We start from the raw sequence: 137,481 nt of genomic DNA on the forward strand, positions 1-137,481 counted from the left end.
CAAGGGATGCCATGAAGCCAGGTAAAGGGTCTTAGACATCATGCGAACACCACGGGGGCAAGGTTGATCACATTTTCCCATCTTTTCGCTTAATATTTCTGCATTCGAGTCATTGTTAGGAAATTTTTACCTACTCCTAGTTTATAAAGGATTTCTCTGAGCACTTGTATAGTTTAATCTTTCACATTTAAATTCCTGATCTGTTTGGAATGTATCCTGGTATATATTGTGAGACATGGATTCAATTTTATCTTTTGCTTTATGGCTATCTAGTTATTTCAGTACCATTTATTAGTAACTCCATCTTTGGGGGGACATGTCAGAAAGACAAAGAAGTCAGCTTGAAGGGGCACCCCAACTCACAGACAATTTGATCAAAATAAATATAGTAGTGGATTATAACCTACTGAATAAAATAAGGATCCATGAGTCCATCCTGCTGTAAATAATAAGCAAAATACATTGAAGATCTGATGAGGAATAAGATATTTACATAGTCTCAAAGTACCTCTCCACAAAATAGTTATTAACTACAAACGAAAAAAGTAACTTTATAGGAGAAGCCTGGAAGATACCACCTTAACCAAGATATCAAAATTAACATCACTAGTAACGGGACCAATTGAAATTGCACCTGATAGGATGCAATTAGGAGAACACAGACTTCTGTGAGATCCCTACCAAAGATGCATAAAATGAATCTAATCACAAGGAAACAACAGACAAACCCATGCTGAGGGACATTCTACAAACTTCCTTGACTAGGGTCTTCTAAAATGTCAAGATCATGAAAGTAGAGGCAAGACTGAGAACTGTTCCAAATTAAAGGAGTCCAAAGAGACAGCACAACTAAATGCAACATATGATTCCGGACTGGGTCATTTTGCTAGAAAGGACATTATTGGGACAATTGGCAAAATTTGAATGGAGTCTGAGGATTAGATCACAGTTGTGAGACAACATTAATTTTCTCATTTGGGGGGCTGTATTGTGGTTTTGTAGGAGAATGACATTGTTCCTAAGAAAGACACACTAAAGTATTTGGGGGTCGTGGTGATGGGACATCGTGCCCACAATTTATTCTCAAATGCTTCAAGGAATAAAAGGTTCTTTGTACGTACTTGTAACTTTTCTGTAAGTTTGAGACTGTGTAAAACAACATAGTTACAGAGAAAAAACCACCTCCACTTTTTCCTGATTTGAGATTCACCTTTTATCACATGGTAAATTTCCATATGCAACTGAATCAATTTATGCAATTCCATTCCATTGAGCTGTGGATTATATAGTTCATGAATTAATGCCACTCTGTTTTAATCATAGAACCTTTTCTACTGTTAGAAAACAAAATTCAACTGAGTAAATTTAAAGATCTAATCGGCTTTATTCAATGGTTCATGAATTGGGCCAATATTATAAAATATTGGCTGTATTCCCTGTGCTGTACGATATATCACTGTAGATGAGAGATTTTAATAAAGTAGTAGGCTATAGAATAAATATATAAAAATGAAAGTCCTCCATTAAAGAAAACAATATTATATTCAAATATATAATGAAACAAAAGACCTCATTCACAATAGAAAAAAAATACCTAGGCATAAAATTAACAAGACACATCCAAAACCTATATGAGTAAAATTACAAAACAGTTTGGAAATACACAGAATTCTACTTGATTGAGTAGAAAAATATATCATGTGCTTGCATAAAAGGAGTCAACATCATAAAAATGCTCGCTCTTCCCAAGTTAATTTTATAAATTTAACAGATTCCAGTAAATCTGTCAGCCCCCTTTAGGGGTTGCCTCAGCTGTTGAAAGCCGCGTCACCATCCCCAGGCAGCCCACTACCAATGGAGGATGAGGCAGGAGTACAAAGGCCTGGCCCCTGCTCCAAGGGGGAACAAGTATGCAGGGCCATTCCAGTCCCAGAATTCCCTGCACAGTTGGCTGAACCTTCCACTGGGACTGAATTACAGGTCAACTTCTCTAACTTCCTGCTTCCTTCCTTTCCCATCTGCAGTCCCGGATCCTGAGAGCACTCCCTAATAAATCTCCTGTTCACTAACCTCTGTTAAAGTGATAAACGCCCTGATGCCTTGATAGCTTATGTGAGCAAACTGATACCTAACTCATTTCAGGCAGTTGTATCCAAGAAATGGAAATTCAAGAACAACCAATCACAAACAGCCAGCTAGGCTTTTCCAGATAGGCAGCTGCTTAAGCTCTAGCCAATCAAATAATTCCCTTGTTTTGCTTCCTTCTCTGATGTGTAAAAGCCTTGCCCCTAGCTCCTGCCATCCAAGTGCCCCCCAATCACTTTCAGTTTGGCGCTACTCCATTCGAATAGATTTTTGCTCAAATAAACTCCTGAAAATTTTAATGTGCCTCAGTTTATCTTTGAACACCTCTATTTCAGAGTCTGTTTCCTGAGTAATCTAGCCTGTGACCGAGGCTGTTGGATTTGGCTTGATCTGTGAGGACAGAATCCTCAATTCTTCATGCTTTGGGCACAAAGCTGGTGAAGAAAATTATCTCAAACTCATTATGATACCACTTAGGTTCCTGAGGAACGGTAAATTCCTGCAGTGTCTCTAGGTTGCCCCCTCTCATAGAATATTTTTCTTCCCTTGTAGATGTGGGTGTCTGACTTAGAAAACATGATGATGCTATATATCTTCTGAAGAGCCCCCCACCAGCCTCGGCTGTTGGTCCACAATCCTGGCTGCACTGCCACAGACAAATGGATCTCCATGTGTACTGCCAAACACCATATTCGTTATGTAATATATCTACTTGAGATATATTATTTTATGTGAATAGTTATAATATATAATTAATTAATATGGCCTACATTAATGTATGTATATGTAATATATAGTTCTATGATTATATTCAGTCTATTACTATATATTTCAGGGGTATGCTCAGGTTTTCTACCTTCTGTATTACATTTCAGGTTTTTGTAGTAGACTGCCCAATTCCCGCTTCACTTATTTTTACAGTTGTTCATAGTTGAAGCCCCTAATGGTCACGACGTCCACAGTGAAGAATACTTTTTTCCTTCTTTAACACCTTGATTTCAATCATTTTGTATAAAGTGAATGTCTATTACTTAGAAGAGTTCAAGTAGCTCCAGCTCCAGCTACTAGCATCATTTTGTAATGTGTAACCCTCTCCACCAGGAATATGTCTTGCTGTGATAGCCGTCTATGAGGGGAGATTATTCAACACAGGACTACACAAAGATAACCAAAGGATTGATTCTGCATCCGTGACCTCACACTATGAAATGAGAATCATATAAATAAGAATAATTAATTTATTCAACAACGAATAGTTAGTATATGGTGGGGCTCTAATACTCATTTCTAATTTCTTCTTCCCCAAAGAATCGGTGAAAACCCTTAACACGGTGTTCTTGGGAAATGTTCTGAGCTTCTCTTCTTCCTGAGCTGAATAGTTTGCAGTTTGCTCTTCCCCTGTGTGTCCCCTACAATCCTTGTCATATCATCTGATACGTCACCCTTTGTTTAGGAAACTTTATTGTGATTCACAGAAATATTCTTAGTCTCGACATACAGTCGTTGTAAAAAAAAAAAACACTTTGGGTCCAGTTGGTTTAGCACTTATGTTGCAAATAAGATTTGTTTTTCTTCATCAGGCTCTGCAACATGTCTAGGTATGACCTCCGTCTTTCTGAAGCCTTGGAGCTTGGTGTTTTGGCCTGAGGCCATATGTTCTGGGGCCCACCCCTCTGTGTTGTGCCCCTTTGTCCCAGTCCTGTCCTGTTGTGGCAATGCGGTCATAGAGGAAAGAGCCATCCTCTGGTTCCTTGGGCAGGAAGAGTCATTTCTCTTTCCTCTCAACCTTGTGTCTATGAGCCAGCTCAGAACATCCGTCTCACTGCCGGCCTGTTAAGGGCAGTCGTGAAGACCCACCTGTCCTCTGCCTTGTTCTCTGCCAATTCTGCTTTGATCCAGTTCCTGACCAGTCCCCTGTCCCTGGGGCAGGTCTTTCCTTTGGCATCTCAAACCAGCCTGTGGACTTTTGAGTTGAATCTCAAGCTTCTAGCCCAAAGTCCCGTGAAGGGCTTTGACTTTGAATGAAGCTAGGCTCCCCCAACTCTCTGGCTGCTTGAGGATGTGATTCCCCTCTAAGCAAGTCCTTGAGGCCAAAGGTAAGGTCTTGGCCCATCGAAAATCCCCTACTGCCTTTTTATTGTCCCCAAGGAGGGGATTTAGACACTCTCAGATTAGGATCCAAGCTGATGATGGATTTTTCACTGGGCTGAACCAGAGGCCCTATAATATTTAACCATTGTTAAGTTGTTAAAATTCCTATTTAACATTGTTCAAAAGCAGCGATGGCTGAGACCCTTTCATCATTTGATACTTCCATGTATATTTTAAAAAAAAAAGATTAACAGAGAAGTTGGGAAAAAGAAACTGGTAAACTCTAAAGAATCTAATTTTAAAACAAAATTTTCTATTTCCTGTCAGGCTTCCAGTGTTCAAAAAAAAGTGAAATGTACAACTTAGATAATATCTGGTGAACTCTGTTCTGCACAGACTGCCTCTTTATTGAAACCTCCTGTGGCATCATAAGAGACTCACCTAGACATCTGTTAATGAAAAGCTGGACGGCAAGAAAGAAGTAATAAGGACATTTTATCTCTTTGGCAGTCTTCTAATAAAAAAACATGAAAGGAAAGTAAGTTCATTTTAATTGATGAAAGAAACACGGATTTCATCAAGTTGGAAAAGGCAGATAAACACTGCTCGGGGCAAACAGCATTCCTCTGTGCTTCTTGTTTAAAGATGCTGAGCATCGCTCTACTGGATGAATTAGGTTCATGATAATTATCTGTTTTCATATTTGGTTTTCCTAGGATTAGCATCATTTCTGATCGATAAGGGAATATATCCAATGATGAGCACAGTGCCTGACACAGAGCTGGTGTTCAATAAATCATTCTGGAATGGATGAATAAAAGAAAATGCAAGATCTCTTCCTGCAGGAATTTATTATCTACTTGGGAAGAGAAACACACACACACACACACACACACACACACACACACACACACACACACACGATGCTTCCTATCATTTTCTTCATTGTTAATATTTCACTCTTATCTTATTTTTCATTATTAGTTTTGTAGTGTTTGTAATAAGTCCTAAAGGTGGTCAAAAATGTTCTCTGTAGGGCTTCCCTGGTGGCGCAGTGGTTGAGAGTCCGCCTGCAGGGGACACGGGTTCGTGCCCCGGTCCGGGAAGATCCCACATGCCGCGGAGCGGCTGGGCCCGTGAACCATGGCCGCTGAGCCTGCGCGTCCGGAGCCTGTGCTCCGCAACGGGAGAGGCCACAACAGTGAGAGGCTCGCGTACCACAAAAAAAAAAAAAAAAAAAAAGTTCTTTGTATCCTGGACTGTGTCCAATTTTTCCAAGTCTCCAGCCTCAAGCTTTCCTCCCAACTCTGCCTGGAGTGCTCATCTTCCTCGGCAGTTGATTAACTCCTCTTCATCCTTCAAGGCTCAGCATAGTTGATGTTCCATAAATGCTTGTATAATGAACAGACATCTTATCATTAAGATCACCTTGAGATAGGTCAGGGGCTCTGGACCGTGGAGCTGGTTCTGAAACTGATGGGGAGCAGAGGCCTGGAGAAGAGTGGAATGTGTTCAAGGTGTGTGGTCCACAGACAGCAGCACTGACATCACCTGGGGCTTGTTAGAAATGCAGCTTCTCAGGCCCCATCCCAGACCTGGGTGATTTGTACCCACATCCAAGTTTAAGAAACACTGCTTTTAGGGAGGGCTTCCCTGGTGGCGCAGTGGTTGGGAGTCCACCTGCCGATGCAGGGGACACTGGTTTGTGCCCCAGTCCGGGAAGATCCCACATGCTGTGGCCGCTGAGCCTGCGCGTCCAGAGCCTGCGCGTCCGGAGCCTGTGCTCCGCGGCGGGAGAGGCCACAACAGTGAGAGGCCCGCGTACCGCAAAAAAACAAAAAGGAAACACTGCTTTTAGAGGCTTCATTTTGCCGCATGATGCCAGGGGAGAAGATGGACCTTGGCAGTTACCCCACCTAGGAGGCTGAGGACCCTGAACAGGCCTGGACAACTGCCCAGATGTGTCTCTAAAGGCTCCTGTTCCCTCCACAACCAAGGCTTGAGTTCAAGCCATTTTTGGCCTCGTAGAGCACAACGTAACTGATTACTTTTGTCTGGGGAAAATGCTGTTTGCCAGTGAGTTTTCTCCATAAACACCATGGAACTGCAGTTCCTCTCCTGGCCTTGCTGCCCGTTGAATATCGAGAAAGGATAGTCAACCTTCATTGGACTCAAAGTTTTATATGCCCAGGCCTCTGGCTGACTTTGCATTGCTGGAACCAAGCAAAGGACATTCCAAGCAGATCTCACAAGCATCCTTTCCACGCATCCCGTCCCACCCTCCTGGATGTGTGATTCTCTTGCAGGCTAGGTAAGGGGACAGAGCGTCCACAGCTAAGGAGCCCACAACTTCAGGGACCTGTGGATGGAAGTGGATGAGTAAGACTTGACAAGGAGGAGGCCAGCACAGGCTGCCTGCTGGGTGAGGCAGTGGGGATGTGGGCTCAACATTCAAACACAAGAACTGTTTTACACCAAAGCGTGAGAGATGGAAGTTTCCAGAATTCAGCTTAGAGCTGGACCAAGACTTTCTCTGCCACCAGTGACTTCTTAGTCACAGACATGCCCAAACCCTCTTCTAGCCTGAGGGCAGCAAGAGCTCAGAATTCTTTGGCAGCAAGTGGATACATGGACTGGGGTGGGATGAGATAGAGGTGTACTTCAGGCTTCATCAATTCACCAGACCTGGAGCCAGGCCCCCACCAGGCCCACAGCTTCCCTATTCTGAACAGAAGCACTTCACAGTTATTTCTTGAAAAAGCCACACTACACTGCTTCTTTCTGCTTTTGGTTCTCAGAGGTGGCTTTCCGGGTGGTATGAAGAAGTACACCTCTGTATTACTTAGAGCTGCCTCAGCTTAAACATCTGTCATCTCGTTGAATCATCCTACGTTTGGCAAAGCCCAGGCCCATGTCCCAGGGCCATAACTAACTCCCCTTGCTGATTCAGGGAGGCCTCTGAATGCTGCCCTGACCATCCAAGGCCTCACCCTGACACCACCAATTTCCTGGCTTCCTGCCTCGGCAGCTCCCACAAAGGGACACACTGGGTTGCTCAAGGAGCAGCTGGCTGTTTTGATCACTTGCAAACATGAGACTTTTTAAGATAAACTTTAGGTGTTGCATTTGCAATACTAGGGAAGAACCTGCTTGAGTTCACCGTGGGCATAAGGGCAGGGAGAGTGGGGAAAGGAGTGGGTATTCGGAAGCAGGTGAGAGGGGTTGGCAATCCCACTCAAGCATATGCCAAGGTAATGGCAATACTGTGTGGTAGATCAAGGTGGGTCTTGGAATCTTCCTGGCTTTTTAGAAAAGCATTATTTCTGGCTTTTTATCTTGCCTTTGCCCCTCGCTAACTACTTTATCTCACTTACCTCATCTGTAAAATGGGCTGTTGTAAGGTTTAACTGGGAATTACGCATGTAAAATGCTTAGTACGGTGCCTGGTACCAGAAAAGCCCTCATTTACTGTTTGCTATTCCCTCTACTGCTCCTTTCCAGGGAGTCACTGGGGTGCTGGAGGAAGACACCCAATCTGCCATCCTCCCAGCCCCCAAGCTGAACAGCGCACCAGGGATGCTGATGGGAAAATACCGTGCAGCGCAGAAGGCCAAAGGGTGGTGGTTCCGGGCATGGACTCTTGGAGGCCCTAAGTGACCTCTCTGCTCCGGCGTCCGCCCTCCCCAGGTTTGAGCGGCGGAGCTCCGGGCGGGGTCGGGGGCGGTGCGCTCCAACCAGGCCGGCGCGTAGGCGGGCGGGCGGGGCTCCGCGACCCGACGCCCTCGGCCGGCAATATAGCCGCTCGGCTGAGGCGCTGGTGCGCGGGGGCAGCGCAGCGGGCGGGGGCCGCGATCCAGACACCGGAGCAGCTGGCACCGAGGTGGCCCGGAGAGGGACGAGCAACATGAGCAGCAAATGCGACGTGGTCGTGGTGGGGGGCGGCATCTCAGGTCAGTGGCGGCTGCGCGCCCTCCTTCCTCCTCCCGGGCTCCGACAAGTGGCCGCCCAGGGAGGCACGCAGGGCGGCAGTGGGGCGGGGTGCCGCCAGGAGCCCCTAGACCCTCCGTGCGCCCGAGGGGATCTAGAGGGTCCCGAGCGCGCACACGGAATCCTCCCTCGGGGGAAGGATTTGGTGCGCCCCTGGACAGAAGCCGAGGGCTGGAAATGTGTTGAAGGTCTGGGGCTGGACTTTGAACTTTCCCCCGGACAGCTGCCAAGCCTGAGCTAGCTGGAATTTTCAAATCGCGGGGGAAGAAAATGGGCAGGGGACAGAGCCTTACTAGGGGGTGGCATAAAGGTCAGTCACTTTGTTGCAGCCTGACCTGGGCACTCTACATCCTTACTTGGAGCACGCGTGCACCACTGCGTGTTGTTATCCTGGAACCAGGAAAACGACCTTGAACAGCTCCCAGTTCAGAAAGGATTGGACCCTGGGGCAGTCGATTACCAACGACCCTCCTCACCCTGATTCTTTGTGGTTCCACGATTGCCTTGTGTCTGCCTGGGGCTGCAGGGCCTTCTTGTCAAGTGCCTCTTCTCCTCTCATTCCCTCCTCCCCCCACTCAGTGGCGGTGGCCAAGAAGCCCAACAGGGATGGGGACAGAAACTACCCTCTTAGACACGGGGGGAGAAGCAGGGAGAGGGGCCGTGCACACAGCAGGGCCCCCAAAAAAACAGAAGCCAGAAGAGGGATGGGGTCAGTGGGGGAACCCACCCTCTCAGGAGGGTCAGGCGGATCCTATGGGATGGAGTCAGTGGAACTAAGCAATGCATCCAAAACAGCCTGGCTAACAGACCCCTGGCGATGCTTTGGCCGAACCCGCAGGACCTCCTGGTGCTTGAGCCGTAATTAGGACACCTCCGCAACCCGTGAATGTGTTGGCTAAAATGTGCCCTAACCAGATCTCAGGAGCGGGGCTCCACCTTGTTCCCTGTGGGGCGGGCAGGGCAGAGGTGCTCTGACTCCCTTGTGCCAGGTGAAGAAACCAAGGTGTTGGACGTTGGGTGCTGCTCTTCCACTCCAGCCTACCTCACCTTTGAGTCAGATCTCAGGGGTTACCACTTCTGTCTGCCCGGTTCCTCCTGAGCTCACCCATGCCAGGCTCTGTGGCCGGAGCTGCAGGTACACAGGTACATAAGCACAACAGCATGCTGAGGTAGGCTAAGCCTATATAGATGCCATTGTCTTTCAGTATTTTTGACATCTTCTCTCCTAGAAGAACTTGGACTCAAAATCATATCTACCTAGGTGTTTTAGAAAATATCGCTAGGTGCGCCTCCACGCTGCCTTGCACAGCGCCCCATCTTAGGGAAGCTGAAGCCTCTCTTTCTAGGTCCCCAAAGTCCTTTTCTTGCCCAAACTATGTCTAACGGGTTCAGATTCTTCTGTTTTCCCTCTTATTTTGGCCTTTCTGATTCATACTCCAAACCTTCAAGCTCACTCAAATTATTCATGTTAGACTCGTATAGGAAAGATAGATAAGGTTTTAGCTATTTTTTCCAACAGTGATGAATCTCTACTCTGACCCCCAAACTCTCCAAACAAGGGACTGGTGAGTAGATCTGCCTTTTCTCAAGAACCTTACATAGAATAGGCATTGTTCTACATGAGGATAACACCAACTAGTCATAGCTAGGTTACAAGGTTCTTGTGAAAGGTGAGTGAAGCAATGTGTGTGAAAATGGCTTTGCAAAGTCTGACATATGTATGACACAAGGTCTTGCAAGAGTTTTGCTCATTTATTCAAACAGTAGGCATTAGGGCCAGCTGCGGTAGAGGATGCAAAAGTGGGTCACATTGTTCTCGTCCTGGAAGATTTGTCCATTCAGGAAGGGAGGTGAGGTATCCAGGCAAAGACAATACAAGGTAGAAAGCGGCAGGTGTCACAAGAGGGGTCCACTCATTAATTCATTATCCATTCATTCAAGGAACATTTGCTTCCTGTCCCACATCTTATCCCAAAGGGAATGAAAGGTGAATTAGGCAGAGCCATTGCCCCTGGGGTAGTCACACGCTGAGGCAGAAGGCAGAGTCATGAACAAGTAAAACTAATGACCTATGATAGATGCCTTAGTAGCAGGAAGTTCTAGGCAAAGTGCGTGTCCAACTCTGCCTGAGAATATCTGGGCAGACTTCACAGAGGAGGTGACACTTGAAGTCGATCTTAAGGAATGGATAGGAATTCACCAGGAGACTAGATGAAGAAAGTATTTGAAGCTAAAGAGCAGCTTATATAAAATCACAAATATGTGAGATGTTCTCATGCTTAGGAAACATAAGAACTTCAGTGTGGAGTGTTGGGGGGACTTGTGAGAGACCAGGCTACGAAGGTGGGTTGGGAGCCTTGTATGTCATCCCACAAAGATTTAGTTCCTTCTGAGGTCAGTGAACAGCCACTGATGATTTTTCATTCACAGAGTGGCATGTGTCAAGTGACAGGAATATGGTGATGCAAAAAGAAGAGCAGGCTTGGGGGAAAGATGCGACATCTAGAGTTGGAGGTGCTGGGTGAACTCCCAGGGAGAGATGTCTAGCAGCTGGAAGTGCAAGGAACAAGTTGGGCTGACAGAGTTGTGTGACAGAGACATTTTAGTTGAAGCCACTTAAGTCCATGAAATGACCCAAACCAAGAGCAGAAAGAGAAGAGAGGATGCCTGGGACAGAACTGGACAAGGGCGTGCTTCCCTCCTCCACTGGGAGGAAGATATTGCAGTCATTCTTTTTTCTTTTATAATAATAATCTTTTTTAAAAACTAATTTATTTATTTATTTATTTTTGGCTGCGTTGGGTCTTCATTGCTGCGCGCAGGCTTTCCCTAGTTGCAGGGAGCTGGGCTACTCTTTGTTGCAGTGCGCGGGCTTCTCATTGCAGTGGCTTCTCTTGTTGTGGAGCACAGGCTCTAGGCACACGGGCTTCAGTAGTTGTGGCACGCGGCCTCAGTAGTCGTGGCGCACAGGCTTAGTTACTCCGCAACATGTGGGATCTCCTTGGACCAGGGATTGAACCCTTGTCCCCTGCATTGGCAGGTGGATTCTTAACCACTGAGCCACCAGGGAAGCCCTACAGTCATTCTTTATAATTTGATGAGAGAGATAGGAAACTGAGAAACTGAAAAACACTTAGTTAACCTCAGATCTTAGCTCAGATGTCATTTCCCCGGGGCAGCCTTCCCAAATCCCTCTAAATGGGATTAGATGCCTTTGTTTAATTTTCCTCTGCCATCTTGTTCTTTTCCATGAGTTTTTCATTGTTCATATATTAATGTCATTTCTTGTTCAATATCTTTCTCCACTAGGCTGTAAGCCTCTGGAGCCCGGGGAGGTGTTTCTTTTTCTCCCTGAGAACCTCTAACCCCAGCTCCAGAGCTCTGCCTGGCCCAGTTAGCACTCAAAATGAGTTGAATTAATGAACTTTAACTTTACACCAACAAAGCAGCAGTTGATTGGATCTGATATTCACATCCATTCACTACCAATCCTTTTGCATGTCCTGCCAAATCATATTGAGAATGGGAAAAGTGGTAAAATCAGAATTTGGGGATTAGTCGGTGACTGACACAGTGGTTTAAAAGAGTCTGAATTAGGGGCTTCTCTGGTGGCACAGTGGTTGAGAGTCCGCCTGCCGATGCAGGGGACACGGGTTTGTGCCCCGGTCCGGGAAGATCCCACGTGCTGCGGAGGGGCTTGGCCCGTGAGCCATGGCCGCTGAGCCTGCACATCCGGAGCCTGTGCTCCGCAACGGGAGAGGCCACAACGGTGAGAGGCCCGCGTACCGCAAAAAAATAAATAAATAAAAATTAAAAAAAATAAAAGAGTCTGAATTAGACTCTGTTTTTTTAACTTTGTTAATTATTAAACTTGGGACATTCTGGTCATTCTGGTCATTCTCTGATAGTTTGCAAAGCTGTCAGCAAATTTTAATCACTCCCTTTGGGATAAACAGGTGTACTGGGGGTACAGCTGGTTAATATGTAACTTTCTTTTTTAGTGTTTGAAAAATTCCAAGGCAACTATAGAACAGCTTTTTGTTTTTGGAAATGTGTGTGGTATATAAATGCACGCCTCCTGAAATCTCTTTCGCCCGAGGAGCAGCTCATCTCTGGAGACTTGGCAGAGTAAATGGCATTTCCCCCATGGGGCTGGACAGCAGCATGTGGTTTCTGTTCCGAGTCTTGGTTTTAAAGTTTGGTTTGGTAGAACCATGGAAACTATCTTTTGCAATTCTGGAATGGCTCTTGCTCAAGCCTCAAAATAAAAGCTAAAAAGGGAAACTTGAAGCAGAAAGGAGAACTTTTTTTTCCCCCCAGGCTTGAGAGAGGAGATCTGGTCATGTGAGGGTGGCAGGCACTTGGCTAAGAGTCTGGAGGAATCAGAGCCAGCTTTCCAAGTGGTAACCAACACTTGGGAGGTGATCTGCGCGGCCAGGAGGGCCAGCTTGTTGCTGGTTGGCAGGAGTGGCCTGGGCGGGGGCGTCAGAGAGGGCTCACGAAGGATCATGAGTTGAGGGATGCAATAGGCAGACGTGGCCTGTATGTTAGTGGCAAAAGCCCCACCTCACCTTTGATGAAGAAAGATAGAGAACTTCCCTGGACTCCTATGACGCACCTGAATGTTCTAAAAAATAGTAATCGGGTAGAAGTGCTTGGAAATTTGTATATCCTGGTCAAGGACAGGATATAGAGAAGCAGTATGGCAATGTTTAAGCAGCATACATCAGACATCAAACAGACTTGTTATGAATCCCACTTCCTACACTTACCTATTGTGTCACCTTAAAATTTCCCTCACCTCTCTGCTCTTCAGCTGCCTTATCTTTATTTTTTTTAATTTATTTTATTTATTTATTTTTGGCTGCGTTGGGTCTTTGTTGTTGTGGGCGGGCTTTCTCTAGTTGCGGCGAGCAGGGGCTACTCTTCGTTGTGGTGCGTGGGCTTCTCATCTCGGTGGCTTCTCTTGTTTCGGAGCATGGGCTCTAGGTGCACAGGCTTCAGTAGTTGCGGCACACGGGCTCAGTAGTTGTGGCTCGTGGGCTCTAGAGCACAGGCTCAGTAGTTGTGGCACACGGGCTTAGTTGCTCCACGGCATGTGGGATCTTCCCGGACCAGGGCTCGAACCTGTGTCCCCTGCATTGGCAGGCGGATTCTTAACCAGTGCACCATGAGGGAAGCCCCCAGCTGCCTTATCTTTAAAATGAGACTCCTAATGCCTTTATTGGCAGAGAGGTTGTTGCTAGGATTAGAAAGAATGCACATGAAGGACTGTACACAGCGGTCATTATGGTGTCAGCTTGTACCTTTTGAAAAAGACATCTTTTTTAGCTCCTAGGGTTTTTTAATCTGTGGGAGCAGAGGCAGGCACCTCTGTGTAATCACATCTCCCTCTTTACTAACCAGTCATTTTTCTTGCTGTGAGGCATTTATAAGGTGGCAACAGGATGCAAGGTATATACGCGGGCATGGTTCCGGTCTCATCCTGCCCCACCCCCATCCCTTCATTCCCTCTGGTGCGGAGCCTGAAGAGCTCAGGCTTACCTTGGGCTTCAGAGCCACTAAACCCACTGTGTTCCTCTTCAGAAGACATTTTAAAAGCACTAGATCTGTATCTCATCACTACCCCAGCCTGGCTGTTATTCCGATTCTGTCCTGGTCCTCATTTTCAGCCACCCGACTCCTGTCTTAATTATAAGCAATAGTAAATGGGACTATTATTTATGTCTTTAATAATATTAATTATTTAATAATAATAAAAGAGCCAGCATTTTGCGTGTTGTCTATATGCTAAATTGAGTAACAGTGAGGTGATCCTAGTATTAACATCTGCTGAGCACCAAATGAATTCGAAATCTTCGCGTAGAAATGTGTTCTGTGTTTAGAATTTCTGACATGTTTATCTCTTAAATATATATTAAAAATAATTGGAGTTTAAGATTTTTCTTTCAGTTTAGCTGCTGACTTTCGTATATCGTCTGAGTTCGTAAATCACATACAAGCCAAGAAAGTAGGGCTGCGAAGCAGCATCCCTGTGACAAGATAATATTCCGTGAGAGAGAGTGTGTGTGTGTGTGTGTGTGTGTGTGTGTGTGTGTGTGTGTTAGAGTGTGTACATGCACAGCCACTAGCCATCCCCTCAACCCAAGGTTTGACAGTGGGGTCGACTGGCACACTGCCATTTCAGATCCATTAGTGGTTAGTGGCCATGTTGTCAGCCTGATTAACAATAATAGCCAAGGTCTACTGTGTGCTTGCCAGATGCCAAGCCCCATTCCAAGCACTTCACATGCATTTTCTCTTTTAACCCTTTAAACTGCTTTTTGAAGTATTATCCCTACTTTCTAGATGAGAAAACTAAGGCATGGAAAGGTTACCAACTTTGCTTAAGGTGGCACAGCTGGTTAGTGGTGAAATCACAATTAACGCCATGCTCTTAACCTCTATGCTCTACCACGGCTGATTTCTTCTGCTCCCAGAGAAAATGTCACTGCAGGAGCAGTTAGTTCCAGCCTCTTAACCTTTGCCCATCATCAGAGCAGCCATTTCCTCTGTAACAATAACTTAGAATTTGTTTTGATACAATTTGTTCACGCTGGAACAATGGAAAAGACATACACACTGAGTAATACAACTGATATGTATGGCATCAAAGTTTGAAAGTCAGCTGGTTTAACAGCTCATACAGCTTAATATTAAAAAAACAAACAACCCAATCCAAAAATGGGCAGAAGACCTAAATAGACATTTCTCCAGAGAAGACATACAGATGGCCAACAGGCACATGAAAAGATGCTCAATACCGCTGATTATTAGAGAAATGCAAATCAAAACTACAATGAGTAGTTGACCTCACACCAGTTAGAATGTCCATCATTAAAGAGTCTACAGACAGTTAATGCTGGAGAGGGTATGGAGACACTGTTGATAGGAATGTAAATTGGTACAGCCACTATGGAGAACAGTATGGAGGTTCCTTAAAAAACTAAAAACAGAGTTACCATATGATCCAGCAATCCCACTCCTGGGCGTATATCCAGAGAAAACACTAATTCGAAAAGATACATGCACCCCAATGTTCATAGCAGCACTATTTACAATAGCCGAGACATGGAAGCAACCTAAATGTCCATCAACAGATGAATGGATAAAGGTGTGAGATAGATATATATATATATATATATATATATATCTTATTCAGCCATAAAAAAGAATGAAAATGCCATTTGCAGCAACATGGATGGACCTAGAGATTATCATACATACTAAGTGAAGTCAGACAAAGACAAATATCATATGACATCACTTATATGTGGAATCTAAAAAATGATACAAATGAACTTATTTACAAAACAGAAATAGACTCACAGACATAGAAAACAAACTTATGGTTACCAAAGGGGTTAGCGGTGGGGAAGAGAGAAATTAGTAGTTTGGGATTAACATATACACACTACTATATATAAAATAGATAACCAACAAAGACCTGCTGTATAGCACAGGGAACTATATTCAATATCTTATAATAACCTATAATGCAAAAGAATCTGAAAAAGAATATATATATGTGTATATATATACATACATATATATCTGAATCACTTTGCTGTACACCTGAAACTAACATAACATTGTATATTAACTAGACTTCAATTAAAAAATGGTTAAGAGAGGGCTTCCCTGGTGGCACAGTGGTTAAGAATCCGCCTGCCAATGCAGGGGACATAGGTTTGATCCTTGGTCCGGGAATATCCCACATGCTGCGGAGCAACTAAGCCCATGCGCCACAACTACTGAGCTTGCGCTCTGGAGCCTGCGAGCCACAACTACTGAGCCCACGTGCCTAGAGCCCGTGCTCCTCAACAAGAGAAGCCACCACAATAAGAAGCCCGTGCACCGCAGCGAAGAGGAGCCCCCACTCACCACAACTAGAGAAAGCGCGTGTGCAGCAACGAAGACCCAATGCAGACGAAAATAAATAAATAACAAATTAAAAATTTTAAAAATGGTTATGAGAAAAAAGAAAGAAAGAATATACCCAGATATATGGATTATCACTGAAAAAGAAATCTGCTTGTTTTTAAACATCTTTATTGGCGTATAATCGTTTTACAGAGGTGTGTTAGTTTCTGCTGTATAACAAAGTGAATCAGCTATACATATATCCCCATATCTCTTCCCTCTTGCGTCTCCCTCCCACCCTCCCTATCCCACCCCTCTAGGTGGTCACAAAGCAGCGAGCTGATCTCCCTGTGCTATGTGGCTGCTTCCTACTGGCTATCTATTTTACATTTGGTAGTGTATATATGTCCATGCCACTCTCTCACTTTGTCCCAGCTTGCCCTTCCCCTTCCCCGTGTCCTCAAGTCCATTCTCTACATCTGCATCATCATTCCTGTCCTGCCCCTAGGTTCTTCAGAGCCATTTAAAAATCTGCTTTTAAATGCAACTGATAGGGCAAAAAAAAGAGAAAGAAAATCAGCTGTTTTGATGATTTCTGCATTTTTGACAGTAAATACGCAGGTGGCCTCTGACTCAAATTTATCCTATGAACTTGAAGAGATAATTTAGCTTCTAACTTATTTCTCTAATATTTTGGGCCTCAGTAGCCTTTTCATGTTCTATGGACATGGTAAAGTCAGTATAATGTTCCCGTGTCAAGTATTTCTCCAGATATCAGTAATGACAACAAATGTTGCTATCACCAAATTCTAATGTTCATACATTTCTTTATTCCTGTCAAGATTCAAACTATATATGCATATGCACTTGACTGATGGACACTGAAGTAGAACTTCTGCAGTTTAATAATATTTAAAATTAGTGAGTATTGAATTATTACAGGTGACAAGGTCATAGTATAATGGTAGATGTCAAGTCAGCACCTGGGACAAATGAAATGTGTACAATAGCATGTGACTGTATCAGAACTCCCACTAACTTTTGTTTCATCTTTGGATTTGATGGCCATTATACTTATAGTCTTAGCAGTGTTCCATGTGTATGTCTATTACTGGATATCATTTACCATGTTTAATGTAAATTACCTGTTTAAGCATCTGTGAACCCTCACTTGATCATAGGCTGCTCAAAATCAGGGACTTTGTACAATGTATCTCCCTATCTCTGGTGTTTAGCAAAGAACCCAGCTCACCCTAGCCCCCAGAAATTGATAGAATCCCTTGATCAGGATCGTGGGTCTTCTCAGGCTTTGGACCCAGAGAAGGTAAGCCTTACAACAAGAAATCTGTTGAAAGAATGGACCTAACCTTTCATTTCCTGGAGGAAGCAGGATAACACAGAAGTTAAATGCAAGGACTCTGGGAGCCTAAGACTTGGGTTCAAATCCTACCTGTGTCCCTAACTGTATAGCTTGGGTTAGTAACCTACTTCCACAGCCTCCAGATTTTCACTCATTAAGTGGAGTGATGGTCCTGGGGCTAACTTCTGGAATGCTCAATCAATATTAACTCTGCTGTTTTTACAAAAGTCAGCAGGCAGTACTTAACTGAGGGGATCCTGGAAACGTACAAGATCAAATGCACTTGTAAGTCCAAAAAGTGAGCCAAATTGAGAGGCCCTGTTCAGAATGAGTGTTCTTGTCCCCATAACAGAATACTTTGGAAGTTTGCTGAGGTGAAAAATGCAGCATTACCATTTGGCAAAGGCCCCAAATTTGTTGGGCTTAGCGTTTTAGGACTGTTTCTGAATAAAAGTCATTATTTCCCTTGAGAATGGTATAAAATTCTTTCCTGACTTTGACCATCCAAATCCCGTAAATTCCTCGTGAGCTAAAAAAATGTTTGTTCTAGGGAATTCCCTGGTGGTCCAGTGGTTAGGACTCCGTGCTTCCACTTCAGGGGGCACAGGTTCAATCCCTGGTCTGGGATTTCAAGTTCACAAAATGGGTCCATCTTCAGTCTCCTCGGTTAACTCAGTAAACAAAGGCACTACAGAAAACCAAGTTCCTACCCTCAGAAAACTTAAAATGCAATTGGAGACACAAGAGCAGCACATATAGGCAATAAGAAAAGACTAGAAATAATAAATAATTGAGTTCTGGGGCCTTCCCCAGCGGTTCAGTGGTTAAGACTCCGTGCTTCCACTGCAGGGGGGGCGTGTTCGATGCCTGGTCCGAGAACTAAGATTCCACATGCCACGCGGCGTGGTCAAAATGATAATAATAATAATTGAGTTCTGTACTGGGGGACCCAAGAACTAAGTTAGATAGAGGAAATCACTGAAGACCCCAGGAGTTGCAGAAGTTCTCCTTAAAGGAGTGGAATTTGAACAGTTCCTGAAGAACAGTTAAGGTTTGGGGTCGGTAGAGAAGAGAGAGGCTTTAAAGATGGGAGGAATAATATAGAGGCAAGTCTAGACTAGTAGGATGGGGAGATAATGGGTAATAAAGTTAGAAGGAGGAGGGCAGTATCAAGCAAGGAAAAGCAAAGTGAGTTGGTTACGTTTTTCTGTGGTTGGAAAGAAGAAAGCATTGACCATTTTTACTATAAAGATAAGATGGGCAGTTGTGTGCCTGATAGGTGAAAGAGGGCAACCCTAGAGCCAGGGCAGCCAAAAGATGGGTAGTAATTCAGGAATAGGTTGAGGGGTGATCAGCTGTGTATAATGGATTGAGTTATCCTGAAGCTCAAGGAAGGTTGCAGGAGAAAGGGAGGGGAGACAAGAATGGAAAGAAGTATTTCAATGGTACACTCTCCTTTTTTCTATTTTGCTGAGAACATGCCCAGAAAAGAAGTATCACAAAAAATAGTATTTCCCCCCTGAAGTTTTATAATTGAAATGGAAGGACTTGACTGTATTTTTAAATTTCCTTTTTTTAAAAAATAAGATCAAAGAGGTTTTCTTCCTAAGGGTTGTGACCCAGCTTACTAAATGACAAACACACATCTTGAGCAATCTCAAACACAAACTGAATAGTTCATCCTGTTTTGTAACATAAAAGCTGTCATTGAAACTTGTTGTTTTGTGAGAGAGAGGGCAAAATCAGAAAGCAAGTTCAGGTAGTTTTGGCCTTTCAAATGTTAGTTATGTTACCATAGTCTCCTTTTAATGGCATCTTAAATGTCATGTTCTAGTTAATTTCAACTTCATGTCAGAAGTTTACACTCTTGATCTCATGTCATCTCATCCCTTACCTGGGCCATTTTTCACTCTGGACTCATCATCATCATCAACATTTATCAGAATTCCACAACAGTGAAGGTGTCCTTCTAGGTCCTTAGTTTTATTTGCTCTCCTTCCAGCCTAAATAATCCCCCCTTTTCGTTTACCTTGCAGACATTTCCAATGATTCTTTTATAGTGAATTTGGAATCCTGACCTCATCTTTTGGAATTGGAGCTACTTTTTATTCCTGTGATCCCAGTTGTGTTTCTGTCTTAAATTGTTTCTTTATAATTATGTTTAATTCTATCTCCCTTCTTTGGGTTATTTTCCAGTTGAAGCAACACGCTCTTTGGAAAAGTTTTGTTATCCAACACGGCTCCCTTTCAGATAACTTAGGGTAAAGTGAAGAATTAATAATCAAATTAATAACCAAAGTTCCCTCGAAAATTTTTAGGACGAAAGGCCACTGATGTAAATGAAAGATGAAATCACATTCCTTCTTGGTTATTTACAGTTTAAGGAATTTTTTTGGAGACGTGGGAACATTTTTTTAATAAGGTGAATTGCAGAAATAATATATATTTATTGTGAAAATCTGTAAGTTACAGAAAGAGACAGAAAGAAAATGAAAATCATCTATAATTGATTCCCCCCCTACACACAAAACAGCCACTGTTACTATTGTCACCTATATTTTCTTTTTGCAAACCATCTACTGTATTTACTGCACTCGCTGGTAGTTCTTTTTAAATAAATAACATATTATGAATGTTTAACCATGTCTTAAATGCTCTTCTTCTATACGATCTTGATAACTTTATATTATTTCATCTGATTATATTTATTTACCAATCTTCTATTGCTGAACATTTGTGTTGTTTCCAAATTTCTGCTATTTTAAACAAAGCTATTATGAATATCCTTATACCCAAACCTTTGTGCATAACTCTGATTATTTCTTTAGGAAATTCCTAGAAATAAGTGTTGGGAATCCTTTTAAGGCATTTAGTAATGATTACAAAATTGTCACTCCAAGAAAGTTTCATCAGTTTAAGGTGGAATTTTAATAATGGGCTTCTTAGTTACTTCACTAGGAAACCAGTATTTTTCCCTCTCTGACACAGCACAGAGAAAACCATCATTCTTCACCAGCTCAGTGTTGTAATTTAATGAAATTGTATGTGCTAGGTTTTGTAAATGATCTTTAGTCTTGTAAAATTTCAGTGGTGGCAAGTAATTCTTGCTCTCTACGACATGCAGGCAAACCACTTTTGCAATTAATGCTCTATGCCTACCATGATTTACTAGGTCTTTATATATTTTTATAGCGCTTTATAATTTTTTGAATACCATTATCCTGTGCTTCTAGAAGTTTGAGATCATTAATTAGATAATTCTGTTGCGTTTCAGTGCAGAAAAGAAAAAAGGATAGTCCTGTAGCAAACCATTTTCTATGATTATTTTTACCCGTCTAGATAAGACATGAATATAGCCTTGGTCCACAGTCTATTGTAAAAGCCGATCAACCAGCTGTTTCATGTTTTACATTTTAATTTCCTCTCTAGTTTGCATTCAAATCCTATGATAGATTTTGGTTTATTTAGGAGTCCTATAAGATACAGTTGATTGTTTTCAGAATAGCCCTTTTATGCTATGCCAGTTAAAGAGAAACAGCCCTTGTTAAGTACTGATGATAAGCACACGTAAAGGCATACACTCAAATGAGTTATCCTCATTTCATCAAACATGTTTTCTTATTTTGTTGTTTCTGCAGGGGAGAAAAAGAAGTCAGGTTTGCCCATTCGTTGATTGATTCATTCATTCAATAAACCCTTATCAAGTGCCTTATTTACGAAGCATTGGGCTAGGCGTGGGAATATGCAGATGGGTAATCCATGTTTCCATCTTTGAAGGGTACACCAAGCAGAGGGAGGTGCATGCAGCCACATACAGGTGAATTCTCTGAGGGGTGGTGTGTGCTGAGAAAGATAAGTTCATCTGGTTCTGATGACACAGAGGAGAGGAGGATGGCATCTCACCTCAGGGCCTCAGAGGACCCAAAGGAAGACTTGGTGATAGGATTTATTAGAGAGATAATTAGCCAATTCAAATATTCTGCCATAAAATATAGCGTTAAGTGGTTGAAATTTAAATCTACATTCTAATATACGCATGGCATTGAAATTTCAGGTTTGTTCTTCTTGCCGTTGGCCTTAAAATGGCAGTGTAGTGGATGCTGTAGTGGGCTGCCCAAGCCCCCTTTAGGACAGTTATTCCCCCATCTGCTGAGAGTGTTGGCTGCTGCTTTGTTCACAGCTGAGTCCCTCTCTGGAAATTGCCCTTGACTGGGGGGAGCTGACTTCCTGCAACAGATGTGGGGATATAGAGGCCTGGCCCCCTTGCCTTGCCCCTGGCCATCTCAGCTGTGGAGCCCCCTGTAGGATTGACTGAGGCCTATGTTGTGACTGCATTTCAGTTCAACTTCTTCCTCTGTCCAATCCTGCTTCACTTACATTTTTACCCGTGTTGAACCCTGATAAAGCTTCTATATGCAAATCAGGTTCAGAAGCTTCTTGCCACAGACCCTAATTTAGTCAGACAATAATTGAACAGCATTTTTGTTCTGCACATCACAAGATGTTCTAACCACGAAGCTTCAGTCAGTTGGAGGTGGAGGCCATTAAAGGATTTGGCCCTTTCCAGGATGCAAGATGCTAACAGGGCCGGGGAGGGTGGTAAGCCTCATCAGTTCTGGATAATCTCTCTTAGGTGTCCTGAGAGTCCCTGGAACAGGGGTGGATGGTGGAGGCTGACCACTACACTGGCCCATACAAGCTCTGGGGAATTCAGTTCTTCTCTCACCACTCTGTGTGCTGATTTACAGGTGAGATTCATAGGCTCTGATCTGGACTTGCTACAGATGTGGATGTCTTTCTTTATTGGAGAAATTTGTGGCAGTGCAGCCAAGGCATAAATTATGAAGCAGACACCCCTAGTCTGTGAAGACGATTCGGGTCAGGAGCCATCCATCTCTCCCAGGCTACCATTTTGGATCCAGCTCAGATTCTGGGTTATTGGCAAAATGGTGCTGTTGGTGTCAACCTCTGTTCTTCCCCTAATACTACAACCATTTCATGCAGCTTCCTGTAGGATTTCTTATAGGGAATTGTAGATACTGAAAGTGATTCTAGAAATGGATGATGGAATCCCAGAAGGAGAAGAGAGAAAGTGAGGCTGTGAGGGAGCTGTTGGTAGGATTTGAGTGGAAAGGTTCATAGATCGAGGGTCTTGGGTTAAAGGACATTGATGTGAGATGGATTTGAACGAGTGAACTAGAAGGATAGACGATCGTGATTGCAAGGGAGGGTGCTGTAGAGTTTGGACAGGTAACCTTTTGACTGTATTTTTTGGAAATGACCATTAATAGCATTTAAATGAGTTGCAACATTTTGAATCACCATGTCCAGAGATAGTATTCTCTGTGTGATTCACCAAACAATTTAAAGGCCAGAAAAATGAATGCCTTTTAAAAAAAATAGTAATCTGCTCTTGGTTTTACAACTGGGCAGAGGACACAGCTATTCATTAAGTCCAAGTTTAGGGATGACTTAAGTCTAAATTTAGGGAAGGCCCATCTGCTGGATTGAGAAAGGCAGGAATCCTGTGCTTTGGGTTCTGAAGATTCTAAGCAGAGGTCTTTGTTCAAACTGCACGCACATCACTGAAAGGATAACCCCTCAAATGCTGACTTGTGTGTGGGATAGGGAGGGGACCCAAAGCAAGGTGCCCAAGGACTGGCAGCGCAGAGCAACAGGGAGACAAAGAAAGACTTTCCCTACGAGCTTACTTATTTGAAGATGATTGGAAAAGCATGGAAAAAGGCAAGGGCTATATATAATTCAGCATTACATAAAGTCCAATAGGAACAACACATTGTCACGTTCCACGGCAAAACAGAGAGAGGAGAGAGAGAGAGCCGGTCCTTCCCATGCCCCGCCAAACCAAAGATTATAGAGCTAGACTGTTAGTATTATGATGACATTGACACTTTGAGGATTCTGTTCTCTGATGGAAAAAGATGAAGCACATTACTTATGGAAATGTCTGTAAAAGGAAATTGTGGGCTAGTTTTTAATCCTGTGATTCAGCCTCTTCTGTTTACTATCTACTGAGAAATCTTGTCTGGCAGCATGCCAATCTTTCTGTCCATCTGCTGCTAGCCTTTGATTGAGAAAACATTGAGGGCCTTCTACGTGCCAGGTGCTAGGAATGAACAATCAGGAGACAGTTCCAGTTTAACACAGGCGCGCACACACAAGGAATCACGTTAAATTACATTTCTTGTGCCTGTTTATTGTTGATGCATGCACAAAAATGTCCCTTTTCAATGAAAGAAACCTCCGTGTACCTTTCAAGAGATCACCCTTGGACCAAGTTAGAATAGATGCTAAGATAACTTTGGTTTGGGTTTCCAGGTGTTGTGTCCTCTGTTACCTTTTTTAGTCTTACTCATAGATGGTGTGATACTTCTGGGCTTAGGAGGGGTACGGAGAACATCACAAATGCCTTTTCTGTCGTCAGAAATCGGGTTGCATGCGGGAACGGCCACAATCTGAAAGGAAATCACATGGGTCGCCCTAGTCGATAAAAGGCAGAACATCCAAAATACACTGCCTGTGATCTGCTTTTCTCCCCTTGTTCCTTTCTCTCTGATTTCGTGAAGAATATGTCCAGAGGGAAATGAGTTTTCTGTAGATAAATCAGTCTGCTGGTCCACAATATTGCGCTTCCAGTGGACAGGTCTGAGAAATGCGGAAAAGTACAAAGAGGTTGAGCTGACTGCAAGGTAGGCGAGGCAAAGACATTTTATGTGCAAAAGAAAAATCATCTGGGGCTTATGCTTGCTTTATTTCTGGACTTTATTTGTGAACAGAATACTATGAGAAGCTGATGGAAATGAGAGAGCATTTTTTTTCTCCTGTGTTCTTTTAAAAGGTGTATTTCAGTAAACAGATATTTTTTAAATATGGCTTCCTTTCCCATAGATGAATTCCTTTGACAGGAATTTATAGGTTTAAAGATTGCATGAGAGCAAGTTTAAAACCAATCTCTAAAATTCAAAGCATTAGTGAATTGTAAATTTCCGATGAATATATGTGTGTGTTAAGATATTTGAATACTTTTTCATAGAAAAATAGGGGTTTTTAAAAGTATGAGCAATTAGAATTTAAACCACTCTTCAAATCATGCATTCTATATATAAATTCTTGGCATTATTTTTCAATATTTTTTAAATACAATGGATGAAGACCTCAATGACAATGAAAAGTGATGCCTGCATTTTTCAAGTTACAAGTAATTTGTAAAGTGAGAGCTTATTCAATCTTGCCACTAAAACCTTTGCATCTATGTGTGAAGAACACGTGCAAAATATCGTAACAAAAATACAGTATCTGCCTGGTATTTCTAAAGGACCTTGGTTACATATAATTCCGTACATATAAGAAAGGCAATATTAGGGGTTTTTTCCCTCCACAAATATATCCTTCCTATAAGGTGGTATGTGCAGTATATTGATTTGTACAATTTTACATGAAGCGGAAAGTCAGAAATAGATGGAGCGTGGAAACACATTGAAAGCTTTTATTTCTCTCACACTGTTACTTGTCTGGTTGAGTATTGTTTCCTCTGTCTGGCATCTGAGCCTTGTGGTACAGCACAGTATAAGGGTGTTTGGGTCCTATAACCTGTTATTTAACTAATACTGTTTTCTAGAAGAGTTTCCACTAAGATTTTTCAGCTTCTCGTGCTATGTGTTAACCAGGCATTTTAAACCATCACTTCTCATCACTCCCATGATCCTACCGTTTCATGCTTCCCTCCTCTTTCTCTAGCTGCTCCTTCAGCCTCCTGTGCCAGCACCTACACGCTTCACCTCCAGTGTTCCCTGTTTTGGGAAACAGAATCACCTTCAGACCAGTTTTCAAGTCAAGACCCTTGACACCGGTAGCAGACATTGGAGGGGTCCCGCCATCTCCCCTCGGCACCCATTCCCATATACAGGGACCTACGGCTACTGAGTGCTGCAAGTCTATGCCTGAGGGCTTTCTCTGGCCACTGGAACCCATAAGGGCTTCCACTCAGGACAGGCCAGCAGTGGGGCGGGGTTAATGCCCCCAGGAACAGCCGTCTTCCTAAGACTGACATGATCAATCAATCCCCTCTTAGTTGGAATCACTAAGGCATGTTCTGCACAGTCTCCCAGAGGTCTCGAGTGGGATCAAGCCCCAGTTGCCCACAATAACAGCCTGCTAGATGCTGTGTCTTTACTGCCTACCTTCCCTCCCTTGTTTCATCTCCCCAGAGTCCTACCGGGGCTTCTTTTAGGTCACCTCCCAAATAAACTAGTGGCATCCAACTCCTTGTTTCAGGGTCTGCTTTTGGATATTAGATACTTTCTTCTTTTCTTATTCCTAAAGTCCTAGTTGCAAAATATAGCTTGGATCGGTCCACCTCACCGTCTCTGTGTCCCTCCAGACCTGGGGTTCCACACGTGGGACCGCTATAGTTCTGAGTCTGCTCGTGTAAGTCCCGTCATTTGGTCCAGCCCTTCTCCAGTCCACTCTTTTTCTTTCTCCTTTTTTTACTGTGAAAAAATATATATGTAACGTAAAATTTACCATTTTAAGTGTACAATTCAGTAGCAGTAAGTACATCTATATTGTTGTGCAGCCGTCACCACCATCCATCTCCAGAATTTTGTCATCAACCTAAATTGAAACTCTGTCCCCATTCCTCTCTCCCCTCAACCCCTGGTAACCTCCATACTACTTCCTGCCTCTATGAATTTGACTACTCGGGAACTTCATATAAGTGGAATCATACACTATCTGTCCTTTTGTGTCTGTCTTCTTTCACTTGGCATAATGTCCTCAAGGTTCATCCATCCAGTCCTTTCTTACACTAAAGGAAGAATAATTTGTTTTTAGTGGGGAAAACACAAATTTGATGTTTCTAAGTTACAAACATGTATTGTCAGAAGTGATGTAAACAAAGTTGTTCAAAGACAAAAGCTAACTACCCATCGGCCTTTATCCCATCCCAACCCTTCTGAGGTGACTTGTGTTGACAGCCTGGCACGTATCCTTCCAGACTTTTCTCCTGGAAGGATCATCTTTCTAAAATTTAAATCTCATGAGGTTACTCGTGTACTTCAGACCCTTCAGCAACCTTCCATTAAACCCAAGATCAAGTCCGAAATGATGACTGTGGCCCAGACACACTGCAGACCTGAGCCCTCCCTACAATGGAAGCCCAATCTCCCATGACTTCTTCTGTTCACTGTGTAGCCACACTGGCCCACCTTCAACTTCTCAAATAATCTACCATGTTCTCTATGGTCTCTGGCCTTTGCACTTGCTCTTCATGTGGATCTCTTCCTAGCTCTCCTACTGTTACTGAAAGTGGGGTCTGGCTGCTCACCTCTCGAAAGCCAATAAAGAGGTAAGGTTGGTGGAAAGGAAAGTTTGCTTTATGTCGGAGGCCGGCAAGCAGGGGTGGGAGGGAAGGGCAGAGTCCTGTCCAAAGGCCGACTCCCCCACCACTGACAATCAGGGGGCAAGAACTTTTATAAGCCGAGGGAGGGGGCCACATGCAAACATGCAGAAAACAGCACAGTCAGCTCTGACAGTCATCTTGAAATTGGTCATGCGGTGGTCTGACCAGTGTGGTCTTGATTGTTTTAAGTACAGTTAGTCTTTAGTTCCAAGGTCGGTTTGTTCATATATCTTTGAGGCCAGCTCTCAGAATTGTGGCTGCTTGTGTCATGGCTCCAGTCTGGTCATCATGTGGTTGACTTCTTCCACCTGTTGGGGGTTTGGTATCTATAAGACAGCTCAAAAAATATGGCTCTGAATATTATCTATAGCCCTTGAGGAGGAACTTAAAGGTCCTTGACTATTTTTAATGACTAAACTATTATTAGTTAGTCTTGTTGGGCTGTTTTCCTTTGTTTCTGCATTTTCTTACTTCTCTGATTACACTTATTCTTTGGCTAAAGTTTTTCCACAGACAAAAGGCAGGTCGAGGACATGGGGGTCATGGACCATGGGGTCCTGCTCCGTTTTCCTCCTTCCTACCTACGACTTTGGTGACTCTTGATCATCTTTCAGAGTTTATTTTAAAACTTACTTTTTAGGGGGAGGGTCTCCTTATCTGATAGCTTTTCCCGCAAACTACACTGCACCCCCAGTTCTTCCTTCCTGTGGCACCTTGTTTTATACCTTTCCTGCCCTCCCTGGGATAAACTCCAGGAGTGCAGACGCTCTGTCTTTTTCACCACCTAGCACAGTGCTTGCACCTAGTAAGTTCACAGTAAATATTGATTGGCTAATTAAGCCTTTCTTTGAGAACCAAATTTAGAACTTTGGGTTTTAAATTTCATTTGGACCCCTCTGTGTTATCCCTCTTTTCTGAGTTACTTTAATGTAGTTATTATGATGGGTTAGTAACTATTTTTTTCCCAAGTAACAGGGTTCATTTTTTTTCAGTTATACATATATGTGTATCTATTCTTTTTCAAGTTCTTTTCCCATTTAGGTTATTACAGAATATTGAGCAGAGTTCCCTGTGCTAGATAGTAGGTCCTTGTTGGTTCTCTATTTGAAATATAGCAGTCTGTACGTGTCAGTCCCAAACTCCCAATCTATCCCTCACCCCATCCTTCCCCCTGTAACTATAAGTTCGTTCTCTAAGTCTGTGAGTCTGTTTCTGTTTTATAGACAAATTCATTTGTATCATTTTTTTTAGATTCCTCACATAAGCGCTATCATATGATGTTTGTCTTTCTTTGTCTGACTTCACTTAGTATGATAATCTCCAGGTCCACCCATGTTGCTGCAAATGGCATTATTTCATTCTTTTTAATGGGTAAATAGTATTCCATTCTATACATGTACCACATCTTCTTTATCAATTCATCTGTCGATGGACATTTAAGTTGCTTCCATGTCTTGGCTATTGTAAACAGTGCTGCAATGAACATTGGGGTGCATGTATCCTTTCGAACCATGGTTTTCTCTGTATATGTGCCCAGGAGTGGGATTGCTGGAACATATGGTAGTTCTATTTTTAGTTTCTTAAGGACCCTCCATACTGTTCTCCATAGTGGCTATACCAATTTACATTCCCACCAGCGGTGTAGGAGGGTTCCCTTTACTCACACCCTCTCCAGCATGTATTGTTCGTAGATTTTTTGATGATGGCCATTCTGACTGGTGTGAGGTGATACCTCATTGTAGTTCTGATTTGCATTTCTCTAATAATTAGCGATGTTGAGCATCTTTTCATGTGCCTCTTGGTCATCTGTATATCTTTTGGGGAGAAATGTCTGTTTAGCTCTTCTGATGATTGGTTAGTAACTATTAAACCACCTAGTTGGCTGGCAAAATTATATTTTTAATGAAGGGAATGTCCTCGTTTTCCCTGAGTCTTCTTGTCCCATTTTCAACATCCATGTGCTCAGCACTTATTTGATGACAGCTTTGACTCTAATCTACCATAATATAGGCCACAGTCCCTTATCTGCAATTCCCAAACACCCAGAGCTCTGAAAATTGAAAGTATTTTCAGGAGCTTTCAGTAAGAGCTGACCAGAACTGATGTGTCTGGTTTGCTATTAGTCATATGTTTTACTGCAGACATAATAATGCAGGTGATCTCAGAGTGGTTGTCCCAGTTGTCATTAGGACTATTACATAATATACACCTACGTACTGTTTTGTCACTCTAAAATCTGAAAAATTCGAAGTTCTGAAATGCATTTGGTTCCCAGAGTTTCAGAACAGGCCCATCTTTAAAAATATAAACTAGGGGGCTTCCCTGGTGGTGCAGTGGTTAAGAATCCGCCTGCCAATGCAGGGGACACGGGTTCGAGCCCTGGTCTGGGAAGATCTCACATGCTGCAGAGCAGCTAAGCCCGTGCGCCACAACTACTGAGCCTGGGCTCTAGAGCCCTCATGCCACAACTGCTAAGCCCGTGTGCCACAACTACTGAAGCCCTCCCACGGGCCTAGAGCCCGTGCTCCGCAACAAGAGAAGCCACCGCAATGAAAAGCCTGTGCATAGTAACGAAGAGTAGCCCCCACTCGCCACAACTAGAGAAAGCTCTCATGCAGGAACGAAGACCCAATGCAGCCAAAAATAAATAATAAATTAATTAATTTAAAAATATATATATAAACTAGGAGGATGGTATACTTTGGAAAATATAATACCAAAAATGAAACAGTCATACATTTATTCTGTTCATCATGAGGTTTTAGTTTGTTAGTTGGTGGGTTTTTGCTAAGGAACACAATTAGTTCATCGTTCTCAGAAACGACCTGAGTATTCCCACCAAACTTTTCAGCAAGAATTCAACATGTAGGAGTACCAACAAAGTTTCCAATTTTAAGCTTTCAGTACTTTGGTGGCAGTGCTTCCATGGCGTCTGCTGTTCTGTCCCTCTGAGTAGGGCCATCATGCTAACTGAACCCCAGAGGACAGTAGGGTTCCCTACTCACCAAAACTTGGCTGACTCTGGAACCTTCCATCTGCTAGTCTCTGCCAGCACTAGTTGTCCCTGCTCTGATCCCCTGAAGCCCTTGCTGCTGTTTCCATGGACTGGACACGCTGCAGTCGCCCCATCCACAGCACTGCACTGGGAGGTGCTCCTTCTACACCTGTAGGCTGAGGTCTCAGAATCCTCTGGTTGGAACCCCAGGGAAGACAGTGGCTCCAGAGACCCCTGCTCCAAAGGCCACCACATTTCCCATGCAGCCTGGTATGTAAAGATGGGCTGTAGTTATTATGGCAGTTGAAGGAAACTCGGCATTATTTGTAAAACCGAGTCAACAAGATCTAATTCTAAATCTATTTCTGTTTTTTCTTTTAATAACTTGACCAATTATCATCATTCTAGATCTTTCTAGTGGGGCAAGATATGGCTATTGTTTGAGAAGGGAAGAAAGGGTAGCATGTATCTTGGCTTGGGTTCCCCTAGAAGCTGACCCTAAGACAGAATGTGAGTGCAAGTCATTTATTTGGGAAGTGATCCCAGCAAACCCCAGAGGGGTTTGGAAGCCTAGAGGAGGTAAGGAAGTCAAAAAGGATGAATTTTCAAGCCTGTTTCCACTGTGAGTGACTGGAGCTCAATCCTGCTGGGGACCCCGGGGGAGACAGTGGAGGATACTCCTCATTTATCCCCACTGAGTTGTGAGGCAGAGTCAGTCAGGGGCTTAAGTAGGAACGAATGAGGAGGGGACGCAGGGGGGTGGGGCATGGACAACACCTGTTACAACATCTTTCATCAAAACCTCAACATAACTTTAAAAAGGAATGATAATAATTGTAAACCTTATCGAGTTCTAAAATTTCATCTTCTTAAAGTTTTTAAATGACAGCTTCGTTGATATGTACAATTCACATACCATACAATTCACTCACTTCCAGTGTACAGTGTAATGGTTTTTAATATATTCACAGGGTTGTGTAATCATGACCCCAATGTAACTTTTGAGTTTTTTTGGCCCCACAAAAGGAAACCCTGCACCCATTTGCAGTCATTCTCCATTCCCCATCACCACCACCACCATCACTACCCGCCTACCCTCAGCCCCTGGCAACCACTAATCTACTTTCTATCTCTAGATATTTGCTTGTTCTGAACATTTCATATAGATGGAATCATACCATAAATGACTTTTATGTCTGGCTTCTTTCACTCGGCATAATGTTTTCAAGGCTTATCCACATTGTAGCATGTATAAATACTTCATTCCTTTTTATGGCTGAATAACATTTCATTGTATGGATAGACCACATTTTGTTTATCTCTTCATTAGTTGATGGACATTTGGGTTGTTTCCACTTTGGGGCTATCGTGGATAGTGATAGTGCTGCTATGAACATTCATGTACAAATTTCTGTGTGGACATATGTTTTCATTTCTCTTGGTTAGATACCTAGGAGTGGAATCGCTGGGTCATATGGTAACTCTATGCTTAACCTTTTGAGAATCATCTTCCTAAGATTTTTTAAAATTTATATAATATATATAATTTATAATGTATATAATTTAACATATATATAATATATATAACATATATATATTATATATATAACGTGTTAACTTCTGCTGTACAGCAAAGTGATTCAGTTGTATATTCTTTTTCATATTCTTTTCCATTATGGTTTATCACAGGATATTGAATATATTTCTCTGTGCTGTATATACGGTAGAACCTTGTTGTTTATCCATTCTATGTATAATAGTTTGCCTCTGCTAATCCCAAACTCCCAATCCATCCCTCCCCTACCCCCCTTGGCAACCACAGGTCTGTTCTCTATACCTAAGATTTTAAAATGTCATCTCCAGTGATTTTCTGGATACCACGTAGTGGATGCACCTAGAAAGATGGTATTTTGTGTTGCCTTCTGGGAAGAGAAGTTGACTGTATTAGTCCAGGAAACTGGAAGGAGACAGGAGGGGCTTGACCAGCTAAGCTGCCTGCTTCTCCCGTATGCTTTTCCTAGATGGTTGGGACTGGAAGAGATAGATCCTTGGGGCAAAATGCCCCAACATTCACAGGAAAACCCTGACCAAAGAAAATACTTACTGGTGTATTTAAGTATATGCTTATATATAAAATGTGTATATTTACATGAATATATTTATGTGTATATTTAAGTATTATATTTAACATATAATAAGTATTTTCCTTAGTAGCAATTTTCCTATGAACGTTGGGGCATTTTAGTTGGCCTGTGAGCCTGGAATACAGATCTTGATGCCAAATTCAATCCCTTAATGGGTGAGCGATAATTGCATTGTATTCGTCAGTTTAGAAAGCACAATATAAACAATGTCATTAAGTTCCAAAATTTACAGGGTAATCTAATAAAGATGTATTGGTGGTGTTCAAAGAAAAAGCAATTAAGGGAAACAGCTCCTGAGCCTTGAAAAAATAATGTACATCCTTCGCTCTTTTCCCCACTGTCATCATTAGGTTGTAATTGAAGTAAATTTCATAAAATTTCAAGTAGTTGAGTTTATTTTTATTAGATTTGATATACAGCTTTGGGAAAGCACTTTTGTCAATTTACTTGCATACAATTTTTTTCTGAAATAGGGAAGGTTAGTGACAATACAAAGGCAGATAGACTGATTTACAGAGAAGTTTTGCAATTATGTAACTCTAAGTGCTTAATTTTAGGTCTCTAAAAAGTATAAATTTATAACAAAAAGTCAATCATTTATACAATGAATCCTGGAAATAGCCCAGTAAATGAAACTACTCATCACAACTAATAATTTTTTTTTTACTAATTCTGGATGAATTATTTTCATAAGTTTATTTTCAAGTCTTATCATCCAAAGACAACCACTCTTAACATTTGGGTATATTTTATTTCAACCTTTTTTCATGCATTTGTTTGTTTTCTCTGTGTGTGTGTGTCACACATTTATATTTATAGTCATAGAACAAACACAATTTTATATCTTTTCACCTGATATTAAAACATAAGCATTTTCCACATTATTACAGTCTTTATGAACACAATTTAATATCAAATAAGCTTACCATAGCTTACTTAACTGATACCAGATTATTGGACATTATGTACTATGTGTGTGCACTGTTATTATAAACGACGCTGCACTAAAGATCTTTAGGAATGATATTTTTTCCACATTTGATATTATTTCTTGGAATTGAATCATAAAGTAATAATTTCCGATTTAAAGATATGGATACTTGAAAGTTTTTGACAGATACTGCCAAGTTGCTTCTCTCAAATGTTTTACCAATTACTATTCTAGCCAGCTTTGTTTCATCACATTGTTGACAGCCTTTAATATCATCCTTTTTTTACAATCTTTCTCAGATTGCAAGTGAAAATGGTATTTCTCAGTTTCTCAAATTGAGAGGTGAAAATGGTTGTTTTTAATTACTAGAAAGTTGAACATTTTTCTTGTGTGTATTAGTCAATTACATTTTCTGGGAGGGCTATTTTTATTTCTTTTTTTTCTTCATTTGTGGTTAGAATCTGGGGTGGAATCTATTCTTCTTTTTGAATAAACCAGTATTTACATATATGTTTCTTGGTTACAGTTAAAAACTTTAACCAAGATGTTTAAATGCTCTTTGAGAACGATTATGCCCTTCTAATGCAGGTAGTCTTCTGTGAGCTTCTCGACCCCTTCCAATGTACAGATCTCACACCCAGGTGTCTGGCCAAAAGCCATGGGATGATTCTGATACTGCAATTAAAATGGTTTGGTCCAATAAGTAGACTTCCTTGAACATGTTTTCCTTGTGGTATTATTCTATGCAAAACTTGTATTGTGATTCTGCTACTTTTACAAACCCCCAGGGGAACGTAGCAGTTTCAAACTTCACCTGTGCTAAGATGACTCCCAAATCACTTATGTATTTCCAGCCAAGGTCAACAGATGGGAGAATAGATAACTATTGGCTTTGTAGTTGGGTCAGTCATGAGAGACAGAAGGAACTGGGGAAGTGTGAGATACAGATGGACATAGTAAGACTAAGCTAAGAACGTACATGGAGACCCACACAAGGATATACACAGAGTAGAGGAGCCCCAGAAATAGACTCATTGAATCAAACAGAAATTCAGCTGGACAAGGGGGCACAGAAGAACAGAACATCACAGCATAACTTTCTAGATTGAGAATTTTGTTACTAAAGGCTGTTAAATGTATATTTGCAATTGTGGGTGTAAGTGTTGACATTGGCATTTTCAGTTCCATTTGCTCCTTTGTCTAGGAGGAATTTGTCAAGGATCAGAGGACCCCCAGGTCTGGATTACACCTCCTTTTAACAAGATGGAAGCCACCTCTAATGAGAGGTGGTTTCACCTTTCAACTTGGAATGCAGATTGGTATTACAACTTGGTGCTATGCCCAAAGCTTGCGAGTACAGTGTTTGTTTAAGGTAGTTACACACACACACACACACACACACACACACACACACACACACACACAATTTCAGCTAGAGCATAATATTAAAACACATTTAATGTATAAGAAACTTCTGTAAGTAGCTGGTACAACATAGACCAGGTACCTTTCTGTTCCACAACCTAATGGTGCAGGCTTAAGATTTAAATGCCCCAGAGGAATTCATAATTAACAAAGCCTTTAAAATATCAGATGCTCAAGTGATCTTCGGCTGAGGAAATAGTTTAGTTTTCTGATGGGTGCCCAGACTCTGTTATTGATTAAAGGAAACTCTGTAGCCTTTAGATGTGAGGCAGGCAGGTTGTGGAGCTGACATTGTACTGTTGATATTTGGAGACCTGTATGAATCCTTCTCCAGGTGGAAGACTCCATTTCTATGTTGACACTTTTTTCCTTGCAAATTTTTTGGAATAAGTTTGTAATTAAAAAGATATTTGGAACAGAAAAGTTGGGGTTGAAAATTTTAAAGGGCACTTGTGATCAAATGGTCACACTGACATTAAAATAAGTTTTGTGATACATCAGATTTTGAGTAGATATGCATTCTGATGAACCCACTAGAGTAAGTTCTTTGCAAAATGAGCCCCTGTTCATTCTTTGCAGCTGAACTAGTTGACTTGTCTGAGTTGTTTCATGCCAGCAACAAATATTTATTGAGGCTGTCTACATGTCAGATATTCTCCCAGGTTCTGGGAATAAAGTAGGAAACAAAACAACTAAGACCCTGCCCTCACAGAGCTTATAATCTAGTGAGGAGGATCACACAGTAAATAACCAATAAATCAACCAAATAAATACCTACCTACATACATACATACAAAGTACTACCAGTGGCAAGTAATCCATGAAAAATAAAATAGATGGTGTGATGGAGCAGAGTCAGGGAATACCTCTTCCTTAGAGGTGAGGTATAAGCTGAGATCAGAGATGTTGAACATGTAAGTATCAGGGAAAAAGGGTATTACGGGAGATGGGAACAATTGATGCAAAGCCCCTATGGTGGGAACAACTTTGAAGTGTTCAAGGAAGAGAAGGAAAATCAGCATGGCTGGAGTGGGATGAAATGGGTACTAAGGCAAGATACGTAGGCAAGAGTGAATTCATATGTGGCCCTGTAAGTTAAGTAATGAGGTGGGATTACCTCTTTGCAATGTAAGTCGTTGGAAGATTTGAAACAGGGAAATGTCTTGAATTTGATTTGGCTTTAAAGGATATTCTACCCTATGTAAATTGAAAACAGAGAAGTAAGAGTGGAAGCAGTTGCAGTTGCAAGGCTATTGCAATAGTCCAAAGGAGAGATGCTTTCATCTTAGACCAAGGTAGTAGCAGTATGGGTTCTAAGAAATGGTTGTATTCAGGTAGAGTTGACTTACTGATGTATTGATTGGAGGGTGGAGTGGCCAGGGGGAAAAAAGAACAAGGATAATTCCTGGATTTGGGCCTGAACAACTGGGTGAAGTGTGGTACCATTACTGAGGTGGAAAAGACTGCAGAAGAACTGGTTTGGTGGAGGGGACTCAAGACCTCTGTTTGAGATATGTTAAGTTTGAGATGATTATTAAATAGCTGAAGGCACAATTAAGTAGGCAATTTCTATATCAAGCTTGAAGCTTCAAGTCTATAAGCTTGAGTGAGATCACCCAAGAATGATTAAAAAAAAAAAAGAGAGAGATCCTAGAACTGAGTCTTGGGGCTCTCCAACATTTAAAAGCTGGGAAGAGGAGAAAATCCAGCAAAGGAGTCTGAGAAGAAGCAGAGTTAGAGAGGAAGAAACCCAAGGAAGTGTGGGGCCCAGAAACAAGTGAAGACAGTGGGTCAAGAAGGAGGACGAGGGAGTTCCCCGGTGGCCTAATGGTTAGGATTCTCGGCTTTCACTGCCTTGGCCCAGGTTCGATCCCTGGTTGGGGAACTGAGATCCCACAAGCTGCACGGCGCGGCCAAGAAAAGAGACATTAAGGCAGATCCTACAGACATTGTAAAGAGAGAGAGAGAATAAGAAGGAGGACAAGAGGAGAAGCTGCTAAGAGAACAATTAATCTAAGGACCCAGACTGGACCACTGGGTTTGCAATATGAAAATCACTGACATCCTTGACAAGAGTAGTCTAGGTGGAATGGTAGGGATGAAAGCCTGACTGAAGTGAAGTGGAGAAATAGAGGCAATGGGTGAAGATAACTCTTTGAAGAAGTATTATGAAGAGATGCAGAGGGAAGGGGTTGCAGCTAAAAGGAGATATTGGGGCAGTTAGGTTTTTTGAAGATGAGAGATACCAGAGCAGGTTTGTGTGTCGATGACAGTGATCCAGGAGAGAGGGAGAAATTGATGATGCAGGAAAGAAGGTATATGATCAGAGGATCAAAGCCCTGGGGGGGAATAGGATCCCAAGAGAGTGGCGAGGGTTGACTTCCTTAAAGAAGCCACTTCACTTAAGTCATAAGACGTAGAGAAAGCAACACATGCAGGTACAGGTGAAGGTATATAGCTGGATTTATTATGGAAAGATGATATTTTTATTTTCTCAATAAAAAATGAAGCAGAGTCATCAGTTGAAGAGGGCTGGGGGCAGGGGAGGTGGTGTCATGGAAGTTGAAGAAGAAAAGGCATGAAATAGCCATTTTGGACAGTGGGAAATTACATACTACGGTTCAAAAACATTATTCATTTAATTGCGTGAAGGTATCTGTCAAATATAATAGTCTTAATTTTAGAAAAGAGATATTAAAATATTCTCCCCGAGGATGATTAATCAAAAGCTAACTGCTGGGCTTCCCTGGTGGCGCAGTGGTTGAGAGTCCGCCTGCCGATGCAGGGGACACGGGTTCGTGCCCCGGTCTGGGAAGATCCCACATGCCGCGGAGCGGCTAGGGAGCCTGTGCTCCGCAACGGGAGAGACCACAACAGTGAGAGGCCCGCGTACCGCAAAAAAAAAAAAAAGATAACTGCTTAGATTGCTCCAAGTCCATGATAAAAATGTTATCAACAGAGAAAAAATTGCTTTACCTCTTCTGCTATGGTCAGTGGGCATTTGTCCAATCTATGATACAATTTATCCATTTGCTTTGTTATAGGTTAAAAAGAAGGTGGTTTAAGACCCAGTCATTTTTGGTGTGATGCACAGTTTGAAGAAATAATAAAACCTGGGATGTTATGCCAATATTGTAAGACATGGGTCTATAGATAAATCATATACTGAATCAAAGGTTGATGAGACATGCTATAAAAAGGCTTGAGTTGCCAATAAGTATTTGTGGGGAGGTGGAACTTAAGGAAGCAGAGGCATGATTAATTCCCTGGCAGGCCCAGCCTGCCTATCACTATATGACAACAGCAGGCTCAATATATGCAAGTAATTTTGCACACATAACCTTTGTTTCAACTCTGCCTGCAAGGTACATCCCTGTTTTACAGATTGGAATTAGGAGGAGTTCAGAAGTTATTTGCCCAAGATTCCACAGTGCCTAAGAGGCAAAGTGGGGTCAGAACCTCATTCTTCCAGTTTCAAAGCCAAATACTTCCTAAGATGTTGGATCCGTTCATTGAACAGATATTTGTTGAGTATGTACCATGCAACAGGCAATATTCTAAGAGCCTTATATATTTTGCCTCAATTTCTTTTCACAACTACTTGGTAAGGTAGGGAGTAAATACTTCCACTCTTTTACAGGTCAGGAACTTGAGGTTTAAAGGAGGGGATAAATTTAATCACCTAACCAATGGTAGACCCTGAATATGAGAGATGTCTAATTTTTCAGAAAGATGAATGTTTCCTTTTTGAAGTGATACAAAGCCAATTTCACACAAGGAATTAATTAAGACAATTGGATTGGTAAGGGTTGGGGCCCACTGCTCAGAATGAAATCTAGATATTCTGACTAAAAGCACCTCAATTTGTCTTTGATTTGGGGTAACTGAGTAGATGTCCTAAAGTGAATGAGGAAACTGGATCCCAGCTACAGATACCCCTGAGATAATTTGCCCAGACAGCAACAGACATTCTGTTTTTCTATACATTTTGGCACTAGCGTTCATTTTTGTGTGGCAGGTCCTCTTCTGATATGAACCTAACAACTGAGTCCAGGACCTCTCACTGAGATTTAGAGTGATCCTTTTTTACTCTTTCTGAGAGTATAATTTTCCCTAAAAAGAATTGAACCTAATGAACATACAAGTAACTTCATCTGAGTTCCATTTGAGGCCCTGTCTGCACAAACATTGACAGCTTGTTTTGGCTTTCCGGAAGCCTTTTATCAAACCACAAGGTGGCTTTTGGCCAGACATGGAGAGCTTTCACCCTATCTCCAAACAGTTGGTATGAAATAACAGGAAAAGCCTCTTTCCAAAAATAATTTGAGTGAAAAGTTTAAAATTATAGAGCTCCCAAAATATTCTTGGGGATTTAGATGCAAATTCTGCCTCAGCCTACCTTCTCCAGGCCCACCACGTTCTCCTCATTTCTTTTTTTTTTTTTTTTTGCGGTATGCGGGCCTCTCACTGTTGTGGCCTCTGCCGTTGCGGAGCACAGGCTCCGGACGCGCAGGCCCAGCGGCCACGGCTCACGGGCCCAGCCGCTCTGCGGCATGTGGGATCTTCCCGGACCGGGGCACGAACCCGTGTCCCCTGCATTGGCAGGCGGACTCTCAACCACTGCGCCACCAGGGAAGCCCTGGTCTCCTCATTCTTATTGTAGGTGCTCTAATAAGGGGTAAATTATTCATTGCTATGGTAACTGTGACTCAGGGCTCATACACACCTTGGGGGAGACAGTTGGGTAGGGCAAATTGTCTAGAGCCTGAGCTATATTTGGGGGGATGAGATGGTATTAAGTGAAATTTTCCCAGGAGAACAAAGGCCTGGAAACACTAAACAGTGTGGGATATGGGAAGAACCACAGGGGGAGGGGATTCAATATTGCTAGAGTATAAGGTACAGGGTGGGGAGCAGAAGGATAAAGCTAGAAAAGTTGACAGAGGTGAAGTCACACTGGATCTTTAGGGCATTAAGGGTAAGATGGGACAAGGGATCAGGAAAACTCAAGGATAAATTCCAGGTTTCAGACACAGACTCCCGGGCAAATGACTGGGCCCAAGTTACGAGTCAGAAAAAAACCTGGGAAAATGGATAGGATATGATCATTCATTAGTTTCAGGTTTGTCAGTTATCCCTACATTGTAAATATAATGAAAACGAGGAATTTCCTTACTGGTTTGATGAAGAGCCCTGCTTTGGAACAGGAAGAGCTGCTATCTTTGAAGCCATGCAAGGAGCTGACGAATCAGTAAGAACCCAAGAAAATGGTGACCTCTGCTGAAGCCGTATCCCTATTAATGAGATGAGGTCCAGATAGCTTAGAGCAGAGGTTCTAAACTGGTAGCCCATGGGCCTTCCTGCAGCACTGCATGTCTTGAAAGAAGAAGAAAGAGGGAAACTTCTAGTTTCTTACACTGCTGTTTCACCATTTTTCACTTGGTGGAACTAAGTACACTTCCAGCCTTCCCACGAAGCTCCCTTTCCAAATATGTATATTACAGTCACCCTCTTCCCACCCCTGTGGTGCCTTGCCTGTTAGGCTTCGTTCTTTTCTAGAAGCACGTTAGGCTTGGATATCAACTCCTTGATAACGTGCAGCTTAAGGACAGTAGTGTGGTTGAGAATGTTTGTTTTGTAGGGAGGAAGAGAGGAGGGGTTTTTTTTGAGAGGGGATTCTGTGACCAACCCACCACCAGTTGTAGCCACAATGGCTACAAATTGACCAAATGGACCAGTTGCTTTAGGTAGTATTCCCCAAAATATGTAAGGAGACATTTCTGCCCTTGAGAAAATCACTTCCATCTCCTGTCCCCCAATAAGTTATAGAGACTAAGAAATTATGTAAATAGTATATAGTATCTCCTGATGGAGGTATGCAATACGTCCAGCTGGATAGAAACCAGTTTAACTTTTTGTGTGTGTGTGTTTATTTTTATTTTATTTTACAGCAGCTTGGTAACATATTACTAACACCATTGTTGATACAGAAAATGTCAGCAAACATTTGTACTTAAACAATGCTTCATTCATCTTTTTTTTTTTTTTTTTTTTTTGGCTGTGTTGGGTCTTTGTTGCTGCGCGGGCTTTTTCTAGTTGCGGCGAGCGGGGGCTCCTCTTCGTTGCAGTGCACGGGCTTCTCATTGCAGTGGCTTCTCTTGTTGTGGAGCACAGGCTCTAGGTGCGCGGGCTTCAGTAGTTGTGGTGCACGGGCTTCAGTAGTTGTGGCGCGTGGGCTTCAGTAGTAGTGGTGCATGGGCTCTAGAGTGAGCGCAGGCTCAGTAGTTGTGGCGCACGGACTTAGTTGCTCCACGGCATGTGGGATCTTCCCGGACCAGGGCTCGAACCTGTGTCCCCTGCATTGGCAGGCAGATTCTTAACCACTGTGCCACCAGGGAGGCCCCATTCATCTTTAAGTTGGGCAAACCTTAAGTATTTTGCAATTAAAAGTATGTATAATCTAAGAAAACCCACCTATTATTTCAAGTAATCATCTTCATAATTTTGATTTTATAGCCATTTAAAGAAATTGATATATAATTGACATATTAGCTTTAGGTGTACAACATAAAGATTCAATATTTGTATATACTGTGAAATGATCACCACAATATGTCTAGTTAACATACATCACCACACATAGTTACAAATATTTTTTTTCTTTGGATGAGAATTTTTAAGGCCTACTCTCTTAGCAACTTTCAGATATACAATACAGTCTCATTAACTATAGTCACCATGTTGTACATTACATCCCCATGACTTATTTATTTTATAACTGGAAGTTTGTACCTTTTGACCACCCGATTTAACTTTTTTTTCCAGAATTTTTTATTGTGAGAATTTTCAAGGAATTATACACTCATATACCTACCAACTAGATTGCACAGTTAACATTTTTGCTATATTTTGTTCCGTATTATCCATCTATCCATCCCTCTCTTTATCTGTCAATCCCTCTTTTTTTGATGCATTTCAAAGGAAGCCACAGACATCGGGACCTCCTGCCTCTAATTACCTTAGCACGCCTATCCTTAACCAGCTTTGTTTGCATCTGCATTTTCTTGTCGTACAACAAACACAAAAATCACGTGTTTTTTTTGTTTTTTTTGTTTTGTTTTTATCACAATGCCTTTATTATAACAAAATTCACATGTTTTTTATTAACACCTATTGATGTCACTCAAATTTCATGCTCCGCAGGGCAGACTTTGGGCTAATGCTTTGGAGTTATGAAGACACCACCTATGTAATGAAATTCCAGGTTAATTAAAATTGTTGTCCTGTCTCATGTAGATTAATCACAGAATGGAAAGGGGGTTAATCACTATTTTACAGATGGGGAAAGTGAGGCCCAGAAAGGTGGGGACTCTTGTTCAAGGTCATAAAGCCCATTAGACCTATTTGGCATAGAGCTTTTCTACAGAATGACAATGTTCTGCCTTGTCCTTGAATGAGGCTATGTTTTTCCTTTTACTCTGGTCCTTGCGCACCGCTGACTGCCTTGGTCTTTGGCTCACAAGGGTGTTTCAGCAGCAAAGTAAAACTCCTGGGCCAGGCTCCAAACTAGGCTCCCAAATGACTGCTTTGTAACTTCATTTCTTCCAGTTACTTGTCACATCTCATCCAGATTTCTTTTCCTTGGCAATGTCCACATTTTATTCTGTTCTTCTAGAATTCCAAATTAATCATCTCATTTTTGGTGAAAGGAGATGTTGAAATGAAGAAGTGTTCAAAGTATTCTACAGCAGGCCTGTGACCCTCTTCTGGGCATTTGTAACACCCAGCTCTTTCAGAGACTAAGATCTAGGGAGTGGGTGAGCCAAAGGGGGAATGGATCTCTATTTTATATTCTACCTTAAAGATGTTTGTGATTCTAAAAATCATGTTGATAAAATAAATAAATAAATAAAAATAAAATAAAAATCATGTTGGTAATCCATAGGAGGGCAGAGATATTTCACCCTTAAATCACAGTCAAGGAAACTATCGTGGCATCATATGATTATTTTCGATACTTAAAAAACAATATTCTTAAAGAAGTGTGTGTTTATTTATATATATTCCATTGAATTTCCAAAAGGTGAATTAAACGATTAGTTTTATATAACAATTTTTAAAATGAAGACTATAACACACAAATTTGGGAAAGACAAGTCTGTAATTTCTGGGTTTGCCTCTTTTTTTTTTTTTTTTTTTTTTTTGCTGTACGCGGGCCTCTTACTGTTGTGGCCTCTCCCGTTGTGGAGCACAGGCTCCGGACGCACAGGCTCATCGGCCATGGCTCACGGGCCCAGCCGCTCCGCGGCATGTGGGATCTTCCCGGACCGGGGCACGAACCCACGTCCCCTGCATCGGCAGGCAGACTCTCAACCACTGCGCCACCAGGGAAGCCCTGGGTTTGTCTCCTTTTTTCATGGGAGACCATACTGAGGTCAAGCAGAAACAAATTTTGTCTACCATGATTATAATACACGAAAGAGAACCCACTTCTTTCACACGACAAAAAAAAGACAAGAGCTTGGCTATGAAATGAGGCTCATTATTATTGCTGACATTTTAGGGAAATGCAATAATTTACATGTAAAGCGTGATGAAACAATTTTTATGGTTTTAAATGTATTTTGAAAGGCCTTGGAAGGCAGTCTCATTGTAGTATCTCAGAAGCAGCCGCATCTGGAGAAAGGTTTCTATGGCAACTCATGAAAGCTTGATGTTTTTTTTCTCCTTTTCAAGAGCATAAATCATCACATGGCCTGAGGCTTCAGCAAAGGTCTTCTTTATTTTAGAAGCTATTGCCATTTGTTTTTGTGTTGTATATTTTGACTAAGAGAAAACAGAGCAAAGGGCTTCCAAGAGGGCTTGGAGTCTTTTTCATATCTGGGGACAAGATGTGAATAACATAATTCTAGACTTTGCTTCTCAGTGATCAAAGTGATAGTACATACACATTGATATGTTTGGTTTATATCATGTGTTGTTTCAGTTTTCAGGAAAGTTGTGATCGGTGCGTTCTCAGGAAAGAGGAGTTAGCCTGGACTTGAGGAGGAACTGTTTGGCCAAAGCACCTCTTTTTTTTTTCTTTCATAATTGAGATTTTATTGGTTGTTTTGAGGATCGGTACACAGACATTTCACTTTGTACACAATTCTCAACATACGTACCAAAAACCTAAAAAAATCATGTAGTTGTGATTCTTTTCTGAATAGTTATTCCAGTGACTTTCCAGCTTAAAATTTGGGGGCAGATTTTCCATCACAGGATATCAAGTACCAATATCTTCAAATATTGATATGCTGTTACATCGTTAAGTCCCACTAATTCACAATTTAATATCACATACACTACATACTCAAATTGTCAATCGTTCACAGCACATTAACAGTTACTAGAAGAACTGGACTACCACGACCAAAGATGTTACAGAGTGCACAAAATTCTGCCCAGGAGAGCCAAGACCAAGGGGTCAGTGGTTTGCTTGAGGAAACAATTCTACCAAAAACAACGTGGGAAGAGAAGTAATTTAAAGTGTTTAAGACATTAAATGCACAACTGACTCCAAACTGCCATTTAGTGTGCTTTGTATTATAGGATAGAAAAGCTACCCTCCATCTGTGGAATGTTAAGCTGACACCCAAGACAATCAAAGCCTCCCATATTCAATATCCCACTATTTTCTGGTTGTACCAAAAAATAAACAACCAGCAAATGATTTCACCTCTTAAAAAAAAGCATTTACACTTAAAAAATGGGATGAGGTGGGATTCCTTCCTTTTTAAAAATGTTTCTAGAGCTACTAAAAAGCTTGCATTTACAAAATAGTTGATAAAAATATTCCCCTGGATTGTACAAGAAGGGAAACAGGGACCACTGATAGGACCAGGTGTGTGAATATTAATCAGACTTGGCCTCTTTCTCTCCTGCTTCATCAGAAGCTGGGCTCTCCTCATTTTTAGTTTTTCCATTTTCTGCAGGTCTTCTTTAGTTTCTTGGTTAGCCACTTCAGCCTGTTTTCCCTTGCTCCCCTTTTTCCCTTTTGTTTGCACTTTTTTGTCGGAAGATTTATCCTTTCCTGCCGCCTTTTTTGGCTTCGTTTCCACTTTTGCAGGAGTCGGTTTAGCTGACAACCTCGCCGATCTCCTCTTGGGCTCCTCCTTCGCCGCCCCCTCGGCGGAGCTGACCTTCCTCTTGGGCATCGTGGCGGCGGGGCGGGCGCGAGCCGGGTGCCTGCGGGCCGCGGCGCGCCGAGAGCCTTCGCGAAGCTAGGCTGCTTGGTCGCTGCTGCGACCCGCGGCGGGGGCGGTAGGAGAACCGGATGGAACCGGATTGGGAGCCCGCCCCCTCCTCCCCCCTTGTCCCCCAGCAGCGAGCTCCGTCTCCCTGTCGGCCGGGCCCCCCCCCGCCCATTGGCTACGGGGCCCACTGCGCCGCGGCCCGGGCCCCGAATAGGTGAGGCGGGCCGTCACTCGACCACTGAGCCCCGCCCCCGCTCTGGGCGCCCCTACCCGCCCGCCGTCTGGCAGGGCCCCAGACCCAGGCGAGGGGGCGGGGCCCAAAGCACCTCTTAATGAGTAGTTCAATGGCGGTATCCTAGAGGGCACTGCGACGCTCTAAATGTCTTCAGATCTCCCTGTAAATGTCTTGGTCCCAGGGTTTTGGGCACTGACAGACTCCAGGTGGTTTTTATCAATATAGTCTTTCCAAGAAAGTTACTAAAGAAATATTCTATTTTTAAAACTCGGCATGCTTTGAGAATTTTTTTTAACAACATTGGCCCTTGTATGTTACAGGAAGTAATGTGACTAATGAAGAACACACAGTTCACAAAAACAGAGCCGGATTTTAGACCGAGCTCTGCCATCGCTAGTTGTGTAACGCTGAGCAAGCTCTTGAATCTCTCCCAGACTCCATTTTCTAATCTGAAAAATAGGAATAACAGTGAGAGCCTCAAAGACTTATTGTTAAGAACTCAATGTGTGTGAATATTGGAAACTGTAGTGCTGTACAAATATAAGGTGGTTATTATAATTGGTTAGCTGGCTTTCTTTCCAGCTCTTTTTCTTTGAAGAAGTCAAGGGTATCCCTTTACCATTTCCGGCGTGACGAGAAGAAATCAGTTTCAACGTGTGTCAATATTTTAGCTTCCTATACTATATTAAATATATTATGTTTATATAGACACCATTTCAGCCATTTGTTTATTTCTTGACTAAGTAATTAAATGTCATCTTTGCTGCAGGGTATTAAATGAATACATTCAACAAACATGTAAGTGCCAACTGTGTACTGGCATCGAGGACACAGACTAGATAATTAAATTCTTATCATTCAGGAAATAAGTTTTCTGAGTTTCAAGGCCATGACATAAGCTTCAGGCTGATGCCATGAAAGAGGGGTTGTAATCCAGCCCACACTGCTAGCCAAGCACCGATGTGAGCTGCATTCACCCGAAGAAAGGATGCCTTTTTGAAATTCACCTGCCATGAGTGTGTGCCTTTGTTACGGAGTCCAAGCTCGCTCTGCTCACCGCTCAACTGGCCAATAAATCGGGAGACAAGGTGTTGAGGCAAAGGAATAGCGACTTTATTCAGAAAGCCAGCAAACCAAGAAGATGGCAGACTAGTGTCACAAAAGAACCATCTTATGGGGTCTGGATGCCAGTTTCTCTTATAGAACAAAGAGGGGGAGGAGGTGAGGAAGTAAGGTTAAAAGGCCATTTGCAAATATCACCTGGAATGGCCAGCCTCGGGGAGGGAATGTGTTAATTTCTTCTTTCTTGCAGCCATTCACAGGTGGACAGGGTCAGGATGTTTCCTTGAACAAAGGCACTTTGGTTTAACATTCACAGAGAGGGGCAGGGTTCCCTGAGGCAGGCCATTATGTATAGACAGTATCCTTTTAGTGAACAAAAGCAATGGGAAGCAAAGGTTAAAGTAAAAGAAACAGATCCAGCATGCAGTCAGATTTTGTTCTTCCCTGTAACACCTTCTTGTCATTTACACAAAGGTATGGAATGTGCTAGCAGTGACCCTGATGTTTATGTGGTTCCTGATGTTCTATGGAAGGCGTTCAGTGTTTCACCCTTTAGTAAAGGCTGCTGGCCATGTTTGTTATCTGGAGTCAGATTGTCTGGATTTGAATACTGGCTCTGCCATTGGCCAGCTGTGTGACCTTGGGTATATTACTTGGCCTCTCTGTGCTTCTCTTTTTACATCTGCCCACTTCATAGAGTTGTTAGGAGGATAAATTCTTATATGTAAAACATTGGGAATAAAATGTTCCTGTTTTCAGTGATATCTTTACCTGCCTCTACTCTGTGTTGAAGAGTTCAACAATCAACGTCTGAATTCTACCTACAAATGCCGCTCTCCTTTAATGAATTTAATCTCACATTGGTGATATTTTTCTTTTTACCCCAGACCCTTTTGTTTGTGTGTGCATGTTTGTGTTAAATAACTGAAAAGGCATTCTCTGTAGAGACATCAAAGAATTCCAATTCTTTGATCAGAAGGTCACTTGGTTGTTTCTAGAATTTTCTCATAAAACCATTTGCTTTGTCAGAAGTGACAGAGGTGATGAGGGCTGTTTGCATACTTTTGGCTTTTATCCTTTCTGAGGGAGTGCTTATGTGGTTTACCAGTGTTATAAGGGTAGAGATGCTTTGAGGTACAGTGAATTTTTTTTCTCAGTTTCGGTTAACACGGTACTTTTTTTTGGTAACTTTAAACTGAGAAAAAGTCTTTATGTAATATTGAAGTACTGATGTTTCATAATGTTTTCAAAACAATTAACTTTGCATTTGAAAATGCTGACAAATTCTGTTAAAGATCAGGTTTTGATAGGAAGGACATGAGACATATCGACAAAGCAAGAAGAGGCCCCTTTGTTACCTGCACTGTGTACTTTTCAGTCTCCTACAGTATGTTACTCTTCGGCCCTTTTCCGTGGCACAAAACTGGAAGCACGGAATGTTAATAAAGCTGCAAACCACTGATGTTTAGGTATTTTAAATAACTTGAGTGTCTAATCCAAATTGAAGTATCCAAATAATTTAATTGAAATAGTCATCACTTTGATGAAACATTTTCCAAGTGAATTACCTGGGAAGGGAGATGAAATATTTTGATCATTTCATGGCATTAGGCTTCAGTCTACCATTAGTAAGGTGCGCCATGCTTTGCTTATCCATCCGAAGGAGACTCCCTGAGCCAAAATACTAGGGATCCTGCACCATTTAGAGGTAATAAATGAGATGATCTTATCAAGGGCCTGTCAGGGACACATAGGGGCTGCCTCTGAAGTTGCCAAATGATCATTGTGAAATGATCCTGCATGTTAAACTCAAGTTTAATTAGCTCTTTAAAAGTAGGAAGTCATTATATGCTTGTTTCTAAATTAGTTGCAAAAATTAAATATCTGTTTAAGAGAAAAACTGATATTTTAAGATTCTTCTATTTAGATGGAGAGCAGAATGTTTTAAAACACTTTGCATCAATCAGTGTATAGATTACTGCATTTAAAATTTTTCCTTTTTGGTCCGTGGGTGGTGGCTAAGAGTTCAGGTTTGGGGCTGAACCCTGACCCTGCCATTTACTAATTGTATAAGCTACGGCAAGTCAGTGAATGTCTCCAAACCTCCATTTTTTCTTTTTAAAATGAGGATAATAATACCTCTCAGCACTGTGGTGAAAATCCGATGAGCATTATGTATGAAATGCTGTTTCTTCACACAGCAAAGCAATCCTCAATGCTTTATGATGGTGGCTGCTATTACTGTGGGGTTTTTTTTTTTTAGCTGTTATTGCATTGTGTCAGGAAATGATTGCCTGTTTCAACTGTGCCAATTACACTGTCTAGTGTTCTTAGGGCAAATGTAATTCTGCTACTTTATGATTTTTTTTTCACAATAGTATTGCATTTTAAAATTCCCAGACTTCCCAGAGAATGTACCATCTCTCATATTTTTGTTCTATGGCAAAATGTGTTAAAAGTTCCAAAGGGGGCTTCCCTGGTGGCGCAGTGGTTAAGAATCCCCCTGCCAATGCAGGGGACAGGGGTTCGAGCCCTGGTCCGGGAAGATCCCACGGAGCAACTAAGCCCGTGCGCCACAACTACTGAGCCTGCGCTCTGGAGCCCGCAAGCCACAACTACTGAGCCCACGTGCCATAACTACTGAAGCCTGCACGCCTGCAGAGCCCATGCTCTGCAACAAGAGAAGCCACTGCAATGAGAAGCCTGCGCACCGCAACGAAGAGTGGCCCCCGCTCGCCACAACTAGAGAAAGCCCTCGCCCAGCAACAAAGACCCAACTCAGCCAAAAATAAACAAATAGATAAATTTATTTAAAAAAAGAGTTCCAAATGACTGACATAAACATGAACTCTTGGGAAACAACCCTGTTGTAAGCTGGGGCACTTCTGGATACTTCGTTGTTTGCTTATTCTTTGATTAATCAAACCATTAGTCCTTTTGCCAGTCATCACTAAGGAATCCCTTGAGATCTTAACAATCTTATTTTATTTATAAAAAAAGTTTTATTGAAGTATAGTTGATTTAGAATGTTTTGTTGATTTGCAATGTTATGTTAATTTCTGCTGTCCAGCAAAGTGATTCCGTTATACATATATATACATTCTTTTTTTAATATTCTTTTCCATTATGGTTTATCATAGGATATTGAATATAGTTCTCTGTGCTATACAGTAGGACCTTGTTGTTTATACATCTTAACAATCTTAATCAGCTCCGGGCCAGACTCCAACTCCTCAGTTTCTTCTTCAGTTTCCTAAAATTCCCTCCTCCTAAACTTGCAGGGACTTTCTTAAGCCATTGGTATTTGCGTCAATTATTTTTCAAATCAGTTTTTGTCAGTTGATATCCAACAAGCATGAGTGAGACAAGTTGTGAGGTATTTCTAACAACATATTCTCGTATTGCCCTATTTAAAGATATTTTTGAAATTTCTATTTATGCCTTTTTAAGGCACATGAGCATAAAGAACGCTATTCAATGATTTGATAAGACCCTGGCTTGTTTTAGTAAATGTTTCTGTTTAGCATCAGATACTATTGGGTAACTGCGCTTACCCAGTAGTACCTTTCGTGGAATATAAAATGCTAGCGTAGGGGCTTCCCTGGTGGCACAGTGGTTGAGAGTCTGCCTGCCGATGCAGGGGATACGGGTTCGTGCCCCGATCCGGGAAGATCCCACATGCCGCAAAGCGACTGGGCCTGCACGTCTGGAGCCTGTGCTCCGCAACGGGAGAGGCCACAACAGTGAGAGGCCCACGTACAGCAAAAAAAAAAAAAAAAAATGCTAGTGTATATGAGTGATGTTGTGTTTCGTTCTGAGCCCTTTTGTTTAAGCCTCAACATGCTCAGCAAGTGTATCTGAATTCCACGATAGCAGCTGTTACTATGGCTGCATGTTATTTCATATTTCATTGGTTGAACTGATGCTTGATAAGAGAAACAGCATTGAATCATCTGCAATTTTGACTCTAAATAGAAAGGTTTTCTCTCTCTCTTTGTTTTTTCCTTATAAAGGTAAAATTAGGAGACTGGAGTTAAAAATCCAAGCCCTGTATTTCTAAATTAGGGTTCTGCAGTGCTTGTGCACATTGCTCATGGGGCTGTGGACTTTGGCACCATCACCCCACCACCAACTGGAAGTCCCGGTCTTGCACCCAAGGACAGGGATCGGAAGATGGATTAACTCAAATAATGGAATTTCACATTAGCCTCTTTATTTTTTTTTAATTTATTTATTTTTGGCTGCGTTGGGTCTTCGTTGCTGCGCACAGGCTTTCTCTAGTTGTGACGAGAGGGGGCTGCTCTTCGTTTCAGTGCGCGAGCTTCTCATGGCGGTGGCTTCTCTTGTTGTGGAGTACGGGCTCTAGAGCGCAGGCTCAGTAGTTGTGGTGCGCGGGCTCAGTAGTTGTGGCTCACGGGCTCTAGAGTGCAGGCTCAGTAGTTGTGGCGCATGGGCTTAGTTGCTCCGCGGCATGTGGGATCTTCCCGGACCAGGGCTCGAACCCATGCCCCCTGCATTGGCAGGTGGATTCTCAACCACTGTGCCACCAGGGAAGCCCCACATCAGACTGTTTAAAAAAAAAAAAAAAGGTTTCTTCTTTTAGGGCAGCTCAGAGAGGGGGAATGAAGCCTCGGCTTTTCATTGTGGCTTTTACGGTAGGCTCATATCTTATGTTCCATGGATTCTTATCAAACCACAAGATACAAGTGTGTGTGCTTTTTTTAGAATATTCTACTTATGTAATATTTATGTATTTATTTTGGCTGCTCTGGGTCTTAGTTGTGACACGTAGTATCGTTGCTGTGGCATGCGGACTTCTTAGTTGTGGCGTGGATGCGGTATCTAGTTCCCCAATCAGGGATGGAACCTGGGCCCCCTGCATTGGGAGCGCAGAGTCTTACCCACTGGATGACCAGGGAGGTCCCCACAAATGTGTTTTAAAAACACGTTGGTCCAAACAAAGTGAAAAATATCTTTTGAAATGTAATCTCTCCCTGAAACAAAAATTGAGAGATGCGGTCTATGAAAAGGATGGCTCTGAGGCCCCGTGAAAAGCAATACTCGTAGTGGTTATAGAAACGGACACTGGAACGAAACTGCCCGGCTCTGCTGCTGGCTCGTTATGTGACTTTGGACACCTCTTTGTGCTTCAGTTTCCCCAGCCATAAAATAGGAATATCAATAGTACCTTTTTTATTGGATTGCTGTGAGAATTCACTGAATTCTCACAGCATTAAAAATATACATTAAAACACTTAGACTAGCATCTCAAATGTTGTGAGCACTATATGAATATTAGCTATTTTTGTGGGAATCATTTTTTTTCACGCTAGTGTGATCTAAAAGTCCCAGAACTATTATTTTTAAAAGACGGGATAGAAACTGTTTCACTTATCTGTAAGGCACAGCATCTTGTCATTTCCTTGATTTTGTTTGGTCTCATAAAGCAAACGAGTAAGGTATTTGGAACTGAGCAAATTCAGTTTATTGTGGTAAGAGCACCAGAGTTCTCTTGTCTGAGAAAACTCTGTAAGTTAAAGATGCAGAATTTTAAGATCTGTGAGGTCAAAAACTACATTCAGGATGTACTTATACCAAAAACTACATATTCGAACTCTACGCTAAGCTTTATACTTTATCAAAACTCACTGAACCCATTGGGTAAGGTTTATTGTATGTAAATGTACCTCAATAAAACTTTTTTCTTTTTTAAGTTGAACTCGTGGTGGTGGAAATGTAGTAGGCATACAATAAGTATTTTTGACGACATTAATAATTAAATGAATGAATGAATGGAGTCATTTCATTCTTCAGTGATGGATCATATGGGGAATTAGGACAATTAAGTGGGTTGAATCTTATGTCCTTGGTTTTGAAACTTTACATCAACTTCTAAAAGTTCAGTTTTAATAGTAAAGCTTAGGTCCTTTCACATGTTTTGAAGGCAGACTCTACCCCCCACTCCCCAATTTACCGGATTTTCAGATTTGCCTTGAGAATGAAGTCAGTGGCTCCATTTCGTCCTGTGTCTGCTGGGGCTTATACATTTCTCTTTTGTGTGGCTTTGTGTTTTCTTTCATGTTGTCAGACACATAATCATGTAATTTAGTCTTTAAAGATAGACATTTTGATATAGTGACCAAAGAAGTTTTTTTGTTTTTGTTTTGTTTTGTTTTTTTGCGGTTCACGGGCCTCTCCCGTTGCGGAGCACAGGCTCCGGACGCGCAGGCTCAGCGGCCATGGCTCACGGGCCCAGCCGCTTCACGGCATGTGGGATCTTCCCGGACCAGGGCACGAACCCGTGTCCCCTGCATCGGCAGGCGGACTCTCAACCACTGCGCCACCAGGGAAGCCCCAAAGAAGTTTTTAAGATTTGAGACCTTTACCAAAAATGAAATCCCTTTTATTCTTTCTAGAAATAGCAGTTGGTTTCCCAGACTTGGACTCTGGATCTCTATTGAGAAACCCTAGCCACCTGTAAGTTGAATAACTTGAGCGTGATGATAAGCCATGTGTATGAGCTAACATGGACTTTTCTCATTGGCTGTTAACATGAGGAGCTGATCTGGAGTCCCTGTAAAGTGTTTGATTCTGATTTTTTCTTGTATTTTCTCCTAGGTATGACAGCAGCCAAACTCCTGCATGACTCTGGCCTGAATGTGATTGTTCTGGAAGCCCGGGACCGTGTGGGAGGCAGGACTTACACCATCAGGGTAAGACAATAATGATGGGCGGGAGAAACGTGTCACTGAAGCTGAGTTTCTTGTTTCTTTCTGAAGGTCTTCAACTTCATTTGACTCTTTTTAAGAGAGTGAAAATTACTCTCCACAGCCTCTCAATTTGCTTCCTTTTCAACCCTTTTCTTCTGTCCCTTTTCTCACCTCATGATACTTGGCACTTGCCCAATAAATGATTGCACCAATAATTAGGTGTTTGAAATACATTAGTGAATAAAACAAAGACCACTGCCCTTGTGAAATGTCTGTTCCCTTTTTTTTTAGTCAGAGAACTATATAGTCAACAAACAAACAAAAACAGAAGAGGAGGACCTGATCTGGTGTCCCTGACTATTAGGAATCCAGTTATGTTTGGACATGTTCAAACATAGGAAGTTTTTCTAGTCACTCTTCTTCAAAGGTTGGTCCTTAGTTGTTTCAAGTGAAGCTAATTCATAACCATATAGAAAACTTCCTACTGAACATAAGAGCAGTTTCAAAGGTTTGAATTAGGACCAAATATTCCCTAATGCTATCTTTCAAATGTCTGGATGAGCAAACCACAAAGGAAGTGGTCATTTCCTGGATGGACTTAGAGTTTATCATACTAAGTGAAGAAAGTCACACAAAGAAAGACAAATATCATATGATATCACTTATATGTAGAATCTTAAAACAATGATACAAATGAACTTACAGAACAGAAATAGACTCACAAACATAGAAGACAAATTTATGGTTACCAAAGGAGATAGAGGGGGGAGGGATAAATTAGGAGTTTGGGATTAACAGATACACACTACCATATATAACATAGATAACCAACAAGGACCTACTGTATAGCACAGGGAACTATATTAAACATTTTGGAATAACCTATAATGGAAAAGAATCTGGAAAAGAATATATATATATATGTATATATACACATATATACATATATATATACATATATATATATAACTGAATCACTTTGCTACACACCTGAAACATTGTAAATCAACTATACTTCAATGAAAAAAAAAAGGAAAAGAAGTGGTCATTTCCTTTCTCGCTTTTCCTCTAGCATTAGGTGCCTCAAAATTAGCCTGAAATGCTAAGTAAAGAGAAATTCATCCATAATTCACAGCTTACAAGTCTAAGCCACTAAAACCCAAAGCACGTTGTGGTATGTATTGAGAATGATGGGGTTCAGAAGTCTCTTGCCTATTTCAAGGTCAATCAGTTTTGCTTTACATTAAGGAATGATTCTATAACTGTTAAGTTGCATGACTGAAGTAGAGTTGCTAACAGAATCCAGTTTTCTATGGATACACCTCAACGTGTGTCTAGAACCTATGAAACGCCAATTTGCTTATTTCAGGGCTGTCTTTTTTTTTATCTTATGTTATCTTATAACATTTTTACATATATTTATTTTTATTTTTTTTCCATGGGAAAACAGAACCAAAAAGTTAAATATGTGGACCTTGGAGGATCTTATGTTGGCCCAACTCAGAATCGCATCTTAAGATTATCCAAGGAGCTAGGATTGGAGACCTACAAAGTGAACGAAGTAGAGCGTCTGATTTACCATGTAAAGGTAAGCCTGGACCAGCCTTTGAAGGATTTGAAGATTTCTCTATGGGTGTTTTCCATATATGAATTCCAGATCCTCCCCTCAGACAATCTCCTTCATCCTTGAATGATGTATATGTATTTTATAAGTATATTTCAACCATTCTGAGAATTTTTTTTTTTTTTTACTGTTATCAAAGGAGAATTCTAAACCTATTTGGGAAGGTTATTGATGAAGTGGTATTGCCCATTTGGTGAAAAGTTTAACAAAACCAATAGAGAAAAAAACATTTGTGATTGATTTATTAAATACCTCTATTAAAATAACGGGCTCTTTCATGTGATACAAAAACCTGTGTATAGTTTTACTAATGCTGCCCTAGACTTCACATTATAGAGTATTTGCAACATGTCTAATGTAATATTTTGAAATTTGGTCATCATGTCCTGTATATAGGCTAAACTCACTCTCTTAGAGATTTACATAAAAGTAAGTCAAGTCTCAAATTCCATCTTTCATGGGGAAGCTCCATTGATCTCTCCCAAATTCCTGTGAGTTTACTGGGTTTCAATTCCCATGATCATTTGTAGCTCATGGTTCTTGCTTCCATGATACTTATGCTCATTCACATTCATGGCCAGTGACTCTCTTCTTTCCTTTGTTCTATGTCAACCTGGGTTCAAATTCATCTCTTTCTCTTGATTTTCTTCGGACCACCCCAAGCATTTGTGTACAGCAAAATTGACTGAAGTTTTGAACAGTGTGGGTAAGGGGTTCAGTTGCAAAAACATAGACAACTTAGAATTGAATACTGGACGTTCTAATTCTAATAAGCTCTTCAAACAGTGTGCCCCTGGGGATTTCTCACTGGCCACATTTCTCTGTGGATTCCAGTCTCCCACCATGTTTCTGCCTTTAGACTCTTCTGGCATCTCCCTGATCCTTGTTTTCCCAGCATCATTTTCTTGGTCCACAATGTCACTGATGTTCTCTGACAGGCAAAGACTCACCTACCCTGGACCCCACTCTGAAGTCCCACGGAAGGACTGGCAGAGGTTTTGAATTTCAGTCTTTCCTCTCTCTCCCTCACTTGCTTCCGTAAGTGGAAGCGAGCAGTGTAGAGCCAAGTTCCTCACCAGAAGAAATCATCCCCTTAGGAGACAGAAGAACTCGCAACAGTCAGTTTTGATATACATAACAGTGTTGACACCTGGATATTATTTGTGGGTGATAATATCAAGAAGGACAAATAATAGACTGTACATTGTCAGTCGTTTAATAAAACAGGAAATAAACATCTATCTGATTTGGTATAATGCGGGTAACATTTATACATAAATGTTGATGTTCAGATTTTGTTTTATGAGCCTTTTCACCTTGCTTCCCTATTTGTCTAGTGGAAAAAGAGACACATGAATTAGAAATGAAAAAGTAGCATGGCGATAGAGTGATTTGTTGAACATCCATCAGCAGCACTTAGTAAGCATTCTTCATTGCGTTCCTTGCTTTTATATGTAGCTCATCTTGACTGATTTCTTCTGTCTTTCTTGTCCTAACCTTTAAGACTTGCAGAGACTGAATTCCCAGAACACTACGATCTCTTTTAGGTTTCTCGCGACAAAGGAGATGACTAGAAATTATATTCACTTTTCTGTGTGTGTGTGGGCAGGGTTTCTTGGCAGTCAGGAGCTAAGTTCAGGACGCTTTGCTTATCTGGAAATCTTATGGCCGACATTATGTTCCTTGTTTGAAAGAGATGGCTCAGAGTTATCAACTGTGGAAACGATGTAATACTTGAATTTTTCAGAGTGATGACCGAATAATGCTGCTTTCTTAAGCTATTTCGTATAACCCACGTGCAGCTAAGAAAATATAATTAAGCAGTATCTCTGACTTGATACAGAATAAATATATATGCCGACATTGCTTTGTATGAAATTCAAAATAAATGTTATTGCTTTTGAATTATTACAAAAGGAAAGCATGTTTACTGTAAAAATATAATAAGAAAATGTGGTAGAGAAAAACAATTAAAAAACCCCTCCAATAATCCTATCTAGAGGAAATCACTCTAAAATATTCTTCTGGTACCTAGATTTTCATGTTCCTATATTGCTATTTTCTGACTTCTGCTGTACGTGTTTGATATACTTACTTACTCTCTAATTAATTCTCATCCTGACACGATTGAAACACTAATGAATTTATGAAACAAAGGTTTTTTTCAGTCTTGATAAGGGTGCTAATTTGACCTCCTTGTGGCTGTATCCAGTGAAGCGCTACACGATAATAAATAATAATAAAGACCTTAGAGCTAAGAAGTCCTCCCCAAACTAAATATTTGTTCTCCACCATCATCACCTCCATGTCTTTGCTCATATGTCATTTTTATTATTTTGAACCTGTAAAAAGCATCTCAGATGACTCCATCCATTTCTGGGATTATTGAGCAGAACTCTGATAGCTGATCTGCTACTACACGCCGAAGAACGTAGTTCAAAAAGTTGTCTTCTCTGTCATGGTAGGCAGTACTTTGGCCATTACTCTCTATTACCTATTTCAATAACTACTGTTCCCAAGTGCAAATACTGTTCCCAAGTGGTTCATGCAAATATCTAGTATATTTCTGCCTTGTTTCTTCAGCGGACCTGCATGTATTTCTCAACCCAAAGCCTGAGCATATCAAGAGTATCAAGTGTGTTACTTCTCATATTGTCAGATCCTGCAATTCAAATCAGCCTGCTCAAAGATTCTGTTTTTTTCAGTTTCTTACATGGTCGTTAAAAGAAGACAGTGTTTTACGTGCAACCTTAATAACATTAAGCTAGGGAATTTGGATATGATGGTTGGAATTGAAACTGGTGAAATGGAGCTACTCACAAAAGGGGGCAGGGCGGTGCTACAGCAGCCCATGATAGGATAGCTATCCAAAGGAAGGGTGTGTTTCCCAAGAAAGGAGGACTCCCAGTGTCACCAGTTCTCTGATAGTTCTGGAAGAAATGGTCTGTTGACAGATGGGATGTGCTCCTGCTGGGCCCATAACAAGCATGCATCAACCCCTGGTGTGCTGTGATGTGCAGGGCGTTTTGCTGTCTGCCTCTGATCTGCCAGAAATGTTTCTATCTACTGAGTGGCATTCATTTTTAGTACTACAGTGGATCTGTCTTATGTTGCTAAAATGTGGTTTTCCAAAACCTTGTTTGTGATTCAAAGATGTGATACTGAGCTATATTGGGATTTAATTATCAGTGGGAAAAGTGATCGCTTCAGCTCAAATCTATATAAGTTAGAAGGTGTTTTCTGCACTTCTCAAATCAGTGATGCAGTCCTTCGTGCTTAACAATTATCGTGAAAACATCTACGGAAGTTTTTAATCTGTTTCACAAATCGTCATGCTAATTTCTGCTAGGATAGTTTAGAAGGCAGCTGTTTACATGCCTTGAAAGTGACTTGTGAAAAATGTTCCGTTTTAGGGACTATCTCATAATTAAAAAGATAAAAAATATAAACCTCTTAAGGGATCTTGCTATATTTTAATTTGTGCCTCCTCCTCCTTCATCGTGTGTGTGTGAGAGAGAGAGAGAGAGAGTGTGTGTGTGTTTGCATGTTCACATGTGTGGTCGTTTTGTTGTTGCTTGTTTTTTGTTCTTTTGGGTTCTTACTTGGAAGGAGTTGGAGAAAATTCTGAAGTTTGGTACAATTTAGGCTATTGGCAGATAGAGTTCCTCTGTCTCAGAAGCTTTTATAAGTCTGAAATTTGGAACTAGTGTCTAGTTAAAGTATGCATGAAACTGCCTTAGGCCCAAAAGCTTAACTGTTAGGAGTTTGGTGAACGTAAAGATGTAGCGTGACTTAAATTTAAGAGCCCGACTTCACACTGATCATCATTTCCAAACTTCAGCTGTGGGGAGAAACTGAGAAAAAAAGAAAAATGCTCTGGTCTTACTTCCCAACGAGCAGAAGCCAAGCTCACTGTCAAAGTCCCTTTTGTGTTGTATGTGGTCAACCTCAGGGCTTGAAGAGGCCTATGAAAGAGGAGCCATCTCTCAAATATATTGCCTACTACTTGTTGCTACAACTGCTATTGCGCAAACAACCTCATGGAACAGGCGCCATATAGCAGAGCCCCACAGTTTGGTGAGAACTCTGAAAGCCAGTGGAAAATACAGAAAAAAAAAAAAAAGCACATAAAAGCATACAGCGGGGCTTCCCTGGTGGCGCAGTGGTTGAGAGTCCACCTGCCAAAGCAGGGGACGCGGGTTCGTGCCCCGGTCCGGGAAGATGCCACATGCCGCGGAGCGGCTGGGCCCGTGAGCCATGGCCGCTGAGCCTGCACGTCCGGAGCCTGTGCTCCGCAATGGGAGAGGCCACAACAGTGAGAGGCCCGCGCACCGCAAAAAAAAACAACCAAATCACTAACAACTCCAGCAGTTTCTCTTAGAGCTTCAAGGTTGGTAAGTACTTGGTCTGCCTTTCCCAATCATCCAGGCGACAGTTTTGCAGTGCTTTACCACTTTCTCTACCTTTCAATCCTGTGCCATTTCTTTTCTGGGCACCTGCATCCTGCCCACTAAGCTAATGGCACACAATTTAAAATTCTGTCCTAGCATCACTCCACTTCAAGGTATCATCAAATGATGATTCCAAATAAAGAACTCAGGGATAATGGATCAGCTTGAATGAAATTGGCACTAAACATTAAATACGTTTAAATAAAGATTTAAACAAAGAATTGGAAGAATTACGACTCTAGTAAAGAATGTACTGCAGACCTTTTTTTTAAAAAGCCTTTATATGGTAAAAAAATATATATAATCTATAAAATCAGAATGTGGAGAAGGTGAGAAGGGAAGAGATATAAGAAAGGTGAGGGCTACTGAAATCTTCCTTCATAGCACGAAATCAGTATATACCAAAATGATACTTGTAGCTAATAAAAAAACAAAGGCTCAGATCTCTTAATGATTTTTATGATCTTTTGACTTTATGCTACAGGGCTCTTTCTCTTGGGTTATGCAACATTTATTTGAAGTTTAGCTCTTCCTTCAGTTCCTTCAGTTTATGTTTCTTCCATTAAATTTAAGTACATTTATGTCAATGAAAGCAACAAATATGATTTGATTCTCAGATACTCGTATTTCTTTCTTTGCCCTTTCTTTCCTCCTTCCTTTCTTCCCTTTTTGTTTCCTTCCTGTTTCTCTCAGTCATCCATTCATTCGCTTGTCCATCCATATCAACCATCCATCTATCCATCCAGCCATCCAGCCATCTTTCTATATTGTAGATGCTTACACAGAAGTCTGTGTAAGATGTACACAGATGTAATGTTATAGCTTTTTTTTTTTTTTTTTTTTTTTTTTGCGGTACGCGGGCCTCTCACTGTTGTGGCCTCTCCCGTTGCGGAGCACAGCCTCCGGATGCGCAGGCCCAGCGGCCATGGCTCACGGGCCCAGCTGCTCCGCGGCATGTGGGATCCTCCCAGACCGGGGCACGAACCCGTGTCCCCTGCATCGGCAGGCGGACTCTCAACCACTGCGCCACCAGGGAAGCCCTATTTTTTTTAACCTGAATGGTACGATTTGAGGTAATTTGTTGCCTTCCTCATTGTATTTTTGAGTACTGCTTGAACTTTTTATGAAGAGCTCCTCTCATTTTTATTTTAAAAAATGCAATTAGAAAAATGTCTCTACGTTTTTTCATATTCTTTTCCATTATAGTTTATAACAAGATATTGAATATAGTTTCCTGTGCTATACAGTAGGACCTTGTTGATTATCTATTTTGTATATATTAATGTGTATCTGCTAATCCCAAACTCCTAATTTATCCCTCTCCACTCCTTTCCCCTTAGGTAACGATAAGTTTGTTTTCTACGCACAGACTCTACTTTTGATAGTTTATGGTCTATGAGAAGAGGTTAGGCCCAGTGTTTCCAGCAGATATCTGTGATTCTCACCTGCCTAGGCAGCAGTCTCCTGGGTGACATATCTATTGACAATAACCAAACTGCTTCCAGCCAGGCTTAGTGACTGAGCTTTGACCCTTTGAGTGTAGACAGTCTAGATCCCAAAGCAGCTGTTTGAATGCAAACCCTCAAAGACTCTTATCCTGGTATTACTGGGCCACAGAATTTTCGCAGTGTCTGCTACAGACACACACACACGCACACACACACTTCATCATTGACTTTTTTTGTGACCTTGGCCATGTTATTTATGCTTTTTACCTTGATTTCTCCATTTGCAAAAGATGGACATTTGTACCTGTCCTGCTGAGTGCTTTAAGATTTTAAAGAGAAAGAGAACAGAGACACTAACATTATTTTCACCAAGAAGCCTGCTGTGACACACTGAAGATACTAAGGATGTTTTGATAGAGCTTGTTTCCTTTCCTTTCGAAAACAAACTTTTCTAATAGGCTCTGAGGAGCCTTACTACCAAGTAAAAATTTAAATGGTGAGACACCAGATAGGATAAAGCTTTACAAATTCTTTTCAAAAGAGAACCAGGCCAGTAAACTCATCCTGAAAATATTTTCGTGGGCTCCTTACACTCTGAAATATAACTTCTCTCACTTTAAAATCCAGTCTTCTCTTCTTTATTTATTTCCCATATTACTAATAGGCTAGGACGTCAGCGTTTGGATGCATCGAGACTCACATGCCCAGACGGAGTAAACAGCTAATAAAAAAGAGAAATTAAAATCCCCTTTTTCAGTTGTGTTACCTTCTAAGTTTCCTTCCGCTCCATTCTTCAGATCCTGGCATGTGGGACCATGGTTATTATTTGGCCCAATTGAGACCCTTTCCTTTGGGTTACTAAGGGGCTTTCCTTTGGGTTACTAAGTGCTGATGGTGTAGAGCTGTCAGGAGACAGTGGGCATGTCAGAGTTTACTAATGCCTAAATAACCTAAGTTCACAGAGTCAAAATACATTCATTTTCCCCCTTTTGACAAATACGTGAAATCTGGACTACTCATTAAAATAGCTTAAAGCAGCACTCTCCGGTAGAAGTATAAGATGTACCACGTATGCCATTTAAAGTTTTCTAGTAACCATATTGAAAAGTAAAAAGAAAGAGGTGAAATTAATTTTAAGAATATATTTTATTTAATCCAGGATATCCAAAATATTATTATCTGAACTTGTAGTCAATATAAAACATTATTTAATAAGATATTTTACATTCTTGTTTTGTATTAAGCTTTTGAAATTTGTTATGTATTTTATACTCATAGTACATCTTAATTTGGACTCGCCCCATACTAAGCACTTTATAGCCACATATGGCTAGTGGCTACTGTATGGGACAGCAGAGGCATAGAAAGTTAGCAAATGCTATGGATTTTTGCAAATGTTTCTAATCCATCTTCAGTTTTTTAACAACCTGTCTAAAACATATGTCTAGATCTTATAACATAAACCCTACATTATGGCATAGATTAATTTTACTTATTCTAGCAACTCCAAATATATGGCATCACAAAGAACTTGGAAGTAAACAAAGAGTGAAATTCCTTATGTGCCTGTTGCTTCTTAAGGGCAAACCAGCTTAGAATCCCTTTTTAAAAACTCTCCTAGGGGGCTTCCCTGGTGGCGCAATGGTTGAGAGTCCGCCTGCCGATGCAGGGGACACGGGTTCGTGCCCCGGTCCGGGAAGATCCCACATGCCACGGAGCGGCTAGGCCCATGAGCCATGGCCTCTGAGCCTGCGCATCCGGAGGCTGTGCTCCGCAACGGGAGAGGCCACAACAGTGAGAGGCCGCGTACTGCAAAAAAAAAAAAAAAAACAACTCTCCTAGGTGCCCAGGAAAATGCCATGTCCCTGAGATTTTCATGCATAAGGCAGCGAGCAAGTTGGAATTAAACGAGGTCGAGGTGGTCAGAGATACTGCCAGAGAGTGCTTTGGACACTTCTCAAAACCTTGAAGGACATTGCTAAATAAATGTAACGGACTAACTTCGTGGAGAGCATAAATACTTTTTGTATGATGGCATTACCTTAATTTTATTTTAATAAAGTTTTTAAATTGTCCCTGATTATGACTGACACTGGAGAAACCACAGAACTGGCCCAAAGTGTTATAAAAGATTATTGGCTTAAAATATAGTTAAGGAAGATTCCCACAAGTAATGAGTTGTAGAGAAGATAAGGCTATAGTTCAGTGGAAGATGTTTATTTATTCATTTCATCTTTTAGCGCACATGCTCCGTGCAGCAAAAGGACTGCAAAGTGACCTGGAGCCTTTTACTTCTGACATTTACTGTTTCCTCTTTTTTAAATTGGCAAATGTTAAGGGCAGCTGCTACAGACAGCATCTAGTCATGTGCAAACCAAGAAAAAAAAATCACAATTCATAATCACCTATAGTTCAGGCTCTCACAGTGAACCAAACACACATGTGCATTGTGGTTCCTGGAAACTCAGTTCAAAATTGAATTTAATAGCAACAACAATAGCCAACACCGTTTGAGATTGAAATATGTGCAAAGCACCCGTGTAAGCATCTGATATGCATTATCTCAATCCTCAGAAAAGCTTGATGACCGTTATTACCTCTTATTTACAAATGAGGGCACTGAAACACAAGGTATTTGGGTGATTTGCTCAAGATCCCTCAGTTGGTAAGTGATGGAGTGAGGACTCCAACTCTGATCCACCTCACTCCAGAGTTTGTGTACTTGGTTCCTCAGCTGAGCTGCTGACTGACACAGAAATCGTACCTAAGAGTGGGGGGAAGTCTCAAGAAAAACAAGGAAAAGGGTAAGGGTGCTGAGAATTGAACTGTGGACTCAACCCTCTTCTTTCTGCTCAGGTTCTTGCCCCCTAATACTACCTTGCTTCTGTCTTATGCCTCATTGCTAATTTTTTTTATCCCCATTTGACCTCCTGAGACCCACCTGATCTCCTAGTGGCATTAGGAGCCCACGGAGGCCACCGACATGAACTTTCCCATTTGGTTAAATAAAGGACTATTGAGAGATATTGAACTATCTCATTTCATTCTTAATCCAGGAATTTTTAAAAGTATTAAAGCTGCTCATTCTGGTAAGACTGCTGGAACTCTGTTATATCAGATAAATGTGAGAGTAGACAGCCATACACGTATCTCACATTCATTTCATTTTCCCACTGCAAACTGTAAACATAATATAGTTAGAAGAAGCATTGCTTTAAGTACAACTTCATGCTTAGGCAGAAAAGAGAAGATAAAACAATATATTTAAGGGTGAGCTATGTAGAGTAGATGTTTTGGCAGTTGAAGGGGGTCATTATGATACCTAATGACATTGATCCTTTGGATTAGAAAGGATGAGAGTCTATCTAAAAACAACATGTTATTTTGAGCTGCTACCTCTCTTTCTAAGGCCAGTGTAGTTGTGCTGCTGCTATTTTAGGGACCTCATATTTCTCCATTGTTACTTCTAGGCATTTCTCCCAGATCATTCCTTTTTTTTTTTTGTGGTACGCGGGCTTCTCACTGTCGTGGCCTCTCCCGTTGCGGAGCACAGGCTCTGGACGCGCAGGCTCAGCGGCCATGGCTCACGGGCCCAGCCGCTCCGCGGCATGTGGGATCTTCCCGGACCGCGGCACGAACCCGTGTCCCCTGCATCGGCAGGTGGACTCTCAATCACTGCGCCACCAGGGAAGCCCTCTCCCAGATCATTCTTGACATCTTGTCTATATATCCAGGCTGGTTTCTTGACTGTAGACCCCTGGGAGAAAAAAAAAGCAATAAAAAATAAATTAGAAGAACGAATGAAACTAAATTTTTATTATGGCCTACAAGTACCTAGGTGATAGCCCCTTCCAACCTCCTGACCCAGCCCACTCTAGTCCAGGCACTCTGGCTTCTAGTGTGTCAAGTTTATTCCTATTCCAGGGCTTTTTCACTTTGAAACATTAAAAATGGCCACATACAGAATCTAAAACAATGATACAATTGAACTTACTTACAAAACAGAAACAGACTCACAGACTTCAAAAACAAATTTATGGTTACCAAAGGGGAAATGTGGGGGGAGAGATAAATTAGGAGGTTGGGATTAACATACACACTACTATATATAAAATAGATAAACAACAATGTCCTACTGTATAGCACAGGGAACTCTACTCAATATCTTGTAATAACCTATAATGGAAAAGAATCTGAAAAAGAATATATATATATATCTATATATATATATCTATATATATATATATCACTTTGCTATACACCTGAAACTAACACAACGTTGTAAATTAACTATACTTCAATTTTTTAAAAGTTAAAAAAAAAGATGGCTAGATGTTCTTTGACACCCCTCCTATGGGAAGGGAGAGGGGGGTTCTATGCCCCCTCCTATTGGGAGGGCTCTGTAGCTGATTTGACCAGTAGAATATGATGGAAGTGATGCCGTTCCAGTGTTGGGGCCCAGGCCTTAAGAAACTGGCAAATCCACTTCTCTCTTGGAATAGGCACTCTTGGAGCTTTGAGTTACATCATGTATGAAGTCCAAATACCCTGAGACCACCATACTGGAGAAGCTACGTATGCTTACTCTGGTCTCCTGTCCCAGCTGAATCCGGCCTTCCAGCCTTACCTATCAAGGCACTAGACTTGGCAATGAAATTGTCTTGGACGTCCAGCACAGTCAAGGCTTCAAATGACTTCAGCTCCAGCCTGTCTCTGATACAGCCACACTAGGACCCTCAAGCAAGAACTGCCCAGCTGAGCCCAGTCAAGCCATAGAACTATAAGAGATAATAATAGGCTAATGTTTTAAGACATGGACTATTTCTTTATGCATCAATAGATAATCAAAACATACTTGCTATTTCTTCCATTTGGAATGCTCTTTCTCGGGTCTCAGGTATCCCCTCCTCAGAGGCACCTTCCCTGATAACCCCACCTTAAGGAGTAGCCTCTTCCACCCCACCTAATATTCTCTATCCCTAATTTATCCCTTCCCTGCCTTATTGTTTTTTCAATGCACTTACACATGCTTAACATAATATATATGTATTCGTTTTTCGTATGCCTTCTCCTGGTAGAATGTAAGCTCCATGAAGGCAGAAGTTTGTTTCTATTTTGTCCTCTGAGGTACCGCCAACACTTGGATGAGGACCTTGTGCATAGCAGGCTTTAGGTAAATGTTTTTTGCCTGAATGACTGAAAGAATGGGTCTTTGTTCCTATGTGAGCCTGTCCCTTTTAGAGTACAATTGGGCGGACTTTGATTTGGTATTGTTCTTAGGGGCAAAAGTGAAATATTTTAGTCACAAGTAATCTAGTCTTACAGATAACAAGTGCCTGCCTCATCTGATATCAAGAAACCAGGAGACCCCCACCCCCATCTCAACACGTACACCACCAGCTTCCACCAAAATTCCACAACTGAAGACTACTTTCTTTGTCCACAATTAAGTTACAAATAAACTTACAAATACAGAGGTAAACAAAACAAATCCTTGCCCTGAGGGAGCTTACATGTTAGCTGTGTAGGACCAGGAGTAAGTAAACAAAAAAAAATAGAGAGATATATATTTCTATATTTTCAAAATATAGAAAACCCAACTTATATACCTAAAATAAAATTGGAATTAGCCATATTTGATTTTATATTGCTTTTAACTTGTAGTAACTGACACAATCAAAAAATATGATAAAGGACAAAATAAAAAAAGATGTAAAATATGGATTTTCTTAAAAGTGAAGTTAATTTAGATGTACCAAAAATTCATATATTCTTTTGTATGAAACTTTAAAAAAAATGCTCATTTTAAATGTAACACTCTCAGCTCTAATGGGTATATGAATTGATTTTCAATTTTAGAGTTAAAAATCGGTTAACCACCGAGTTGTGGAATTATGCAAAAAGCTTTGGCTTTTAAAATCTGTTACTTTTCCCACGTCAAGATTTAATAATTTCTACAAAGGCTTTAAACTTTTTAACCAGATCTGCTAAATCTCCCATATACATTAAAGCGATGTGTAATAAAACATCTGCTCAGCCATATTTGAAAAAAAATATATATATATATGTTATCGGAAAGTCCCAAGTGCTACAAAGAATGGGAGGTGTGGGGATGTGAGAGAGTGGGATCCAATATCAAATAGAATAGTCAGGTAGGGCCTCCCTGAGGAGGTGACATTCTAACAAAACCTAACTCTCATCTGTAGGGTTTGCATGATGTAAATACTTCACTGTGGCTCAGGTCAACCTACCAACTTCTCATTAATTAATACAGAGTTGGGAAGAGAGGAGCACAATCGATTCTCCTGAGTCAGCATTCACAAGCCCCCAGCGCCACACTGGAAGGTCAGAGGACCTATAGGCAGTTATAAGAACATTGGCTTTTACTCTGGTCATATGGGAATCCACTGGAAGATTTTAAGTAGAGAAGTAACGTGATCTGACTTTTGTTTTAAAAGTTATATTCTACAGAAGTTCACTCATGAGCAAATAGATACTCTGTGTGTTGATGTGTGTGTGTGTAATGTGTAGCCACACATGTACATATATGCACATGAGCACATGGTTATATGTATATTCTTCATATATGTTAGTTCCCCAACCACCACTCTGCTCTTGCTTTTGGGTAGATACAAAAGAAGAATTCACATCCTTTCCTGCGAAGGTCTGATCCTCTTTCTTCATTGAGGCATTTAACCAAGAGCCTGCTGAAATAAAAATGCCATATATTATCATGGCTTTTAAGAATATGTTGCTTATTCACCCTTAGAGCTTCTCATAAAAGTGAAATCAGGCACACATTGTGAGGCCTTAAGTTGTAGTCACAATTAGTTATATTACTTCATTTCATTAATTGGTGATGAAAGTATTCTTAGGATTCTGCTCTGTCCTCCAACTCTGAGGCTCATAGCATTCTATCCAAACGGATTTATGTACATTTAGGAAACATAAGGGTTGTCAGCAGACATTCAATAACTTTGAAGGGGAACATTTTGAAACTATACTTTGGCCAGTCTGCATTTCTCATTTCTCTGGTCACGTTTAAATTTACTTTCGGTCACCGTAAATTAGCTAGCACCCTGTGGGCTGCTTTGGAATTTAAAGCAATCATATGAGACAGTATCCCTGAATGGAATTTTACAATTGAAGCTATGCATAAGAATGGTGTTAGAGGTATTTTAGGAACCTTCTAAGTTAATAGATTAATTTCGAGTGAGTCTAAATGATACAGATCAAAGGAAGAGAAAATACTTGTATGGTGACAGGCTTCCTGAGCATAAATACATAGGCTTGAAGATGGAAAAAGTGAGATGGCTGAAAATAATGTCCAGAAGAAGAAAGAAGTAAATGCTTATAAATTTCGCAGAAGACATGAATATATCTTAAATACAGTACATCTTAAAGAGTGTCTCTCCTAGCTATGAGAGAAACAGCCTTTGTCTCAGTGGTCTTTTGCTAATATCTTCCACCAACTTGAAGATGTGTTGGCATTATTATATTAAAGTTCCTCATAGCCTTGAAAATATATTTTTTGGGGGGAAAGTCAAAGATAAAACAACCAGCCCATCTGTAATAATATAAAGATTGGGATAACATAGGTTTAGAACCCAGAGGACCTGGATTTGAATTTCTGACTCACTACTTATTAGCTGTGTGATTTGAGGCAAGTTTCTTAACCTCTCTGAGCCTCTATTTCTTAATCTAAAAAATGAAGATAATGATAACACCTTCCTCATAGGGTTGTTGAGAAAGAGAGAAATGAATTAAATATGTAAATTCCTTGAAAGAATCCCTGGTACACAGCAAACATACAGAAAGTGCTAGCCATGATGATGATGATGGTGGTGGTGATGGGATGGTATTTATGATGTTTGCCTGTCACAATCCTTATTTCTCTTAGCCACCTTCTTCTTGCTCATGACTCATGAGTGGAATTCCCCTAGAGGTTTTTTTTAAGCATATAGATGTTCATCCAAAGTACCCCTTAAGTGAATTTCTTTGAAAACTCTTTCTTCCTGAAATGAATTGTTTCAAATAAGCAGATGCCTCTGGGATATTCCTTTCATCTCAGTCCAGCTGGTAAAGTTTGAATTTCCTTAAAGTGTCTTCAGAGTGTATGTGAAATTCACAAGTTGCCTCTTTGCCAGACTTGCCTCTTTCTTCATCTGAATCTCACTCCAGGTTTCTCCTGCCAGGGCTCTTCTCTGCTAGACTCCAGAATGTTTTTCTAATTAGAATCTGCTCAGCACCCTTCTTACTGCCTCAACAAGTGACTCCCTCAAATCAACACTATTCTGCCACCAGGGATTAATGTTCATAGCAGCAAAGCTCATTTGGGGGCCAAGGCAACCTTTCTATTTATGCATAAAGTCTCTTTAGATTTATTCCAAAGTGGAGTTCGTATTTCAAAGCATTGAATTTGAAATCTGGGAATCTTCTGACTCAACTAAGTGAGTGAATCATCATTTTGGTCTGTACCGTTAGAGATAGTAAGCATTTTCCCTCACACTGTTTATGGAATGAAAAGTTGGTGTCTTTACCGGCATTAATCAGTGGCCGACTTTGGAACTGGGTGAATTATTCAGTGGAAAGTAGAATACATGTTGTGTTGGAAACATTCAAGGATGTGAATTTCCATCTTGTGAGGACCTCTCCATAGAGAAAGGCAGACTGACTCTGGAGTCACGGCCCTTTGTTAAAGTCCTGGGCTTTCAGTAAATTCGCTATGGACCCCGGGTATGTCATTTACTGCTTCCCTCTAGTCTATTATCCCTCTAGTCTGTAAAGAGGGACTATTATCCCTCCAGTGTTGTCATGAAAATTAAATATGATAATATATAAATGACTTTATAAATATCAGGTACTTTTACTATTCTAAAAAATCTTACGTGGTAGAGAAACCCTTCAGGAGGGAAATTTTTTTTTGATAACTTGCTTTTTATTTTATTTATTTAAACGTGCTTTTTAGACACAATTTTTGTAGACCTAGATCATCACATTTCCTCAGATTTCAAAATGATAGTCTGCTAACCCAAAGAGGATAATTACTGACATCCGAGGAAAAACGCATTATGAGAAAAATCGTTTCTCTTAGAAGTCTTAATCTCTCTCTCTTTCTCTCTCTCTCCCCTTTGATGTTGTCTGTGCCTGAGTTACAAAGAGCTTTTTCATCTTCTCATTACTCTGTATAGTTTGGGGACATCAAAAGCATTCGGATAATATCTTTGAAAACGCACCTGTTGTCTGGCACCTGTGACCCCAGTGAGGCTACAGTTGGACTAGGAAAGGGGTGCAGTTGTTTGGGATTAGTTGAGCTGCTCTCTGAGGCTGGAGTTCAGGGTCCAGGTCTGGAGGTTCAGAGAGTACTTGACAGAGAAGGTGACTAGATGAGCACCTTCCCTCACAAGGGTGTACTGGGGTGAACAGTTGGGATTGATTGTTTCTGCTGGTAAATCCCAGCATGCAGAGTGATGTTGTAAGGGCAGGAAGCTTTGTGTCTTCTGCTACAAAATCATCCATGGGCTCACACAGTGGAATTCCCCTAGAGGGCCCCGGGGAGATGTGTTTGGAAAGAGACATTGTATTTATTAAAAGTATAACAATAGCATCCTTCTAAGCACTTTACATATAGTATCTCATCTAATCCTTGCTTCAGCCCTGGAGGTAGGTATTATTATCCACATTTTATAAATGATGAAAGTGTCGGCGATGTAAAGTAACTTACCTCTAAGGTCACAGAATCAGTCTGTTTCTAGAGCCAATGCTCTCAACCTCTAAATGACAGTTGGTGAATAAAAAAGAATGAAATAATGCCATTTTCAGTAACATGGATGCAACTAGAGGTTATCATACTAAGTGAAGTAAGTCAGAAGGAGAAAGACAAATACCATATGATATCACTTATATGTGGAATCTAAAATACGACACAAATGAACCTATGTACGAAACAGAAGCAGACTCACAGACATAGAGAACAGACTTGTGGTTGCCAAGAAGGAGGGCTTGGGTGAAGGGTGGAATCGCAAGTTGGGGTTAGCAGACGTGAGCTGTTATACATGGAATGGAAACGACAAGGTCCTACCGTGTAGCACAGGGAACCATATTCAATATCTTATGACAAACCATAATGAAAAGAATATATAAAAAAAGTATGTGTATGTATAACTGAATCACTTTGCTGTACAGCAGAAATTAACATAACATTGTAAATGAACTGTACTTTAGTTAAAAAAAATTAATGAGAGTTGGCCATACCTTTTGTGGAAAGAAACGTGTAGGGACAGTAGTGATGATATTAGTCGGTATTTACGCATTTGCCATGGGCGAGGCACTCTGTTAAGAGACGTATATGCATCATCTCACTGCTTGCCGGCAGTGACCCTATGACATTGATTCTATTAACAGCCACGTTATACAGAGGTCAGACAGTGGAAGTCATTTGCCTGAGTTCACACGTGGTTACCTAGTGCTGTGTTGAACATCACAAGCTGTGCTCTCGCCTCTAATCACATGTATGTGGGTGCAAAAATGGATCCTTTTCAAATGACTTCTGATGTCTGAGTATTCTAAAATAAGGGTTGGCCGTGATTATGATTAAGCCAGTGTCCCTTTTTTGCTAAGACTAATTGTGTTAGGTTTTATTTCTTTACTATCCTACAATTCAGTCACCTATGATCTATTTTTTACTCACCACCCCTCTGACGCCAAATGTGTGGGGGGTTTCCCATGCCAACCAATTCTTTAGCTCTCTGGACATCAACTGGGTAACCCACAGTTAAATTCAATTCTGACACTACCTGAAGTTAGCGTAGGCTCCACAAATTAAGAGCTCAGTCCCACAAAACTGCCCCCACTTCAGATGCCAGTCGAAATTTCCAGGCCTCGCCTACTTCTGACTGACAAGGTAGAAATCAAAGGTTTCCCATGACATACTCTTCAGGTTTGAAACTTTGCTAGAACAGCTCACAGAACTCAGAGAAAACAGTTTACTTACTACTACTGGTTTATTATAAAGGACACAGATGAACAGCCAAATGAGGATGTGCATAGGGTGAGGTCTGGAAGGGTCGTGAGTACAGGAGCTCCTGTCCCCATGGAGTTGGGGTGTACCACCCTCCAGGCACGTGGATGAGCTCTAGTTCACTGACCCGGAGGCTCTCTGAACTCCCTTGCTTAGGGGTTTTTATGGAGGTTTCATTTTTGTAGGCATGATTGATTAAATCATTGGGCACTGGTGATTACATCAAGATCCAGCGTCCCCCTTCCTCCCTGGAGGTCCAGAGAGTGACTAGTGGTTGGTTGCCAAGGGAACCAACCACTAATCACGTGGTTGGTTCCCTTGGCAACCGGCCCAGATCCTGAAGCTATCTAAAGGCCCATTAAGAGTCACCCTCATTAGCATAAACGCTGGTTTGCTTGCAAAGGGTTTGTTACGAATAACAAAGACACTCCTCTCATCCCTATCATTCAGGAATTTCCAAAGGTTTTAGAAGCTCGCCAGGAACTAGAGACAAAGATCAAATATATATCATCACAATGTCACACTATTGAAGAAGTGTTGACTTAAAAAAATGCATAACGTGAGAGTTGTGAGCTAAGTTTGATATGGGGCAAAATGAGGACTGCATCCCGGGAGACAGCGTTCCAGATAACTCTGAGAAACTGCTCCGAGGAGGTGAGCGGGGCAGCCAGAATATAGAGACATTTTGCAACAAAGGGCAGGTAGTCAAAAGATTATTGTTAATTAAAGAAAACCAGATATCTCAAGTTAAGGAATTTGGCGCTTTTCTGTGTATGGGAAGATGCAAGAGTCTGGGCTCACTGAAATCATTCCTTTGATATGCACCTCAGCTATCTGGGGCCTGTATATTCATATGCTGAGTTTCCTCAGGGCTCACCTCAGGGAGTGGCTGCAGTCTGATGGCTGCTAGATGGCATGTATTCTTTTCAGCCCTGAGTTTCCTCAGGGCTCATCAGCTCACGTTGGAGGGCTGCAAATCATTGGTGACTGTGACACCCTTTGTTTATTGATATGGCAGGAAATATTCCATTTATAAATATTCCATCCCATTTATAAATATTCCATTTATCAGAAGTAAAATTTTCCAAACCGTAACATATCTATATGAGCATGCAATTTTACAACTCTTTAATAATGGTTATTTTAACAAGCATTTTATCAGGTTTTTTTCTGTGAAAAACCACACTGGATTTATTAGTTAAACTAATATTAGAGCTGGGGAAACTATCTTTCGTGTAAATTATTAATGGAGGATTTTCTGAAGTCTTAGTGAGAGTAAAATGATCTTTTCTCTAATTTAAGTTTACATATAAGTCAATGCAGCTAGCAGAACATGTAACAATGCATAGAAGGGAAGATTTCAATATTTAGACTTGTTTAAAATTTATTGGAATTTGGGGATCATGTGGATTTTAACTCCCAGGTCCTTTCCTAAATAACTCAAAACATACAATAGTAATTATTTTTGTAAGGTCCTTGGAAACATTTTTCCGATGGCAAATTCACTCTTGCTGCTAGCACAAAGCTCCGTGTGAACATTAATGGGATTTTTAAATTATGACCTGTGATGTAAAAGTGAGCTTTGCTTTGTAGGCCGTCTGTTGCCCGAAAACTGGGTTTGCCTCTTGGTGGGTGTCAGTAGATACCCTCTTGGTGGTTGAGCCAATAGACACAACCAAGCCAAAGCGAGGGAGAGGGAAGGATTTATTATTACTTGCAGCAAGTAAGGAGAACACTGGGGATCTTTCCCAAAGCAGTGTCTCCCCAACAGCAAAACTGGGGAAGTTGTGAGCTACAGGTATATGCATAGTCATGAGGGGGCTTGAGCAGAGGCGAATTCAGCATAAAATTGGGGCAAAGGTCTACAGAGTACCAGCTTTAGTTGATTGAAGTCAGGAGGGTCATCATCATTCCAACTTCCACCTGGATGGGGGTGTTAGTTCCTGCAGAACTCAAAGGTATTGCTATGTATATCCCTTGAGGGAGAACCAGGACCCTGCCCCAAGGCTGCGCTGTTGTTTCTTGACCGCTCCTCCCTTGTTTCTACATCCCTTTCCTTCCCTGATTAGCAACTGTTTGAATCTGCCCTTTGGAACTCAGGCAAGGTCAAGGAGGCTGAATGAAGCCCATTTCCTACAAACAAGAAAAGGGAGACACAGAAAGGATTTGTACCCGGGAGCCCCACAGGGTCCTGCTCAGCTTCACTTAGATTTGATTACAGACTTTCTCCTCTCAATTTCCCCCTGTCAATCTGTTAAACTATGTGAATATGTTTGTAGCAGCCCTGGTAATATTTCTCATTTCCTTCAGCAAGTCTCCGGTGAGGATCACGGAGAGGATTGGGACCTCCCCACTAATCCTCTCCAAAGAAAACACCCCTATTCTCAAAGGAGGTCCCGTTGTTCCTGGTTCTACATGTTTTCCATGAGGTTTGGGCCCCCCCCTAGAGCCCAGGGATTGCGAGTCTTTAGACATTGCTGCAGTCTGTTGTGCCCATTCCACTGCATGGCTGCTGTGGTGGAGTTTCCCAGGAAGCCAACTCTGAGATGGAGATGGGCATGCAGGAGGGTTATTAAGAGGTGCTCTGGGCATCGACAGTTGTAGATAAGAGGGGAGAGAGGCAGGAGTTGGCAGAGGGAGAAGTCAAACTGTTGCAGGAAGGAAAAGGTGGGGTACAAGAGGAGGGTCACGCCCCAGGTCTCCGATGAGTCCCTGGGACGGGCTGCCAAGAGTGAGTCCTTGGCTTCGAGCAGGAAAGAATTCAAGAGTGAGCCGCAGTAAAGTGAAAGCAGGTTTATTTAGAGAGATACACATTCCATAGGCAGAATGCAGTTCACCTCAGAAAGTGAGAGCAGCCTTGGGAGAAACACACTCCACAGGCAAGAGTGTAGGCCATCTCAGAAGGCAAGAAGCCCCCAAATATGGGGTGATTAGTTTTAATGGGCTGGGTAATTTCATAGACTAATAAGTGGGAGGATTATTCCAACTATTTGGGGGAAGGGGCGGGGATTTCCAGGAATTGGGTAACCACCCACTTTTTGGCCTTTTATGGTCTGCCTTGGCCTTTCATGGTGCCTGTGGGTGTGTCATTTAGCATATGCTAATGTATTACAATGAGAGTATAATGAGGCTCAAGGTCTAGTGGAAGTCAACTCGTCCACCATCTTGGATCTAGTTGGTCCTAACCAGTTTATGCCGTGTCCTCAATGGCTGTCATTCTTTTAAAGGTTGTGCCCTGCCCCCTTCCTGTCTCAAAACTGTTATATATTTTCAGTGGAAGCCTCCACTAACTCTGCAAGGGATTCTGAAGGTGGCTGACACTTCAGAACTGTCCTGAGTGGGGCAGGAGGACAAGACCTTTCTACCTTCACATCAGTCAGTCATTGGAAGTGGGCTTCCCAGAGAAGGCAGCATGACCTTGGGCAAAGTGGTTTTTCTGCAGCTGGGGTCATCTCTGAAGGGGGCTAAGAACCAAGGGCTGCCTGCCAGGAACACTCCTAGCAGGTGAAGAAATAAGACCCTTACTTCTGAATGGGGAGATGGGCAAGCTTATCACAATGTCCACCATACTGACCACTTGGGTCGACCACTCTTCTCTTTAGTAGTTCTAGACAAATCTTTACTTATTGGGGCTTTTGTAGACCTTGACACCTGGCTAACAGAATGGCTGTGGAATGGAGAAGCATAGGGGCGTTTGGGGTAAGATAGATGCAGTCATGAATCCTGCTGACTATACTCTCCATGAAATAGCTCCGTTTACCCAAAAACTGGGGGGTCCATCAAGGGGCTTTGCAATACACAGCCATGTAGCCAGGTGACACCGTGAAGCCAGCCATGTGCCGTGTTATAATTATGGTGCTATAATTCTGTCTCTATGGACCTGCCTCTCCAACTAGACTTTGGAGCTCCTTGAGCCTGGGATTGTATCTTATCTCATTTCTGTGTCTTCAGAGTGTCACATGGTACCTGTCTCATATCTGTGGTCAGTATGTTTTTACTGAATGAAAGAAATTGTCCAAGTGTTCATAGCACTTAAAAGGATGATGCCTAGAGATTTTTCCCGGCCCTTTACAAGCCTATCAGTAAAACAATTCTAATTCTCTTCATCATTTAGCTAGATATAGTGTTAGTTCTAATTTAATAGTTAGATTTTGGTTAGGATTTTGCTTAGGGCTTTTAAAGTCACAAACACATTTAAGCAGACAGAGTGGAATGGCGATGAGGTGGGCCTTATTGGTGCCTGCTGTTTCCTGTGCCCTGGTGACCATCCAGATCTTGGATCTCCTGCTGCATGAGAGGTGGTATGAGCTGGGGAACAGGCTTGACTTTAAGCATGGCTGAATTTGAACCCCTCTCATTAGCTGAGTGATCCTGGTGAAGTTGTTTATCCTGACTCACTCTCCTCAATCTGTAAAATGGATCAATATACAAATGTTCATGCAGCATTATTCTAATAGCCAAAAAGCGAAAACAACCCAAATGTCCATCAACAGATGAATGGATAAATAAAATGAAGTCTATCCATACAATGGAATATCATTCAGCCTTAAAAAGAAATGAAATTCTGAAACATGTTACTACAGCCATGAATCTGGAAAACATTATGCTAAGTGAAATAAATAAGATGCAAAATCCATTTATATGCATGTGGTACCTAGAACAGGCAAATTCATAGAGACGGAAAGTAGAATGAGGAGGTTAGTGGGAGGGGGAAATGAGGTGTTAGTGTTTGTCGGATATGAAGTTTCTATTTGAGATGATGAAAAAGGTCTGAAAAGGGATCGTAGTGATGGTTGTACAACATTGTGAATGTACTTAACGGCACTAAATTGTGTACTTAAAAATGGTTAAAATGGGGCTTCCCTGGTGGCGCAGTGGTTGAGAGTCTGCCTGCCGATGCAGGGGACATGGGTTCGTGCCCCGGTCCGGGAGGATCCCACATGCCGCGGAGCGGCTGGGCCCGTGAGCCATGGCCGCTGAGCCTGCGCGTCCGGAGCCTGTGCTCCGCAACGGGAGAGGCCACAGCAGTGAGAGGCCCGCGTACCACACACACACAAAAAAGGTTAAAATGATAAATTTGTTAATTTTATGGATGTGAGTTATATCTCAATAAAGCTGTTAATAAAAAATAAGATTACTCTGTGGTGACCTAAATGGGAAGGAAATCCAAAAAAGAGGGGATATATGTATACGTATAGATGATTCACTTTGCTGTACAGCAGGAACTGACACAGCAGTGTAAAGCGACTGTACTCCAATTACAAAAAATAATAAGGTTAATAACAGTACCTATTCCATAAAATACTTGTGAGGATTAAAAATGATATATGATACATACTACTAAGTATAAAATAGATTAACCAACAAGGACCTATTGTATAGCACAGGGAACTATACTCAATATTATGTGATAACCTATAAAGGAAAAGAATCTGAAAAAGAATATATATATATAAAACTGAATTGCTCTGCTGTACACCTGAAACTTAACATGATATTGTAAATCAGCTATACTTCAATAAAAAATAATTTTTAACTTGCAAAAATGATATATGAGAAGTACCATGCACAAGCACCAAAGGTAGTTGTTACTAAGCATGACCTAGAAAATAAGCATTTGTTTTATGCAAAAGACCACATAATTCTAAAAGGCAATGGTGCTTAAGGACGGAGGTGTGCAGCTCTTTCTCTGGCCTTGAGATGGGTGCAGGAATCTTCTCTAATAATAATCCATATATATGTGTGTGTGTATGTGTGTGTGTGTGTGTGTGTGTGTGTGTATACAATTGGGTGAGAGCTGTCCTTTCCCAGAGGAAAAGCAGAGTGCTTCTCCACTGTACATTGACCCATTTTAACAGAAGGCATATGTTTGACATTGGTCACTGCCCTCCCACCAACCCGAGCCATCCTGTGGTCAGTGGTAAGTGTTGTCAAGAGAAACACAGTGGTATTTCAGTTAATCACCATAGGACAGTGACATGACTTCACAGATGAACTCATCATGAACACCTTCTAAATACGTGATTAAAGCATAACTGCCCTCTTGGCATTGCTACTATTTGTTTTGAATATCCTCTGGCCTCTAAACATGGTTTCAGATGAACACAGCATTAGATTTTTTTTTTTTTTGGCTGTGCCTTGCAGCATGCAGGATCTTAGTTCCCCAACCAGGGATCAAACCTGTGCCCCCTGCATTGGGAGGACAGAGTCTTAACCACTGGACTGCCAGGGAAGTCCGTAGATTTTTATTTATGGGTAGTTGTAGATCATTAATTGTCATTGCTGTAGAGTATTCCATTGTGGGAATAGAACTCAATTTGTTAGTCCATAATACAGTTAATGGACATTTCACATTCTTGTGTATGTGTTTGGAGAACATTTTCTTGGGCATCTAGAAGTGGGTCGCAAGCTGTATACATAAGCATCTTTAGTAGATACTGACAAAGAGTTTTCCAAAGTGGTTCTACTATGTCACATTCCCGTTAGCAGGACATGACAGTCTGGTTGCTTCTTAATCTCACCAACACTCGGTATTGTAATCAAATTTTCTCAACCTCAAATCCGTGCCTCTTGGGGAAGAGCCCAAGATAAGTTTCAGTTACACTCCCCGGTTTTATATGTAGAATTGTTCGTATGTGTGCGCTTTACTGGAGAGATTACATGGTTTTCTACAGAGTTTCAGAGGGACCCTTATCCCAGAGAAGAGCAAGGACCACTGCTTCAGGTTTTTGGCTTTCTTATAATGGTACACACAGTGTTTATTTGAGCCAAGATTTCTCTTGGGAAAGCTAAAACTGCTAGTGCTGATGCATGTTGGGTAATGTGTTGGCAGTGTTCAAAATTACACACCCTAAGAAAAAGAGGTTACATTTATTGGGATATTCTAGATGCCTGTGCTAATTTGATCTAATAAACACTTACGTGTCTACAAATTGAAAGAGTGAAAAAATTGGAACAGGAGAATAGATTTTAGCTGTGGGCGTTATTCTGCTTTGGAAACAACCTCTTAACATCAACGGTGTGTCCTGATGGTTTGACATGTGATACAGCTGGAAATGGCTAATACAAGCAGCAGAGGATTAGGGGCACAAAGGCCTGCATCCTTCTCAACACACTGTTATTCTTTGATGTAAATGTATGGGCTGATTTTGGAAACTCTCCCCTGTGGAGGCCTCTGTCTCCATCAGCATGTGTATTTACAACAGATTATGAAAGTAAAGAGGACAAAGATATTGATCAGGTTTGGGGGGGGGGAAGAATTACAATTCTCAGCTTCCTAGTTAAAACATTTTAATTTTTTTCAGAAGATATTAACTTTCATTGTATTTAGAAAACATTCAGTCAGACTTCTGTCTCAGATGCTGAAGAATTCCTCTTCTTATTTTAATAGTATTTGCCTTAGTCAATTTGGGCTGCTATAACAAAATACAATAGATTGGGTGGCTTATAAACGATAGAAATTTATTTCTCGTAGTTCTGGAGGCTGGGAAGTCCAAGATCAAGGCTGCTGGCAGATTTGGTGATGCCGTCTGCTCACTGTATCCTCGCTTGGTAGAAGCTCTCCAGGCTTTCTTTTATAAGGGCACTGATCTCATTCTTGAGGATTCAGCCCTCATAACCTTATCACCTCCCAAAGGCCTCCACCTCCAAATACCATCACACTGGGGGTTAGGTTTCAACATATGAATTTGGGGAGGCACACAGACATTCAGTCTATAGCACTATTCATCCAATCAATCATCTATCCTTCCATCCATCCGTCCAATCATCCAATGCTCGTCAAACACCAATTGAATATATAACACTCTTAAACATTATAGGAGGAGGCAAATGTTTCTTTTCCTGAAGCAGCTGGAGAAAAAAGGCATACTCACGTGGAACACCTTGAGAATAATATCAAGATAACAATTACAAGCTGCTATGGTAAGGACTCAAAATGGAGTGAACCTTATGTTTCGAGCACTGATGGGGGGTGAGGTGAATTTCGGAAGGCTTCTTGAAGAAAGTGAGTCTTGAGCTGGGCATGGAAAGTAGTTTAAGCTTTGCACTGCTGGAGATTAGAAGGCAAAGGAGCCTCTGAAGGACAGATGCAGCAACAATGCAGTGGTGAGGATGGCCTGCTGACATCAGGGCACAGAGGCCCTGACCAGAGCACAGAGGCCATCTCCTTGGCATCCCCCTTCTTCTGGCAGCCTTGAGAACCAGACTCAGGAGCCTGGATCTGTTCTAGTGAGCAAGAGCACATCCCTGTGGAAGAAGAGAAAGGATCAATCTGGCCTCCCTTCTGTTCCTTGTGCAGTCCATCTCAGGATGCTTGCTGGGGCCTCTGCCTGAAGTGCTCTGCCCCCCACCCTGCTGAGTCACATGGTTTCCCCCTCTCCTCTCATCTTTTCCCTCAAATGGTACCTTCTCTGTGAGGCCTTCCCTGTCCACCTTATTTAAAATTATAATCAACCCCAAACCACAACACCCTCTTTGCCTTTCCTACTCTCTTTTTCTTCATAGCACTTATCACTCTCTAATATACTACATGATTTTCTTCTTTATTTTCTTTAGTGTCTGTTTTGTTTAGTTATTTTGGTTACACCTGTTAGAATGTAAGCTCTCAGGAGAGCAGAGACTTTTGTCTGTTGTCACTCACTACTGTGCTCCCAGAGCCTGGAACGGTGACAGATACATAGGAGGTGCTCAAGAAGTATTTGTTGACCTATGTGATTTTAAAATTTCTAATAGCTGCATCGAAAAAATAAATAAACAGGTGAAATTAGTTCTTGTTAATCCTCTCGGGTAGCAATGGGGGAGCTATAGCATTATTGACATATAATAAACTGCACGTATTTAAGGTATAGAGTTTAAGATTTGACATGTATACACCTGTGAAACCATCCCCACGATCAAAGGTCTTTTTGCCCCTTTGTAATTATATATGTTTAATAGTATATTTTGTTTAACCCAATTTATCAAAAATAGTCATTTTTACGTGTATTCAATATGAAATTGTTAATGAGGTATTTAACATTTTTTTATACCAAGTTTTCAAATTCCAGTGTGTTTTACACTGTGTGTAAAGAAATATTTGTTGAATAAATGAGTGAATGAACTGACATGGAAGTCATTTGAGGATGGGCTGGACTGGTCCTTGCCTGGGATCAGGAGGGAGAGCCACGGAAAAGGTCTGGCTGGTCATTGAACCCATCATCAGCTTCGACCTGGTTTGTAAGAATCTCAAGTGGTTACTGGGTCAAAATGTCTTCCAGAGACCTTCTTTACACCAACTGAGCAGTGGCTCATGGAGCAGAGATCTAAGTAAGAGCTTGAGTTCTGAATGCACAAACCCGAGGTTAAATTCTGTTTCCCCTGACGTGCAAGCTGTGTGACCTTCGAACAAGCTTCTCAACCTCTCTGTGCTTCAGAACTCATCTGTAAAATGAAACATACAATTAGCAATTTACTGACTGAGTTGTTGTGAGAATTAAATTAAATTATTTAATTAAAACCATCAGCCTAGTGTCTGACAAATGGTGTTCAATAATTATAATTAAGAGGCTGGGAAGTTTCATGATCAAGAGTATCGGCCTTTGAATGTCTGAATTGCAATCCTGCTGCCACTTAGCAGTTGTGAGACCTTGAGCAGACGATAATTATTTCACCTCTCTATGTCTCAGCTTCTCCATCTGAAAGGGTGGCCGTGAAGATTAATGAATCAATACATGTAAAGTGCACAGAACAAGGCCTGCACGGGGTAAACAGTCTCTGTCAGCTGTTGTCATTATTGTTTGTTAATATTATTCCTGCAAGGCTTTGCCTAATTTCTCAGCCAGTACCATCCCCATCTTCCCTATTTCTCCCTACATGGATGATTCTGTTGCAGGAAGGTGGACCCCTTCCAGGGCCCGAGAGGGGGTTCTTGTCTAACACCTGGAAATGAGTTGTCCAAGGAGACACACGTGCTGACAAAGCAGGAGACTTTTTTAGGAAGGGGCGCTGGGCGGAGAGCAGGAGGGTAAAGGAACCCAGGAGAACTGCTCTGCCACGTGGCTCGCAGTCTTGGGTTTTATGGTAATGGGGTTAGTTTCCAGGTTGTCTCTGGCCAATCATCTTGCTTGGCCCCTAGTCTGACTCAGGGTACTGCCTGGTGGCGTGTGAATCTCTCAGCCAAGATGGATTCCAGCAAGAGGACTCTGGGAAGTTGGTCCTCTCCTCCCTCTTTTGGCCCCTCCCGAATTCACCTAGTTAGTTTTCAGTGACAGCACCATGTTCCTTATCAGGACCTTCTGTTGTGAGACAACTCAGGCAATCGGGGTCTGGCCAAGGTGGGTGGTTTCAGTCAACGGTTCCCTAACAACTCCAGGCCTTTTCTGTGCTAAGTGCTGCTGGCTTGTTCCAAAAACGTCGTCACTGTTGTCTACCCCGTCCTCCAGCTTCGCCCATGTGATGATGCAATCAGAACCCCGTACCCCTGGTGGTGCAGTGGTTAAGAATCTGCCTGCCAATGCAGGGGACATGGGTTCGAGCCCTGGTCCAGGAAGATCCCACATGCCTCGGAGCAACTAAACCTGTGCGCCACAACTAGTGAGCCCGTGCACCACAGCTACTGAAGCCCGCGCGCCTAGAGCTCGTGCTCTGCAACAAGAGAAGCCACCGCAATGAGAAGCTCCTGCGCACAGCAATGAAGAGTAGCCCCCGCTCGCCGCAACTAGAGAAAGCCCGCACGCAGCAACAAAGACCCAACGCAGCCGAAAATAAAACAAATAAATATATTTAAAAAAAAAAAGAACCCCTGTTGACCACAGGCTCCAAGTGCTTAGAAATGAGAACAGATAAACAGAGGAAGAAAGCCATTTGCCTAAGTAGAGCTTCCTTCCCTCCTCCCCCATAGGGTAGATTAAATTTCTTTTCTTCCAAACTGGAAATATAGATCAAAAGTTAAGCTTGGTCCTCCTAGTTTGTTTGTGGCCCAAGCATAGTCCTTTCGAAGAGCCGTAAAAGTCATTGAGTTCTAGAGGGGCCGGATGGCCTGCTCCACAGTGAGGAAGGCGACATTCCCATGAACGGCAGAGGAGACACGGAGAGGGAAAGGTCACTGTCGAGAAGCGGGATCGAAGAAAGGCCAGGCCACCTGTTCTTACTGCAGAGACTGGGGTCAATGTGGGGAATAAGATGGCAAAAGGGCTTCCCAGATGCGACAGACTTCAGGGTGTGCAGTCTTTGCCTCAGAGAACAAGGGTCAGGAGAAGAGCAAGACGTCTGGATCATCAAAGTTGACAAGTGATGTACTTGCCGCCAAGCCAACCCGTCTCAGAGCCCTGGCCCACTCGTTAGGGGGAGAATTGAGAGGTAGATTTCAGATGTTTTTACTGAGCCTGCCGAAGCTCTTAGGCTACAAAATAAGGCCATGTGATAATCGAGTTGGTTGCTGGTTTTCAGCAAGTCTGCTTTAGAAAGTCAAACATAAATCTTCATGCCAGGGTGTCTGATTCTAGGAATTTACCCAAAGGATATTAATCAAAAATGTGGGCACGGGGCTTCCCTGGTGGCGCAGTGGTTGGGGGTCCGCCTGCCAATGCAGGGAGCGTGGTTTCGTGCTCCGGTCCGGGAGGATCCCACGTGCCACGGAGCGGCTGGGCCCATGCGCCATGGCTGCTGGGCCTGCGTGTCCTGAGCCTGTGCTCCGCAGCGGGAGAGGCCACAGCAGTGAGAGGCCCGCGTACCGCAAAAAAAAATAAAAAATTGTGGGCATGGATTTATGGGTACGAAGTGGTTGTATAAACGACGGGGCGTTCGTCATGATCCCAGTACTGTCAGCAACATTCATTCAGTGAGTGCATCCTGTTTGCCATGTATCATTTTGGTTAATTCTTACAATACCCCTGTGAGATGGGTACCATTATTCCAAATCTAAAGATAAGAGAACACAAATGTTGAACAACTTGACTGTAGTCACACAGCTATCAAGTTTCCGAGACCATTTTGAATCCATTCTTTGGTCATTTAAAAGCCACCCTGGGGACTTCCCTGGTGGTGCAGTGGTTAAGAATCCGCCTGCCAATGCAGGGGACGGGTTCGAGCCCTGGTCCGGGAAGATCCCACATGCTGCAGAGAAACTAAGCCCGTGTGCCACAACTACGGAGCCTGCGCTCTAGAGCCCATGAGCCACAACTACTGAAGCCTGTGAGCCTAGAGCCCGTGCGCTCCGCAACAAGAGAAGCCCCCGCTCACCGCAACTAGAGAAAGCCCATGCGCAGCAACAAAGACCCAACACAGCCAAAAATAAATAAATAGATTTATTTAAAAAAAAAAGCCACCCTGCATCTCTTCTCCTGTGGTTCTATACCAGCCCTTTTCAGACTTTTACATTCTTGAAAATTACTGAGAACCTCAAGTAGCTTTGGCTCAACTGACTCCATCTCTTTGTATTTTCCATATTAGGAATTGAAACTGAGGATTTTTAACAATATCTATTAATTCACCTAAAATAACAATAATAACCCTGTGACAAGTTAACATTTTTACGGAAAAAAGTGATTTCTAAGGCAAACACATTAGTGAGTGGCATTGACTTTCATTTTTGCATATCTCTTTCACATCTGGCTTGAGAGAAGACAGCTGGCTTCTCATATCTGTGTCGGCATTCAATCTGTTGTGATATGTTGTTTCGTCCCTGAACTGGGGACTTACTCTGATGTCATGATTTCTTCGGACGAGACAGGCCTCCCTGGACAATGTTCTAAATAGTAACAATCACTGGACTGTTTCTACAACAGCCAAATCTGAGGCACAAAACTCTCATGTTACCTTTGGTCACGTCAGATAAATTTAGACGTTCCCGCCCTCCCCTACTTATTCCCTGAAGCTTGAAGACTTGACATTTTTATGTCTCTAACAGTAGTTCTTTCCTGGGTTTGTCAGAAGCTTTCTCTAATCTTCTAAAAGAATACAGTTGGCTGTCCGTATTCGCAGATTCAACCAACCATGGATTGTGTATTATGTTTATGATCGTGGTTGGTTGAATCTGCGGATGCGGAACCCGTGGATACAGAGGGCCGGCTCTGGGACTTGAGAATTCGCAGATTTGAGTATCTGCTGTAGGTCCTAGAACCAGTGCCCTGAGAACACTGAAGGACAACTGTAATTGTTTTTATAAACTTAGCTAAGATGCTACCTGCTTGGACGTTAAGACACCAAAGACACCAAAGACTGTCAGTAAATGAGAACATAAAAAGGGTGAAGTGTTTTATTCTTCTTCATCACGGTGCTCTTTACATATTGTTTGGCTTCCATTTACTCACACAGAGCCCTCTGTGGTGGTCACTTCTCACTCCGGTTTTGGCCTTAGAGTTCTGAACACACCTCCTATCTAAGAGCGTTCCTGATTTAGGAGGGCTTTGGCAGCTGGTCTCTGACACCATTGAGTTGCTGGTATGATTGCTGTTGGTGCAGCCCTCACTGTGTTTAGGACCCCATTGAATGAGAATCCCTGGGCTTCAGCTGGGGTGACGTTTCAACTGGGCTACTAAGTTGGCATCTCTCAAGAGCAAACTTGGAAGCCCCACCCCACCTCCATCGTATCCCTTCCATAAGACACGTGCTGTACAAAGACCTTATCCTTGAGAAAGGAGGGAGGGATGGTAGAGAGGTGCCCATCTCACAATGTGTCCCTGAGTTGAAGGTTAACGGGGAAGGAGAAACAGGTTACTGTTGTTGATGGGGGTCCCTGTGCAGGTCATGGTTTTCCGGGTAACTCTGCCCTCACCCAAGAGCTGTTCTTCACCTTTTCCCGAGCCAATCCATGAGTCAGACTGGAGTTCTCAGTTTCTTAAGCGATTGTCCCTAAGTTCCCAGGAGTTGCCATGGCTGTTGGTGCAGACCTTGGCAGTGACAGAGCAGGCACCAGTTAACCAAATCTGCTGGTCTCACGCTCTTCTTCAAGCCATCTGCTGGTGATTTCTGGCAGAACCAAAGTGTTTGTGAAAACAAGCAAACACAAAGCCCTGAATAACTAAATTATCTGGCCGACTACCAATTTCTTCCCCTCCATTCTTGGTCCTAAAGATTTTTGCGACAAAAATGGGCTGTTCTTCCCATTTAAGGGGTGGCTATTCAACCTGCTTGTGGGTTTATCTCTTTCTGATGCCCTTTACCTGTGGGCACAATGCCACACTGAGGAGTCCAGGGAGAGGTCTCTGTATGCCGGTCTCGGATGTACTCTGCCCTTGCGAGGTAGCCTGACTTGGTTCTTCACAATGGGAGCTCCATCTCTCACCCTCTTTGTATAAATGCATCTCTGGTGTGTGGTGGGAAGCAGGGCAGGTGCTGCTGGTGAGGATCTATGGAGGCCAAAGTAGGTGACTTGAAAACAAGGAAGTTAATAATAGCATAGGAAACCTGCTATAAACTGAATGTTTTTGTCCCCCTCCAATTCATATATTGAAATCCTAACCCCCAATGTGATAGTGTGAGACGTTGGAGCCTTTGGGAGATGATTAGGTCATGAGGACAGAGTCCTCATGAATGAGATCGGTGCTCTTATAAACAGACCCAGAGGGCTCCCTTATCTCTTCCACTATGTGAAGATACAGTAAGAAAAGGCCATCTATGAACCAGGAACTTGGTCCTCACCAGACATCAAATCTGCCAGCGTCTTGATCTTGGACTTCCCAACCTCTAGAACTGCAAGAAATAAATTTCTCTTGTTTATAAAGCACCCAGTCTATGGGGTTTTTTTTGTTATAGCAGCACAAATGGACTAAGACAAAATCTAAGTACAAAAGATCTTTTTAGAATTCAGGACATTGTGTGCCAAATAAATAACAAGTTCAAGGTCACACAGCTGAGATGATATCCAGCATTTATTGTGAACTTACTGTGTGCCGTCAATCTACGCCAACAGGTCCTAGGCGTGCAAAAATAATAATTACAGTAGTAACAGCCTCAGTAATAGCAACAACAACATTTATTGAGAACTGACAACATGCCAGCCACTGTTCAAAGTAACTTATGTGAATCATCTCACTTCGTCTTTCTAGTACATCTGTGAGGTAGCTACTGTCATCCCATTTATACACAAGTAAACTGAGGACAGAGAGCTTAAGTAACTGAACACAACTAGTGAGTGGCAGAGCCATGACTTGATCCAGGTAGGCTGACTTGAGTCCGTGATCTTGCAGCTTAGAGTCCAATGGGTGACGCAAAGTGGTAAATGCATGAAGTTGGTACAGTGGAGTTAGCGGCAGGTGAAAGGTAAACGGGGAGCTCTGGGACCCTGAGAAGGCCACCTAACCCAGTTGTTTATGGTAATCTGGGCATAATTCCTGGAGGAAGATGATGAGGCCAAGAGATGTTGAGTTGGAACAACGAGATTAAGCAACTCACTTGCTCGGTGTCAATCAGTTTCAGAGAGGCAGTGCTGGGGTGGGACCCACATGTACTTTGCGGAGAATGATCCTGTAGATCCATCCATAGGTTTCTACTGAATAAATTCTATGTGCTGAGCTCTGATGGAGGCATAAGTAGAGGTTTAAAAAAGTCAGCATGCAAATTGCGTGGTATGTGAATTGTATCTCAATAAAGCTGCTTTTTTTTAAGCCAGCATACACCTAGTTGATTCTATTAAATTCAACATTTTTAAAAATAAAAGAAATGAAGGCTCCTTGGAGAAACGGCAGATCCTAGGGCTGTGGCAGAGACAATAGACAATGAGCCTGGAGAATCTTCCAGTGCCAGAAATGAAGAAAGTGCTCAAAAAACAGAAGGATGAAGCCATGTCAAAAGGACACAGGAGCCCCCAACGACCACAGATGGAACAATTTGAGCAAGAAAATAAATAATGTAGTATTGGATTATAACCCAAAGTATAAAGTGAATATATATAAGTCCATACTGATATAAAGAAGAGATTGAATAAATAAATAATAGGGGAGAAAGAGGCAAATATTCCCTAGAGAAGAATTTTAAAAATGTACGTGGATACCTCCCTCCAGGAAGTAGTGTTTACTCCCTACCATCTCCTCTTGAGAATGGACTGAACTTAGTGACTCTCTTCCAAGGAACAGAGCAGGGAAAGGGGGAAATATAACTTTACAGTGGAGAAAGCTGGCAGGTACCACCTTAACCAAGGAATCAAGTTAATATCAGCAGGGATAAGTCAGGTGCCCCCCAAGGTGATGTGATGAGAAGGGCACTTTCCTCTGTTGTATTCTTCCCCCAAACCCACAACCCCCATCTAAAAATGAAAAAAAATTCACACAGATCCAGATTGAGAGACATTCTACTAAATACCTGACCAGTATCCTTCCAAACTGTCATGGTCATGAAAAAGAAGGAAAAACTGAGGCACTGTCACAGACCAAAGACCAAGGAGACTTGATGACTAAGCGTAATGTAATATCTTTTGTGGGATCCTGGAACAGAAAAAGTACATTAGTTTACAAATTGGTGAAGTCGAATAAAGTCTTAGGTTTTATAAATAGTCATGTACCAGTGTCAATCCCTGGGTTTTGAGAAATGTACTATGGTAATGCACGATGCTAACATTAGGGGAAACTAGTTGAGAGGGATATAGACACTTTCTGTACTATCTCTGCAACTTCTCTGTAAATCTAATATTCTAAAATCAACAGTATACTTAAAGCATAAAAGAAAAGTCAACAAGTGTTGGTTGGGATGTGGAGCAATTAGAACTCTCATACATTTCTGGTGAGAATATAAAGCAGTAGAACCACTTTGGAAACTGTTAAACTCGAAAAGTTAAACATACACCCTCCATGCAGCTCAGCCATTCTGCTCCTAGGCATTTATCCAAGAGAAAAAAAATATATGTATATAAAAAGACCTGTACAAGGATGTTCATAGCAAACATCCACAATGAATGAATCAAAACTGGAAAGAATCATCAACAGAGGAGTGGATAAACAAAGCATGGTACATCCATACAATGGAATACTACTCAGCAATCAAAAAGGACTGACTGCAGCACGGATGAACCTCAAGAACGTCATGCCAAGCAAAAGAAGCCAGATAAAGGTGGACTCGTACATACTGCATGATTCCATTGTTTAAAAAATTCTAGAACAGGCAAAACCGATCTATAGTGACAAAAAACTGATCAGTGGTTGTCTTGGGCCAGAAAGTGGACAGGAATTGACTGGGAAGGGGCAAGAGAGAACTTTCTGGGGTGATGGGAATGTTTTATATCTTGATTGTGGTAATGGTTACACAGGTGCTTACAGTGTGTCAAAAAGTTCTCAAATCGTGCATTTAAAATTGTTTCTTTGGGTGTAAATTATACCTCAGTAAAGTCGACTAAGAAGTGTGATAGTTAATTTTATGTGTCTGCTTGGCTAGGCCACAAAAGACATTTGATCAAACACTATCCTAGATGCTTCTGTAGAGGTATTTTTTTAGATGAGTTTAACATTTAAATTAGACTTTGAATAAAGCAGGTTATCCTCCATAATGTGAGTAGACCTCATCCAATCAGTTAAAGGCCTTAATAGAAAAACACTGAGGTCCCCCAAGGAAGACGGAATTCTGCTAGCAGATGGCCTTTGGACTTGAACTGCAACTCTTCCCTGGGTTTCCAGCCAGCCAGCCTGCCCTGTAGATTTTGGAGTTGCCAAGCCTCTACAATTGCCTGAGCCAATTCCGTAAATTAATCTCTCTCTCACTGCCCCCCGCCCCCCTCCTCACACACACATACATCCTATCGGTTCTGTTTCTCTGGAGAACCCTGACTAATACAAGAAGAAAGGTAAGCCTGTATGATAACTCTTCCCTGAGAATCTTAGGGCCTTGTTGGAGAACAAAGAACCATATGACCATAGGATTAATTATTAAAATAGTTTCTGTAACTACAAAATCAGTGTGAGATGAATCTTTGCCAAATGACTGAGAGTTATTGTGAGATCTTGGTTGACTGTGGACCTTGAGTTACTCCAATTTGGTTGCAAGATGATGTCAGAATGCATGGCCTGACTTCTGACTCAGGTTTTCAAATGAACCTAAAGTGGGTTTTGTGGATGTACCTGAACTGCCATTAAGTTAAGCCTCCCAGAGATGACATACAAGCTGCCATGTTAGTAATCCTTGGAGAAATATATGCCCTTTGTCTCTGTGTCGAAGCGTCCCTGCTCTTCTGGGAGAACCAGGCAGTGTAAACATGTCACAAAGAGAACCTTGAAGTTGTGTCTCTTTTTTTTGTGGTACGCGGGCCTCTTGCTGTTGTGGCCTCTCCCGTTGCGGAGCACAGGCTCCGGACGCGCAGGCTCAGCGGCCATGGCTCATGGGCCCAGCCGCTCCGCAGCATGTGGGATCTTCCCGAACCGGGGCACGAACCTGTGTCGCCTGCATTGGCAGGTGGACTCTCAACCACTGCGCCACCAGGGAAGCCCTCTTTTTTTTTTTTTTTTTTTTTGGCTGCACTGCTCGGCGTGCGGGATCTTAGTCCCTGACCAGAGATCAAACCCCGGCCATGGCAGTGAAAGAGCTGAGTCCTAACCACTGGACCACCAGGGAACTCCCTAAGTTGTCTCTTCTTTCTGCTTTGACCTTGATCTCTGGGAACTCCTGTGTTGACCTAGCATATCTGATTCCTTGGAGAAGCTTGCTCGGCCCTGTTTTGTGGCTCTTCCTACAGATACTTGCATTCCTGCAATCGGTTTTTCATCCCCTTCTAACTCGTGTAATATTTATAGTTGTCATTTTCTGACCCTCCACCATGCAGAGTCTCCTGGCTCTGAGATATTTGCAAGTATCATTGGCAAATGAGATTAGGTAACCCCACTTCTGTACTGGCATTTACATTTTACATGATAAGTGTTCCAATTTCAGAGAGAAACCTTTCTATTGTGTTTGGTGTGGCACCAAATTTCTTTAGGTAACAGGGAATTCTGCTGGAAATCTTAATGCTAAAAAGTTAAGTTGGGTTCTGAGGACACTAAGGAGCTAAAACACTTGAGTGTATATCACATATTGATAACATGATTTTGCTTACAGATATTTAACAACTTGGCATATTTAACTACTTTTCCATTGTAGTAAATGTTTCCTTTTAAAATTATCTTGTATCTCACAGGGCAAATCCTACCCCTTCAGGGGCCCATTCCCACCTATGTGGAATCCAATTGCCTGCCTAGATCTTAACAACCTTTGGAGGACGATGGACGACATGGGACGAGAGGTAAAGCTTCCTAAAGCTTCTTTGATGACATTTGTATTCTTCATGATAAGTTTAGTCCTTAAAAGAAAGAAGGTGAAGCACGTCAACAGTGCCTGGCACATTGTGTAGCACAGTAACTTGCAGTAAAGATTTGTGAGATGAATAAGTGAGTTTCTAACCTCTAAAAGAATGACATGTCCAATAGGCTGCAATTTGCATACTACTGATGAGGGGGGAGAAGATCTTCTATCATTCAGCTTTCCTGGGATGATGTTTCTAATTTAGAATATCCTCAGGACATAGCAAGTAAGGCTTCTGGTACATCTGTCTGATCTTTGTTAAGGAGTTGATTTTTTAAAAATTATTATTTATTTATTTTTGGCTGCGCCAGGCCTTAGCTGTGACACGAGGGATCTACGTTGCCACGTGTGGGATCTTCAGTTGTGGCATTTGGGATCTTTTAGTCGCAGCATGAGAAATCTTTAGTTGTGGCATGCAAACTCTTAGTTGCGGCATGTGGGATCTAGTTCCCTGAGCAGGGATCGAACCCGGGCCCCCTGCGGTGGGACCGTGGAGTCTTAGCCACTGGACCACCAGGGAAGTCCCAAGGAGTTGAATTTCTGAATTGTTCTCTCTAAATTATATTAGTAACTTAGTAGTTGATATTTGGAAACAGCCTGATTACAACATAGCCTCCATTTATAGCACAAGAAAGGTTATCAAAAATTAAATATGGGGCTTCCCTGGTGGCGCAGTGGTTGAGAGTCTGCCTGCCGATGTAGGGGACGCGGGTTCGTGCCCCGGTCCGGGAAGCTCCCACGTGCCGTGGAGCGGCTGGGCCCGTGAGCCATGGCCGCTGAGCCTGCGCATCCGGAGCCTGTGCTCTGCAACGGGAGAGGCCACAACAGTGAGAGGCCCGCGTACTGCAAAAAAAAAAAAAAAATATATATATATATATATACACACACATATATATACACATATATATATAAAATATGGATTGAGTGAATAGGAAATCTAGACAGACAACATGGATTGTGCAGTAAAAAACCACTATTGGGGGAATTTGGAAAACTTGCATTTTGCTTCTTTAAGTTAGAGTTTTGAATACTATTCAAATAGTTATTTAAAATGGAAAATTACATTTGCTTTTCCCCTCTGAATCGTCATCTGAATGTAGATTCCCAGTGATGCCCCATGGAAGGCGCCCCTTGCAGAACAGTGGGACCACATGACGATGAAGGAGCTGCTGGACAAGATCTGCTGGACGGAGTAAGACTTGCCATTAGACACAGGCATTGACTGTGACTCTCTTTCAGGTTCATTTAGCAATTCCGTTCAGCAGCTATGAACCGAGTAGCTGCTCTGTGTCTATAACCACACCATTTGGCCAGGTGGAGTGCTGAAAAATATTGGAACCATGTCCTGCCCTAAAGATGTCTATACATCAAACCTACTTCTTTGGGATAGTTTTGCATTACAGAGGTGGTATTACCCCCTAAAGTCCTTAGGACAGACCACATTGTGCCACTTCCCTTATTTAGTACAGCTTAAAGATCTCACTTATCAAGCTGTCGATGTAGGGATACTTGTAGACTCCTCACTGGTGGTCAAGTATGGAGAGAGTGCATCAGCACATGCATTTCAAACACCTATGGGATGGAGTGGAATTCTTCAAAGCTTTGAAGAGGAACTTCTAGAGAAGTTCTCTGGATAATTCACAACTGTCCAGGAAACATGGATGACTGGACTGACTGCTTCCCATTAGAGAGAAACGTGTAGCATTGAAAGAAAGTGTTCATGAGTCATGTATTAAATTGTGGTTGGCAAAGTTGGGAACTATACATGAGCTGTGGAAGCTGTTTAGACAGACAGCGTGGAAAGGCCTCCCTGCTCTTGGACAGCAGGGAAAAAGGAAAGGATAAGGGTTCCATCTCAAGCACATGGTGAATTTGTGGTAAGCAAAGTAAGAAAATGGCATTGCTATGAGACTGCTTGCCCATGCTAAACAGCATTAGTTGAGAATGTGGCTCTGGGGTTGATGCCTTCATTCTCTAGGCATTGTGCGGGGGGCGGGGGGGGGGGGAGTTGGAGCAATGGCAACTAAAAGTAAAAAGTTTTTAAGGATATCTGAATCTAATATATGGAAATAACCAAAAGACATAAAATGTACATACTTCTTCATACATAAATTCAACTTCTTAGAGTTTAGCTTAAAGAAGGAGAGAGAAAAGAAGAGAGGGAGAAACGGAGAGAGAAAGGGAGAGAGGGAGATTCAAAGCATTATTTTTAAAAGGAAAATCTAAATGTCCCATAATAGAAGACTGGTTAAATTAATTATGGTTTGTCCGAAAACTGGAATACTCTAAAATCTTTAAAAATCGTGTCGAAGAAGAATATTTAATGGCTTGAAAAACATCATACTATTAAACAGATAGAAAAGCAGGCTGTCATCAAGTATGTACAGTGTGATATATCATCTCATTTCTAAAGAGAAAACTGTGCATTCACTGCAAGCAACGGATATCCATCAGAATGTTTTTTAACATCTAATATTACAATGCAAGCAGTTATCCACGTCATTAAAATTCTTCATCAAACGTCATATTCATGGTTGCAGACTATTCCATGGGAAGTGAATACCATAGTGTGTTTATCTATTATCATTTGACGTTTCAGTTACTTCCAGTTTTTAATCATTACCGTTATTATTATATAATACTCTATGATGAACATGTGCCTCTCCTACGTCTTCAGCCTTCGAAAGCAACCAATTTTGAAAGAGTAAAACCCTTTTATTGTCACGAAATCAATGCCTATTATTAATTACATCCTTTTTAACACTTATCTGATACTATTTACCACTCTGTTTTAGAATGTAGTTTGTAATACAACTTATTTTGTTTGTAATAAAATTGCAGTATTTACTTTTAAATTTTATACATGAGATTTTCAAAATATAGTGAGTATTTTTTACCTGCATTTGTTTTATAACTCCTGTTACAAAAAGCTTTTAATAAATTCATTAGGTCTTCTCTCTCCAGAGAGCTTTGAAGCTCATTGAAGATAGGACTAATTATATTTCTTTGGTCTCACAGAGATCTGAGTTTTTCTGCCATAGTCCTTGACCTAATCCTCCCCTTAGTGAATATTCTAGGTCGTTGGCTGACAAAAGAAAGCATTCTGAGATGTTAAGAATATATGAACACAAAGTAATTTTTAAATTTTTCCTAAGCAAGATAAGCATGATGTCATTTCCTGGTTTTAAAGGAAGTAATATCCAGAATATCCAACCTACCGTGGTTCAAACTAAAGCACAATCATATATTCAAAGACTAATGTTGATCGTTCTTTCTGTTATCATTTATAAAGTGGTTTTCAAAAACAGATTAAATTTATGATGTAGTCACAGCTATGTAAATACACTTTTTAAAACCTATAACTAGAAAAAGAAATGCACCAAAATGAGTCTAGGGATTATCTTTGGGGGGGCAGAAATGTGGAAGATACTCATTCTCTCATCTTTTTACTTTATGAATTTTCCAAATTTTATATAATAAGTGTATATTTTTCATGTAGAAAACATAATAACGTTTATCTTTTAAAGAGTCAACAGGGCAAGGAACATGAAAATATTATTGCACTAGCTTCCTTGGCCTTCCATCCCTCGGATATTTTTCTTCTCATTTCTCTTCTCAGTAAAGCTCCTAGAGTAAATCAGATAAAGGATTAAGAATGGCCTGGCCCTCCAGAGACAAATTACTTTTAGATCTCCCTTGATTTCAAACCAGGGTTATTTCTTTCTCACCAAATAGGCAACAGTAACAACTAGAATCACAGCTCTATTTTTATATTTAATATCGGTTATCTAGCTAGGGCAACATTAGGTTTCAGTGATTTATGACTCCCTTGTACCATCCGAATTCACCTATACAATAAAGAACAAAGAAAACGGGACATCAGGAAGCAGCAAAGGATGTTTTCACTTTGAAGTAATATTTTAAACCAATCTTTGGGTATTTGTTTTAGATAGAAGGCAAAAATTGCCTCTGCAAAAAAAGCATGAGTCAGCAATTTCCATCCCTTCAGTTATCATGAGGAATCTTGCAAAACTAACTTGAAGTCACTTCAACATATATATTACACTATATGCAGGCTTAATGATGGGGACTGTCACAAAAGTGCTACAAGTAACTGGTATGTGTGTTAGGTGCGATTCTACAAACTTCCAGAGTCAAGGTACACTAGGGTAGAGAGGTGTCCCTTGGTCAATATTTGTCCCTTCAAGGTTGTCAACTGACTGATTTTAAAGCATTTTGAGGTATTAAAAGCATGAAGTTTGAATCAGGTATGATGTGGTTTGCAGTTGTACCATTTAGTGAGCTGTGCGCTACATGTTATTAACTTCCCTGAGACTCAGTGTTTGGGTTTGTGAACTGGGGAAGAATAATGACTGTCATTTTTGTGACAAATCGATAAGACAATGGGTTTTTAAAAACCATGGAGTGTGAAAGAGTTCAATAAATGGAAGACGGTATTATTTATTCCAACCATTGTCAGCACTACCAGGTGGAAAATTCTGCCTCAGGTATAACCAGATTCACAACATGCAAACTTTATGTCAAAGTCAAAAGCGGGATTGGTCCTAATTAAAGATATCCCAGAGTACACATTACTACTGGTGAATTTTAGGATCTGTTAGATTTCACTGAGCTGTTGGAATTGCATGAGATCATTCACTTTCTGGTGTGGCTCCAGATAGGACATAACCTCTCATCATTTACCTGCCAACCTTAAGCAAAAGTTCGTCTATCTATACTCCATCAATCACTTTTTCCCCTCATCCATTCTTTGAGCTGGTCTTCCATTAGACAGTAAAATAACTGAATAGATAACTGACTAATTCTGTACTTGGTACAGCACCTAGCATATCCTTTGAGCATTATGGATCATTTAAAAATAATGTTTAGGGAGTTTCCTGGTGGCCTAGTGGTTAGGATTCCAGGCTTTCACTGCCGTGGCCGGGGTTTAATCCAGTTGGGGAACTGAGATCCTGCAAGCTGTGTGGCATGGCCAAAATAAATAAAGAAAGAAAAGAAAAGTAATGTTTAATTGATATTTCCCACCAACCATGTATTCGTTCAGTCATCTAACAAGTAATTTATTAAGTGCTTACTATGTTCCAGTCACTATTTTATTAAAGAGGATACTATGGTTAGCAAGAAAGTTAAGATCCCTGTCTCACTGATTGATATTCTAGTGGGGGAGACAGCAATAAAAAATAATAAACCAATAATTAAGATAATTTAAGACAGTAAAAATAGTTTTAAAGCTACCACACTGTGGTAAAATGATAGAGGACGCCAGGGTGCTGGGAATATAGAAGCTGGTGCTCATTTTTCTAGACATATAAGAGTTCATCTTTCTGAGGGGACATTAGAATAAGTACAGAAGGTACAGGATGAGATAGGAAAGGTAGGCATGGGCTAGATCACTTAGAACTTTGGAGGTCTTGGTAAAAGATCTGAATCTTATGCTGGTTTTGATAGGATGCCACTGGAAAGTTTTAAGCGAGGGAATGACATGACTTAATTTACACTATAGAAAGAGCACCACAGAGGGGAGGGCAATAAAAACCTTTTGGCTTCAAGTGTGGTACACAGATATTCAGTGAGGACAAGTGGAACGAGAGAGACAAGTCTGGAGGAAATAATTCTAATCATCCCGGCAAGAGATGATGCCAATTTGGTGGTAATGAAGGTGGAGTGATGTGATGAGAGACAACAGGACTTCCTGATGGATTGGATGGTGGGAGAGTGATGGAAAGAGAGAAATGAAGGTTGATTTCTGGAGTGTTGGCCTTAGCAAGTGGGTGAATGGTGATGCCTTTTACTGAGATGGGGACGCCTAGGAGAGTAGCAAGTGTGTGGAGAGCAGTCGTAACAGCATAGCATATGGAATACATGCTGATTCTGAGCTAGGTCTTTTGATTAAGGGGAAAATATGTCTCCTATTCCCCAAATCTCTGATGTCATGTTTTATAATATTAGGTTCTAGTGACAATTTTCTGAAACTTGCTAAATTGTTCTCCACTTAGAGCCAAGTTAAGTTTACTGCTTGAATAATTTCCAGAGAATGAAGAAGATGCTCCCCTGCATTTGCCAGCTTTGCTCTTGTTTCTCCCTGAGCAGATCTTCGAAGCAGCTTGCTACTCTCTTTGTGAACCTGTGTGTCACCGCAGAGACGCATGAGGTCTCCGCTCTCTGGTTCCTGTGGTATGTGAAGCAGTGTGGGGGCAGTGCCAGGATCATCTCAACAACCAATGGAGGGCAGGTACCCATTCATACCCCGACCGTTGAAACAGAAAACCACCACTGCCTAAGTGAAAGATTGGCATCATCCTTCAGTCATGAAAGGATGGAACAGGAGGCAGGCTTGTGGCTTTTAGAGCTTAATCATAGCAGCTCAAAGTGACAGTCTGTTGTTAGGTACCCAGTGTGACAGCCCAGTGGCCAATGTCATTTTAAAATTAGGCTTGTCTCCTTTTTTTATGTTCTTTTGCAACTTTCCATTTGGATATACATCCGATGATTATTTGGTAAGTTTGTAAGAGACCAGCTGATGAACATAACTTGAGTGCTTCTTGGAAAGCTGAACAGAAAACGTCAGAAACGTATTTTCAGTTTAAAACACACACACCACATGGAATTCATTCATTCATTCAGTGCCTATTTCCTGAGCCTCAGCCTTGTATAATGTGCTATGCTGGGCACAGTAGGAAATGGATTAGAGTTCTTAGCTAATCTCCTCGACAGTCATTTTCCTTTCCTTCCCTTCCTCTTCCTGCCCCCTCCTCCATCTCATCACCCTCTTTCTTCTCCTTCTCCCCCTCCCTTCTCTTTCCCCTTCTCCGTGACCTTCTTTCTAGACCTATTTGAAATAGTCTTTTTAAAAATTAACTGAACTGAAAATTTAGGAGAAAACAGTCAGCTCAACTGTGGGCGCAATCACGCAGGACATTAGGAAGCTTTTGCAGGTGGGTGCGGTGAGGTGAAATGGCCTCGGTGGCCACAGAAACAGGAGGTACCTGACCCAGGGTGAGACAGACAGACTGTAACAGGGAGTAGGCTGGCCTGGGGATGGGTGGGTCAGCAAGATTCTGAGACTGAGTAACAAGGAAACAGGAAACAGGCCTAGGTGTGCTCGGGCAAGTGGTGGCCCAGCAACTCAACCAAAGGATGCAGGTAGGACACAGAGCAGAGGTCTCGGCCAGGCAGGCGGGACATGGGAGTCAGGCTGAGGATGTCCAGCTGAGTTTGGAGTCTGGGAGTCCATCAGAACATAGCCTGGAAGGCTCGAAAACGTGTAATTTTGTTGAAAGCCAGCAATCATTGGTTAGAAAACAATGGTGAAAGACACTACCCACAAGGGCAGCATGAAATTGTATACCTCACACAGTAAAGATATGTGAGGAAAACTAGCAACTTAGCAATTTATATCCATTCCTATATTTCCTACCCACCTCTTGGGTCCTTTTTTCTTTCCAGGAGAGGAAATTTGTGGGTGGATCTGGTCAAGTGAGTGAGCGAATAATGGACCTCCTTGGGGACCGAGTGAAGCTGGAGAGGCCTGTGATCCACATTGACCAGACAGGAGAAAATGTCCTTGTGGAGACCCTAAACCATGAGGTGTATGAGGTAACCAAGAGCCTTAAACCAGGGAGAAGAGACCAGAGTCCCATAGATAACCAGAGCTTAAATAAAGCGAAGAATATTCTAGACTTTGTAGACAATGCCTTTGCCAAAAGCAAAAAAGCTACCTCTGGGGCTTCCCTGGTGGCGGGCGCAGTGGTTGACAGTCCGTCTGCCGATGCAGGGCACACGGGTTCGTGCCCCAGTCCTGGAGGATCCCACATGCCGCGGAGTGGCTGGGCCCGTGAGCCATGGCTGCTGAGCCTGCGCGTCCGGAGCCTGTGCTCTGCAATGGGAGAGGCCACAACAGTGAGAGGCCCACGTACCACAAAAAAAAAAAAAAAGCTACCTCTATCTGAAAGAAAGGAAAACAGAACCATAATATTTGGGGGTGAGGGGGGAGATTTACAAAACACATATTATCAACCCTCTGTATTGGGCTCCTACATAATTAGAAAATCAAAGAAAATATTTATTTGATAACTATCAAGTGCCTCCTATGTGCCAGGCATTATTCTAGGAGTTGGGAACATAGCAGTGAACAAAACAGGTAAAATTGTCTGCCTTCATGTGGCTTACATTCTAGTAAAGGAGAAAAGTTGTAATCAGATATATAAAATAGAGACTATGCCAAATAGTAATGAGTACTGTGGAAAAAACCAAGCAGGGAAGGGGGAGAGGGTGTGCCAGAAGGTGAGGTGGGATGATTGGTCATGCAATTTTAAATAGGTCATCAAGGAAGGCCTCACTCAGAAGGTGATGTTTGAGCACAGAACCCAAGGAGATGAGGGATTAAGCCAGGTGGCTCTCTGGGGAATAGTTTTCCAGGTAGACTGAAACAGTCAGTGCAAAGGCCCTGAGGTAAGAGCAAGCCTGGCATGTTGAAGTAACAGCAAGGTAGTCAAAATGGTGGAATTAAGAGGATTGAGGGGAAGAGTAACAGAAGATGAGATCAGAGATGTGACAGGGGTTCCTTTCATGTATGACCTTGAAAGTGACTGTAAGGAACTTAGCTTTGACTCCAAGTGTGATGGGAAGTCATTGGAGGTTTTGAGCTAGGGAACAACAAGAGCTCATTTTGATTCTAACAAGTTTGATTCTTCTAGTTTCTCTTTTAAGAAGAGATTGAGTGGGGGACGAGGGTAAATGAGGGAGAAACATTAGAAAAAGAGCAAAAACAACCCACCAGCAATGTTTAACCACGCCGTTTTTCTTCCAGGCTAAGTATGTGATTAGCGCTATTCCTCCTGTTCTGGGCATGAAGATTCATTTCAGTCCCCCTCTGCCAATGATGAGAAACCAGCTGATCACTCGTGTGCCTTTGGGTTCAGTCATCAAGTGCATAGTTTATTATAAAGAGCCCTTCTGGAGGAATAAGGGTGAGTACTTTTCTTTGCTTAAAAGGTCCAAGAAACTTGGTGCAAAGTCACACATTTGCGTGTAACTGTTTTTCTTAGAATTCGGACGTAAAACATTCATCCAGGTTCTAAGGTCAGTTCCATCGAGTAAAGTACATTGGCACACACTCATGCAATTAAGTTCCCTTAGAATATGATCAACTCTTTCCATAATTCAGTATAAAGTTTACTAATCCTTTCACAAAATCTTGTGAAAATAGGTTATTAACATTTTCTGATACAGGTTTTTAAAGTATGAGTTTATAAAGCCGTTCACAAAGGTGGGGATTCTGAAAATTTCCAGGCAATTTCTCACTAGTGTCAAGATTCTACTATATGAAATTAAGTTCATTTATGCGTTCATATATATTCAATAAGTGTGTGGCTCTACTGGATAGAACATTACAGGGATGCCCACTAAAATACTAGATTCTGCAACGATGGAAATGTTCCAGAGCGGCTCTGTCCAGGACAGCAGCCACTAGCCACGTGTGTGGGTATCAAACACTTGAAATGTAGCTAGTGAGACTGAGGACCTGAATTTTTCAATTTTATTTCATTTCAGTTGCTTTAAAGTCAAATATAAAAAGCCACGCATGGCTATTTCATTTTAATAGCTTTAAATTCCAATGTAAAAATGCCATGCATGGCTACTATATTGGACAGCACAATGCTAGAGTCTTATCACATTGACTCTCATCACAGCTCCTTTTCTTCCGAGAGGAGTCCACGTAAGAACCGTCAGTACCTGGGACTGAGGGCAAAGGGAAGGATGGACTGAAATGAGGAGCTAGATTGCAGAAGGGAGAGGAAGGATGTGCTGGAGGCAAAGGGGGAAAGTTTCATATTCTTACCTTAGGGCGGTTCTTCCTGTATCTACCCCTTTCCACCACATTGCAGCCTCCTGATTCTCCCCCTTTGCAGGAAATTCTGTTTAGGACTGTTATTGGATTGGTGCATCAGTTGAACAAGTAATCTATCTTTCACAAAGGACGGTGCAGTGACCCACCATGGAGAGCTTGCTGGTGCTAAGCTGCTTCCTCTCGTGATCCAGGCCACCCGTTTTAGACAGCTGGTTGCTGGCGAGTGGATAAGGTTTAGGACCATGGAATGGAGATTTTTTTTCTCTTAATGACTCAGAATGCCTTTATTTATGGAGAGAATCTCTAGCTTTCCATTCATGTCTGCAGACCTTTATCTTAGGTCTGCAGTGTGCCAGGCAAGTTCATTGTTAGGTACTAGTATCAAAAAGAAAACCCAAGATGCAAACTATTATATATAGAATGAGTAAACAACAAGGTCCTACTGTATAGCACAGGGAACTATATTCTGTGACAAACCATAATGGGAAAGAATATGAAAAAGAATAGATATATATGTATAACTGAATCACTGTGCTGTATGGCGGAAATTAACCCAACATTGTAAATCAACTACACTTCAATAAAATAAATTTAAAAAAAAAAAACAGAGAAAAGCCAAGTTCTTCATCCTCAAGAAGAGGCTGGATCTGACTCGGTCCTTATTGGTAATGAGCCTTGAGTTACACTTTAAAAAATGATTGTAGACATGAGAGCCTCTTCAAAGCATTTTCAATTTCTTTTGAGAAATTGAATGTGTTTCCTCAGCCAACCTCTACTGAGCATCTATTGTATGACAGGCGCTGTGCTAGGCATTGGGAATTCAAAGGCATGTTTCCTTGCCCAGAAAATCCAGACTTGGGAGGAAGCCAGTCTTGTAAACTGATAATTGCATTACAATGTATTGAGTACACTGTTGGTGTTACCTAGGCTATTATAGAAACACAGGGGAGGGCTCCAAGACTCACATCCAATACCATTCCTGTTACATCGATAAGCAATTCAATAACAATATTTTGAAGGATTCTATAAGGGAATGAAATCTGAGGAAGTTAACTCTTGTAAGAAGTTATTTGCTTTGTGTCAGGCTTTCAACGCCATCCCTAAAGGCACTGTGGTTAATGAGTAATGCAAAAGCACAGGGCATATGAGTTAACCAGATTCAAGGGGGGTGATTTTTGCAGCCCCAAACAGCCTAGCACAGTGACTGGCACATATGAGGCACTCAGCAATCAATCAGTCAAGATTACTGTTTGTTTGTTTTGTAAGTGCAGCGTGGTTTGGACTATTAAAGAGAAGGTAACTTTTTGCCTTTTGATACAGGTAGCCCTAGCCAGTTCTTGCTGGCTTGTAGAATGATTGTCCCAGGAAATGCTTTCCAGTTTCTTAAGTGTGTAATATCTTTGTGAGTTTACAAGCAAGGGCCCCCTCTTCTTTGCTGGTCTCCCACCAAATCATCCTAAGCTCAGCCACCCTCACCATCAACACCCTGCCCTCCTGGGGTCCCTGCAGGGGCAGGGGGTGCATCACAGCCACCTTAGCTTTGCCTCCCATCCCCACTTACCTGGAGAGAGCAGGCTCTTGCCAAAGCCTTATATCTTTCAGTATCCCTCGCTTTTGCTCATCTACACCATTTCTATTTTCCGTTAAATCTAAATGATTTCAACTGAAGTTTAAAATAACAGAAGCAGTACCTGCTTTTAAAAAAAATTACAGAAGTGAACTTATTTACTATAAAACTTTCAAAAAATAAAAGTGTATGAAAAATGTCCCTCTCCATTTGCCCCTCCCCCCTTGGGGAACCACTGTTAAAAATGTAAGTTGTTCATCCTTAGAGATTTATTGTAGGCACAGGTAATATTTTCAATATATTGTACACATATATTGAAATGTATATATACTTTAAATGTATATTAAAGAATATGCATAACATTTATATGCAAATATAATTTTAAATAAATGTTATATACCTTCCCCAAACCATTTTTTAAAAAAATCATAATACACATTATACTGAAATTTGCTCTTTCCTATTAATGGTATGCCACAGACATTTCTCCATATCAGTGCATTTAAATCTACCTCATTTCAACAACTGAATAAACAGTATTTCACTGTATGGCTCTATCAAAATGTGCCCAATAGGTATGCTGATGATAGGCATTTCGATTGTTTCCCAGTTTTTGCTATTATACACTATGCTACAATAAACAGCTTCCTTCATATTGCTCTGAAGATTTGAATAGGAGCATTTCCTTTTGATAAATTTGTAAAAGTGCAATTACAAAGTCAATTGACTTGGGTAGACCAGCTAATTAATGTTTTTAACTTTCTGCCAATCAGTAGGGGAAAACGTCCCATTTATCTATAATTTGTAAATTTCATCATGAATAAGGCTTCAGGGCTGTGTGAAATCATTTTGTAAATTATCTATTTATCCTGTGCTTATTAATTTTTTTCTGTATGTGTTGCAAATATTTTCTCCCAGTGTACCAGTTTTTTTTAATTTTTTTATGATGGTTTCATCTTCCTATGAAATGTATCTACATTCGGCTTTTCTGGACCAACAATTCTTTTCCACTGATTTTTGCCACTGGGCTCCAAATATTTTTTATAGCCCTATATTTAAAAAATTAAACATCAACTACCACTGAATATATTTATTCCTAAATTATGTACATGGACCACTGGAAAAAGTGTATTGTTTTTCTTATAAAATATACAAGAGTAGTCATTTTTGAAAAGCTGGAATTGAAAAATAAGATTCTCTAATATCTTTCTCCACTATCCAGATGTGCAATCTAGGTGTGCACACCCCACTTTGGAGAACACAGATTTATATTCTGTAATCCTTTGGCAGCACTGTACTGTTTTAATCCCCGTAGCTTTATAATATGTTTGACATCTGGTAGGATATTCTCTCTTCATTATTTTTCCTGTAATTTTGTCCTTGGTAAATGTCAGTTATTCTTCCAGATGAATGTGATCGTCTTTTCAGAACTCCTCCTTCCACACTTCACACTCAAAAAGCTTCTCCTGAATTATTTTATTCTGAATAGTCCTCTTTGTTACCTCCCATAGGTACAATATCTTCTTTTTTCTCCTTGAGAATGTTACTTGCCACTTTGGGGGAAATTTCTTCTACTCTTTGTCTTTTCTTCCTGAGAGTTCCTTTTTGTTTGTTAGTTTGTTTCTGCTTTTGTCTTTGCTTCTTTTGTTAAAGAATTTTGTTCAATGTCTAGATGTCCTTGAATGGCCCTTCCTTTTTAAGAGTGAGGCTGAACCAGGCTAACTGGAAGTCCCATGTGCATGGGCAGAGCTCCTGAGCTTTCTACCTACAAATGATAGAACTGCTGCTGATGCCACGTGGTTTGTTCTGGCATGAACAGGACTCTTCCCTCTGCCCCTTGTTCCTTCACTTCTGCCCAGTGCACATGCATGGTGCAGAGACCAACTTTGTGCTGTGAAGGACGTGTCCAAGGAGCCCCTCCACCCAGAAAGCAGGGCCTCCACCCCAGCCAGCCTGGTGTCCTGCATGATCCCTCTGTCCAGTCCAGCAGAACCCCAAGTGACCCCTGAGCCCTTGCTCTTTTCTCTTATCACATCCTGTCCTCTTTCTTGTCTCCTTATAACAAGGTGATTCCTTAACTATTTCTGTTGTATTCTTAAATCTTCTTAAATTCTTCGACAAACTTTAAACATTTCTCCATCCCCTATTTCAGTTTTTCTCAATGTTTTTTTAACCCCAGTACACCTGAGGGGCATGCAAGTACCCCTCAATCCAGTGACTGACTAGGACTATAGATGCAAAGTGGGGAGAGTCGTGGGGGGAGAGAGAGAGAAGCAAGTGCAGGTAAAAAGGCTTACAGGTGTGTCTGCTCCCACACAGGTCGGGACAGTGCATACCCTCCAAGTTATTTCTCTGTTCGTTCTTCCTCATTTTGAAACCCACTCATTGGATTTTCTATACAACATTAGTTCCCAGGTCTTCCACCATAATTTTGTTCGAACAACCTCAATTTGCAAGTAAATGATGAAGCAGGAGGAGTGGTACACTGTAATCGGATCTTATTATAACATTTCAAATTCTGCCCTGACATTTTCACCATTGCTCTGTTGTATTCTTTTGTTGAAATTACATATATTTTGTTCAGGAGGGGAATGAGAGAAGCACTTTTGTGCAGAATGAGCTGAAATTGTTTTCCAAGTTGTTCCGGAGGTCCTGTTTGAAATGAGGGTTTGGGACTCTGTGCATTTTATTTTCTTATTATCTTTTCTATATCCAGCAAAGATATCTTTTTTCTTTTTATTTATTTATTTTTATTGGCGTATAGTTGCTTTACAGTGGTGTGTTAGTGTCTGCTGTACAACAACGTGAATCAGCTATGTGTATACATATATCCCCTCCCCTTTAAGGAGGAGGGTGGAAAAGTGGAGGGACTCTGTGCATTTTAGTCATCTGGGTCCTCTCTGCCCTGTCTCTAGATAATCAAGAACTAGTTAGCATCGAATAAGTGGCTCCTCATAAAAGGTGAATGTTCAGTCCCTTCTACTTTACAGTAATAGACTAGCGTTTCTTTAACACATCTTTGGTTTTATCTGATTTCCTGTGAAAGAGGAAAGAGGGGCACACGTATTAACAGCAAGGAAAACAAGATTTCATTAAATGTTGGCCTGGATTAATTCATAATACCACGTTGCTGCTTTGCAGAGAGGGGCTTACCGTTTGAGTTTTTCACCAAATGTTGGCTCCTTAGCCTTCCTTTTGACATCAGCTTGGTTGGACTTTGTATATTTAGGGTATAATATCTTATTTTCAGCCTTTGGGCTTCTCAGGTTGAAAAACGTGTGCTTCGTCGTAACTGCTAAGGGTAGCTTGATAGGGTGATGAATGCCTTTTTCCATTTTGCTCTTCTCCAAGATTACTGTGGAAGCATGATTATCGAAGGAGAGGAAGCTCCAGTTGCCTACACGTTGGATGATACCAAACCTGATGGCAGCTATGCCGCCATAATAGGGTAAGGCATGCTTATGGTGGTGTGATAATCTTCCACGTTGACAACGTATTCCTATACTGTTAATAAACGTGCCCCAAACTTTGTTCAATAATTTTTTACCCAACGTCACTCTTCTCCAAATTCAGCAGTTGGAAAAATCTTATTACTTTTTAAAAAATAATGTCTTCGAACAAATTAATATTTAGAAAGGAATTAGAATACCAGTAACATTTGAAAATTTGTTAAACTAGTTTTCTGCTTCATGTTTAATACTAGGGGTTGATATATTCTGGTAAGCTATCTTTTGTGAAAACATGATATGAAGATTTGACTTAGGGTGTTTCACTAAGAGGGCTTCTTGTGGAGGCTGTGGAGGCATCTATGGTATTTACATGGGATGCTGAGATTTTCCAGGTCCCACTAGAGAGGGACGAAGACCAGCCCAGTTCTCAGCTTGGCAGGGAAAAGCAGCACAGATGGGGATGTCATGGGCGGTGGTTACCTGGAGAAGCCAAAATTGAGATGGCTTTCAGGATCCGTATGAGTTTATTTCAGAGAGCCAAGGGTCAAAACAGGGAGATCAAAGCTAGCTGGTAAGTTGAAGGCAATCGTAGGGCTAGAAATGGAGGCGGATTCTAAAAGGCTGGGCACTAGGGAGATACCATCTTGAAGATAGAACCAAAGAGGAAGGGCTGGATGAAAATGGAAAGTCTCAGACACATCTAAGGTAGATATTTGAGGCCCAGGGCATATTCCTGTTGAGCACCAGCTATGCAGTGGGAGATGGGTCAGTCATGGTATTATCCCAGGCAAAAATTATGGCCAGTCATCTGTTTTGAGTCCCTTGAATCCCTAAAACTAGAAGGTGCCTTTTAGTGTCAGGAATGTAACCAGGAAATAGTAAAACATGGAACATAAAGTTAGATAGTGTATGAATTGTTTCTTCTGGTTCACTTTTAACCTGTACACTAGGCACATGTGTAGCTATAGAAATGAGGCCAGGATGAAAGCAGCCATTGATTTCCCCTCCTTTTTCTTGTTTGTACGTTTTAGATTTATTCTTGCCCACAAAGCCAGAAAACTGACCCGTCTTACCAAAGAGGAAAGGTAGGGGAAAAAAGTACCTCTTCTCTCTTCCCTCCCTCTCTCTCCCTCCCTCACTCCTCCCTTATTTCCTCTGCCCCTCTCTCCCTTCCTGCCCACCTCTGTACTCCATCTCCCTTTCTTTCCTACTTCTTTTCTTCTTTCTACCCACTTTCAACTTTGCTTAACTTTTAAACTTAAAGACTGCTTAATACTATGTGTATTCCCAACACAACATGTCTGTTATGTTCATTATGAGGGTCTTGTATAAAGGCACAATGCTGATAACTGAAGAACCAAGCATTCAAAATAATATTTATTGAGTTTATCGTACACAAGATACCATGCAAGGAGCTATGGAGGATACAAAAATGGATATAGCCCAGGAGCTGAAATTTTACTTGGGGAGGAGATAACCAGGTAGACAAATGACCGCATTGCAGGGCAGTCTGCAGTACATCCTGCATGAAGGATGCATAACTGTTACAGATCATAAGTACAGAAGGACTAGTTTCTCTGGAGGTGGCAATTTCTTTCAGCAATTAGTATTCACCACTACCAATTATTTATCCCCACACCACCACTGATAACATACTTACCAACTAAGAGCCCCTGAATTACGTTATCGCACATTCCTATCCCTCACAACCCTGCACCCTCCCCCCGCACCATTAGCATGCTGCTTTATGACTATTGCCATCACTGTGCTTGGCCAGGGCTATGGAAGTCTGACTGACCCACTCACTAAAAAAATGTCCCGGGCTTCCCTGGTGGCGCAGTGGTTGAGAGTCCGCCTGCCGATGCAGGGGACGCGGGTTCGTGCCCCGGTCCGGGAAGATCCCACATGCTGCGGAGTGGCTGGCCCCGTGAGCCACAACTACCGAAGCCCGCGCGCCGCAACTACTGAAGCCCGCGCACCTAGAGCTCGTGCTCCACAACAAGAGAAGCCACCACAATGAGAAGCCTGCGCACAGCAACAAAGTGTAGCCCCCGCTCGACGCAACTAGAGAAAGCCCGCGCACAGCAACAAAGACCCAATGCAGCCAAAAGTAAATAAATAATTAAAAAAATACACTTAAAAAAATAAAAAATAAAATAATAATAATACTTTTGAAATCATTGGCCTAACTCTAAATCACCTGTAAGATCCCCTTTAACAATACTATTCTATAAAAATCAGAATGGAAATAAGTTTAATCTCATACCTTAACTGACTAATTATAACTTTTGGCTTACATCCAATTCCCCCATGAGACTAAATTTCTTAAGAGCTACCATTTACTGAGCATTTATTACTTATGTACCAGTTATTGAGCTGGGAACTTCATATGCTCTATATCAGTGGTTCTCAAACATAATCACCTGGAAGGTTTATGAAAACACAGTTGCTGCCACTGCTGTTTCTGAGTTAGAAGGTCTGGGATGAGGTCTGAGAATCTGCATTTCTAACAAGTTCCCGGGTGATGCAGCTGCTGTTGCTGGTCCTGAGACCACATTGTTTTACCATCATTAGTGAAAAAAATCAGGTGAGTTTGTTGATGAAACTAAAGGTCAGAGAGTTTAAGTAACCTGTTCAAGACCTCATAGCATGGAAGAGGCAGAAGCAGAATTCGAAGCTTTTCCTGCTCCACTTTGCCCATTTCCTCTTAGTGGAATGGGGAGAGAAAGGAAGGTGAGCAAGAATCATGTCTCAGTCCTCCCAGAATCTCCAGTGCTTAGGAAATTGACAGCAGGTACACAACGTTTTCTTGAATGAATGAACAAATTGCTGTGTGCCCCCAGTGAGGCAGGCAGTGCATCACTTTCTTTTCTTTAAAAACTATTTGTGACCTCACAGATTTAAGATATTGGAACTAGAACAAGGTGCCTTGTTTTGAAAAATTACAATGAAATGTCAAGTGGAAGCAATAGCTCAGAATCTTTTTGAATGATGGGAATCATAGGTACATCTTTGACTTTTTCTTCCTTTCTCATTTTCACTTATTTTTCCCCCTCTCTTCCCATAGGTTGAAGAAACTTTGTGACCTCTACGCAAAAGTTCTGGGCTCACAAGAAGCTTTGCACGTAAGGCTTCCCAACCCTTCCCTAAGGGAGAGAGATCTTGCTTTGTTGTCAGGGGGCTAGCAGGGATGGGCTTGTGCAAGAAGGGCTCTAGAGCTCATGTTTTCCCTGATCTATTCTCGGAGGAGTCTGCACCAGAGTTGGTAAACTTATGAGTTGTCCCAGAGAGTATGGGCCCTGGCTGTGCTAGTGGCAGCTTAGGCACCTTGCAACACTGATGTGTTTTAGGTGGTGCTACCCTTGTCCCTGAGTTCAGAGCTCTTCCTGTAGCAGGGAAGACATGCTGATTGGCTCAAGGTGAGCCCTGTCAGCTGAGTTTCCTAGACATCTTGGCAGGTAGCCTGAGGAAGCTGTGATCTTCAAATTCAAAGTAGTTCCCCTCCCCACTGGGTGGTTAAAGGTGGGATGGGATGGGTAGGGAGGCAGTGCGGTAGGGGCATTTGGTGATAGTCAAAGGGCCCAAAGGGCCCATAACCATTAGCCATAACGACCTCCTTCATCAATATTTAAAACAATGAACCGACATTCTCGTTCCATTCACAACTGCTGGGTTTTTAATGTTTTGACACAGATTACGTCACCTTTTGAAAGCTATTATTAAATCCAGTTATCCGTGCAGCACTTGAAGACAATGGAAAAGGATGTACAAATGAGCAGTTAAAGCACGAGAAAATCTAATAAAGGGGCTAAGAATGTTTAACTTGTTGAGCCTCTTAAATCCAGATCTCTGCAGTGCACGCCTTGACCTAGTTGAACAGCTACATGGCTTCATCTTATTCCTCAGACACTTACTTTGCTCAGCTTTGCAGTGGCTTTCCTCCTCCTAGTCAAGTTGTTGTGGCTTTTGAATTTGTCATTTTTGTTCATCCTTTTAAAGCAAGAGTTACTTGTTATAGGTGAAACACACGCTCTTGAAGGTTTGGGGGATTCCTCCTCAGTAAATGAACAAGAATGATGAATTGACTGGTTTGGAGAGAAACATAATAATAATGAAGAATGTGTTTTGTTTCATTTTTTTGCTTTCACACACCATTTAACAAGTTTAAATATAAGCATAGCCTCTGGGCGCAAGTGTAATATGAGTGAGGTGGCAAGACCCAAAGTATATACACATTAAAAATTAATCCTACCACAGCTGCTAAAATTGACTGGTCTTTCTGTTTAAATATTCGGTTCAAGATATTTCTCCCTGGTAGATACTCAAGCTTTTTTGAAGTTATGTTCTGAGACACCCTCAGGCTGAGGCAGTGCAGAGCTGAGGATTCTCCGACAACCTGTGAGATGGTTGTTCAGGGAAAACCCCAGTGGGAGGGGAAAGAAGTTGTGCTCAATTTCCCAAAAAGTTGATCATTTTTAATATGGGAAAGTCTCTTGTCCTAAGAAGAATGTGGATGATTAATTGCTGGTGATAAAAATGAGGTGGTCCTGGGAATTCCTGGCTGTCCGGTGGTTAGGACTCCGAGCTCTCACTGCTGAGGGGCTGGGTTCGATCCCTGGTAGGGGAACTAAGATCTCACAAGCCACAAGGCGTGGCCAAAAAAAAAAAAACAAGTTGGTCATGCTGTTGTTTGCTCTTGGCACAGAGATGGGCACTTGCTTTGGTGTCTGTCCTGGGAGCAAGGAAAGGTGAAAGATGAAGTCCAACCTTTCTTCTGATCCCCTGGCTGGAGACAGCCAGAGAAGGGTGCTCATGAGATGGAAGAGGGCCGGGCCTGAGGCATCAGAGCAACTTACACCCCTCAGACAGGGCCTCATGCTTTGTAAATAGGATTCGTTACAAATGACTATCCGAAGTCCCATGTGTGACTGCAAATTTTTAAAACAAAACATCTTTTCCAAATCTATTTTTATGCTCACATTTTTCTCTTAAGACTTGCCGTGTTGATTTTATCTTTGCAAAATAATACCTGGGCTTCCCTGATGGCGCAGTGGTTGAGAGTCTGCCTGCCGATGCAGGGGACGCGGGTTCGTGCCGCGGTCCGGGAGGATCCCACATGCCGCGGAGCGGCTGGGCCCGTGAGCCATGGCCGCTGAGCCTGCGCATCTGGAGCCTGTGCTCCGCAACGGGAGAGCCCACAACAGTGAGAGGCCCGCGTACCGCAAAATAATAATAATACCTAATGATAACACTTATGTTTAGTTATTGTAGTAAAGAGCTTGAACTTTGCAAAATCTCAGCTAATGTTTTGCCTGTTCATGGCAAAAACATATTTTTCAGACCGATAGCTGCCTGTATCGCCATCAACAGAAGTGCCTACGTCCCATGAAAACATTAATCTGTCCTAGCTTCTCTCAACGAAGTTGACTTGCATGAAAAACATGAATCTGGTCATTCTTTTTCCTTAACAGGCATGCTTTTCTACTTTTTTCATCCTCCTTACTCCAGTAAGCATAAATCCCTTTTTAAACTTGTCTTGAAACCATTAGGCACTAAAAACTTCTTAACATGTAAGGCCAGTTTAAACATAGAGCTAGACAATTGCAGCTTATGAACAGTACCTGGGACATGAATGAACCAAGTGAGAAAACTTTCTAAGTCAGAATTTCTTAGAAGTCTATTACCAAGGACATTTACCTGCCCAAAGTCCTATCTCTAAAAACATCGGGATAATAAGGCTCTATTTCAGACAGATACTGGTTGTCCAATAGGAAGCCTACTGGACTGTGTTTGATTTATTCGAGACTAGATTGCTTCCTTTGAGTCTCCTTTGAGTTTTTGTCACTCTGCCTTGCAGCCGGTGCACTATGAAGAGAAGAACTGGTGTGAGGAGCAGTACTCCGGGGGCTGCTACACGACCTACTTCCCCCCAGGGATCCTGACTCAGTACGGAAGGTAGAGTAAAAGTGGGCTCAGTTCTAACTGAAACTCCCTGAATCTGAGTCCATAACTCTAAGAAGGTTCGTGGAGCTCTTCTCCACTGTTCCTTGTAAATGCTGGGAAAAAAATCCCCCAATCCCCAATTTCCTTTGGATCTCGTGAATCTCACTCATTATAATTCTGCATCATGGTGGTGCCCTTGACTCTTAATTCCTCTGAAGGAGCAATCCCAATCAATAGAACCAAAGAAGGTGGCAGCATAAGAATAGGAATTTAGATAGAGGGTTCACTTACATTGTCAGAAGAAGTGTCTTTATACTGAGTTTAGGGCTCAGTAGAACTTCCTCAATGGGCACTGTATAGGTGCCAACATGGGTACAGCATTATAAAAGCAAATTGTGTTCTAGACTGGGGGTAAAGGGACTTGGGTTCCACCCCCTGATCCTACCAATAACCAACTTTGTCATCCTGGACGGGTCACTTCTCCTCTCTGGACCTCACTTTCCTTAGCAGGTGTATGAGAAAGCGCAAGATGGCATACAGTAGACAAGAATCAGTATGTTAACAGGAGCATAAGTTATTTTTCACATCTTCATTGAGATATAATTCACATACCATACAATTCACCCATTCGAAGTGTATAATTCAATGGCTTGTAGCATTTACAGTGTTGTGCAGCCAGGTATGACTCTTTGGTGTTTAGTTCATTGTATTCGATGACAACAACCAGGTATGAATTAGTAATATAGTAGTAATTATTATGACCATCGAAGTAATACTAAACGAAGTAATCATTTAATGCCAAGAGCTCAATCTAAACAAAATAGGAAATGTAGAGTGATGAGTAAAAGGCTGAGTATGCAACAAAAAAAGGGTATTAGTAAATGTAAATGGCTAATCAATCTGTTTGTGAAAACCAGTCAAAGAAGGATTAAAACCTGCTTGTGGGCTTCCCTGGTGGCACAGCGGTTGAGAGTCCGCCTGCCGATGCAGGGGACACGGGTTCGTGCCCCGGTCTGGGAGGGTCCCACATACCGCAGAGCGGCTGGGCCCGTGAGCCATGGCCGCTGGGCCTGTGCATCCGGAGCCTGTGCTCCTCAATGGGAGAGGCCACAACAGTGAGAGGCCCGCGTACCGTAAAAAAAAAAAAAAAACCTGCTTGTGAGAGGATACATAATGGCTTTGGTGAGCACTTTCCTCATCTTCCTGAAGATGGTAAAATATCATCTATGAGATCATTCAGAGGGTGCCACCTGATTAGCTACTGGTCATTAAGTTAATTTTTGGATATGCTGATTGTAGAATATGTCCGTAGTAATTGTTTCATTCAGCACTTATTGGCTAAGTGCCAACTATTGGCCAAACACTCTGCTGAAAACTTCAATATATAGGCAGACCTCGAAGATATTGTGAGTTCGGTTCCAGACTACTGCAATAAAGCGAGTCACACAAAATTATTTTCTTTTTGGTTGCCCAGCGCGTACAAAAGTTATGTTTACATTATACTGTAGTCTATTGAGTATGCAAGAGCATTATGTCTAAAAAAATGTACATATCTTAATTAAAAAATACTTTGTTGCTAAGAAATGCTAAGCATCATCTGACAATGCCGGGTTGCCACAAACCTTCAATTCGTGAAAAAAAAAAATGCAATATTTGCGAAGCGCAGTAAAGCAAAGCACAACAAAACAAAGTTTGCCTGTACCAAGATAAGCCCTCCCTGCTGTAAAGGAGCTGACGGTGTTAGGAGCTAGGGTAGGGATGGGGAGAGGAGAGAATATCAAACATTGACTCAAACATACTATGGTAAGTACTCTAAGAATAGAGGGGCATAAAAATGCCGTGGGGGCCCAGGGAGGGATGGGCTAGCCTTACCTAGAGAAAGCTGAGAAGGCTTCATAATACACATACCACCTGAGAATTGTAGAAGGCAGAGAAAAGGCTATTGGGGAATGTACTCTAGGCAGACGGAACCATTTGAGCAAACGCTTCCTGCAGGAATCTAACAAGTTCATGGAATGTCTGGGGAAAAGTTACACGGCTGGGCCCTATGGGTGATTTTGAGGATAGGATAGAGAGTAAGAAAGGCAGATAGGATCCTTTGCTTCATAGAACACATTTAGGAATACAAAACTTAACCTCTCAACAGAGAAAGACCATCAGTTTTGTGATGTGATTAGATTTCTGACCACGGAGTGGCTAGTTTCATGCTCAATCCCATAAGGAGTGTCAGGAAAATGCCTTTGGAGTGATGGGGTCAGTGGGGGGCGGGGCGGGGGTGGAAGGACACTCACCTGCACTAGCCTGACCCTGACCACACGAAAGAAGCAAGATAAACCCCATCATATCAGGCATTTGTGGTGACATGGCAGCACCCTCCTTCATCTTTATTCCTTCTCAGGGCCATGTTTCAGGCTTCATGTGACTAGCTTCAATCTGTAGGATGGAAACTGAAGCAGAGCATATCTTAGTGACATACCTCTCAATCCAAGCAAGGACAGCTGGCCCGCAGGGATTCCCTTGACCTTTCGGGTCCATGACATTTGGGATACTGCAAGGAATTTTATCTTCATGGCCTAGGAATTACACAGTAAATGTTCTGCTTCCAAATGGAAGACAGAGGACAGTATTGACAGTACAACTCTAGTAAAAAAATAAACTCACATTTCTTAAGGTTTTTTACTTTAAGAAATGTGTGTTGATTTCTTAGACTGAAATATCGGGTTGGGTTTTTCTGTAAGATGTTATGAAAACCCGAATGAACTTTTTGGCCAACCCAACACTTTAGTGATTAAGTAGTGGTAAAGCACATAAGGACGTATACGTGGAAATATCCTATAGTGTCTATTCCCTCACCTGCACGAGAAACGGCAGGGATTTTTCTTCCCCAGTTTTGGGGCTTTCTTTTTCCCCAAAGGAAGAAGATTTCCACGTGACAAGTGGAGGGAAGATATCTTTGCCTGTTTGAAATAAATTCTTGGTTTTTACATTTTTACATTCCAGTAGTCGGCATGATTAATTCTCTAAGCCTTTATTCTCTCTTCTAATATTTAATTCTAGGATTTGGCCAGGCCTCCCAGAGGTTTCCAATTTGGGTTCCGTCTGTTTGAAAACAGTGATTCATGTGGTGAAAGCAGCACTGTTTAATGAACGTGGAAAAAGCAAAATTACCTTCTCTTGCCGAGAACCCTTCCCGAATACGCTTAGGCTCTCCAGCCCATGCTGGCTGTGAATAATTCCAGATTATGCTGTGTATTATTATCAGCATTCTAGTATTCTATAGTATCTTCTATTCTCCTCCCCTCTTTTTGCTTGATGGCAACAATAAGGGTAGGCGAAGGAAAACCCACCAATTCAAGCCAACTCATTTGGTTTTCTGTAAAAGGCCCAGTGGTATACAGTGTTGACTAAGACAGAGCCTGGATGTTAGCTCTGGACATCCACATCCATTATCTGTAATATAATGGAAACCTGGAATAGGATGAATAATGACATGTTGATGGTGCTTCCCTTATGGTATTTTTGTCAGGGTAACAACAAACTGCCCCTTGTAGAAACTAAGTGCTGTGACACTCTGTCCTTTTGTGTAGCATATGGGCACTCTTTGTTAACTAGTGATGATGATGATACACCAGGAAAAGTATATAACATAAAGACGGAGACTTTGACATCTGGTCGACCTAGTTCAAATCCTAGCTCTGCAATTTTCTAGCAAGTGGGTCTTGGCAAGTCAGCACACATTTCTCTAAGCCTCAGTTTCCTCATGTGTAAAATGGGATAATTGTAGCTATGCCATGGAGTTCTTTAAAAAGATTAAAAAAATAATTCAGTAGAGGGAGGATGTATAACCAAGTGGTTAAGACTGTGGGCTCTGGAGTCAGATGACCTGGATTCAAATACCGGTTCTGCTACTTACTAGCTATGACCTAGTGTAAATTACTTTGTCTTTGTTGCTGGTTAGATTCCTCAGCAAAGCAGACTCTGAAGCAAAGATAAGCATATAGGATATGTACTAGGGAGAGCCTAGGCATCAACATCTGTGGAAGGCAGAGGAAGGAAGCAGGAGCGGACAGAGAGAGAAGTTGGGTTTCTCCCAGTGAAGTTCCAGTGAAGACCTCAGCTGATCCTTCAGGGAGCTCTAGGACTAAGATGGCCCTTCAGAAATGTCCCAAGTTGGGGCGAGGGGTCAGGTTTTTATAGCCCTGTGGTGATCAGTCACTGGATGCAATTGCTACTGGAAGGAGGCATGACCTTGAACCAGGCAATTTTCTTTAGTGGAGGCAGTTGCCAAAGAGGGCTGACATCAGAAGGCCATCTTCCTGCAGCACTTCCAGCACCTGGGAATAAGTCCTTCATGGTTTTTTTGTTTTTACTATATGATTCCATTTATATAAAATACTAGAAAATGCAAACTAATCTATAGAGACAGAAAGCAGATCGGTGGTCGACTGGGGAGGGGGGCCTGGAATGGACCAAGAGCAGGGAAGAACAGCAAGGTCCTTCATTTTTGAAGGGGGGTCTAGGCAGGGCGCCACAGTGTCCACTACAGCCTCTGTACCTCCATATTCTCACCTGCAAAATGGGGATTATAATCGTACTGACCTCATATGGTTGTGGTAAAGATTACTGCACTTAGAAGAGTGTTTGGCGCCCCCCAAAATGTTAACTGTTATAATTTAATGCAGTAAAACTCTTTACACTGGTAGAGCTAAGTGCTCAAGGAATGGTGGTTTTGGAGCCGTAGTCATACTCACAGAGCTGTTAAATGTTACTAATAGAAAAGGTTTTAAAAATTATTGGATCATGCCCCTTAGGAGATGGGGAAGCCAGAGCTCAGTGAGAGGAAGTGATTTGCCAAGTTCATTGGTGGAATGACCAGGCGGGAAACTGGGGGCACGTGTCCCCTCGCTCAAAGTTGGTGAACCAGCTATCCATGACTGGGCATATACAGTCCCTCACTTTACGTATGTGAAGCAAATATTTATTTTACCTCCATTGATGTCAGTCCCTTTACCTGTAAGCTCTTGGTGCGGGAGTGAACTTTGGCTTTTATTTCTTTTCGTCTGTGACAAAGATCATGTAAGAACTGGAGGAACTCATGAACGTTATTCCAAAATTGCCAATGGACTTCCTGACATTTAGAGTCTGAGGAAATGGACCAGCCTTGGTCTTTGTGGGAAGGCTCTCCTCTGGCTCTCTGAGACTGACCACTTTTATCTCTTTGCTTTGCTTTCAAGGGTTCTACGCCAGCCAGTGGGCAGGATTTACTTCGCAGGCACGGAGACTGCTGCACACTGGAGTGGCTACATGGAGGGGGCTGTGGAGGCCGGGGAGAGAGCAGCCCGAGAGGTAAGGCCTGGGGTCATGGGCTGAGGGGAAGGAAGCAACTCACGGGCCTGACAAACAGGTTAAATATGTCTGAGATCCTGGAAGCCAATTCCCCGTGAACCCCCATCTGAAGGACAGTGAAACACCTTTTTCACAGTAGTCACAGGTGAAATGAACACCTTAACCCAAAAGTAACAATGAGTCCAAGGTAAAAAGAGTCCATGGGGCAAAAGATCACCATGGCTATACTTGAGAGATAACCTAGGTCTAATATTATAGAACCAAACATGTTTACACTAGGATTCAGAATTCATTTATATATTTGCCGACAGTTCCTCTCATCTCATCCCTATTAAGGCGTGTTCACGGCTATTAAAATTGATGGTGAGTCTAATGGTTGGACCTTCTTATGCTGTAGATCGAAGACCTTTTGGATCTTTTCAAAGGTTCAATGGACTACACTGGCTTTTACCCTGGTGTTTTTGATGGATATCCCAAAAGACATCGTTAGTCCTTTAAAGAGTAGATTAGGAGAAAGATGGTGTCATTTTTGTTATTCACCAAGATGCGCTTTCTTTTCAGATCCTGCATGCCATGGGAAAGATCCCAGAGGATGAAATCTGGCAGCCCGAACCAGAGTCTGTGGTAGGTTATATTTTATATCATGAATTTAAATCTTAAAAACAATTACTTATGAATAGAGCACACTTGTATATATTCACAGACCTTCCCCTAAGTGATTCAGCCCATGAATGTTTAAAGAGATGCCACGGGTTAGGGCAGAGGTGAGGGATTTAGAAGAACTTTGATAAAATTGCAGCTGCCACATGCCTTGCAGATTATTAGGAAAAAATAAATTATTTTTTGGTCGGATGAGACATTACTCGGAGAGTTCTAGACTTATTAAGAACTCAATAAATGTCTGTTGAATAAATCTCTAACCTGGTGATAGGGGGGAGGAAATGAAAGGAAGATATGTCAGTATCCCCTGTCTGGGGACAAAGGAGTGGAATGAAATGGAGCAGATTTAGGTTAAAAATGCATTTTCAATATACCTATCATTTTGTAAAAAAACCCCAGGAAATTTTCCTGACTGGAAGGAAGTATACACATCATAGAGGACAAGGGTCCAAAAGGTCAAAGGTATTCGTCTGTCAAGTGTAAGGTTAAAAACAGTAGCCTGGCCACTCCAAAGTCATTGTCTTAGTGCTTCTGTCAGAGATGGGATTGAGGACTGAGTGGACCACAAGTGTATCCACTCAGCAAATATTTATTGTGCACTTGCTTTGCATCAGCCGCTGGGATAATGATACAGCAGTGCTTTCAGAGCTCAACGTGTGGTGGGGAGAACAGATGATAACAAAAAAGCCCACGTGCCATGAAGATGACACGCTGAGAATGTAAAAAGAAGGGGTCATCTTAGTTTGGGGACACTGGAAAGGCTCCCGAAGGAAGTGAGATATAAACTGAGACTTGAAGTTAGTGGTCAGAATTAGTTAAGTAAAGGGCCCAGTGGGGAACGGGGAATGAATGTTCTGAACAAAGGGAATGTGATGTTTCATGGCCTAGAGGTTGGCAAGTGTGAGTCATGTTCGGAGAACTGGAAGAAATACAGACTTTCTGTACTGACACCAAATATTCTCTGAACCCAGGATGTCCCTGCGAAGCCCATTACCACCACCTTCTTGGAGAGACATTTGCCCTCCGTGCCCGGCCTGCTGAGGCTGATTGGATTGACCACCATCTTGTCAGCAACTGCTCTTGGCTACCTGGCCCACAAAAGGGGGCTACTTGTGCGGGTCTAAAGAGAGGGCATCTGTAACCACACCCTCTTCTGCTTCTATTTGGTGTGTGGGTTTGGGGAAGGAGTTGTAACAAAGTTCCATGAAGACACAAAGAATGTAGAGTGAAGTGGAGAGCATGACGATAAGTCAGACTTCGACCACAGGAAAACACAATATCTCTTTCTCCATTTTGATTCCTGTGTATTGTCTAGTACCTAGCTTAGCACTCTGTCTCACCCATTTCCAAGTTCACCGGTCTCAGAATCTTTACAGTAGTTAAACAGGCTTGTTAAAGGTCCTTGCTATCCTACAGTATACATTGCCCAGGCACAAAAAACTAGCTTTTTCCTACCTCTGTGGCTTTGTGCTTGTCCTTCCTCTTACCTGTAAGGTCCACATCTTCCAAGATCTCTGCATTTGTCCTTAGAATCCTGTACTGTTACAGCTGGAAGAACTTAGACACCACCTTGTCCTTACTTGCTGTTTTAGAGTTGAGCAAACTGAAGTCAGGAGCGGTGGGACTTAATTGCCCAAGGCCCACAATAAGCCACTGATATTTTGTTGACTAGAACACAGGTCCATTGCTTTATCCCATTTCCCAGGATGAATTTCCCGATCACCCTCTCTACTCCCTGCCATGGTCGCTGATCGTGTCCCCCTTGTGTGGGTTTACTCTGTACTAAGTTGTTTTGTGCTACTCAGTATATTTCCTTAAGTTTTATTGTCTTCTGCAGTGTGTCTTCAGCTCATTTTAATTTTTTTGAGGGTAGAAGTCTTGTCTTTTCTTCCTCTTGTATCCTCCCTTATATCTGGATACGAAGGTTAATACACATTTGGGTAATTAAAAATAAAGTTGATTGACCAGATGTCTGTTGCCTTTTCTTTTTGGGTAATGACTTTCAAGGGTTTTGACAAATCAAATCAAGATCCAGTATTAGGTATATAATTGTGGCTTAAAAGCATTGAGTCAAAATTTCCTTGAAGCTCAGATGATGCATGCGTTTGGATTGTGTGATCCATCATGGGTGGTGTCTATGTGAGCAGCTGGTAAATGATTTATAATGATATCATAAGGATGCTAAAAGACAGCTCCTTGCTTTCACCCCCTCTGCCCCCGAAAAAAGGCTGTCAAAATAATTGACATGTTAATAAGTAAGATGCTTTAACTATTAAGACAATTATAATATTTCAGTTGACCTTTCATATTCCTTATCAGTGCAAAGCTTTTTACTAGGTACACTCATTAATTTAAAACCATAGTTCCACAGTCCATTAAATCTTATTTGAACTACTTTTTAAATGAGATCATCATTTCAAAGTATTCATACCTCTCAACTCCCAAGATCAGTTTTTATCAGGATATATATATATATTTTTTAACATCTTTATTGGAGTATAATTGCTTTACATTGTTGTGTTAGTTTCTGCTGTATAACAAAGTGAATCAGCTATATGTATACATATATCCCCATATCTCTTCCCTCTTGCGTCTCCCTCTCTCCCACCCTTCTTATCCCACCCCTCTAGGTGGTCACAAAGCACCGAGCTGATCTCCCTGTGCTATGTGGCTGCTTCCCACTAGCTATCTATTTTACATTTGGTAGTGTATATATGTCCATGCCACTCTCTCACTTCGTCCCAGCTTATCCTTCCCCCTCCCCGTGTCCTCAATTCCATTCTCTATGTCTGCGTCTTTATTCCTGTCCTGCCCCTAGATTCATCAGAACCTTTTTTTTTTTTAGATTCCATATATATGTGTTAGCATACGGTATTTGTTTTTCTCTTTCTAACTTACTTCACTCTGTATGACAGTCTCTAGGTCCATCCACCTCGTTACAAATAACTGTTTCGTTTCTTTTTATGGCTGAGTAACATTCCATTGTATATATGTGCCACATCTTTATCAGGATGTATTTTAAATCCATAAATGACCATTCTCACATGCTGCTTTAGAAAATGAAGGTTGTTTTTCTTAGCATAAATGAAATTTAAGAAATCTCCCAGGATTAATCAATAATAGTATAGTTTCCAATTTTTACAGTGACATTTAGATTCATGAATTTGTAGGAACTTTAGAGACTAAATGAGGAGATTAAAGAACCCACTAAGACTTCTGTAACCATTTTGGTTTGGGGATCTGTCTAGAAATATAATGTATTTGGCCTAGGAGTGTCTTCTTGAGCATGCTCCCCTCGGAAGCACTCCCGCCCACCCTGAGAGTCGTCATACTACTAACTCCAGCACATACATTAAGAAAGAGTCAAATAAGGAATTCCCTTCTCCAGGAATCTCCTGGACCACTCATCCTCCAGCTGGGCCAGTGGAGAATGCTCAGTGTTCTCCCAGTGTTACGTGCCTAGACCTCTTGTCCTGCACTTACCCTATGATATTGCAATTGCGCCATCTTGTTAAATTACGTGATTTGAGGTGCCAAGTTACATTCGATATTAGTTACCAAGGTAAATCCTGAGGTAGACAAAAATGGGAAACTTTAAATGAAAGACCTAAAAACCAGTTTCTTGTCTGATGAAACCCCTCACCAGTTTTGAGTGTATGAAAAGAGTGGGGAGGGTTTTAAAAAAATTTTTATTTAAATATAGTTGATTTACAGTGTTGTGTTAGTTTCAGACATACGGCAAAGCAATTCAGTTATACATATATATATTCTTTTTTTACATTCTCTTCCATTATAGGTTATTACAAGATACTGAGTGTATGTCAAATCTAAGAAATGATACAAATGAACCATTTTACAAAACAGAAATAGACTCACAGACGTAGAACACAAACTTATGGTTACTAAAGGGGAAAGGGGGGGAGGGATAAATTAGGAGTTTGGAATTAAAATATACACAGTACTATATATAAAGTAGAGAACCAATAAGGACTTACTGTATAACACAGGGAGGGGGTTTTGAAGGGGTAGACTCGTGAAGAAGTCTCTTTAGACAGAGCTGCCGTGCTTTGAGTCCAACCCACCCCAAAAGGGAGGGCCAGGGTTTTACCTTTTCTTCCGAAGTCTTATGAGAGGGGCTTCAAGGAGACCCCTTCGAGAGCTTGAGACACCCCAGAGGAATCTAAAGCCTTGGCTTCTGTTCAAGATGCTTCTGACTTGAGAGTGAGGGAATGCTACTAAGACTGCCAGAAAACAGAAGCTGAATGGAGATCAAAATTGACTAACCGGACAATCCTACATTACCTGCTCTTTTTAAAAACCATGTATCTGTGCCGTCTTTTGCAGAGAGCTAATTTTCACTTTTCTTCATACTCATTTTCAAAGTTTCAACTGCCTTTTTGACTGTATTTTAGTTGAGGTAGCTCTAATAACTGGTTGGATCTGGTTCTCTCTTGGGTAGGTAATGAGTCTCAAGCAGTGATTCTCAGCTGAGGGTACACATCAGAATTACTGGGGTGCTTTGGAAAGACTCACATGTCCAAGCTTTACATGGAGAGTTTAAGTTAGCAGGTTGGGAAGAAGACAAGTTTCTTCATAGATCTACTCTGTGAAGGTCTTAGCCAAGGGCTAAGAATCATAGGTTCAAAGGTACAATAGGGCTTGGGCATATGGAGTTGAGCTTTTCTCAGAGGCCTGCTGCTCTGTCTCCGTCCTCTTATATCGATGTGAAAAGAAGATGCTTATAAGATACTTGGAATAAAAGGAAACAGTGGGACTTCCCTGGTGGCACAATGGTTAAGACTCCATGCTCCCAATGCAGGGGGCCCATGTTCGATCCCTGCTTAGAGAACTAGATCCCACACGCGTGCTGCAACTAAGAGTTCACATGCCACAACTAATGAGCCCTCAAGCCGCAACCTGGAGCCCGTCTGCCACAACTAAGGAACCTGCCTGCTGCAACTAAGACCCAGCGCAAGCAAATAAATAAATAATAAATATTAAAAAGAAAAGGAAACAGTGTTCCTCTATGAAAGTTAAGCATTAATTTGACATGTTAAAGAGTGAGACATGTTCCCTGGATCATAAGAACTGCTTGACTGGGAATTCCCTGGCGGTCCAGTGGTTAGGACTCCAAGCTTTCACTGCCGAGGACACGGGTTCAATCCCTGGTAGAGGAACTAAGATCCTAAGAAACCACAAGCTGCGCGGCATGGCCAAAACCAAAAAACAAAAACTGCTTGACCAGAGAAAGGCTATCTTGATTGGAAGGCATGGTTGTCTTAGGCTGGGTCCTCCCCCAAAACTAGAACCTCAAACAAGGGCTTTTATGCAGATAGTTCACTTTTGGAAGTGATTTCAGGGAGCAGAAGTGGGATTAGGAAGAGAGTGAAACCGGGCAGGAGGGAAAGCCAGTCCAAGGGTGAGTTATTGAATTGGTCACTGCTGTGGGCTACTGGGGCTCAGTGCGGCCAGGGACCCTCTGAGGAGCTATGCAGAATGTACCTTAGAAGAGATCACCTGAGGGAACCGAAGAAGGGTGTATTTATCTCCCACTGGCTTAAGTTTTCCTTGAACTGTTAACTCCCTTCCAGTTTTGTCCATGTATCAGAATGGCCAGTGAAGAAGGTGCTATCAGTAACTTGCACATCTGGTTGCTGGCTGCTGCAGCAATGGCTGGAGTGAAAAAATAGGCTGGGATGTGGTGATGCCCAAGAGATGTCCTATATATAAGGCCCAGTATACAACTTAAAAGACGAGTTAAAAGAAGCACAATATGTTTTTGTTTGTTTGTTTGTTTTGGTTTGGTCCAAGGGAGAGATTCTGAATCTTGGGGGTGGAAAACATCTGTTTATGTGACACTCTTATGGATACTTTAGTTTTAAAAGAATACATCCCAATTTGAGATCTTCAAGGCTGCATGACGGGGTGGGGGGCAGTGTCAATCCCATCTACTGATAAAGTCCCAGGCAAGAAAGAGATCGACGAAACACTGAGTGTTTGCCATGCCTGTGGTCTCCTTTTAAAAAAGTGGTCAGAAGTGGACCTTTGCATACCAGGCACCTGCTTTTGTGATCCTACTACTCTGGCTGCAACCGATTGGACTAGGGTTGATTTCCTGAGTCAAAGACAGAACTCTATGAGTAGCCAGTGGCCCATGAATTGGCCTGGCCCAAAGTCTTTCTGTGGCAGTGGTGAAGATGAAGTGGACACAAGGAGGGGGCAGATGAAGGCACAGGAATGGGGTAATGATGGCCGATCCTGAGGGAGTGACAGTAGAGTGGCTGCTGTGTCACTTGACCTATCGATGCATCTCAACAGCAATGACCGATGTTCCAGGACATCAGAAGACTTGACTGAACCCCAGTGGCCTGATCTCCCCTACTTCTTCACTTCCTCTAGTTTTTCTCTGGAAACTGAGTGTATTTAACAGAGATGTCTTACCTCTGCCAACATTCATCTCCCTCCTATCTGCTTCCTCTTGAACTTCAACTTCTGCGTGTCCCCAACAACCTGGTCCTCTGTCACTGTACACCTTTTAGGATCTTGTCTCCTGGACAATCTGTTAGGATCCCTTAACTTCCATCTTAACCTCGGCTCCAAGCTAAGAAGGACAAGTTCTCATTTCCACAATAAATTACATCTTGTAACCAAAGAGAATAGTCTAGAATGCTGTGTACTCTAGGAGAATGTATAGGCGACTTGGTGTGATGTGGTGGTGGGTTTGTTGTTTGTTTCCTGTTAGTTTGTCTTTTAAGTGCTGAGGAAGACTCATCTGAGTTGAAAATTCTCCTGGGGATTGATCTTAATGACATCTCAGCCTGTGGACACTAGAAACCAAGCTCCTGTATTAGAAATAGCTGATCTAATCAGACCCTGCATTTAGCCTGGGCTGCTACTTTCTGATGTGATTGTTCTCGGCATTTCTGCTGAGATCACGCAATGAGTCACTGACAAGTCATACACAACTCCGGCAGAAAGACATTCCAGCCTCTGGCCTCCATGCATGATCACCTTGACCTCTTCTTTCACCTTTCTTTACATCTCTAATCCTCCACCATTTCTTCCGTAAGCATTCTGGTTCAGTTTATTCTCCTTGAAAATCCATTTCCCTGCAAGGCAAAATGCTGAGTGGCACTGAGCTTTTGTTCTTGAGTTTGACATATCTGTTTTACCTCTAGGCCATTTCATTGTATTATAGTTTCTTTTCCCTAACCCGCTGTCAAAAATCTTTTTAATACCAGAATCTTCCCTGGGTTTTAGAAAATCAAGCAGAAAGTCCTGGAGTTATGTGGGAACAGTGAGAAGGAGACCACCAGCTGTTTCAGAAAAGACTTAGAGCTGGCCTGGGCCCTAAGCCCCTCATCCCCATGGTTGATCCCTCCTTTCTGGTCTCGTGTTGTCCTCTACCTGCCCTTCTCCTCTTCTGCTGTTTGACCTCCAGTGCTGTCAAGCGCTCAGGCCCTTAGTCCACTGGTGAAGCCTGGGTTTGGATAAATATAACTCTTTCTGGAGCTCGAAACTCAGTGATAATGTTGGCCCTTTGGACTATGCATCCCTATATTTTGGAAGCACTCCAAGGACAAAATTTGTCTTCAAAATAATGTCCTCTAAAAGTTGCTTGGAGGGAGTTCCCTGGTGGCCTAGTGGTTAGGATTCGATGCTTTCACTGCCATGGCCCAGGTTCAATCCCTGGTTGGGGAACTGAGATCCTGCAAGCCATGTGGTGTGGCCAAAATAAAATTAAATAAATAAATGAATACATAAATAAATTAAAAACTGCTTGGAATGTTAAAACCAGGAAATACGTTATGTGTCTTTCAGAAATATAAGAGCCTCCCTGCCAACTCCCTGAATCCTTGAGCTTCCTTTGTTTTAGGTGCCCAATGCCACAGGCGCTACTTAAGCAAAGGACAGTGTAGGCAATGAAACCCGGCATAGAAAGGAGCAGTATGAGGACAAGGTTCACAGAGGGAGCTCTAGGCATTACTGGTCGTTCCCCAACGGCCATCTCTTTTTGAGCCACAAGTTAGGACAGAAGGTTGGGTATTAGACTTACGCAATATTCATCCTTCCACTTCCTTCCTAGTAGAATCTTGATTTTGTTTAGCTATTCACCCACCACTATGCCTCAGGGTAACTAGGCTGGCCACATCCTCAGTCCTAAAAGATGGGCACTGGTTAGTCTAAGCTGATTGTGGTGGGCCTGTTTCCTTTGTCAATGGTTACCTTAAGCCTGGGTATGTTACGTAATTCTGGCTAAGGGCAAAAAAGAAGTCTTCTTGGGGGATGGGGGGTGGGGGGGCTGGAGCTTCTGGAAAAGAGTCTGTCACTCTTAAAAACAGACCCATGAAAGAAAAAGTCCCATCCCATCCTTTCTCTGGACATCATAAGTGTCTGGATGTGACACTTGTAATGGCTGCAGCCATCTAACTTTCAAGCTAAGGATGAGGCCCATACACAGAAAAGGTCAGGGCCAAAAGAGTCACAAAAAAACCGAGTTGTGGTCCTGATGCACCCTGCTTACAGCCTACCCTGTCTTGGGAGTGCTGGTCATAGGAGAAATAAATTCAACAAGTTTGCATACAGATTTTCTGATACTTACAGTCCAAAGCATCCTAAAAGATACACCTGACTTGACAAAAATTAATACCTTCTTCTAAGGCTACCTTTGGATAATAATCATGCTTATTGTTAATTATAATAACAGCTCCTTTCATTAAACATGTATTATATAGAAGACACTGTACATTATCTGATTGTATCATGAAATCACCCCCACCTACATTTGACAGATGAGGAGTCTGAGTCTCAGAGATGCTATGAGGCTAAGGTCTCAGAATCAGTAAGTCCTGGACATGGCTTCACACCTACCTGGGAATTGTTCTTAACCTATGAGTGTTTTCTTCCCTGTCTACACTCCCTGATCCAGCCTTATAAGATCACTTATCCAGAGTACTTAGGACCTGCACTTTTTTTTTTTGCATATATCTTTTTTAAAAAATATCTTTATTTGAGTATAATTGCTTTACAAATGGTGTGTCAGTTTCTGCTGTACAACAAAGTGTATCAGCTGTACATATACATATGTCCCCATATCCCCTCCCCCTTGCATCTCCCTCCCACCCTCCCTATCCCACCCCTCTAGGTGGTCACAAAGCACCGAGCTGATCTCCCTGTGCTATGCAGCTGCTTCCCACTAGCTATCTATTTTACATTTGGTAGTGTATATATGTCCATGTCACTCTCTCACTTCGTCCCAGCTTACCCTTCCCCCTCCCCGTGTCCTCAAGTCCATTCTCTACCTCTGCGTCTTTATGCCTGTCCTGCCCCTAGGTTCTTCAGAACCTTTTAGTTTTTTAGATTCCATATATATGTGTTAGAAGACCTGACCGTTTTTTTTTTTTTTTTTTTTTTTTTTTTTTTGCGGTACGCAGGCCTCTCACTGTTGTGGCCTCTCCCGTTGCGGAGCACAGGCTCCGGACGCGCAGGCTCAGCGGCCATGGCTCACGGGCCCAGCCGCTCCGCGGCATGTGGGATCTTCCCAGACTGGGGCACGAACCCGTGTCCCCTGCATCGGCAGGCGGACTCTCAGCCACTGCGCCACCAGGGAAGCCCAGACCTGACCTTTTTGAATCACTAGTATTTCCAAAGCTTAGACAGTTTTATTTTCGAAAGAGCTTTTTCTTGCTCTCTTACCACGCAAGCTAGTCCCAACATCTTCTTGATAATGTTCTTTTGCCTTTTCCACAATGTGGATCAAAGAATGAAAATCATTCAACAATAACTCAACAAATATATATTGAATACTCTCTCTATTCCAGGTATTTTTCTAGGTGCTGGGAATAGAGTCGTGAACCAAAGTGAGGAAGACTCTTTCCTCATGGAATGTAAAATCTAATAGGTAGACAGTAAATAAGTAAGTAAATAAATAAATAAATGCTGCCATATATTCTGTCAGTGGAGAGACTGACAGTGTTATCAAGAAAATGTAAGCAAGGTGAGGGGGTGGGCAGAGTGACGTGGCAGTGAGAGATGGCTATAGGAAATTTGGTGGTCAGGTTAGACTTCGCTGAGAAAGTGACTTTTAAACAGTGGTCTAAATGAAGGGGATGAAGCATAGTGCTGTTTGGAAGCAGGGCATTGCAGGCAGGAGAGACAGGAGGCACAAGGCCCAGAAGGGAGAGGGGATGGTTGGAGTAACAAGGGAAGAGAAAAGGGGCCAGGGTGACAGGAGGAGCAGTAGCAGAAAACGAGTGGCAGGAAGTGAGGCTGGAGAGTTAGATAGGGGCCAGATCAGGTAGGGAGTCTTAGGCTATACATAGTAAAGGCTTTGGCTTTTATTCTAAATGTGAAGACAATCCACTGGGGGATTTCTAGTAGGGGAGTAGGTCTGACAGATGTTTACTAGAATCACTCTGTGGTGGATACTGTGGTGCACTGCCCACATCCTACCTTCAGGACTGCTGCCCTCATTCTCCCAGCTGCTGGAAGGTGGGAGGCTGTCAACTCATGGCTGTGTCCCTTTCTGTGGGCTGAAGAAAGCCCCCAGGCCCAAAGATATGCCCCTTCCTAGGGGCAGCCCACATCCAATGACTGAGCAATGAGGGCGTACAAAGGACCATCCCAGCTTCACAGCTTCCATGGGATCAGCTGATGCCTCTGTTGCAATTGCATCAGAATTCAACTTCACTTTCTGCCCCGTTTTGCTTCCTTCACTCCCTCCCAGGTGTTGATCCCAAGGGCACCCTCCAATAAACTTGGTGCAGGCGAATCTCCATCTCAGTGTCAGCTTCTTGGGGAATCCAGTCTGTGACACACTTTGCAATGTGGAGTCATGTACAGGAAGAGGGGAGGCAGGAGGCCAGTTCAGAGGCCAGGGCAGTTGTCCAAGCCAGAGACTCTGGTGGCTTGGTCTAGTGTAGTAGACTGAAGATATGTATTAGATATCCGTGGACATCCAAGTGGCAATGTTGGGTGGTCTGTTCACTATACCTGTTACAGTTTAGGGGAGAGGTTGGGGCTGGTGATATAATTTGGGGAGCCATGGGATTGAGTGTAGAGAAATGTCTCCTTTCAGCATTTCTGTTATATATTTCAGGAGTTCACACACCTGGTTAAACAATCTGCTGCTATATTTAGGTATTTATTGTCTGCTACCTCCCAAAGAATTTGAGACAACATCCAGTACATGTAAATATAAAGTTAATAAAACAAAAACAGAAAATCAAGGCTCATGCCAAAAGGAGTTGAGAGGTGAGCAGTCAGTGGATGAGGAGAATGTGGACACGGGGAAGGCCAACTGCTACATGTGGGGAATCCGAGGAACTTAGCAGGGACACCCTGACCCAGGCCTGAAATGTAACTATTTCATTTTGTCGCACTGGTGAAATATTACATCAGAAATCCTGTGGGATGGGGGTTTCTCAAAATGCACATTCAACTCACCAAGTGGATTCCTGGCACATCTCACCCTAGTGTGAATAAGCTTCATCAAATTGTAGTCAACCAGGAATAAAATCTACTCTGAAAATGAACTTCTGGGCAACATCAGGATGTTGGGAGACCCAATGATTCCTCCTTCCCCATGACTTCCTGGGTTCCTCTTTCTGCCCTTCTCCTCCATGTCAGCTTTTCCTCGTGTCTCTCCTTGGCCTCCTCCTGGAGCCCTTTCAGTTGGTGACCTCCTCCTTTCCCAAGATCCTGCTGATGCCCAGAGATAAGCCCACGCACCCGTGGTCAACTAATCTACAGCAAGGTTGGCAAGAATATACGATGGAGAAAAGACCGTCTCTTCGGTAAGTGGTGCTGGGAAAACTGGACAACTCCATATAAAAGAATGAAATTAGAACATTCTCTAACGCCATACACAAAAATAAACTCAAAATGGATTAAAGACCTAGATGTAAGACCGGATACTATAAAACTCCTAGAGGAAAACATAGGAAGGACACGCTTTGACATAAATTGCACCAAGATCCTGCTGATGGAGGGAAGAGGGTCCCATGTGCATGCAGTGCTTCCCAGGGGCCAGCAGGGGGTGCTAAAAGATACTTCATGGCTCGGCCTCAGAAGGATGGGTTCCCTATTTGAAAGAGTTACATGAAAAAATGGATGGGTAAGAGAACTAAAATAAAGATAGGTGAGGGGGGGAAGACTGCAATGAGTTTGATTGGCTTTTTGTCTACCCAGCTGACTGTGACCTGAGAACCTCCCCCTGGGACTTGCCCCTGTGAGCAGTACTATTTCCTCTCCCTTGGGCATCCTTCCCTATTGTCAGCCTGGAGAATGTCTACATTTTGTCTTCAGCCACTCAGCTCCAGAATATCTTTCTTCAGGAAGCCAAGGAGAGGAGAGTCATCTGGGTCCAGTGAGGGTTTTCCCCCGGGGCAACCCATCAAGGCTCTCAGTGCCAATCACACTAGAACACCTGGCTTGGTAGGGTGACCCAGACAGGTGAGCGGGGCAGAGCACAGGATCCCAGGTCGGGCAGGCAGGTGATTTAGTCGAGGTTCCATGGAGACTAGTGCAGGTGGATTCAGGGGCCCAGACCTCAGCAGGGGTATGAAAAGTCATATTCAGCAGGAGGGTGGGGAGGGTAGGAGATTGGCGGTGCCTGGGTTCCAGCTTTATCCCTGCTTCCTAGGGAGACATGGTGAGAACAGGGTAGTTAAGGTGCACAGTGCAGACCACTGGCCTAGGACTGGGTCTCAGGTCCCATATTCTCACGAAGGGTCTGCCTGAGGGGACAAGACAGAGGATTCCATGCCCAGTAGCCATCAGCAGTCCCCTGGGAATTCTGTGGGAGGCCTAGCAGCCTCTGCTTCTTTTGTGTGTGTGTGTGTGTGTGTGTGTGTGTGTGTGTGTGTGTGTACGGGTCCTCCTGCCTGAACTTGAAAGTGTGCCCTGCCCTGGATTAAGATTTGCTGCTGTTATTCTCTGCCAACCTCCCGAGAAAACTAGACTGAGGCTCGCTGGACACTTGCATGGCAAGCCCATCTTTTCCCCTGAACGTTCCCTGACCACCAAGACTATCGTTTCCCTTTGCTTACCCTGGCCATGCCCCTATGTTGCCTCTGCCTCAGGAGATGGAATTGTACCAGGCACAGTCTCCTTCTTTCTGTCTCAGGGGGACTGGCCATGCAGATCCAGTTTTCCTAGACATTGATCCATGAAGGATGTTATCTGCCAAGCGCTTGAAAGCACCCACCTGATGCTAAACAACCCTCATATTGTCCCAATACTGTCTTCTCTATTTACCTAACCAGGAATATCTACTTTGGACAGATTCATGTGTGTGCCTGGGTCTGGGGGCGCAGAGGGTGGAGGAGAAGGTTGGCCTGACTTTGAGAAGCCATGAGCTGCCCTTCCCGGGTGTGCCCTGTGTCCGTCCTAGCCCTTGAAGTGAGCTGAGTTGAGGCTGGATTTGTTCCTTTCTGTGCTTGTTAATTTTAATTTGTTAATTTTGTATTTCAGCCAGATACCCAGCTTCCCCTCAAGACTGGGCATGTCATAAATGATTGAGTGAAATAAATAATGAATAAATGCTTCTCACTTGGATTCCAATTTAAATCCAGGGAGCCCTGGTGAGATCTGAGGACTGGTCTTGTCAATTATTTCTTCCAGACTAACCTCCGGTTACTAATTGGCTCATTTAAATTCCTTCTTTTGAGGACATGTTACAATGGAAGTAAGATAATTAAGGAGCAGCAAACTTGAATTTGCGGTTGGATACGTTTGAAGCTATGTCATTACCATTGTGATACTGGGCACCATATGAAATTGTGGTCCAGGGAAACAACAGTCAGTTTTAATCTTTCTCCTGCAAATGATGTTTCATAGTAAAATCTGAATATTAACGGTGATCCTTGATTCTTACTTGCTTATATCTCTATGTGTACCCAAAATACTAGCTTTAAGGCAGTAATTTCCAAACTTTTTCACATCAAATCACATAGAAAAAAAATGACTGTATTTGTATGGCATATGTTGTAAATGGATAAGGTTACTCCATGCCTGGAAGTGAGGAGCTTGAGGGCTCTAGGCACGCGAGACACATCCCTGTGCCCAGAGGGCTGATGGCCTCCAGATCTCTGCACACATATAACCCATTTGGGGTGGGACTTATCATCTGGGGAGACATCAAACATCATTTAAACAAATATGTAATTTTAAATCTTTATGGACGGAAAGTAAAGATAAGGAATTATGATGGTGAATTAATTGTGAGGAAGGGATTGTCGGGAAAGGCATCTCCTAGGAAGTGATATGTCATCGGTGACCTGAAGGGTTTAGCCAAGTGAAGAATGGAGAAAAGAACCTTCCAGAGAGAGGCAACTGAGACAGAAAAGGACTGGATATGTCTGAGGATTTATAAGCAGAACTAGATGGCTAGAAGGTTCTGAGGGAGAGAGGAGGGATAGGCGAGGATAGGGAAGCAAGCAGGGGATAGACCAGGCGAGGCCTTGGGAACCATGATCCGTCACATCCAAGTGCAACAACAGCTATTGAAGGGATGTCGTCTCTGACTGAGGATCACATTTGCACTTTTAAAGAGATCACTCAGGCTACTGAGTGGTGTGGTTTAAAAAAACAAAAAAGAAAGAAAGAAACCAGGGCATTTTGATAGAAGACTAACGGGAGACATGATAGTAGAGGAGAGAAGTACTTCAAGATGTATTTTTAGAAGTAGTAGTAATAACAGACCACAAACTGCTACTGCAGCTTCATTTTTTTAAATTAATTTTTATTTTATATTGGAGAATAGTTGATTTACAATGTTGTGTTAGCTTCATGTGTACAGCTAAGTGATTCAGTTATACATATACATATATCCATTCTTTTTCAGATTCTTTTCCCACATAGGTTATTACAGAATATTGAGTAGGGTTCCCTGTGCTATACAGTAGGTCCTTGTTGGTTATCTATTTTATATATAGTGGTGTGTATAGGTTCATCCCAAACTCCTAACTTATCCCTCCCACCCATTCATTTTTGTTTTTGAGGCTATCACTTACTGTTACTAACAGCTTCACCTGCCTTATCCTATTCAATGCTCAGAACAAGTGAAGAGCTCCACTTAACAGGTGAGAAAATCTACACTCAATACCAAGATTCAAACCCAGGCCTAGCTGGCTCCAGAAACCTGAGCTCTTCACACTTATGCTCTCCTACCAAGGAGGGTGATTTAACCAAGAATCTGTTTCCAAAGAAAATTCTTAGGGCTAATAAAGCAAAATGTACATGTAAGAATAATAAGTATTCTCAGTTCTGTGTCAAATCTAAGAACTACAACCAACATACTTTCCTGTCCCTGAGCTAAACAATATGAGAACGAATCAAAAATAACTTGGGGGCTTCCCTGGTGGCGCAGTGGTTGAGAGTCCGCCTGCCGATGCAGGGGACGCGGGTTCGTGCCCCGGTCCGGGAAGATCCCACATGCCGCGGAGCGGCTGGGCCTGTGAGCCGTGGCCGCTGAGCCTGCGCGTCCGGAGCCTGTGCTCCGCAACGGGAGAGGCCACAACAGTGAGAGGCCCACGTACCGCAAAAAAAAATAACAATAATAACTTGGCTACTTGTCCCAGGAAGTACTTGCTCCTTGTATACAAAACTTTGAACCAACAAAAATAGACTATTTATTGAGATGAACAGCTTGCTCATCAAGTCCCACTTCAAGACCCCTGCTTCAGTGTGCCTACCCATCCTAAGCTATTATGTCATAGACTCTGCCAATCCAAACCAGTTTTCTGCCTTTCAAGACTGGCCTTAAAAATCACCCACCCCAAACTGAAACTTATAAACCCTATAAACCTATAAACTCTATAAACCTATAAACCCTGCCCTAATTTCTCCACTTTGAGACACTGCTGAGACCCTGTCCATGTGATATTCGCCCTTACAGCAGTGAGTCTCATAAACTTAGCTTTGCTTGATCGACATGTTTCCTGGTGGTCTTTTGGGTGGTCAGTGGTTGACAAGTGTCTGGTAGGAAGCTCTGTTACCTAAAGGGAGACCTGAGAAGAAGGTTCTCATAAGAGCACAGTATTCAGTTGTGTGCAGAATCGGAAAGAATTTGGATTAGAGAATAGAAATTTATTTGGATTGGAGAACAGAAATTTCTGTTCTCTAGTTTATTAAAGGTGCAAAATTGGAGTCTAGTTTTGTGCTTATGTAAGAAAAATACACTTCTCAGGACCACAGATTCCGATCTTTTTGTATCTAAAAAGCAAAACTGGGAAATGGATATATTCAGGTGTGTGGTGGGGCAGGGGATGGGGCATTGGTGGGAGCAGAGGACAGCCCATATGGTTTTAAATCATTCAAAGTTCTACTTAATGCTCCAAATTCAGGTGCCTGAAATAGCAGGAATTTGAGGACAGGCCAATACTGGCATTTAACTATTCCCTTTCAAGAACATCAGGGCCCACGTGGTAAGCTGAATAATGGCCCTGGAAAAGATGTTCACACCCTAACCCCAGAACCTTATGTGGGAAAAGGGATTTTGCAGATGTGGTAAGTTAAGGATAGTAAAATAGGGAGATTATCCTGGGTTATCCGAGTGGACCCAGTGTAATCATAAGTGTCCCATAAGAGGGAGGTAGGAGGGTCAAAGTGAAGAGGAGGTGATGCGTTCATGGTAGCAAGAGATTGGGGTGATGTGGCCATGAGCTAAGGAATGCTGGCAACTTCTAGGAGGTGGAAGAGGCAAGGAATGGATTCTCCTCTGGAACCTCCAGAAGGAACCAGCTTTGTTGACACCTTGATTTCAGCCCTGTAAGACCCATTTCAAACTTTTGACCTCTAGAACTGTAAGATAGTACATTTGTGTTGTTTTAAGCCACTAAGTTTGTGGTAATTTGCTACAAGAGCAATGGGAAACTAATGCAGCCCATAAAATTAAATGGCTGACATAGCAAAGGTATTCATGATGATTGTGAGAGAAGCTGATCTGCTCTCACTCCCTCTGGCCCACTTCCCAATGAACCTGACTTCAGGGTGCACATTATGGCCTGCTCTGCACAGTTCAACACCAGCAGATGGGCCCCCATCTGCATCTCCTGTGTTCCCTGGCTGATGTTGATACACTGACCCACGGTAGCTGGCTGAAGACACTTACAGGGCAAGCAGAACTCCTTTACTCATTTTCTTAATAAAATCGAATTCACTGCTAGACCTATTTGGTATCTATTTAGTCTGGGGTGCACGGTTTACCAGCTTAGATGTCGGTCTTTTCAGGGTAGAGTGGCTGAGGTTCTTTATGTTTAGCTCCACTGAGATCCCACAAACGGAACCTACAGGACTCTTAGGCATCGTTCAACATGTCAGGCACTATTAACCATATATTTTTTGAATTCATATAGCCCAGAATAATATAGGCTGCTTGGGGGACCTCCAAGTTAATCCCAGTACAATATAATGTGTAATCACAATTTTGACTCCCAGTGCTTAAAGAGTAGTTGCAGAAGTTTATTGCACCAAACGACTCCAAGTCAAACTTCCCCCCAAACCCTCCTTACATTCTGTCTCGCTAGGCTGTCAAGGCAGCTTTTGAAAACCCCTCCTTCTCTCCACCTGCACTCCAGAGACCCAAGTTGATTTTCTGAAATGTTCTCTTCTTCTCCCCACTTCCCTTCTCTTGCTTTTCCCAGATTAGTTCCCTACCCGATTTAAGGTAAAAGCCATTCCACCTCTCTCAGCTCACACCAATGTTCTTCCTTACCCATTACCGAGATGGACACAGCAGAGACTGAAGAACCAAGCAATTCTAACAAAAAATCTTACTGGGAGATTAGGGCAGTGGAAAGGCTGTAGATACTAGACATTAATATTTTTGATCCATGTCACAACCGGAAAGTAAGAGAACCACAGGTAGATGTGTTTGGAGGAAATTCTGGAGGTGACGCCTCTTTAGGTTAGAGAAGGATGAAATTGTCTTGAACACTAGGTTTTCCGTTGGAAGGAAACAGCAGTGTTTGGCCAGAAGATGGCACTCTTTTAAAACAAATTTAGGCAGCCCTTTAGCACAGGGGGCTTGGGAGACAGTGAGTCCTAGTTGATAAAGATCTCGGAGTGCGGAGAAGGGCCAGGTAGAAGGGAAAAGATGACTGTAGGGGTGAACAATAGTCAGTGGAGCAAAAGGGATTTAACATTCAGCACTTACTGATGCTTGTTGTGGTTTTCCTTAACATTTAGCCATGCCATCTGCTGCGGTCTGAATGTTTGTATCCTCCCAAAATTCATGTTGAAATTCTAAGCCCAAAGTTGCTGGTATTCGGAGCTGGGGCCTTTGGGAGGTGATTAGGTCATGAGGGTGGAACCTTCATGAACGGGATTAGTGCCCTTACAAAGAGGCCCAGCAGAGATCCTTTGCCCCTTCCACCATGTGAGGACACAGCTAGAAGTCTATGAACCAGAAAGCAGGCCCTTATCAGACGTCGAATCTGCCAGTGCCTTGATCTTGGACTTCCCAGCCTCCAGAACTGTAAGAAATAAATTATTGCTGTTTAAAAGCCACCCAGTTTATGACACTTTTGTTATAGCAGCCCGAACAGACTAAGATACCATCTCATTATTTTTTATTTCCTTTCTCTGCCCTATGTAGTGTTCTTACCGACTTGCTCCACAGTGATGCTTATAGAGGTTTGAGGACAGATCCTCAAAACCTCCCCTTAAATCTCACATCCTTCTAGAAACTCCCCTTGCATTCATAGTATCTCAGGCTTTCCTGCCATAGCCACAGTGAATGTGTTGGTGTCTACAGTAGGCTATGTTCTCCACGAGGTACGCTCTATCTGTCTTGTTCACTGCTGAATCAGGGAACAGAGCCCTAAGTTCTGATACAGGAGAAGAAATTCTGTTATCCAACACCTTCCTTTGTTTCCATCCTGGTCCTCCAATGTCTCAGCCAGCTTCTCCTGGCTAAGGGCTATGTCTTCCATTTTTACCACAATCTCGGTGTAAAGCGGACAGTGTGCTTTTAAAAAGTTAATCCATTCAATATTGATGTGCTGCTTACTAGAATGATATCATAGTCAGCAGAGATTAAATGCTGACAAAAGAGCTACAAGTTCTATCTTATATAGTGAGGGTGCAGTTTTTCTAATAAACTTTGGCACTGCTCTTATCATCATGGCATTGACACAGATAAGAATTGTCTTGGGATGGGCTGCTGGAAGGGTTATTTCTTGAGGGGAATTTCTGGTCTAAGAGGGCTTTTTTCTAACTTTTTCGTCCCTATCTTTTTGCACTTAACCGGGTCTTTCTTACCAATTCCCAGTAGTTTTACAAAATGGTTGCTGGTCTTGGTACTTGTTTTTCAGAAAATCAAAGGCATCCAAAAAGAATTTATCATTCACATGATGTAAAAACCAAACCTTGCATTTATGTATTAGAGACCTGAGAACAATTTGGACCTGTGAGTAAAGCCTTCATATGTTTTGCTCGGTTAGGAATCTTTTAAAGGAATTTGAATATAAACGTTCTTCTGAGGGGCAGGTACTTCCCAGGTCAACCACAGTCCCTACTACTCCCTAATGTCTCATGCCTGCTGCTGTTCATTTTTAGCTGCCTGACTCCTGAAGACATTGGATTTTGGACTCCTGCTTATAAATGCACATTCCCCACACCTCCACCTTTAATCTTTCTATTAGTAACCTGTAGATGGGGCTCCTTCATTGAGACAGAGTTTGAATCATTTCCAGAGTACCTTCCAATTTTGATTTTTCTTCCACATAAATAGTGAAGAATACAATCTCCTATAACACAAAAACAGTGCAGAAATACAATCTTCTAAATGCAACTCTCTTACCTAATAGGGATATGTTCATAGAGAGATCTCCATTCTACCTGTAAAATCAAAGCTCAAGTCCACAATATCTTTTACCTGACAAAGGGCAACTCGCTATATTTTTGGAGCATGTAAAGCGGATACCGTGGGTGCCCCTCTGTGGATTCCCCAGCAGCAGGGATTCCAGGTGGAGCTCAGTTCACAGCTGCAGTTCCTCACCCAAGGTAACACCCCTTCCTAGAGGGGGATACAGAGGCCAGACCCCTTTGCCTCAATGGGGGACGATCCTGAAGGGCCTCCCCAGCTCCCCTTTGGGATCTGCTGAGGCCCCGGCTGCAAATGCTTCGTAGGTCAACTCCTGCCCAATCCCGCCTTCCTCACCCCCTTATGTGTATTTCCTGAGAGCCATCCCCAATAAACTTTCTAACCTGACTCTGCATGTCAGAGTCTGTTTCTAGAAAACCCAACCTAAGACAAGCAGTGAACCGAGATACAGAAAG

General features: G+C 42.1%; 1 protein-coding gene and 1 pseudogene across 1 annotated transcript; one reads left to right on the top strand and one right to left on the bottom strand.

Annotated features, from left to right (window-relative positions):
- Window positions 1–7,969: 7,969 nt before the first annotated feature.
- Window positions 7,970–119,162, top strand: MAOB (monoamine oxidase B). The gene is made up of 15 exons (XM_060002918.1): window positions 7,970–8,126; window positions 52,492–52,586; window positions 54,034–54,171; window positions 90,199–90,303; window positions 91,463–91,554; window positions 96,474–96,615; window positions 97,830–97,979; window positions 99,193–99,352; window positions 105,152–105,248; window positions 106,281–106,334; window positions 108,317–108,374; window positions 111,107–111,204; window positions 116,427–116,538; window positions 117,100–117,162; window positions 118,170–119,162. Exons 1-15 carry the CDS (start codon window positions 8,081–8,083, stop codon window positions 118,320–118,322), a joined length of 1,563 nt encoding a protein of 520 aa, XP_059858901.1. The 5' UTR covers window positions 7,970–8,080; the 3' UTR covers window positions 118,323–119,162.
- LOC132417992 (non-histone chromosomal protein HMG-14 pseudogene) lies at window positions 42,574–48,309 on the bottom strand (annotated as a pseudogene).
- Window positions 119,163–137,481: the final 18,319 nt, after the last annotated feature.

The sequence above is a fragment of the Delphinus delphis genome, chromosome X (assembly GCF_949987515.2).
Source record: "Delphinus delphis chromosome X, mDelDel1.2, whole genome shotgun sequence".
NCBI classification, from domain to species: Eukaryota; Metazoa; Chordata; class Mammalia; order Artiodactyla; family Delphinidae; genus Delphinus; species Delphinus delphis.

What these genes read in the sequence shown, in the direction of transcription:
- MAOB (XM_060002918.1), top strand. Translation starts at nt 8,081, where the DNA reads ATGAGCAGCAAATGCGACGTGGTCGTGGTGGGGGGCGGCATCTCAG. An exon ending in TGGACGACATGGGACGAGAG is followed by an intron (nt 90,304 to 91,462) that starts GTAAAGCTTCCT and finishes ATCTGAATGTAG; the next exon opens with ATTCCCAGTGATGCCCCATG. An exon ending in TAAACCATGAGGTGTATGAG is followed by an intron (nt 97,980 to 99,192) that starts GTAACCAAGAGC and finishes TTTTTCTTCCAG; the next exon opens with GCTAAGTATGTGATTAGCGC.